Here is a 128537-nt window from a genome sequence, read left to right as displayed (position 1 = left end):
GTTCTTTCCTGAAACATATTCAAACTTTAAATAAAGTGACGTATTAACAGTCCCATGAATTAAATGTACAACCACTTTTAGCCTGTTTTAAAATCCTGGCCAGTCTTAGCTGTTGCTGCCGGTTGGTGTGAGATGCATTCTGGCAGAGCTGGCCCAAGCCTTTATGGGGCCCTACGCAGAATTTGATTAGGCCAAGGGCGTAGGATTGGTCTCAACATTTGTAGGGATCTGTCTGTGTAAGTTTTCATTCGTCCAGGTCATAGTTATCTCTTTCTCAGATTAAATCGAAGGCTACTGGACTTGTATTTGTCTGTGGAAGACGTTTCGCCTCTTATCCAAGCGGCTTCATCACGACAGTCGTTAGGGACAACATAACAACAACATAACCTCAGACGACTCTCAACGATCGTCATCCACCAGGGGCTCACCTGACCCTAACGACTGTCGTTCACACGGGATAACAACAGGGTCACCTGACCCTAACGACGGTCGTCCACATGAGACCACAACAATGGTCAGGTGAAACCAGTACTTTCACAGGTACTTTGGTGGACCCACCCACAAGAGGTTAAATACCTGGGTCCTACTCCACTTTCTTGGTCAGACTAGTGCGGACTAGAGAGACCAATACATAAGAACTGATGAAGCCGCTTGGATAAGAGGCGAAACGTCTTCCACAGACAAATACAAGTCCAGTTGCCTTCGATTTAATCTGAGAAAGAGATTTGTAGGGATGCAACAACCCCGCCACCCCACAAAGAGATTGACTTTTTCATGCTGCCAACCAAATGGTTTATTAACACGTAAGATATGAATTTACACTGAGAAATGCCTATACTCAAATATAATATATATGTATGTGTTAAATCTACATATGAAGCCTTAAAAGTGATCGGAAGTGTTTTAAAATAGATCCTAAAAGACCCAGGTAGCCATTATAAGGAGGATAAAATTGGTGTAATACGATCAAATTATTGGGAACCAGTTCAGAGTCGAGCTGCAGCATTTTGTATGAGTTGAAGGGAATAAAGAGATTTTTAGGAGAGATGTGTGTGTATATAGGGAGTTGCAATAGTCAAGATGTGATGAGATGAATGCATGAATAACCTTCTCCAGATCAGTGAATGACGGAAATGATTCGATTTTGGCAATATTCCGCAACTGATAAAAACATGATCGGACAATGCTTTTTAAATAGGATGGGACCTAAGGTTTAACCCTGGGACAAGCTGCAGTGGATAGGAGCCAGGGAAGACACCGCATCGCCTATATAAAGTTAAAAGATTGTAAAAGATTTAAAAAGTCCCCAGCTAAAATATTGTTTTACCAACATACACAATTGTTAAAATGTCCAAGAATGATAACACAGTCATATTTTTAACATGGTCAATGACAAGATTTCAGAGAATTAAGTGACAAAGCAGCTGTTTGAAGAGGGCGGTAAGGAGAAATTCCCACAAGGTACTGTACAGCAGGTAAAGTTATCCATATGAATGGGAGATGATAGTCCGTGGTGCGAACCGGCGGGTTGGATCTCCATGTCCAGGGTGAAGTGTGGCTTAGAATGGCGAGTTTTGAGAGCAGAATGGCCAGGCTTGTCTGGAGCGGTGGACAGGTGATGATGCAGACGGTGGGGACACAGATGACAGCTTGGAAGTACACCCCCGACATATGGGCTAAAAACATCAAAACATAACATAGTATAGTATAGCATAAGAAAATCAAAAAACGACATAATATAGTATGGCTAAAAAGTGAAAATAGTGACATACTATAGTGAGGCAAAGAACAACATAGTAAAGTATGGCTAAAAAGTGAAAAAACAACATAGTATGGCAAAAAAGTAAAAAAAACGACTTACAAAAGTATGGCTAAAAGGTGAAAATAACGACATAATACAATGAGACATAGCACAATATAGTATAGAATGGCATAAAAAGTGAAAAAACGACATAGTATAGTAAGACCCAGAAATGTCAAAAAACGACATAGTATAGTATGGCAAAAAAGTCAAAGAAACGACATAGAAAAGTATGGCTAAAAGGTGAAAATAACGACATAATACAATGAGGCATAGCACAATATAGTATAGAATGGCATAAAAAGTGAAAAAACGACATAGTATAGTAAGACCCAAAAATGTCAAAAAACGACATAGTATAGTATGGCAAAAAAGTCAAAAAAACGACATTATATAGTGAGGCAAAGAACAACATAGTATAGTATGGCATAAAAAGTGTCAAAATGGCATGGTATAGTAAGACCCAAAAATGCCAAAAAACGACATAGTATAGTATGGCTAAAAGGTGAAAATAACGACATAATACAATGAGGCATAGCACAATATAGTATAGAATGGCATAAAAAGTGAAAAAACGACATAGTATAGTAAGACCCAAAAATGTCAAAAAACAACATAGTATAGTATGGCAAAAAAGTCAAAAAAACGACATATTATAGTGAGGCAAAGAACAACATAGTATAGTATGGCATAAAAAGTGTCAAAATGGCATGGTATAGTAAGACCCAAAAATGCCAAAAAACGACATAGTATAGTATGGCAAAAAAGTCAAAAAAACGACATAGTATAGTATGGCAAAAAAGTCAAAAAAACGACATAGTATAGTATGGCAAAAAAGTGAAAATAACGACATAGTATAGTGAGGCAAAGAGCAACATAGTATAGTAAGACCCAAAAATGTCAAAAAACGACATCGTATAGTATGGCAAAAAAGTCAAAAAAACGACATAGAAAAGTATGGCTAAAAGGTGAAAATAACGACATAATACAATGAGGCATAGCACAATATAGTATAGAATGGCATAAAAAGTGAAAAAACGACATAGTATAGTAAGACCCAAAAATGTCAAAAAACGACATAGTATAGTATGGCAAAAAAGTCAAAAAAACGACATTATATAGTGAGGCAAAGAACAACATAGTATAGTATGGCATAAAAAGTGTCAAAATGGCATGGTATAGTAAGACCCAAAAATGCCAAAAAACGACATAGTATAGTATGGCTAAAAGGTGAAAATAACGACATAATACAATGAGGCATAGCACAATATAGTATAGAATGGCATAAAAAGTGAAAAAACGATATAGTATAGTAAGACCCAAAAATGTCAAAAAACAACATAGTATAGTATGGCAAAAAAGTCAAAAAAACGACATATTATAGTGAGGCAAAGAACAACATAGTATAGTATGGCATAAAAAGTGTCAAAATGGCATGGTATAGTAAGACCCAAAAATGCCAAAAAACGACATCGTATAGTATGGCAAAAAAGTCAAAAAAACGACATAGTATAGTATGGCAAAAAAGTCAAAAAAACGACATAGTATAGTATGGCAAAAAAGTGAAAATAACGACATAGTATAGTGAGGCAAAGAGCAACATAGTATAGTAAGACCCAAAAATGTCAAAAAACGACATCGTATAGTATGGCAAAAAAGTCAAAAAAACGACATAGTATAGTATGGCAAAAAAGTCAAAAAAACGACATAGTAAAGTATGGCTAAAAAGTGAAAATAACGAGATAGTATAGTGAGGCAAAGACCAACATAGTATAGTAAGACCCAAAAATGTCAAAAAACGACATCGTATAGTATGGCAAAAAAGTCAAAAAAACGACATAGTATAGTATGGCAAAAAAGTCAAAAAAACGACATAGTAAAGTATGGCTAAAAAGTGAAAATAACGACATAGTATAGTGAGACAAAGAACAACATAGTATAGTATGGCATAAGAAGTGTCAAAATGGCATGGTATAGTAAGACCCAAAAATGCCAAAAAACGACATAGTATAGTATGGCTGAAAGGTGAAAATAACGACATAATACAATGAGGCATAGCACAATATAGTATAGAATGGTATAAAAAGTGAAAAAACGACATAGTATAGTAAGACCCAAAAATGTCAAAAAACGACATAGTATAGTATGGCAAAAAAGTCAAAAAAACGACATACAAAAGTATGGCTAAAAGGTGAAAATAACGACATAATACAATGAGGCATAGCACAATATAGTATAGAATGGCATAAAAAGTGAAATAACGACATAGTATAGTAAGACCCAAAAATGTCAAAAAACGACATAGTATAGTATGGCAAAAAAGTCAAAAAAACGACATCGTATAGTATGGCAAAAAAGGCAAAAAAACGACATAGTATAGTATGGCAAAAAAGTCAAAAAAACGACATACAAAAGTATGGCTAAAAGGTGAAAATAACGACATAATACAATGAGGCATAGCACAATATAGTATAGAATGGCATAAAAAGTGAAATAACGACATAGTATAGTAAGACCCAAAAATGTCAAAAAACGACATAGTATAGTATGGCAAAAAAGTCAAAAAAACGTCATAGAAAAGTATGGCTAAAAGGTGAAAATAACGACATAATACAATGAGGCATAGCACAATATAGTATAGAATGGCATAAAAAGTGTCAAAACGACATAGTATAGTAAGACCCAAAAATGTCAAAAAACGACATAGTATAGTATGGCAAAAAAGTCAAAAAAACGACATCGTATAGTATGGCAAAAAAGGCAAAAAAACGACATAGTATAGTATGGCAAAAAAGTCAAAAAAACGACATACAAAAGTATGGCTAAAAGGTGAAAATAACGACATAATACAATGAGGCATAGCACAATATAGTATAGAATGGCATAAAAAGTGAAAATAACGACATAGTATAGTAAGACCCAAAAATGTCAAAAAACGACATAGTATAGTATGGCAAAAAAGTCAAAAAAACGTCATAGAAAAGTATGGCTAAAAGGTGAAAATAACGACATAATACAATGAGGCATAGCACAATATAGTATAGAATGGCATAAAAAGTGTCAAAACGACATAGTATAGTAAGACCCAAAAATGTCAAAAAACGACATAGTATAGTATGGCAAAAAAGTCAAAAAAACGACATCGTATAGTATGGCAAAAAAGGCAAAAAAACGACATAGTATAGTATGGCAAAAAAGTCAAAAAAACGACATAGTAAAGTATGGCTAAAAAGTGAAAATAACGACATAGTATAGTGAGGCAAAGACCAACATAGTATTGTAAGACCCAAAAATGTCAAAAAAACGACATAGTATAGTATGGCAAAAAAGTAAAAAAAAACGACATAGTATAGTGAGGCAAAGAACAACATAGTATAGTATGGCATAAAAAGTGTCAAAATGGCATGGTATAGTAAGACCCAAAAATGCCAAAAAACGACATAGTATAGTATGGCAAAAAAACGACATAGAAAAGTATGGCTAAAAGGTGAAAATAACGACATAATACAATGAGGCATAGCACAATATAGTATAGTATGGCATAAAAAGTGTCAAAATGGCATGGTATAGTAAGACCCAAAAATGCCAAAAAACGACATAGTATAGTATGGCAAAAAAGTCAAAAAAACGACATAGTAAAGCATGGCTAAAAAGTGAAAATATCGAGATAGTATAGTGAGGCAAAGAACAACATAGTATAGTATGGCATAAAAAGTGTCAAAATGGCATGGTATAGTAAGACCCAAAAATGCCAAAAAACGACATAGTATAGTATGGCAAAAAAGTCAAAAAAACGACATAGTATAGTATGGCAAAAAAGTCAAAAAAACGACATAGTATAGTATGGCTAAAAAGTGAAAATAACGACATAGTATAGTGAGGCAAAGACCAACATAGTATAGTAAGACCCAAAAATGTCAAAAAAACGACATAGTATAGTATGGCAAAAAAGTCAAAAAAACGACATAGTATAGTATGGCAAAAAAGTCAAAAAAACGACATAGAAAAGTATGGCTAAAAGGTGAAAATAACGACATAATACAATGAGGCATAGCACAATATAGTATAGAATGGCATAAAAAGTGAAAAAACGACATAGTATAGTAAGACCCAAAAATGTCAAAAAAACGACATAGTATAGTATGGCAAAAAAGTCAAAAAAACGACATAGAAAAGTATGGCATAAAGTCAAAAAAACGACATATTATAGTGAGGCAAAGAACAACATAGTATAGTATGGCATAAAAAGTGTCAAAATGGCATGGTATAGTAAGACCCAAAAATGCCAAAAAACGACATAGTATAGTATGGCAAAAAAGTCAAAAAAACGACATATTATAGTGAGGCAAAGAACAACATAGTATAGTATGGCATAAAAAGTGTCAAAATGGCATGGTATAGTAAGACCCAAAAATGCCAAAAAACGACATAGTATAGTATGGCAAAAAAACAACATAGAAAAGTATGGCTAAAAGGTGAAAATAACGACATAATACAATGAGGCATAGCACAATATAGTATAGAATGGCATAAAAAGTGAAAAAACGACATAGTATAGTAAGACCCAAAAATGTCAAAAAACGACATAGTATAGTATGGCAAAAAAGTCAAAAAAACGACATAGAAAAGTATGGCAAAAAAGTCAAAAAAACGACATAGTATAGTGAGGCAAAGAACAACATAGTATAGTATGGCATAAAAAGTGTCAAAATGGCATGGTATAGTAAGACCCAAAAATGCCAAAAAACGACATAGTATAGTATGGCAAAAAAGTCAAAAAAACGACATATTATAGTGAGGCAAAGAACAACATAGTATAGTATGGCATAAAAAGTGTCAAAATGGCATGGTATAGTAAGACCCAAAAATGCCAAAAAACGACATAGTATAGTATGGCAAAAAAACAACATAGAAAAGTATGGCTAAAAGGTGAAAATAACGACATAATACAATGAGGCATAGCACAATATAGTATAGAATGGCATAAAGAGTGAAAAAACGACATAGTATAGTAAGACCCAAAAATGTCAAAAAACGACATAGTATAGTATGGCAAAAAAGTCAAAAAAACGACATATTATAGTGAGGCAAAGAACAACATAGTTTAGTATGGCATAAAAAGTGTCAAAATGGCATGGTATAGTAAGACCCAAAAATGCCAAAAAACGACATAGTATAGTATGGCAAAAGAGTCAAAAAAACGACATAGTATAGTATGGCAAAAAAGTCAAAAAAACGACATAGTATAGTATGGCTAAAAAGTGAAAATAACGACATAGTATAGTGAGGCAAAGACCAACATAGTATAGTAAGACCCAAAAATGTCAAAAAACGACATAGTATAGTATGGCAAAAAAGTCAAAAAAACGACATAGAAAAGTATGGCTAAAAGGTGAAAATAACGACATAATACAATGAGGCATAGCACAATATAGTATAGAATGGTATAAAAAGTGAAAAAACGACATAGTATAGTAAGACCCAAAAATGTCAAAAAAACGACATAGTATAGTATGGCAAAAAAGTCAAAAAAACGACATACAAAAGTATGGCTAAAAGGTGAAAATAACGACATAATACAATGAGGCATAGCACAATATAGTATAGAATGGCATAAAAAATGAAAAATTGACTTAGTATAGTAAGACCCAAAAATGTCAAAAAAACCGCATAGTATAGTATGGCAAAAAAGTCAAAAAAACGACATAGTATGGCAAAAAAACAACATAGTATAGTATGGCAAAAAAGTCAAAAAAACGACATAGTAAAGTATGGCTAAAAAGTGAAAATAACGAGATAGTATAGTGAGGCAAAGACCAACATAGTATAGTAAGACCCAAAAATGTCAAAAAACGACATCGTATAGTATGGCAAAAAAGTCAAAAAAACGACATAGTAAAGTATGGCTAAAAAGTGAAAATATCGAGATAGTATAGTGAGGCAAAGAACAACATAGTATAGTATGGCATAAAAAGTGTCAAAATGGCATGGTATAGTAAGACCCAAAAATGCCAAAAAACGACATAGTATGGCAAAAAAGTCAAAAAAACGACATAGTAAAGTATGGCTAAAAAGTGAAAATAACGACATAGTATAGTGAGGCAAAGACCAACATAGTATAGTAAGACCCAAAAATGTCAAAAAACGACATAGTATAGTATGGCAAAAAAGTCAAAAAAACGACATACAAAAGTATGGCTAAAAGGTGAAAATAACGACATAATACAATGAGGCATAGCACAATACAGTATAGAATGGCATAAAAAGTGAAATAACGACATAGTATAGTAAGACCCAAAAATGTCATAAAACGACATAGTATAGTATGGCAAAAAAGTCAAAAAAACGTCATAGAAAAGTATGGCTAAAAGGTGAAAATAACGACATAATACAATGAGGCATAGCACAATATATTATAGAATGGCATAAAAAGTGTCAAAACGACATAGTATAGTAAGACCCAAAAATGGCAAAAAACGACATAGTATAGTATGGCAAAAAAGTCAAAAAAACGACATAGTATAGTATGGCAAAAAAGTCAAAAAAACGACATAGTATAGTATGGCAAAAAAGTCAAAAAAACGACATAGTAAAGTATGGCTAAAAAGTGAAAATAACGACATAGTATAGTGAAGCAAAGACCAACATAGTATTGTAAGACCCAAAAATGTCAAAAAACGACATAGTATAGTATGGCAAAAAAGTAAAAAAAAACGACATAGTATAGTGAGGCAAAGAACAACATAGTATAGTATGGCATAAAAAGTGTCAAAATGGCATGGTATAGTAAGATCTAAAAATGCCAAAAAACGACATAGTATAGTATGGCAAAAAAACAACATAGAAAAGTATGGCTAAAAGGTGAAAATAACGACATAATACAATGAGGCATAGCACAATATAGTATAGAATGGCATAAAAAGTGAAAAAACGACATAGTATAGTCAGACCCAAAAAAGTCAAAAAAACGAGATATTATAGTGAGGCAAAGAACAACATAGTATAGTATGGCATAAAAAGTGTCAAAATGGCATGGTATAGTAAGACCCAAAAATGCCAAAAAACGACATAGTATAGTATGGCAAAAGAGTCAAAAAAACGACATAGTATAGTATGGCAAAAAAGTCAAAAAAACGACATAGTATAGTATGGCTAAAAAGTGAAAATAACGACATAGTATAGTGAGGCAAAGACCAACATAGTATAGTAAGACCCAAAAATGTCAAAAAACGACATAGTATAGTAAGACCCAAAAATGTCAAAAAACGACATAGTATAGTATGGCAAAAAAGTCAAAAAAACGTCATAGAAAGTATGGCTAAAAGGTGAAAATAACGACATAATACAATGAGGCATAGCACAATATAGTATAGAATGGCATAAAAAGTGTCAAAACGACATAGTATAGTAAGACCCAAAAATGTCAAAAAACGACACAGTATAGTATGGCAAAAAAGTCAAAAAAACGACATAGTAAAGTATGGCTAAAAAGTGAAAATAACGACATAGTATAGTGAGGCAAAGAGCAACATAGTATAGTAAGACCCAAAAATGTCATAAAACGACATCGTATAGTATGGCAAAAAAGTCAAAAAAACGACATAGTATAGTATGGCAAAAAAGTCAAAAAAACGACATAGTAAAGTATGGCTAAAAAGTGAAAATAACGACATAGTATAGTGAGACAAAGAACAACATAGTATAGTATGGCATAAGAAGTGTCAAAATGGCATGGTATAGTAAGACCCAAAAATGCCAAAAAACGACATAGTATAGTATGGCAAAAAAGTCAAAAAAACAACATAGAAAAGTATGGCTAAAAGGTGAAAATATCGAGATAGTATAGTGAGGCAAAGAACAACATAGTATAGTATGGCATAAAAAGTGTCAAAATGGCATGGTATAGTAAGACCCAAAAATGCCAAAAAACGACATAGTATAGTATGGCAAAAAAGTCAAAAAAACGACATAGTATAGTATGGCAAAAAAGTCAAAAAAACGACATAGTATAGTATGGCTAAAAAGTGAAAATAACGACATAGTATAGTGAGGCAAAGACCAACATAGTATAGTAAGACCCAAAAATGTCAAAAAACGACATAGTATAGTATGGCAAAAAAGTCAAAAAAACGACATAGTATAGTATGGCAAAAAAGTCAAAAAACGACATAGAAAAGTATGGCTAAAAGGTGAAAATAACGACATAATACAATGAGGCATAGCACAATATAGTATAGAATGGCATAAAAAGTGTCAAAACGACATAGTATAGTAAGACCCAAAAATGTCAAAAAACGACACAGTATAGTATGGCAAAAAAGTCAAAAAAACGACATAGTAAAGTATGGCTAAAAAGTGAAAATAACGACATAGTATAGTGAGGCAAAGAGCAACATAGTATAGTAAGACCCAAAAATGTCAAAAAACGACATCGTATAGTATGGCAAAAAAGTCAAAAAAACGACATAGTATAGTATGGCAAAAAAGTCAAAAAAACGACATAGTAAAATATGGCTAAAAAGTGAAAATAACGACATAGTATAGTGAGACAAAGAACAACATAGTATAGTATGGCATAAGAAGTGTCAAAATGGCATGGTATAGTAAGACCCAAAAATGCCAAAAAACGACATAGTATAGTATGGCAAAAAAGTCAAAAAAAAAACATAGAAAAGTATGGCTAAAAGGTGAAAATAACGACATAATACAATGAGACATAGCACAATATAGTATAGAATGGCATAAAAAGTGAAAAAACGACATAGTATAGTAAGACCCAGAAATGTCAAAAAACGACATAGTATAGTATGGCAAAAAAGTCAAAAAAACGACATAGTAAAGTATGGCTAAAAAGTGAAAATATCGAGATAGTATAGTGAGGCAAAGAACAACATAGTATAGTATGGCATAAAAAGTGTCAAAATGGCATGGTATAGTAAGACCCAAAAATGCCAAAAAACGACATAGTATAGTATGGCAAAAAAGTCAAAAAAACGACATAGTATAGTATGGCAAAAAAGTCAAAAAAACGACATAGTATAGTATGGCTAAAAAGTGAAAATAACGACATAGTATAGTGAGGCAAAGAACAACATAGTATAGTAAGACCCAAAAATGTCAAAAAACGACATAGTATAGTATGGCAAAAAAGTCAAAAAAACGACATAGTATAGTATGGCAAAAAAGTCAAAAAAACGACATACAAAAGTATGGCTAAAAGGTGAAAATAACGACATAATACAATGAGGCATAGCACAATATAGTATAGAATGGCATAAAAAGTGAAAAAACGACATAGTATAGTAAGACCCAAAAATGTCAAAAAACGACATAGAAAAGTATGGCAAAAAGTCAAAAAAACGACATATTATAGTGAGGCAAAGAACAACATAGTATAGTATGGCATAAAAAGTGTCAAAATGGCATGGTATAGTAAGACCCAAAAATGCCAAAAAACGACATAGTATAGTATGGCAAAAAAGTCAAAAAAACGACATATTATAGTGAGGCAAAGAACAACATAGTATAGTATGGCATAAAAAGTGTCAAAATGGCATGGTATAGTAAGACCCAAAAATGCCAAAAAACGACATAGTATAGTATGGCAAAAAGTCAAAAAAACGACATATTATAGTGAGGCAAAGAACAACATAGTATAGTATGGCATAAAAAGTGTCAAAATGGCATGGTATAGTAAGACCCAAAAATGCCAAAAAACGACATAGTATAGTATGGCAAAAAAGTCAAAAAAACGAGATAGTATAGTATGGCTAAAAGGTGAAAATAACGACATAATACAATGAGGCATAGCACAATATAGTATAGAATGGCATAAAAAGTGAAAAAACGACATAGTATAGTAAGACCCAAAAAAGTCAAAAAAACGACATAGTAAAGTATGGCTAAAAAGTGAAAATAACGAGATAGTATAGTGAGGCAAAGACCAACATAGTATAGTAAGACCCAAAAATGTCAAAAAACGACATAGTATAGTATGGCAAAAAAGTCAAAAAAACGACATAGTATAGTATGGCAAAAAAGTCAAAAAAACGACATAGTATAGTAAGACCCAAAAATGTCAAAAAACGACATAGTATAGTATGGCAAAAAAGTCAAAAAAACGACATACAAAAGTATGGCTAAAAGGTGAAAATAACGACATAATACAATGAGGCATAGCACAATATAGTATAGAATGGCATAAAAAGTGAAAAAACGACATAGTATAGTAAGACCCAAAAATGTCAAAAAACGACATAGTATAGTATGGCAAAAAAGTCAAAAAAACGACATAGTATAGTATGGCAAAAAAGTCAAAAAAACGACATAGTATAGTGAGGCAAAGAACAACATAGTATAGTATGGCATAAAAAGTGTCAAAATGGCATGGTATAGTAAGACCCAAAAATGCCAAAAAACGACATAGTATAGTATGGCAAAAAAGTCAAAAAACGACATATTATAGTGAGGCAAAGAACAACATAGTATAGTATGGCATAAAAAGTGTCAAAATGGCATGGTATAGTAAGACCCAAAAATGCCAAAAAACGACATAGTATAGTATGGCAAAAAAGTCAAAAAAACGAGATAGTATAGTATGGCTAAAAGGTGAAAATAACGACATAATACAATGAGGCATAGCACAATATAGTATAGAATGGCATAAAAAGTGAAAAAACGACATAGTATAGTAAGACCCAAAAATGTCAAAAAACGACATAGTATAGTATGGCAAAAAAGTCAAAAAAACGTCATAGAAAAGTATGGCTAAAAGGTGAAAATAACGACATAGTATAGTGAGGCAAAGACCAACATAGTATTGTAAGACCCAAAAATGTCAAAAAACGACATAGTATAGTATGGCAAAAAAGTCAAAAAAACGACATAGTATAGTGAGGCAAAGAACAACATAGTATAGTATGGCATAAAAAGTGTCAAAATGGCATGGTATAGTAAGACCCAAAAATGCCAAAAAACGACATAGTATAGTATGGCAAAAAAGTCAAAAAAACGACATAGAAAAGTATGGCTAAAAGGTGAAAATAACGACATAATACAATGAGGCATAGCACAATATAGTATAGAATGGCATAAAAAGTGAAAAAACGACATAGTATAGTAAGACCCAAAAATGTCAAAAAACGACATCGTATAGTATGGCAAAAAAGTCAAAAAAACGACATAGTATAGTATGGCAAAAAAGTCAAAAAAACGACATAGTAAAGTATGGCTAAAAAGTGAAAATAACGAGATAGTATAGTGAGGCAAAGACCAACATAGTATAGTAAGACCCAAAAATGTCAAAAAACGACATAGTATAGTATGGCAAAAAAGTCAAAAAAACGACATAGTATAGTATGGCAAAAAAGTCAAAAAAACGACATAGAAAAGTATGGCTAAAAGGTGAAAATAACGACATAATACAATGAGGCATAGCACAATATAGTATAGAATGGCATAAAAAGTGAAAAAACGACATAGTATAGTAAGACCCAAAAATGTCAAAAAACGACATAGTATAGTATGGCAAAAAAGTCAAAAAAACGACATACAAAAGTATGGCTAAAAGGTGAAAATAACGACATAATACAATGAGGCATAGCACAATATAGTATAGAATGGCATAAAAAGTGAAAAAACGACATAGTATAGTAAGACCCAAAAATGTCAAAAAACGACATAGTATAGTATGGCAAAAAAGTCAAAAAAACGACATAGAAAAGTATTGCAAAAAGTCAAAAAAACGACATATTATAGTGAGGCAAAGAACAACATAGTATAGTATGGCATAAAAAGTGTCAAAATGGCATGGTATAGTAAGACCCAAAAATGCCAAAAAACGACATAGTATAGTATGGCAAAAAAGTCAAAAAAACGACATATTATAGTGAGGCAAAGAACAACATAGTATAGTATGGCATAAAAAGTGTCAAAATGGCATGGTATAGTAAGACCCAAAAATGCCAAAAAACGACATAGTATAGTATGGCAAAAAAGAAAAAAAAAACGACATAGTATAGTATGGCTAAAAGGTGAAAATAACGACATAATACAATGAGGCATAGCACAATATAGTATAGAATGGCATAAAAAGTGAAAAAACGACATAGTATAGTAAGACCCAAAAATGTCAAAAAACGACATAGTATAGTATGGCAAAAAAGTCAAAAAAACGTCATAGAAAAGTATGGCTAAAAGGTGAAAATAACGACATAATACAATGAGGCATAGCACAATATAGTATAGAATGGCATAAAAAGTGTCAAAACGACATAGTATAGTAAGACCCAAAAATGTCAAAAAACGACACAGTATAGTATGGCAAAAAAGTCAAAAAACGACATAGTATAGTATGGCAAAAAAGTCAAAAAACGACATAGTATAGTATGGCAAAAAAGTAAAAAAAACGACATAGTAAAGTATGGCTAAAAAGTGAAAATAACGACATAGTATAGTGAGGCAAAGACCAACATAGTATTGTAAGACCCAAAAATGTCAAAAAACGACATAGTATAGTATGGCAAAAAAGTCAAAAAAACGACATAGTATAGTGAGGCAAAGAACAACATAGTATAGTATGGCATAAAAAGTGTCAAAATGGCATGGTATAGTAAGACCCAAAAATGCCAAAAAACGACATAGTATAGTATGGCAAAAAAGTACAAAAAACGACATACAAAAGTATGGCTAAAAGGTGAAAATAACGACATAATACAATGAAGCATAGCACAATATAGTATAGAATGGCATAAAAAGTGAAAAAACGACATAGTATAGTAAGACCCAAAAATGTCAAAAAACGACATCGTATAGTATGGCAAAAAAGTCAAAAAACGACATAGTATAGTATGGCAAAAAAGTCAAAAAACGACAGTAAAGTATGGCTAAAAAGTGAAAATAACGAGATAGTATAGTGAGGCAAAGACCAACATAGTATAGTAAGACCCAAAAATGTCAAAAAACGACATAGTATAGTATGGCAAAAAAGTCAAAAAACGACATAGTATAGTATGGCAAAAAAGTCAAAAAAAGACATAGAAAAGTATGGCTAAAAGGTGAAAATAACGACATAATACAATGAGGCATAGCACAATATAGTATAGAATGGCATAAAAAGTGAAAAAACGACATAGTATAGTAAGACCCAAAAATGTCAAAAAACGACATAGTATAGTATGGCAAAAAAGTCAAAAAAACGACATACAAAAGTATGGCTAAAAGGTGAAAATAACGAGATAGTATAGTGAGGCATAGAACAATATAGTATAGAATGGCATAAAAAGTGAAAAATTAACGTAGTATAGTAAGACCCAAAAATGTCAAGAAAACGACATAGTATAGTATGGCAAAAAAGTCGAAAAAAACGTCATAGTAAAGTAATAATAACAGGTGAAAATAACGACACAGTACAATGACGCATAGAACAACATAGTATAGAATGGCATAAAAAGTGAAAAAATGACTTAGCATGGTAAGCCCAAAAAACGTTAAAAAACGACATAGTATAGTATGGCAAGAAAGTTTAAAAAACGACATAATAAAGTATGGCTAAAAAGTCAAAAAGACGACATAGTTTAGGATGGCATAAAAAGTGAAAAAATGACTTAGTATGGTAAGGCCAAAAAACGTCAAAAAACGACAGTATAGTATGGCAAAAAAGTCAAATATAGTGAGTCAAAGAACAACATAGTATGTTATGGCATAAAAAGTGAAAAAATTACATAGTAACGTGAAAGTGAAATGTCTATGGTCATCGTTTAGTAAGGCATAAAAAGGTCACAGACTAGTAAGACATGAAAACATAAAACGTTAAGCATAGTAAGGCTTAAAATGTCATGAAAAAGTCATAGTATAGTAAGCCATACAATGTCAAAAAAATGTAATGGCATAGTAAGGTCTAAAAACGTCAAAAAAACAACAGTATAATTATGAATAGTCACTCACTGTTTGTTCATGCATTTGTCAGTATGTGCACTCCAAGTAGGATGAGGGATACCTGCAGATGTAGCCTCTTCACAAACTTTATTTAGTGTATACAAATTAGAAATTGATTTTGTAAATAGTAGGCCTATAGCTTAATATCACCCTCATTATTGATAAAGAATAATGAATTATAATACAGCCTAATAAATCTCAATCTCCACCCTGTGCAGTCCAGCCACACTGGTCTCTGAGAACTTGTGCATCATCTCCAGGTAGAGCAATTGTAAAATGCAAACACCAATACACAATAAACAAAAATAACATACCAATAAACCTCAGCGTGAACAGCAAGAGCAGCCCTTGGCATGAGAGTGCACACTGTCTCCAGATGCAGCTGTGTGCCATATGTATATGTATGTGCATGTGCGCCAGGTGCGTCGGGCTATGCCACATCAATTGAAATATTATTTCTGTGTTGATAATTTTTATTCTGCAATGTGTTGAAAACATATCTATAGTGTTGTATTTCAGCACTGTAACCCAGAGAAAACTGTCCATTTGGATAGAAGATGTGCAGTAGCACTAAATAAATCAATGTGTAATATAACTACATGGAACAACTTTAATTGGCACTTCGATAGTTACCAATGCCTCTTTGTGATGTCTTTTATTACTTCACAAGGCCTACATTTATCTGACAATTTTAGCCTATAAATAAATACAGTTTCCAAGCTTAGCATTTATTTTTTCGACTGCTTGAGCAGAACTACTTGAGAGCCCAAACAATGTGCCTATGGATGCTAGAATGCTGGAAGCCCAAGTTTTCAAAAAATAAAAATAATAACAATAATAATAATAATACATAATGATATATATATAAAGATCTTGTGGCGCAGTTCATGTCCTCTTGGGGGGGCCCAATCAGGGGGCTGGCCTTGCATTCTGGGATACTGGCTGTATACTTGAGTGTGAACATCAAATCACTTTTGTAGCTCTGCAATCGACAGGTAAAATCAGATTCTCAGGCTTTACATAATTCGATAAGCACTTCAATTGAAGCATACTGAGGTCTTAAGAATAACATATCAATCTTTGATTTTGTCAGAACCAGCCCCACTTGCTCTAAACACTTAAATATAGAGTATCTTCTATTAGTCTTTCTTTCCCTGTAGTAAAACTGCTCAGTGAGTAATTCATGGAGTAGGCGTGCTTTGAGATGTACAGTAGGCTCATAATGATGATAACAATGTGTTGAGCTACAATTGCAGCATGACTCATAGACTAAATCCAACCTAAACTGTTTTGTTAACAGTAATACCAGTGGATACTCAGGATTCATTAGGCTTTTAAATGAACCATTAATCTTAATCTTTCTGTTTAGAAGGCGTGGGGATGTGTGATGGATAACAACTCTTTATATACCACTTACCTAGCCATTTATCTGTGTTGCGTTTAGCTGTCAGTCATGAAATGTTTCAGTACGAGACTCACAAAAAAGACAAAGACAGAGCTTTTGATGTAGAAACAGACATAGAAAAGTCTTTATTTCTTGTTTTGAAGCTGCATACAGAGAATATTCACATTTGAGGAGAAAAACATCACACTACAATTCAAATAAAATAAAACATAAAGGGTCCAGTGTGTTTGTCAACCAATAATGAAAGTAAATGCAAGAGAATCAACCTCTTGGGTCGTCCAAAGTTAGAAGGTGTTTGCAAAGTACCACAATTCATTTGCAGCTACAAAACATGGAGTTGGAATCTAATTATCTCTGAAATAAACATCTGATTTTACTCATTACAAAAATCAGTTTTGAATTAAAGAGTTTTCTGCCCTGATAATGAAAATGACACCCGATCAACACGTTGTTTTTCAGAGGAGTTACTCAAGGTCGGGCATGTCTTCAAATCCCTCCGCTTCCTCCTCCCTCCTCTGTTCCTCTAGCCTCTTTTTCTCCTCCTCCGCCTTCCTCCTCTCCTCCATTGCCCTCTTCATCTCCTCCTCCACCTCCTTCCTCTGTAAATTCTGCATGTCTTCAGCTTTCCTCTGCTCCTCTCTCTTTTCCTTCTGTTTGTTCTCCGGTGTGTCATAGGCCCACTCCTCATCCGAGTCACTGATGTCGTCGTCAGCGATATCCCAGTCGGGCTGGTGAGACTCGTTGGTTTCGGCGAGGGAGTCCTCTACGGGCTCAGGCTCCGGTTTGTAGTTGGGGTCTTCCAGTTTGCCCCAGGCCACCTGGTCCGCCTTACGCAGGGAAATCTCCACTTTGGACGGGACCATGTTGACTGAGCTCTGTTTGACATTGATCACCTGAGGAGGGTCGGAGGAGAAAAGCGTCAGAGGTATCAAAGGAAATATGTGGTTATAGGAAGATTATCATGACAAAAACGTGCAAGTGGGATGAAACTTTCCACTTGTTGCCAATTTTCAATTTCCAGACAAACTAATGTCATTCGATTGACAGACACATTGAGACGTATTTTACTCACCCCCCACATGTGGAACTCTCTCTTGAAAATCTTATTGTTCTCAAACTGGATTTGACACGAGAGCTGCAGAGAAGAGGGAAGAAGAGAGAAATGAGGTGAATTCATGATCATGTTTAACACATAAAAGAAGCATTGTCGACCATTGCCCGCTTAGTAAAGACCTGCAAGTCCACTGAGCAAGGACACCGACAAGGTAAACCGACCACCTCACTCTGACCACGCACAACTTTGTACTGACATAGCACTGGCTCAAACCTGAGAACACTGCGACATCGGCTGCACTTTCCACTAACCACACATTCTCCCACACCTCCGCTCTGTCCGGCCGAGCAGGTGGGACTCTGAGTGCGTCCCTCCCTTCCTTCAACAATCTCTGCCGAATGAATAAATGTAATTGAATGTAATACGTGTGTTTGATTGTGTGCTGCTACACTCACCACTGTCCGGTTGGCCTCTATGCAGGAAAGTTCAGGGTTTGCGTTCTTGGCGTAAATTGTTACAACAACATTATTTCCAGTCTGGTGCCAGTCGTGTCGACAAGCCACCTTTTTCTTGTCCTGTAAACAAACACACACACACACACACACACACACACACACACACACACACACACACACACAGACACACACACACACAGATCAGCCACAAAGGAATAAACTGGATATGTCCAAATACTACAACTGGGTTCTACCTTTTAATAACCAGTGATTGTACCTGTTTTGGGACCCAGCGATGTTTCCCTGTGGTGCAGCCCTTCTGGTCGAGGAAAGCGTTGAAGTCTATTGTCCTAATGCAGCAGCAGCTCCAGTACTTGTACCTAAACAAAAATAAAATTGTGGGTTTGTCACAGCTGTGTCATTCAGGAAATTGATAACGTCAACCTGACTGATGTATGTATACAAATTCAACACACAGCAGTTTTTAATATTTGTTTTAATTCATGTGGAAAATGAAGGGATATGGGGGCAGTGACAGTTTTAATTTACTTCTAAAGTCTCTTCTTTTTCTAATGTTTGAATTACTGATCTTTAATTAACTGTTTGATCTTTCTTTATATATTTGAGCTTTTATGTTTCTTGCTTTTCTTACATGGCCTTCAGTTTTGTTTTTGTTTTTTCTCATTTGTCCTTTGTAGAAACTAATTATGGTTTAAAAAGACAGCTACAAATAACGATTATAATTATGACATTATAGATTATGCATGATGCCTTTGTAATATCCAGATTATAGAGATGGAAACATGCACCAGCAATTTTAACTCTGTGTGTCTTTGTGTTTTTTTCTTACCCCTCATGGAAGACGGGTGCACCAGGGTGGTGGGTGCAGACCTCCATGTCTGTCTCTGGGCCTTGATACGCCTAAACACACACACACACACACACACACACACACAGTGCAAATGATTACAGATCAGCTGACCAATAATGTTTATCAGAGTAGAGTTTTTCTTTCAAGTGTGTTTTTGTTTGGCTGTAGTGTTTCTCAACTTTTTGCTTCCGAACCCAAGTGAGCACTTATTTGTGCAGACGAGGTCACAGAAGATTTCAAATCACCTTTGCTAATTGAAAAAGGTCGTGTTAAAGGAGAACACTAGTCTATATGTTTGTTAAACTAATTTACACGATCGCTCAGGTGGAATAAATAAGATCTAAAAAAAAAAAGTGACAATACTATAATGTCAATTTTGTTTCTCAGCATTTGTCTGAAGTAAGAAATATTTCTTATCAAACATTCACATTTTATAAAGATCATATGTGTTGTATGTAAAATTGTCATCTACAAAGTAATTAGGGTGTAGCCTTCAATTAATTGGTTGAGCAGAAAGTACAACGTTGCCTCTGATGGAGAAGAAGTATGAACTTCTATAAAATGGAAACAATCATGATAAAAGTAACCCAAGGTTATATTTAAGTTAATTATTTGAAACAATATAATTATTTTTAGGGTTTTTGGGACCTTAAACTAAAAAGTCATGAAGCCAGCAAAGGTTGGAAAAGTGTCATGCTGCAGCGACGGCTCATTTCCTGTTACCAGCCTTGTCCACTAGATGGTGCAGTTAATAAGCTTTACAAGCTAAGCTAGAGGAACGAGTGAATGTGTGTGTGCTGGTGTTAGAGAGTTGATCGATGGGCCCTGTTGAATATTCCTATGAACACACAATAAAGATACTCACCGTTTTGCATCCTGAATTTTTGCATCTTGTCCCTTGTATGACAACCTCACTGTCTGATGGAGGAAACAGGTGAGAGAAGAAAATCAGCCATCTGTCTTACTGAGCTGCCACATGTTCACTTGTTTTACAGAAATATAAACTGTTGTTGGATTATCTATCAAACTCACAAAAACACCGACATTGGAAGCAGAAGAGACAAAAGACATGTCATACAGAAACTAATGAACATACTGAGTTATTTGTATTGACTCGAAAGTTTTATTTTCTTGCAACTGGTGCGCTTGGAATTTCAACCTAAGTTTCTATTACAGATCAACTTGTTTCAAGTGTTTGACTGTTTTTTGATTCTAGAAATACAGACATGAAGCCAAATGCACACAAACATAAAGAAAAGTCGGGTTCTTTCTAAACATTTTTGTAATTAAATTTGACTGTAACTGCCTTTAAAATTTCACTTTCTTGTAATAAGCTCAAAAATCTGAGAGTAGAATAAGAATATTTCAACCTGTTTCAACCTGCTTATTTTGTGTTGTTTCAAAAATACAGACACTCATTTTGCTAAATATTTTCCAGAATAAATAAAACATTTCATCATTAGCTCATCACTAGAGATCCTTTTTTTTTCTTACTGCACTGGAAGATTTTTCTCACTTCTTTAGAAAAAGTTTGTACAACTGAACTGAGGTCAGACATGACTGAGTAAGTTAGAGATTTTCAGCAGTGTAAAGACCGGAGTTTTGTTCAAGAACACAAACACACACTGACCTTTCTGATCTTTCTCAGCTTTCTTACTGATTTCCAGTTTCTCCAGCACCTGAGCCAGCGATGCAGACACTTTCTGGGGCAGCTTGGTCATGGGCTCATCTGAGCTGTGCGCGCGCACACACACACGCACGCACGCACGCACGCACGCACGCACGCACGCACGCACGCACGCACACACACACACACACACACACACACACACACACACACACACACACACATTCATGTTAACACAGAAAATGGGTGCTGGAAAATAATCATTCAAGATACACATACACTGCAGCATCAGCACAGGTCTGCAGACAAGGACATTATGTTATCCACTCAATTATTTATTCCAGGGATGTTGCATGCGACCTCATCCTGACCTCTTTGAATTAATGCATGTACAGAGGCAGCTGCATGCACGCGCAGCTACCAGGTGGTATATGTGCAAAGAGACAGAGTCCATTTCCATCTTATGCAAATGTGAAAAAAAAAAGAAAAAAAGAAAAGAAAAAGAGGACGCTTGTTAGAAACGAGAGCTGAGAAGAATTTTCAAACACACCTGGGTCTCTCCTTCTTCAGCTTCTCTGCAGATTTGGGTCCCTGGTAGATTATCTCCTGGCCGTTGGTGTGTTTAATCTCACCCTTATCTGACACGACCTCCGGCCGCAGAGGCTCCTGCGGCTTCTCGTTGCTGTGGCGCCCACGGGTGCAGCCCTGTTCAAAACGAGAGAGGTCACCTCAGCCTGATGAGAGGAGGGAAAGTCTGCACAGGCACCGAAACTTTCACATATAACTCTTCTGAGTGGAAGACACCTTTACATAAAATTATACCTCGTTTTTGAGTAAAAGAAAAACAACGAAATTACGAATTATTTGGACTTTAGTTAAAATCAATTAAGAAAACACGTCTATCTGCATGTGTTTTCATAAGCTGCAGTGCTTGTTGAGCTCTCTGGGCCACCGTAGTCTGCACTATAAAGGGATAATTACCAGGATTCATCCTCTGTCTGTTTATATGAGACATCAAATGTTTAACATCTTGTAAAATGGATGACGGGCAATTTTCCAGCTGCAAGGCGGCCACATGTGCAACGCAACAGTTCCTGCTTGCTGTAACTGTCCCTCCTGTTCACACTGGCCTTTAAAAATTTCCACTCGTGATGCATTTTCAATGTGAGAGATGAGGGACAAAACAGACGGTATTTATCTGGAGCTGATACAAGACTTCAACAGTTTGAGTTGGACAAAATTAAGTGCATCTTTCAAGGTTCCCTTTTTGTGTTTCTGTCCTTTCTCTGCAGCTCAGCACACAAACACTGTGTGAGGAACACAGACGGATCGTGATTCATTTCTTACTGGAGTAATGAATAAAGTAATTTGAGTTGATAATAACTAATTCATTGCCAATTGATAATAACTTAATTAATTTTCTGCTCCCAACTCTTATTTATTAAGTCACTAATTCATTTCCCACAATTTTATTTTTACATTAAAATCACATTTTACAGCATAAACATTATATCTATGAGTAGAGTAGCAACATTTTCAACAGTAAATACATGAAGTATTACCAATAAATGCATAAATACAGACAATAATATAATACTACAGTCAAGAAATCATGAAATAATCCAGTGTTTTAAAACTCAATGCTGTTTTTTTATCTCACATGACATCAGGCTCAAAAATTCATCAAATCAGAATTTAATAATATTGATTGATACTAGTTAAGAGGAATTATTTAGTATTAAAAACTGCTGTGTGTTTTAATATACATGTGTTAAAGGTATTAGCAGAAAACAGTAGCCAGAAATGTGTTAATGACGCCTTCAACTCATCCATAACTGTGAGCGCATTTTACATGAGCTGCTTTTCACACTTCGTCCAGTATTTCCACGTCTGCTCTTGAAATATTTGATTGGCGTTGAATCTATACAGTGAACCTTACACTTCCTCGCTTCCTTCCTACATCATAATAAACCGCAGATATTTTACAGGAACATGAATTTTTTGCAGATGTTAACAACATGTTTGACCCTGAGCTGTTACCTTGATGGAGAGAAACTCTGAGAAATCTGTTGTCCTCTTCTTACAGCAGGACCAACCCTGCAGAGAGACACACCAACAAACATGTCATCTTTTCTTTTTATTTTTAATGCAGAAAAACAAAAGTATCGTTGTTTATTTGTTTACTTGTGAGTGACTTTTACCTTCAGAGCATCGTGGAAGATTGGGACTCCTGGATGGAATACGCAGGAGTCTGTTAGAGGAATGAAAAAAAAAAAAAAAGACACTGTCAGTCTGTATTTGGACACACAGTCAGCTGGGTGCACCAGCTGTCCACAGGGGTCACTGGAGTTGAGAGGCAGAGTGTGTGCTCCATAAAAGGAAGCTGCTTGCCAGGAAAGTGGCTGTGTAGCTCGGTCGTCCTCCTGGAAACACGTGGCTCACCATGAATGCTAAGCTAGCTCAGACTTTCTCTCTCAGACACACACACACACACACACACACACACACACACACACACACACACACACACACACACACACACACACACACACACACACACACACACACACACACACACACACACACACACACACAAAGCATGTACAACAATAAGGACACAACTTCTTTGATGTCACACAAACCAACACTTGGTTTAAGCAGATTTTTGACTATAAACCCAACTTCCTGTCACCTGTTGAGTTCTCTAAAAGTTAGTTTTGAAACCCAAAGTGATCTCAAATCTTTTGCACTGTGTATGTCATGTCTTTTTGTAATGAATCTGTCAATTTTGTACCAAGTTTTCACATTTAATTTGCAGATTAGGAAGAAAAACATAACTAAATGTGGTCATATGAGCATACTTTCAAAATAAAAGTGGATGTTAATCCAATCTTTGAATTAAAAATACTGTTTTATTGGCTTTGAAAAAGTTGCCCGGGATTAATTTAAAGTTTCTTAGTGAAAATAGCTTTTAAATGTAGGAAGTCTAGCCCTAATTTCACCAATTAAGTGACATAATGTTGAAATATTTCTGGTTTTCAATGTGCTCCGTTTGCTCAGAAGTTAAAACTAACTGAACATAAAGATCTTATTGCAAACGAAGAGAAAATCTAAGAAGAATTAAAGCAAATCTGTAAAGTACAAGATAAAAAAGAGCCACTTTAAATGCTGATTTTCATGCCTTTGTCCCACAGACTGACGCTTCATATCCAAAATGTCAAAACAAAGCAGAGTCACTTTAAAAAGCGATTTAAAACCACAGATACAGAGACAGGCAGCAGGATCTTACCGTCCTTGTTCTTGTCAGCGTCATACTTCTCTCCGCAGCCTTTGTTGTAGCACAGCAGAGCCATGTTGGCCTGTCGGTTTGTCTTGGTTTCTTTTTTCTTCTTCACCCTTCGGTCACTGTGCGTTCGATTCTTGGTCGGATTATCTCCCTTCCTGGTCTTAAAGTTGAGGTCAGAGCTCCAGAAGTTTCTCCAGACAGGAGCAGAGGAGAGATCCAGAAGGAGTGATCGCCTTCTGGAGAGAGACAGAAAGAGAGAGAGAGAGGGGGGGGGGGGGTCTCTCTCTGTCTCTGGTTTGGGCCTTGCTGAATGAAAGATATAAATAGCAGCTCACCTCCCTCCCCTCTCTCTCCCCTGTCTAAATTTACAGCTGTCAAAGCTTATCTGAAGGTGGGGGATGACATTCCTCCTGGTGAGGGTCGGCTGTCACCGTCAGGCCCTGCTGTGGCCCGACGGCCGCCACAATGGGCCTGACAACTTGTGGATATCTGTCACTTCCTGCCACTGGATCCGCTGCAGACCGGACTCGTCATGGGAGCAGCGGCCGCAGTTCTTCCACCTGCTGAAGATGCTAAAAGACATTTTCAGGGCAGGGACACGTTTGTGCTCAAATTTACTGGATATTTTTAGAGGAAAAACCTGATGAGCAAAAGTAAAATGTAATTCACTGATTAGTGCCGGATGAATATAAGAACATTACATTAAACTATAAACAGTTACATATACTACTTGCAACAGACTTATTTCTCCTAAGAAATCACTGTAGCTTTTTAAAGTAGATAAGAGTAAAATTCAAAGATCTTAAATTGTATAATTTTACATATTCATTAGTACTTCAGGTCGATGTGGATGGATTAGTGAAAAGGTGGTTTACATCTTGGGTTTATGGAGTCCTGCACCAGAGTCTCATTCATCCTGAGCACAGAGAGACAAACTGCCGGCGACAACAGGTGGTACGACCATAAATTATTCACTAAAGACAAAACACTGCTGTTTGTCAGCCTCAGTTGGTTCTGACTGATGTATGTCTTACTAAGGACCACTTAGTCAAAAACAAAAAGGAAAACACTGAAATACGACCAAATACATCACCCCTGGCATCTGTGAGAGCCTCTTGATGTGATTGTGGAGCAAATATACACAAACACTTTCATTATTCAGAGCTCAGCAGGAGTCAGGAGGTGGGAACCTGCTTTTAAATCCCTCGCTGTGGGAGCGCTGAAGTCGTCCTAATAACACACAATAGCTGGGGGGGGTCCACACCACGCTGGTAGAAGTGTTTCAGGTCAACATGTCACAGGGGATAAACAGTACAAGTGTAAACAAAAACAAACAGCAAAACAGCAACTACGCACACACAAGATTAGTGGTAATTAAGTGTCTCCCATAGTTACAGGATCTCTGGGACATTTTCAAGGTGCCACTTATGTTAAGTTTGCATGTAAACTCTTGCCAGGTTGTTTATTTACTGACATTTTTATGGCATTCTGCTGATGTTAGCCTTAGAAACCATTGTTTCATTTTGCATTTAATTAAAAGTCTTCACAGAAAGATACCACTTTACAATAAGACTACCATTATAAAAGGATTTCTAAATGGTAAAAGGAGCCTCATTGACAAGTGTGAAACACATTCACCATTTATTAATGAGTTACTATGAGGCTCCTCTTACCAGTGAGAGATGGTAGTAACTCGTTAGTAAGAATAATGAGTGGTAAGCATTACTTTGATCTTGCTAAATAGTGATCCTGCATCAATGTACTGTGTTATAACTCATTTATAATTGTTTATTTATGATTTATAAAGTGTTAACCAAATGAATAACTTCATTATAAGCCATTTCTAAATCCTTTATAAGGGTAGTCTTATGTGGCACCTTATATTTTTTTCTTTGGACACTAAAGTTTGATTGGAAAACCACATATAAAAATATGTATAAAAATATATGAGTAACTCTGTGTCCTCCCTCAAACACTGCTCCATCATTGTGCCCTTGAGCAAGACATTTAACCTGGACACATTAGTACGTTGGTTGTATGAATGTAAAATGTTTTCAGGATAAACAAGGTTAAAAAGCGAAGCAGAAGTTGCCACCCGCACTGAAATGCAAGATGAACCCCTGCAAAAAATATTGGATTGGGTAAAACATGCATTGAGATCTCACTAGAAAAGAGGCTGAATTAAGAAAACACATTCTCACGCCCTGCGGCGCCGCAATTAAAAGTCAGAAGATGCACTGTTTGACATTTCAAGGCCTTGAATTTTTATCATCTGAGACTTTAAAAAGTACATTTCAAGGGTTCGTAGACTTTCTTTGCAGTTTAAGCAGCGGGTTGCGACTGCAGCTCATTCAGCAGCTGTCAGGAAAACTCAAAAGACAGACACTAGTTTAGGAATGGAAAATGACTTTTTATTTCTTCCAAAAAAAGAGAGAGAGAGAGAGAGAGAGAGAAAACAAATCCCTAGAATAAACAAATATACTGCTGTAAAATAAAAGCCTGTGATTTTTGTCGACTGAAACATTTGTTTGCCTTTCCATGCTTGATACAATCCATATATTTCTGCTTTAAATAAATAGAAAAAATGTACAAAGAGATGGGGGGGGGGGGCAGAAGAGAGAGGAACAGATTAAAAGGTGTACTCTGCTCAAAAAACATTTGGCATCATTGAGAATTCATGGCTGATCCTGATGTATGGGGAGGTCTGCAGCCCTCGCAAATCTGCATCGTCTGTCTGTTTTAACCCGCCCCCGCTGAGTAGTAATCATACCTATATACTGCAGTATGAACGCTAATATCTTTCATGTTCAGAAAAATAAAGAGTAAATGAAAATAATGCAGTTGCGGATAATGAGAGTATGTATTTAAGCTCTGTGTTGTGAGTGTGAATGTGTGTGTTTCTCTATATACAGAATAGTGAGGCAGCAATCCGAGGTTTCTTACCAAAAAACACAGATGTAGAAAAAACAGAACGTGCACAAGAGATCTTTGATTCAACACACACCGGCTCACTGACAAAACGAGGAAATTTTTTATCTGTTTAACAGCCTCTCTCTTTGTTTCTTTCCATTTTCATTTTAGTGGGTGTCTAGACTCCTGGATTTCTCTTCTTACACTGCCGAGGCTGCGACGCACACAGCGACCCACAGATGGCGCCACAACAGTGCAGAATCCAAAAGGACTATATCTGCCTTTGAGGACATGTGCTGCGAGTAACAAATGTGACATCTTTGGGAGAAGTAACACAAACAAGTTTGGCGCTCCGTTTTGCTACAGTGGCTCGTTTATCGACAGTGACAAACATCTGTCAGATTCGGTCCAAACAAGTGATGAACCTTGCTGTCATGGACGGCAAATGACCGGTCAAGAAAGTCTGATCCATTTCGCCTTGTCGGGGGCGCCTGACAGACAATACGTTTTTAAAACAGGGACAACAAGAGGAGAGAATTTATCATCATCATCACCATCACCATCATTATCTCCATCACCATCACTGTCATATCATGCTTTTTTTTGGAAAAAAGGACAACAAACATCCACAACGATGCAACCATGCTCTCACCGACCCCAGAAAGAAAAGAGGGATGGCTCGCCAGAGAAGAGTCTGCTCTGAACATTTGATACACTTGGCCTTAGCAGACAACAAAGTATTTAATATGACATCAAGATTTATCAGTGTATCCTTCTCCACCTGGACTCGTGCTACAACAATGCAGAGAGGTGGTAGCAGCTTTTGAAGTTGAGTGAAACTTTTCTAGCGGTAGCCACGAGGCTCGCCCAGGTTAGAGGGCAACCCCAGAGAACAGTGGTTGTACTGGGAAACTCCCAGACAAAAAGAGAGTTTAAAATTCGAGGAAGGGAGTTGCCGAAAAAGAGCCTGCATGCTCGGCCAAAACCCTCCCCGGATAACAAAATTACCTACATGATAAAGCTGTAATAATTACTGGCAGTTACATCAACGCTAAGGAGACGAGCCAGTAACGTTTATGAGATCCGAAAAAACCACAGTAGTCTCCTCCTCTACGCCCTTTTTGAAACCACTCAAGACACAAAGAAAGAAAACCTCATCGCAACAGGCAGGACTGAATTTCCATGCAGAGAGAATCTACGAAACGGAACGAGACACGGGAAGAAAAGAAAAGCAAAGAAACTTGCCCACAGGAACACAAAATGTAGATTTAGCTTGCAAGAAAAACGCCTGAAAAAAGTAAGTCAGACCAGGTTAAACACTTGTCTTCATACCAAAGCCAACCAATTTTGTATTCTACAAACATCAGAAAATGATAAGAACTGTAGCTGGACCTGATATGAATTGTTTTTAAGATCCAGCATGGTGATGACCTGATTCTGGCTCGGCGCCACCAAAGCGACGCCTCTTTCTGAAATGCCAGTTTATCACACCAGATTAGAGACAGCAAGACAGCTGTCGCAGGAAATAAAGAACCATGATTAGAACTAAATTTGGTGCCAAAGTGGAGGCATCCATTAAAAAAATAAAAAATAAATAAAATAAATTGTGCCAAACTTGGAACCTAAATACAAAGGTACTTTTATTTTAGACCCTGGAGAGGAGGATTTTGAGGATGGAGAAGCTCCAGAATCTATGTTTAGGATGCATGCAGTGTCAGAGGGAGTTCATGCTGACACCAGTTCAGTTTTAGGGCTCAAGAAAGCAACTTTCTGTTCACTGATATTTGGCTGGACACAAAAATCAAAAACGTTTCCCTGCTGAAGCTGGAATTGTGCTTCTCCGGGATCCACCGAAGCAAACGAGTGGCATCCGGACACGTTCGCATGCGTTTCTTTTACACTTGGTTCTGGGGGGTAGGACTTGTCACATTTAGCAAACCGTAAAAACAGATATAGTCTGGAAACAGAAATCAATTTCACCCCAGTGACCGAGTGTAAACAAAACCACGACATTCGTGAAACAGAATTTGGATTTATTATCAATGTAAAAAGGACGGGACGATGACAAGCTGGTGAATGAGAAACGTGTTTTCCTATACTCTGCTACAGAAACAACTCGTGGCAGTAGTATGCTGAAATGTACATCCAAACACTGAAGGAGAAAATAGAGCAAACTGCCTGACAGGATATTGACGTCCACTGCGACCTTCCGTTACCAATAACACATCTGTTTGCCAAGATGTTTACATGTATTTCCGCAGAAGCAGAATTCCAGTCTAACAGGGCTTAGAACTGAAGTTTTGTTCAGATATTTAAGGGATCTGTGGATTCTCTTGCGACATTTTTCCGACTAAATAAAAAGTACCCCTGAACATCAGCTAGTTTGTTTGGCAAATTGAGCATATTAACTTTCTAGCTGCTGCTGAAATCTGCTAGCATTTAGCTAAAGCTCATTTCCAAACATGGTTGGACTACATACTGTACTTAGTTCTAGAAAAGCACCGTATGTCTCTGCCACAGCCAACAAAGCCTCCATTTGTCACAAAAGACCTGGATATCCAAGCATCAGATTGGCTGTTGAGGTTCGTCAGTCCAATCAGAAACGGTTTGTACGCTGCTGACATCATAACGAGAGGCGAAGATGGCCGATTGCTGGCGAGACGGGGAAAAAAAGATGAGGACCTTACCTACCGGACACTGGAGTGATGCTGAGAGCGAGAAGGAAGAGCGCACTTAAAGCTAGAAAGAAGCGAACCACAAAGCCTGAGCCTCCGAAAGGTTTCATCTACAGCTAAAAGACAGAGACACCAAGAGAGATAATAGAGCTATAGTCAGAGCAGAGGTGAGGACAAGGTGGGAAACCTACTGCAGGAGGTCTTCTACAGGTTTCAAGGAGGATACTATGAAGAGAAGCTAAGCTAACACAAGACTGCGACAAGAAGTGTCTAAGAGCAATATCTATCCAACAGCGACAGTGATGGGTTAGCGCAGACAATCTAGACAGAAACTGGTTATTATTAATATTATCTTTTTTTTTTTTTTTTTTTTTTTTTTTACATATCTACACATACCAAACAGTGACAAAGCAGGCTAAAAAAGCATTCTAGAGATAGACCAAGTAGACAGAGTTGAGAGACTGAAGCAAGATTCTAGAGATTTCACAGCAGAGTGGATGATGAGTGCGATACGACTGGACTATTACTGATGGTTGTTGGGATGTAGACACTGGGCTGGGACCGGGGATGGGACTAATAAACAGTTTCAAGTTCATCGTTTGAAAGGCAGGAAAATAACTTTTAGTTACCTGCCAAAGTGGCTGGTTTAGACAAAAAGATTAGGCAAACTTGTTATTGTAAAACCCCAAACTATCTTTTACAAACTTCAAATCTCTTTCTCAACTTTTTTCCACGCCAGGAAAACTGGCAACAGCTCCACTACGGCAGGATAGTCACTTCAGTGCAAAATTTTTGCATGTGCATTTTGCAACAAAATTTGATTTTACAAAATCAAAACGAGCACGTCTTGTGTCAAACTCGCTGGCTCAAATTTGGCTTGAAATCTGACACAATTTGACCCTCAGAAATAGCCCTCAATGGAAAATGTACACATAAATGTGTAAGCATACACGTGAACGCACGGCACAAACACACCGACAGTCAGACTCACGGTGACGGAAGCTTTGGCTGAAGAATGGCCATGACATCTTACACAAGTCAAATTTGATCCCCCAAAACTTCCTGGAACCACAGAGCGAGGGTGATGCCAAAAGTTCAGTGTCGTTTGGCTCTTGGGGCAGATAGAGTCGCACTTACAAGACTCTCACTTTGATTCAGTGCAATTTAAAGTGAATTCAACTTGATTCAGTAACATGTAACTCACTCACTCAGTGCTGCCGTCATCAATCATTGGCACATAATGTGGATCTGCCAATAGGGTGTACCTAACGAAAAAAGCTCTTGAATGTTTGAATCTGCTTGGTGAGCTAATGAAGACAAGAAAACCAGATACACACAGGTCAAGGTGCTAACAGGGAGCTAACAGGCTAATGATGCTAATAAACGCTCTTTAGCATGATGCAAGTACAAATTTCTTCAATTTTACCCAAGTAATGGCCAAAAATGACAAGATAAGCGCGTGTCAAGTCCCACCTCGCTAAAGGCCTGGTTACACCATTGTTTAAAATTTTGGGGAACTTTTCAAAGCAAGTTCAACTTGCTATAAACTTTAACTCACAAATTTGTGCTGCTGACCAATAGCAACCTATCTTGACATTGCTGAACTTAAAGTCCAAAATGGAGGAAGCTAACGCTGCTTATTAGTCGCGTTGCACCATCCACTTTATAATATAAAATAATAATTACTTATCTTATATTAATGTTCCAGAAAGTCTTCTCTTAGAGCATAAACTGCTCCACAAAAGAGGAATGGCTCGGAGACCAAGATACATCTTTTGAATAAACTGAGTGAACTAATTGTCAGTTACAACACTAGCTAGCTTAGAGCTTTTTTTCTCATCTCTTTACTCTTTACTGAATGAAATGATGTAAAATCCCAAGGACAATATGCCAGGGGAAGGTAAACAACAGCACAGAAAAAAGAGAAAAAGTTCAGAGAGCTATGAGAGTGACTAGTTCTTGTTTGGCTAATGTGTTAGCGGTTAGCTCACCAGCTAACAAGCGTTTCACACAGGCACATGGATAAATTTCGCTGTGCCGCTTTCTGGTGTGACCGGGCCTCAAGAAAAATATTTTTTAAAGAAAAGTTTTGGTTCACAAACAGTTCAGACAACTCTGTTGTTCCATGCTAGCATGTTGTCATCGCTAATCCCTGTCTCTCTGTGTGTATCTGTGGCTTTAGGAAAAGAAAAACAATGCAGTATGAGTAACAAAGACTTTAGCTTAAAACCCATAACAACAAACGCTCAACTACTATTAACAAATGGTTCAACAAATTGCTGTACAAGCCCCGATAACATTCAGGAGAGGTTGCAGGAGAAAACAGATTGAAAAATACAAAGATATCCCAACAGAGTGGAAAATTACGGGGAACACACTGGAGAAGATTTGCCTCTAAATCTCTCGCTGATTGGACAGTTGTGGACTCAGACAGAGAACGAGGGAGGGGATGGAGAGGTCGGTCGTGAAGGTATTATCTGAAGCAACTGCTGTGCGCACACAAACACAAATACAAACACACACACCTCCACATTCACACTGAACAAACACTTGTCCTCTCCTAAGTGCTCCCAAGATGCCGTTGCAGGCGGACAGAAACCCAGAGAAGACAAAATAGCACCAGTATGAAATAAAGCTAATTCTGCAGCAGAGACTCTCATGACAGTCAGATATATACAGTCTGACTGTAAAACCAGAGGTAGGATTTCCTCAATCCCCTCTTATCTCCTCCATCTTTCTTTACATCTTTCTCTCTCATCCATGTTCCCTCTCCTGAATCATCACTCCATCGATGGGATTTAAAACACAAATCAGGACAATATTACAGAAAGAAGCTGCACACGCACAAGCACACACACACACACACACAAATGCAAGGAGTTGTTTCAGACAAAGACCAGCCAGGACGACCACATCCCCCACCACATCCCTCCACCCCGCCATCCCTCCATCCTCTGCTCGGTCATCTTCTCCTCTTTCCAACTTGTTTTTTGGTGTTGGTTGGTTATCTTGTCGTCTGTCTGTCTCTTAGTCATTTCAGCTCGATCAAATCATTCCTCCGTCCATCCGATCATTCCTCTTGTGTGTTTTCTTCTGCTGTTTGTTTGTTTGTTTGTCGCTTTTGGCACTCTGCTTCCCCGCTGACTGGATTACATAAACTGCATCTGAAACAAGACAAGGGGTGAAAAAAAAAATCTGAGAATTTGTCTCACTTAAAACCACTTTGCTGCTTTAACTGGTTGCCAGCAAATGATTTCGCAACAGGAATTTCCCATTTAATAAAACAAGACAGTGATGTATGTTACACCGGAGGTTTGGGACCCCCGCAAAGGGATACCAACATAAATCTGAGAGGTCACGGGAAGATCAACGGGATAGGAAATAAAAAAAAAAAGTTCATGCGCCACAGACATTCTTCTAATTTTACTTTTCTCTCCCTCTTAAAATTTAAATACAATCATATTAAACGTATTTCAATTTTACCAATTGCTGATTATCTAACAGAAGTAGATGATGCTAAATTTTAATAATGCTAATTTAATGATGCTAACTTGAAAACATGACAGTGGTAAATGATAAAACGCACTGTACCAGCAGCACAAGCAGAGAGGAACAAACATCTGTCAGTTTAACATTAATCTGAAGTTTACTTAAGTTTAGTAAACAGCTAACATTAGCCAATATGAGCTCAAGGTCATACAAGACCATTTAAGGCTGTTGGCGGCTAAACCCATGAGTGTACTGGGGTCACAGTGAAAAAGACAAGAAATGAACATATATCTGATTATTTCTCACAAACGTAATTAACATGACGTACTGGGCGCAACTAATAATGCTGCAATTGTTGTGAAATGCAGTAACTTGTCATAAATGTGAGGAAAAACCCAAATAAATTAAATTATGTCTAAATTCCTAGTAAAGCGATTTATTGCCATTGGCCACTGTGATGTTATTAGGGCTGTAACTATTTTAACTGATGTTGTAATATCACTGAGTAACTGTGGTAAGAACACGAACAAACAGTGGAATCATTTAAGACTTCATAATTTTATCTGTCTGTTTTCCGCTCATTTGCTCTGTGTATTTATCTGTGTTTATTTGCTCGGTGTATTTATCTTGTGTTTCTGGGCCAGTGCTGCTGAACAAACACAGGGACAGATGGATTAGGTTAAAGTAAGTGCATGTGCTTTGTGTCATCACCTGGGCTCCGGGCATGGGTGCGAAGGGGTTGGTGGGTCTGAGAACAGGCTGGTTGTACATCATTGGCTGAGGAGCCATCACTGGTACCCCGCCCATCTGACCCATCTGGGGAGGGACCTGCAGAGAGAGAAAGATATAGAGAAGAGGAGGCGGAGGAGGAGGAGGAGGAGGAGGAGGGGGTCGGGATGGAGAAAGATGGACAGAAAACAAAACAAGAACGAAAAACAGCGAGACAGCAAGAGAAAAAATAAAGTGAGGAACCAGTGATGCACAAATAGCAAAAGGGCATGAAAGGCAGAAACAAATGGAAACAGGAGAAGAAAGAAAGACAGAGGGAAGACAAAGAAAACAGTCAGGTTAACGTAGCTACTGGTGAACCTCTGTACTGTATATATTTTCCATTAGAGGTAAAATCACTAGTTGAGAATTTCATTAGTCAATTAACAAAGATTTACAAGATAATTACCTATTTTTTTTTTTTTTTTTTGCTTTTAAAAAAGAATATCTTTGTGTTTTGGACAAAACAGGAAGCTTGAATACGAGGGATATAGGAATGTATAGGAAAGTAGTTGCAGCCCTGTACTGCACGTATGTGACGGTTCGTACATGAAGAGTGGTTTTCAGTGCACACTCACCATTCCATACACAGGCACTTGCGGTGTGGTCATGGGGAAAGCCATGGGAGCTGGAGCCTGGAAGAAAAGCAAGAAGACAAAAAATAAAAATAAAGACATCACAAATCTAGCACCTTTAGCTCTGACAGACATCTCATCTGTCCCGGTTAGAATTGTCTCACTGAACACAATAAATAAAAAAACACACACCGTCTACTGTATGCGACTACGTTTAATGCTGCTAAAGTGTGCGTGCATCAGGAGCACAACAACGCAGCATGCAGCAGAGGTACTTAGCAGAATCCCACTGGGAGCAATCATTACCACCGCTTTAAAAGGGGGTGGCTCAATAGGACAGCGTTTAGCCCTGCCCTCCTTACTTCACAAATCAAATCCACTAAGGCTGAATGGGCCTCAAATTCGACGTGACGGGCAATTTGTAGCCGTCGTTTACAACCCACGCACATCTGCATCAAAGCCGCCGATTTCTGCCCGACCAAATTGGTAATTTATGGGAGTGAGTGTCCACGGGAGCATTACAGTATCAGGAGCAGCGAATGTCCTGGAGGAGAACCAGTTTTTAAGATGAGAAGTGAAGATACAGTGCAGCACAACAGTGTAGTATCCATAACTCATACAACAGTATTAATATTAACAGATGTAAGATGAGGTATCTGTTGCCTCCGGTAATTTCGTGGAGGCAGGCGCTCCTACAACTTCTCTCAAACCAAACTAATAAGGATCTGCGTTTTTCAGTTGGGAATACCTGCAAGCACCTGCACACGATCCAAGATTCTCCTCCTATCACATATAAAAGTTCAGTGTTTGCTGCAGTCAGAAGTTGAGGCTGCTTTGCTCTGCTGGCTCGCCCTGAAGTCGCAAGCTTCCCACTGTTTTCAAAAAGCCATTAAAAACAGCTTGCGGAAACACGCTGCTGCCTTCACAAACCTAATCCATCACCGTAAATGAGACAACTGTGGCAGTTTTCTTAACATGACTTTATAACGCCTAAATCACTGCAGCCGTGTAGCGCGTATTACTAACTACTTCCCCTCTGCCAGAGTTGGCTGTGTTTAGCTGGAACAAAGAAATTAAAAAAAGAGTGAAAAAAAGGACAATATTTCCACAGCACAGTAATTAGCTGTGTGGTGAAATCATACATTACCTTTGCAGTCTTAGGTAAAATGATGGATTACATTAATCAAGGCGATGAAATGAGCCTCATGAAATTTAAGCTTTCATGGGCAAAAATACAACTGCACTAGCATCATCCTGTAATTGCTACTTATGCAACGACACCTTAATCAATGCTTTAAACAAACAGCAAGTTACGCTGGTTGATCTATAAAAAGAGATTAGTCTCACAGTATTTTACAAATTGCTGCATTTCTCTTTATTTAAACATAACTGCTTTTACTTTTACTAGAAACTCAATTTCTTCCCTTGACAGTCAAACTCGTGTCATGTTCGGTTTGTCACTGAAAGTATAAACTAGAAACTTAATGTTTTATGCTTTTAAGCACGACAGTATAACTGCAGCTGATTGTGTTGTAGATGGTTGAAGTATCTACGGTTTTGGAATAAATGAATAAAACCAAAAGCTTGAACAGAGAAAGTCAAACTGAGGCGGTGAAGAGCTACAACTTCTACTTTCAAGACTATTTTCTTTAACCTCTGTTTGTATGTGCCATCATAAAAATTAAAAATTCAAAGATCAATTTATGCATTAGCACTTCCTGTTTACCACTGGATTACTTTGATACTGAAGAAAAACAGGAAGTAGCATCATTGGGAAAGTGTAACTTACTGAATCATTAAAAATATGTGAATAATGTCTGTGTTAAGATTCTCCTGCTAAAATTGTTGATATTTTCTTATTGCTACTGGCATAATCTTGATAATATGAACTGTGTGTTGATGAGAAATATTTTGTTTGACATCATTTTAGACAACGATATATAGATATTTAACCATAAACACTGTTTACCTCATCTCATCCAGATGTTTTCATTAAGAAAACAGCATTTTCTGTTAAGACTTTTGAAAATTGAGCCAAAGCAAATGTAAAATGCTTTAATATCTGAGCTTCAAAAGGTTCTTTAAAAGGCGAAGACAGGAAGTGGAAGCGATTCTCTGCCAAAAGATTGGCAGAAAAAACCCCCCCAAAAACAGGTTTCTTGTGGAGCCAGTGTACTGATCTCAGGAGGTAATCAATGTGATGGATCAGGCATCGGCTTTTAATTCTGGCCTTCAGGGAGCAGGCTGTGAAAGCTGATCATAACCATTGATCAGTCCGATCTCTTGCGGCGGCAGAGAGGTAAGAAAGAGTCCCAGTTTAGACATAAGACCTGAATCTATCCGTCACATATGTTTACCGGTCATTTGGTGACGCACTGGCGGTTTAAAGGTTTTACTGTTGAAAAATCCTGATTAAATATCTAACCGACTTTACTGTCATCTGCACCTGAACCACTCTGCTCCACTTAACAAACCACCTGTCTCTGCGTCTGCCCGCCTGTGTACAATGACAGCGGGAAATCATTTTATTTTGTTCTTCTTTACGAATGACAAGATGATGTGCTGAGAGGAAAACAGAGCAGGTGAGATGGAGTTTATGCGCCGCTTCACCTTCTCTGTCAGCGTTTTTGTCCATCTGTCTTTCAGCCGAGCCGTCAACCTAATGCATCATGTTTTAACATTTATCTGTTTGTCTGTATCCGTCTTTTCATGCTCAGCCTCTCCTGCTGTTTCTTCTCTCTAGTGTGTTTCCCTGTCTGCCGGTCTATCTATGTATCCTTTTTTCATAATCTGTCTGTTCTCCCCTAGATCTTTAACCCCAGAGTTTTAGCGATTCAAAGCTGAACTTTTCCCATTCCCTTTGCCACCTCCTTCTAAAGGGCGACAATCTTTTTTTTTTCTCTGGGCCTTTTCTGCAAAAAGACAGACATCTGACCTCAGATAACCTGCACGGTTAAATGAAGGTTAAATAAGTGAAATGCTTCGCTGGATTTCTGGCATTTGAAGTATCAAGCGAGCAGAAACCGTTGCAGCCTTGCCCTGCTGCCGAGAATCTCAGGCGTAGCTTGTTGCTTATCATGCGTGATGCGTGACAGCCTATTTATTCTCCACTACCTGTGATGTCTTATACGTTACTGCCACATACCGCTATGACTTATTTATTGTGTTGAGGCTTACAGAGGTTATGTTTGCCATTTTTGACAGGCATGTCCATTTACAAGTCAGAGATAATAGATTTTCTTTCTTTCTCAGGGACAATAATAACAACTTCTATTAATATTTTCTGTCTGTAAGCAAAAGAAAAAGAAAAGAAGAAGCTTAAATTAGTCAAAGCGGATGCATTTTTCTGTTTTCTGAAGGCAGGATTCAGTTCACTGCTGACCACACAATGTAGAGACTTTTGTCTTTCAGCATGTTGGAGGACAAAGACATTATTTACGTCACGTTTTTGCATTGTGCTTCTGAATTAATCCCCATAGGCAATTTCTGTGTTTTTGCGTTGTCCTTGTCAGTGAGAGTCAAAGATGAAGTAATACAGCCAATATCATGTCTCTGGAATTAGACGGGAGCTGAGCCTTAGTTTCACAAGTCTTTGGGTTTTTTTTGGACACAGACTGTGAACAATGACGGAAGATCTTCTTAACCTGTTAAGTCTGTCGGCACATGGTGTTGGGTTAAAGGATAGGGCTGCTGAGGTTCTGTATTTTTTCTGTCAACAAATCCCGTAAGAAACCGTGCATATACTAATACGAAGCTGTACAGCAGCGAGGAATAAGTTCTATCAGGTTATAGCTACAATATTTGGAATCAATATTGTTGGATAATTTCATTTAGGGCTGGATATTTCAATTCAATATTTCATGATTCAGTTACATCAGATAAACACCATTTATGTGTAGGGCGCTTTTTAATATTCATCCTGGGAATTTAACTTTCACCTGCATTCAATAACCAATTAACACTGTTGACAAGTGCACGTCATAGGCTAAACTGCAAACACATTTCCTGGTTATAAATCTGTGGACCAAGACTTTATTACTTGGCAAATACAAAAAAACTAAAACACGATTTATCTTCATTTTTAGGCCATAACAACTGAGAAAGAAAAAAAAAAAACTTGTGACTGTTTAAAAGGGCGTCATCACCGGGAAAAATAATGATAATAATAAAAAAATAAATGCTCTCCCACACAACTACACGTGGACGGTCTGCAGCAGATGCTTCAACTAACGACAGCACATCCACTTTATTGATGAGTTTGAGCACAGGCAGGACAGAAACTGAACGTCTGCTCACTAATTCATCTGCACTGTTTGTGTTGACATCAGCCTGATATCTGCAGACAGCTGCTAGCTAGTGTTAGCTTCCCGGCAGCAACAAACTGAATCTCGTAGCCAGAGATAATACCTCTTCAACAAACACAAACCGAGAGCTCAGATCAGCACTTCTGCACTTGTATGCTTTATCTCTAGATTTGCCTTCAGGTCCACACAGACTGTAACTGTTCACATCACAGTTTATGGCTGTTCATGACTCAAGGTGGCTCACATAACCAGCTCCTGGTATCAGTCAATTTGCTTAGTGCTTACATAACCAGCACAGAACATTAGCCTTTAGCACAGAGGTGAAAGGGTTATTTGTGGAACGTGGGCATGAACTCAATCAACTTTTTGTCAAACAAGTTGTCTTCAAGGAAAAAGAGAGGGTGGCAGAGAAAGAGATGAAGAGGAAGACGGCAAAGAAAGAAGGGAGGGAGGTTGGAAGCACATAAGAGAAGTTACAGGGCAGCTTGTTAAGACTTTTCTTACTAAACAGGGATAAGTACTTACATAACTAGTATAGAACATTCCATTCTGCATCAGGACGCAACAGGGAAAAAAGACAAAAGACAGAGAAAGAACAAGAGACAAAGAGGCAGAGAGAAAGAGGAGAGCGAAGAGTGAAGGTGACAAAGTGAGAGTGAAGGAGAGAATCAAAGAAAATGAGGTGGAGATGATGAAAGAGGGAGGGAAAAAGAGAAAGATAGGAAACAGGGTTGGAGTCAAAAAAAAGGAAAAAGGAAGGAATTTAAGAGTGAGGAAGAATATGTGAAAAAAGAAAGGGAGAAAGCGTGAACGACAACATAGGCAAAAAAAAGGGAGATCGACACAAAGGAAATAAAATGAAGGGAAAAATAAACGAGGGGTCATAATTCGGACGTGCAGATGTCAAAGGCAGTGCAGCGAAAACAGGACGAGCAGATGACAACGCAAAACAGAGTCGCGATAAAGCCGAACAGGAGAGAAGAAGGGAAGGAAGACGAGTGGATGACGGTGCAAAACAGATGGGAGAAATGCATGAGGTGGACGAGCAGGACAGGAAGGAGAGATTAGAGGGGATGACAGCAGGGTTGAAGGGGTGGCAAGGGAAGAAAGAAAGAAAGAAAGAAAGAAAGAGAAAGAAAGAAAGAAAGAAAGGAAGGATCAACAGGAGAGAGAGGAAGAAGATGATAGATATTGGGGAGAGGGAGAAAGAGAGGAAGTGGAGGGTTAGTGACAGTTTGTCCTCGTCAGCCAGAAATTGCAGTCCAGAGATCAGGAGGACAATCAGGAGCTGCCAAGATCAGCACACACACACACGCAAACACACACAAGCGCACGCGCACACACACACACACACACAAACACGCAAACACACACAAGCGCGCGCACACACACACACACACACACACACACACACAAACAAACACGCAAACACACACAAGCGCGCGCACACACACACACACACACAACACACACACACACACACACACACACAGAAACACACACAGAAACACACACTTACACTCACACAAGGCATGCACAGGCGGTTATATTCTGTACAGTGCACTCACACAGACTTCCATCTATTCACAGGACACAACAAACATTCACATGCACACAGACAGGCAACAATTTTAAATAAACTATTTACACACACAATGAACAAAGTTTGTTTTTCTTTCTTTTCTTTTTTTTAGGAAGGTGTCTGCAAGTTTTATTTGGATAAATGTAATAATTCTTCTTTTTCACAACATCGTTTCTGTGGTCTGAGAATGACATGTTCACTCCCAGTGGTCAGGTGACCAGGCCGATTATAAAGTAGCAGTGCAGCCACGTTATCTTAACCACTTCATTTGGAAGTAAAAACCAACTGTGAACTCAGCTGAAATGTTGGTAATAATTCCTCACTGCGCAGGTGTACTTACAACTGTGGTAAGTTAACAGTAGATCAAAGATGCCAAGCTGCTATTTGTGTAAGTTTTGCTATTGCTTCATAGCTAACGTTAGCATTAACAGCTGTTTACTTATCCAGTCTGGAAGAAATGTTGCTAGCTCAGCATCAAATTTACTTTTACTCACCAACAGCTGTCTCCAGCAGCGAAAAAGCAACACCTTAACTTTTGTCTCTATCACGTCTTTTCTCCTACTGAAGTTAGCATGCTAACCAGCTAGCCCCGGCCCATCTCGCCATTTTCCCAATAGCGACTCACTAAAGCCTCCAATCTGCCCTGAACACGTAACGCTGCTCAGAGGGCGAATATAACCTGTAAACACAACGCCAGCGGCAATCTCCCCCCACCAGCTCCCGGCAGGAAACCAGCGTCGGTGGCAGAGAAACTTACAAATAGCCCCTTTAAAACAGGCAGCACTGTTATGATTTTACCATTTGCCTTTGTTTTTGCTTCCAAATGCATCTGGCTTTGTTTCCAACCTGTCTGACTAATCGTGTTTTGTTCTTGTTAAAAATGCTGCCGCAGTAACGATAGAAATGTTGGCCGAAAGTTTATAATAAGAAGTTTTAATAAACTTAAAAATCCAAGACTTACTTACAGACACCATCAAGGATCCTTTTAAGTACATTGTCAAATTGTAGAATTCACTGCACCACATGGGTATTATGTGTGTGTCTGCACGTCCAGTGTTTGTTTCTGTCTCCTTACCACGTGTTGTACAGGCATGGGCTGTGGGGCCACGGGCGCGGGGCTCCACTGCGTGGTCGACATGGTCTTATTCTGCCAGTTCTGGCCCCCCGTCAGCTTCTTCTCTCCAGGCTGGTTCCACTGCATCTCTGGCCTGGGAGAGGGATGAGTGGAGCAGCAAAAACACCAACACACTGTCAGGGTTGTGTTTTTTTTTTGTTTTCCCTACATTTTCACCTGCTCAACCTGAGGCAACTTTCTCAAACAACACCAAAATCATGTGTTGGAAGCTTGCTCTATTTCTTTTTTTATCCCCCCCCCCCCCATGAAGTGCATGATGAATTTTAAAGAATAACGATATTGCTGCAGAAACATTGCCTTTAACGGTTTACAGAAGCACTTTGTCACAGACTTCAGCACATAAAACCAATTAAACACTTTACAGACTGTAGGTAGGATTTCTGGCAACAGTAGAGAGGTAAAACAGGAAGGCGTTTTTGCTGTGCCACTGCATAAAGCCTCTAGCCTGGACTACAAGCACACAACTTAGAGAGGTATCATCACAACTCCAGACACTCACTTCTTGGCTGGGGTCCCACCGAACTGCAGATCTAAGGAGGGACAGAAACAGATAAAGTGAGTGATCACAGTTTAAAGAGAAGGTATTTGCTCTCTGATTCGATCATATTTTAACTAGTTTGTAATATTCAAATGTTTTCAAGTCGAAAGTCTTCATAAAAAAAAGGATGAATAAAAATAAATGTTTTACCAGAAGGCAAAATACTACTTTACAGACACTGCAACGCTAGAGCAGAGACTGCTACGCGAGCACATGGATCTTGACACTCACTGCCCACGAGGTTGGCCAGAGAGGAGTCGAGGTCGTTGGCTAGCAGCTTTCCTCCAGGATGGATGGCCATTTGAGGAGGAGGAGGAGGAGGTGCGGTGTGTGTGGGAACTGTAGGCTTCAACAGGTCTCCTAGAGCATCAAAACCTGGTGGAGAAATGAACTTGTACATGTAAATAAGCTGGAAAAAAAAAAAAAAGAAAGCTTGTTTTTTGATAAGAAGTGGAAGAAGAAGAAGAAATAAACACACAGGCGTTAGTATATCATACAGAGACATGGATTAGAGGAAAGCGAACGCAAGCATATCAGATTAAATGTGCAATTAAGAGTATATTGGACAAAAACATGTAAATTATTGGAAAGGGAAAATGGCATTGAACAACAGAAATCAAATCAAAGCTAAGAACTGTAACTAGACACGCTGGTCTGTCTTCCACGTGTCAAAGTAGCGTACGTGTAGCTGTAGTAGAGGAGATACTCTGTATTCAAAGGAGTTTGGAGGGTGGTGTCTATTTAAAAAACAATAGTAAAAGTATAAGAACTGATTTGCACAATACTTTTGTCAGCTTTTGTGTAAAGCTGTTAACATTAGCTAACTTGCTTGCCACGGTGATAACCAAGCGATACTTCCCCGGGCAACGAGTTTTCATCAGCTACAGGTTACAGGTTACATCAAAGAAGCCATACAGTCACAGTAACACATCCAGTGTTTAGCATTTTCCCAGGCGAGCCATGGATGCTGCTATATCAGCATTTAGGCTAATGTTAGCAGCTATGTCCTTCTCTTTGTTGGATATGGGGAAGTTTATACTCCCAGCTATCCTAGCTAATGTCACCCAAGAGTCTGCTATGTTTGTCAAAAACACTAGTTATTCCTAATCTTCAAATCTTATTCTTTTGTTACCGAACTAAAGGCTTTTTAACTAACTCCTGAAGCTAACAAGGCTAACTAATGAGAAGCCTGCTGTCTGAAAACCAAGACCCAATACTTCAAAATTTACGAAAACTTTAGCGTGGTGAAATCTGCAGCTGTTATAACTGTAAACTAAAAGCAACTGAACTATTATTTATAAAGCTGCAAAAATCGGAAAAACAGTGAGAGGAAACTCGCGCTTGAGCTCAAAAAAGTTAGAGAACAGAAGAGCCTGGATCTATGAGCAGACATTTAATCTAATGAGAGCCGACACAACTTTCAGCCTGATTTTTTTACCAACTTTTAAAAATGTCCACTTGCGGTTCAACTCGTTTTAATGAAGCGAAGCCGGACGGTTTTGATCTGAGAATATTGCTGAGCTGTACCCTCCTTAATATGAACCCAAAATCTCACTGCTTTCCTCGCTGTTAATTGAATTCTTACTGACCTATTTTTAGCATTTACCTACAAGGACAGAGATTCCTGTTTAAAGCAGATACAATCTACTCAGACTTTACTGTGATACAGGAGCCTTACTCTATCAGCAGCGGGCCTATAATCCCTGACTCAGTAGCTTGCAGCAGTTGTTTCTAGATGATTGATTTATCTGCTCGTTGCTGTCATGTAAACACTCCGACTCCGAACAGTGATTAGTTTTGAACATGTATGTGTGCGTGTCTGTGCGAGAGTGTGATCGTGTTTGTCCATGGCCGGTGGGTGCAAATGACGGAGTAATTTCCTGCGTTCGTGTTGGTGTGTACGTATGTGTGTGTGTGTGTGTGTAAGTGCCTGTGTTAACAACTTCCCATGTCAGCACTCATTCAGCTAATGGCTCAGTATTACTCTGCTGGCAGAAACCCGGAGGTGTGCGTGTGTGTGTATGGGTTTATATGTGTGTGTGTGCTCGGTGGAGCGAGTGGTAAACATGGCTGAAATAAAAAGGAGGAAAAGAAAGTTGAAATTGAAAACCTTGTGATGAGCTGTTAATTTTAATGTAATTTTATGCATGGGTGGGATTTCAACTCCTTTTCCTTGCATTATTGTTTCCTCTCAACATCAGTCATCAATTAGGAAATTAAAAAAAAAAAAAGATACCTGGAGACAGGAAGTAGAAACAAAGTTCAGACAGGAGCAAGGCAACAACACAAAGCTGGACAGAATCAACACAAGAACGAGCAAGATGTAAATGCAAGACAACCACTGTACATGTACAGGATATGGGAGGAGAAAAAAAAAGAAAAAGAGGCAACTGTTGGTGGAAAAAAAGAGGGAGGAATAATATTTAGTTAGGAAGCGGTGTGTAGGTCTGACAGTGGTGCTGACACAAGAGATTCAGAAAACACTTTTCCTGCTAGCTTAGCAGATGAGAGAAACGAGAGAGAGAGGGAGCGGAGGGGGAAGCACACAGAGACAGAAAGACGTAGAAAAGACAGGAGGAAGAAAGTTAGAGACAGAAAGCAAAAAGGGTAATGAAGAAAGCAGGAGAGAGAGCAAGGGGGAGATGAGGAAAGGAGTAGTTTTGCCCACTATCTTTTTAATTCTCTTGAGGCTAATTTCTCTCCCACTGTCGGCATTTCCATTATTGTTGTCACTGTGATAAAACACTTTGGCAATGTGGGTGATTTTTTGTTTCTTAAACCACCGTGTCAGTAAAGCCCAGTGAATTAAATTGAAGCAAGGGAGCAATAGAAGAGAAGCAGAGATAAGAGGCGAGGGGGGGGGGGGGGGGGGGGGCGACACACAAAAAAGAAACAGAGTGAAACAAGCCCTCTCAGTAGATCACACACACCACAGGGCAGTGAGAAGAAGAAAATGGATGGAGGGATTTGTGGAAGAGAAAGAGACGGAGGTAATGAAGCGAACACTGAGAGTGATGTATCGAACGAGGAGGATAATGCTACCAGCGTTAGCTTAGGTGTTTCGGCAACGGATTTGACAGTCAATCGAGTTTAAGATCAGAGAGAGGGAAGGAAGTTAATCCATGTCAAGGGTTCAATTCAAACACGCTGGGACGGAGAAATCTGTTTCTTACTACTAAATATGACAGAAATTTAAAAAAGGCTGGATTATCCAAAGCCCGTTTTCAGACATGGAAGACGTAACATTGCTGACTCCATCTATCAGTTAAAGTGATGCAAATGTTCCTCAGCTCTTCATTTGGCTCTTGGAGTGTGAGATGGAGCGGTGTCGTGTATATTTTCTTATTAGGCAAAGAAATAACTATTCACTTAGCACCACTCTCCCCTCATTCACCTGTTGCTATGTCTGTCAAACTTTCCATTATGACAGGGGAAATAAGCAGTTTACAATAAAAATTTCAGCACATTTACCACTTTAAAATCTATTTTCAAGTGGTAGTTTCCAGCTGGCTCATTTTTAAACGACAACCCTGTAAAATGGGTCTTAAATATGAACTTGATGCACGCTAACAGACTCAAGCTAAAGCTGTAATGTTTTTTCATTGCAGTATAGAGCTAGGCAGCCCTATGATAAAGAAAAACATAAGACTAAGGGGGTGATAGTTGCGGCCCTTATATTAATCAGACTTGTTTTATGGAAATGTTACTAGGTCTGACTTGAGCCCCGTTTACACTCACATAGGGTTTTTGTTATCGGGTTTAATTGCATTTAGGGAAACATGATGAGTATTGAGTTTTACTTTCATACCAGGTATCACTCAATAGGGATGGGCGGAGCCACATTTTAACATGGAGACTGTGTCATTTTGTGTCAAAAATAGTCTGCGCATAGGGTGAAAAAAAATTATGATAAACAAGAATGAGGAAGCAGGTAAGACATACAGAGATGCGGTTGTGTTAACAGAGAACAAAGCCGCCAATAAACAGAGAGACTGAGTAACTCAAGGGACAAAAACGTGACACAACGAACGATATCCATACGAGCAGAAACAGAAGCGAGAAAAACTTGAACTGCTTATTAAAGTTAATGATTTTTTTCAAATGCAGAACTCTGAAACCTGATTTGAAAACCAACTAAGAATGTGAACACTGCATCCTGTGATGAGGAAGGATACAGCAAATACACCATTTGCTCAAAATCTCAAATACACTACAAAATAAATAAAATAAAACCAGCAATCTTCCGCTGAAAAATAGAAGAAAAATTACATCCCTGAGCCTCTGTGGGGGGGAAAAAAAAAGTACAAAAATAATTGCAGGGACTGTCAAAAAAGATGACGGACACCAGATATGAACGATAGGAAATGGGAATACATTATAAAGACACCACAAAAGAACAAGAAGGCTTAAGTCACACATATGAACTGTGCACTGCCCTTTAGAAAACGCAAATCTCTACAAAAAAAAAGAGCAACAATGCCCCCAACTCTCTGTACGCCAAATCATGAAGACATGTCAGCTAAAAGTGGACGAAAAAATTCCGATAAACGTGGACGATGGACTTTGCGGAGGAGACAGAGGACAAGAGAAAAGGACTTTGAATTGTAAATGTGAGGAGGGAGAGAAAAGAGGAGGAGGAGAGCAGATGGAAAGGAGTTGCCTGGGTGATTCTTGCCTTGTGAAGTGTGATGGGGAGACGATGAGGCAGAGACAGAGCAAGAGATGAAATAAATGGAGGGAGGAAGGAGAGGGTGGGAGGAGGAGGAGGAGGAGGAGGAGGAGGAGGAGGGAGGGCGACGGTGTGCACAACAACAAAACAAAACAGACGAGCAGAAGCAGACATGGGATGGCGCAAAATGACAGACGACGTGCGAACACACGCAGACGTGGACACACACGGTTACAAACACTAACAAATATACAGACACACACGGACGCATTTAGATACACAGACGACGCATGGACGTGCGCGCATACACAAGGAAATAGAGACATACAGTAGCTGCACACACACGCAGGGGTTTTTTGCGAGATGCTGCCAGTTGCGCAGATGGTGTATTGGTAGTTGTAGTGGCAGCTTCCACACACACTCTATTAATAGAAAGAAGTTAGTCTGTCCAAAGCCAGAACCAGGCGGCACACTGGAGCCACAAGCCTCCAACTGTTACTTCTGAGCAGAGCAAAGGAGATTGACGGGTTTAAACAAGATTAGAGCGAGCCAGAAATCAGAATCTGCACCCAGGACTGCTTAAATATTTACTGGAAACACAAAAGAAACAGATCTACATTGGAAAATGTTTGAAGAAGTAATGCTACAGCTGCACAAATCTGACTAAATAACCCTAATTATGACGATAAAATGGCTCCAACACATCATGAAATCCCCGCTTTCTGTGGGAAAATTTAAGAAACACCGTCACATTTCACAATTTTAAGATTATGAGACTTACTCTGTATGATTATCCTGTTTCGATCAAATCTTACAAATTAGTTTGAACGACAAGTGCAGCGACTTCTGGGGTGAAACAGCTGGCTAATTAACCCTGGCAAATTTCCAGTAATGCTGATTGATGGGCGCTGTCTCTGTGAAAATAGGCTCAGTTAGAAAAAGACAGGAAATAAGTCCGGACTTAGAAATCGTGACGAGCGTGAGATCTCAATGTGCACAAAAAAAAAAAAAAAAAAATGTGGAGCAGCTCGTTGATTTTTCAAAACTTCCCACAGAAAATCACACAAAAAATTAAAAAGCTCTGGGGAAAGATGATGCCATTTAAGTTTCATACTGTAACTTCCTCTGAGCTCTTGCAGTTTAAACCTGCAACCTCTTTGCTCTGTCTTCATGATGAAAACAGCCTTTAGATGACCTCTGCAGGTAGTCGCTCTTATCTGCTGTACCCTCCTTTGGAGCTGAGGGAGAACTCGCCAAGCCTCAAAATTATACACTTCGCAGGAGCGTCTTGGGACCCAAAAGCGTTGAGAGGCACCGGGATTGATTGTGTCAGTTGTTGAGAGGTTAAAAGAAGGTAAGCTAAGAAGTGGGCTCGGAGCCAGAGTCTCAGACCTGCAACACTTAAGAGCCATCAGTCGAAAGCTGTTACAGTAACAGGCAGGAAACCGCGACCAGACAGGATGAAGTAATTGGAGAAAAAGGTTCCTACACATTGTCTACTCCAATCAAGACTTTCAGATGTGACCTCCAAGATTCTGGTTGGTGATTAAATGATATAGGTCAAAGGTTTCAGGAAGTAAGTTGCAAAATAGTTTTATGACTGATAAGTATCCGGGAAAAAAAAAGAAGCGTGAATAAGACTTCAACAATAAGATCTGTTTGGACCTGTGTAGGAACCCTGAGAGAAAAGATGAGTTATTGAGGAAAACCAGGGCTGGGATCAGTTAACTTTTGCTTCAGTCGGATGAAAACAAAACTCTAAATGAACTTATGATTTACACTTAACAGCCCTGAAAACCGATTTTCTCAAAGAGAGTCTTCAAAAAACATCATGTCAATGTGCTTTTTCTTACTCATTTAAAGTGGGCGGGGCTCTATTGATGCCATAAAACTCTGTGCGCCATACAAGATTTGGCAATATTTAAATCAAAATGACAGCTGACAGTTGCGGAGTTGTTACTGTTTGTTGTTAATTAAATCTGATCAGACCACATGTAATAAATAAAGAACATCAACAGATGTTGTTTCTTTCCCAAACATTAACTGAAACTGTTGCCTATTTAGTCCCAGAATATGCACTGTTAAAGATCTGAAAGCTTTCAGGGGCTATAATTATATATAAAAAAAAAACAAATTTGTCAAGTAACTTGAAAATCCGACTGAAGTTAAAGTTAACTGACCTCCCCGATAGAGTCAGGTTCATTGTCATTAGAAACTCTGTAAGAATTCAAACAACAGCTTATGCGGCAGAGTTAGAAAGCTAAAAACACCCCCACCCACCCACCCAGCAGCAGGAACAACCACTAGTTGCAGGAACTGGTCAGAGGGTTAGTTAAATGCTATGCTCCAGCTGCCAGCAAAGCCAAAAAAAAAGGGTTTTAGTTTTCAGTCTGGCTCTGTCTGGACAGTCAGACAAGAGCGGGCTTTACCGGCTGCAGGTTGTGGGCCGTTGTTACTGGGTGCGGCATTATTCCCAAACACAGCATCGAAATCTACAGTCATGGCTGCTGGTGCGGTCTGCTGCAGAGGCTGGCTCTCCAATCCTGAGGGAGGCAGTTAAACATGACTGATTAAAGCCCTGTTCGTGCTGGTAAAGCTGCATGAGACTAGTTTTATCTGACATTTTTTACAATATATATACACATCAGATGGTGATTTTGCGGGGACCAGATACATAGCTTTGAAGTGTTGAGGATTCCACCACCTCCTGCTAAACTAATCCCATTAGATTAGGAACATGGACCTTACAGTCTCCAGCGTACTGCCATTGTTGTTGCTTAGTAACTTGAGACTTTGTGCAAGCTGTCGGGAATATCGGGCTTTCAGAGGAGTGTTAAGCCTGTGCACGAGGAAATCCACTGATGCACCTTTTGTTTTTTTGTCTTCATCCGCATCCCTGTTGGGGATTAGGATTTGAAACCTCGGAGAGAGGCTGCGTTTGTGGGATCCACGAAAACAAGAATACACGAGACAGTACACCACAATGGCTATTAATAAACATGACGCCGTCGTTCCAGCTAACCTTTCAGGAAACACGACAGGGGAAACAACCATTCATCAAGATGATTTACGACTGACAGACTGTAACTAAACCTGACTAAACATGGCAGATAGAGAACAGGCTTCCAATAACGTACATTATTACATGTAAACGTACATTATTATTGGCAATTATACCACGATACAAGTTTTAATATTACTGGTTAAACATGTGCTACAACTAACTCTCATGTCTGTCCATTAAAGATGACGCTACAGCTTGTTAGCTTAGCTTAGCAAAAAGACTGTAAACGGGGAAACAGCTCCGTCCAAAGATAACAAAACCCAACTGTAAAGCTCAGTAATTAACCTGTTATTTCTGTTTTTTTTTATGCGTACAAAAACCTGTTTAAAATTGATAATCCGCCTTTTGATGGGGTGTTATGTGCCCGCAGCAATCAGGAAGTTACTGCTCCAAACAATGAAATATCCTGCACACAATCCTCCCCCTAAACCGACAAACTGATGCTTTTGCATGTTGATTTTTGTACAGATTTTAGATATTACACGTTAGCTAGTGAGCTTTACAGGAGTTGGTTGGAGGATTTTGTTACTTTTCTCCCTCTTTCCAGTGTTTAGGCGACGCTAAGCTAACAAACACACATGCAAACAGAGATCGATCTTTTCCCAAAATGTCAAATTATCCCTTTCAAACAAACATAAATATTGTCGTCTGTTTACTGCCTGACAGAAGGTCCAACAGTGCCGTGTACATTAAGAGCCGTGGACGTTCAGTGAAGGGAGTGTCCCTTGTGTTATTTTTGAGAGAAGCACAGGGGATAGTTATCTGAGCTCCTGTGTCACAGCCATCAATAGTGTGAGGCGCTGATATCTAAGCTAAGAAGTGGATCTGACTCTGAAGTCCGGCCAAACTCTTTATAAATGGCTTCAGTTTAATCCTCTGCCATAAAGCCTGTAATACTCTGTGCTAACAGTACTTCTAGATGCATCTTAATGCTACTTTTTGATTTGAGATAGCTGATTGCAAGCTGAAATGTCAACTCTTTTTTTTTTTTTGAGAAACAGTGGGAGGATGTACTGTACAGCACAGTTAATCTGTGGATGTGTATGTTGCTGCTCGGCATTTCAGCAGCAGTGAGACAACGAGGAGAAGGGCGGCTGAATCTCAGCTGACATTTCCCCAGACTGGTTTATTGAGCCGCTCAGAGAGTGAACACATGGTTACAGGATTTATTATTACAAAACACTGAGTGTTTAGAGCGAAGGCACCTGCACCCGAAACTTGTTTGACTGTGTGTCTGCACAAGGCGCTGGCTCGTCATGCAACATTAGTTTCTGAAGAAACGGGGGGGAGAATGATGGTGGGTGGGATGGATGGTTTTCATCAAAAGATAAATGAATGGTCTGACAGACGGATGGGGAGACAGGTGGATGACTGGCCAGGGGGAATATTTCTGAAATAAATTCATTTGTATATGTGTAGGTGGTGGGTGTTTGTCGTATTTGCATGTCTGCAGCTCTGCTGGTGCCTTCATATATGTGCAAATGCACCGCAGATTTTTCTATGTGTGTGCGTGTGTGTGCGTGTGTGTGTGTGTGGGTAGCGTACCTCCCCAGGCACTGTTGGCGGTGGAGATCGAAGGAGTGCTCTGCACAGCGGGGATGAAGGCCGGCTGAAGATCAAACAGGTCACTGTTCAGATTGGGCACACTGAGGAGCAAAAGAGGAGGAAAGAGAGGGAAGGAAAGAGGGATAATGAGAAAGAAGAGAGACAGAGGTGGTGAGAGGAGAGGAAAATGAAGCACAGGGAGATGTGAGAGGTGATGGAGAGGAAAATACGTCAGTGAGAGATAAAAAAGAAAGAATGGAGGGATATAGAAAGACAGATGAAGACGGAGCATTAATATTTAATCAATCGCGCATAAATAGCTAAAGCCACCACTAAAAATGTTCATTTGTCACAGATAAAGATTAATCCTCTCTGTCTCTCTGAAGGGCTGTAAAAATTCCAACGGAGCAATAAAACAGTTAGGAGCAGTAAATTCAGAGCGAGCTACAGCGTGCGCATGTTGAGTATTAAATCTGTTCTGATTATCAAAAATGAATAGTCTACCTGTGACTGTGTTACGGCTGCAGTCAGTCAGGGAGGTGTACAGGGATCCGCTCTGTTGAGGTCCATCGAGCCCTTTTTAAGTGCCACTGACTTTACAAATATTTACTGTGAATATCACTTTATATGGGAACAGTTAACTTCCAAAACATTTATCATGTCTGGGTCTCTGAAGCCACGGCAGAGGAGCAGAGAGGACTCTGAAATAGCTGTTCAATATCTCAAAAATTACTTAAAGGATAAAACTTGATAAAACAGAACCAACATTGTGTTTGTCCACTTCTCGCTGCCTTCTGACTTCCCTGTCTCGTCTGTGGCTCGCAGCCCGACTGAAGATGTGAACGTTTAAAAATCAGTCACCAATGTATATTTTGATTTTTAAATAGGTAAGATGAATAACATCATACACAGGTGGGTCCTGCAGATTTTAGCATTAAACATTATCCAGACAGGAGGAAATGGTGCGTTTTCTATTTTCAAGTTTAAGGCTCTCATGAGTATTTATTGCAGCAGGACAGTGCAGGATATGTAAATGTAAATTATGTCAGACGTTATTATGTTAGCAGGATCACTCCACCGTTGTTTTTGGACTTATGCTTGAAGTTGGTTACATTTCCTGCTTTTTAAAAAAACTTGTAGCCACACTGCGCTTTTTAATTAATGAACATCTTGATGTATGCAGAGGGAAACTGGTATGTTCATGTGTGTCTTCCTCTGTGTGTGTGTGCGCGTGTGTGTTTGTGTGTGTCTGTGAGAGAGAGAGAGAGAGCACCTGTTGGCAGACAGCGTGGAGCTGAACAACTCTGGGGTTTGTGTGATGTGGTTGTTGTTGGCGAGGCCTATCGACTGGCTGCTGGGGGAGGCAGAGGGCGGAGTCTGCATGCTGATCTCCTTCAGGCGCTGGTCCTGGAAGACAGACAGACACACACACACACACACACACACACACACACACACACACACACACACACACACACACACACACACACACACACACACACACAGACAGAGACAGAAAAAAAAAGCACAATGTGATCAGGAAGACGATGGTTAAACAGTAATTTCCCTCTGGAAATGAATAAGAGTTTGTTTCCAGTAAACTCAAATCCTGGAAAATGACGAGCATATTTTCTCTCACAAACATACACAGGTGGGCACAGAGATACGTGCACGTAACTCTCACAGAGAGAACAACACCCAACATGAAATGTTATAATATTTCTCCAGCATTTCTGCCGCTTATTTCACACCAGCTGTAACTTCCTTGTTCAGAGAGACCTGTGAAGCATTTAATGTCTAAAATGCCCAATGTTGAGTCATTACGAGTGAAAACATAAAGCAGAAGTTTAAATGTGTGCGCTTTGGTGACACTCAGTTAGTTTTTGGCTTTAGATTTGAGACTTAAAGCCAGGCCTGCATCCAACTGAATATCCAAACTCAGTTTATTGCTTGGTTTCTCCTGCCAAAGTTTTGCCTGGTGGTGCGGGATTCAGCACACACAATATAATGACAGACTATTAGTTTCAAGTACTTTAAAACCAACCAATTATATTGGCTTTCTGTGACAAAAAAAAAAAAAAAAAAAACCTCACCCAACAGTGCGAGTTTTTGTTGCCATGCTGAAAAACCCTCAACCCCATCTCCAACAGTAAGTGACTGTGCTGTGCTGAGACCCAGGTGCAGCTGAAATGCAGACTATTGTTCTCTCCGGTGACAGATACACGAACATCAGCAAAGTCCAGCCAAAAACAAACAGCAACAAAAGAATAAATAAAGCTAAACTGAAATAAAGTCAAAAACAGAACACCGGCAGGTTTTGAATTTTGCTTTGTTTTTCAGTTGATTCACTGATGTAATAGTGTAAAGATAGTGCTGATGTTTGCACAACAACCAAACCAGACCTTTTCAAGTTTCACCTTTCAAGTCTCAGACTGGTCTCAGGTCAGAAACACTTCCTGTTAACACTGTGAAACTACCAGAGGTTGTTTTACTTGCTGATCTGAGATCAACACTCCAGCGCTTTGAAGGTGTTTCTGCACATTTAAAAGAAAAAGAAAAAAAAAAAAAAAAAAAAAAAAAAAAAAAATCTCTCCCTGCCTCCTCCAGACTTTCATTTCTTGCATGAATTTGAAGGTTTTGCTTCGGGGTCAGTTTGACGCATGCTGGTAACAGCAGGGAAATCCGACTCTCAACAACTTGCTACCACTCTGTGTTTTCAAATGATTCTTATATGGCAACAAGTTTTAACGTTGGTCGAAACAACAGTGGGTTTTTTAAAGCTAAATAAAAGGCATTATATGCAGTATAAGTGTTGCACACTGTTCCTCTGTGCAGTTTAGATAACATATTCAGCCTGCCAGCACTGTTTCTGAGTTATCCCATAAGTGACTACATTAAATTATATTGCCTTATGGATTGATTTTATTTCATTGTTGTTGCTTGTATCGTTTCATATTCTGTACGTCTTACACTGCTTATATTCCATCTGTCTATATTTCCCACTGGATCTTATTACTTTTGCTGCTGCAATGACCTAATTTCACCGCAGGGATCAATACATTTGTGTCTTATCCTGTGAGAGCATGTACTGGGAAATAACCCTTTTTTTGTTTGTTTGTTTGTTTGTTTGTTTTTTTAAATCACAACATGTACTGTTTGGTGGACAAGGAAAGCAATTTACAGTACAACTGAGGTGTAGATTTTAAGTATGGATGGCCACAGTGGGAATGGAAATGCTGCTGCCCATTTTATTTAAACGTAGGTCGCCCAGGTGCTTTAACTCACCTCAGAAATCAAACATTAAGGTATGGAAATGATCCAATTCCCTTTACAACCTTTTCTACCTCTAAAGGAATTTGGAGCAAATTAATAAACAGGCTCTCCTGCTGTAGCAGCCTCAGAGTCCAGAGTCTTCATCTGTATTCTGACAGTGCAGCGAGGAACAAATGGGAACTGCTGTTATTGTTTGGGCTAAGACCCCAGCTGGACAGTAGCTGTGTGTGTAAGTGTTTTTGTATGTGTGCGTATGCGTGCGTCGAGTCCATATGGACACCAAAGCGCGCAGACAGCTGGACTAGAGTATTTTGGACGACCCCTGCTGACCCCCGGCTCTCTCGCTGCGTTTCTTACTCTGTTATGTTCTCACCCGCACTTTATCTTCCCTCTCCTCTCTAACTAAAACCCAAAAGGTAATCAGTGGACCTTGGCAGAAACAGGGCAACCAAGGGCACGGCTAAAATCCAATCAGCCGTGCGCACAAACAAACACACTGAGACACACTGGCAAGCACACACTGCACTTAATCCGCCAGGATATACACACGCGTCGTATACACACACCGATCAACAACACTCACTGAGATACTGGCAACACTACTAGACACATACTGTATCTTCCCTGCCAGGATGTAAGCATGCTTAACATGCACACAAACACACACACGTGCGCGCACGCAGACACACACTGAGCCGCTGTGTGCCTGTTTTGTAGCTTCACTGCTCTTACTCAATTACAGTTTGCTGTAAGGCAGGACTCCCAAGGCTGGAGCAAGAAATGTCAACACATTTTACACTTGACTTTTCTATTGCTGGGCTCACCACTGAGAATCTTGGCCTTTATCCTCAACTGGAGTTCAGAACTCAACAAACAGCAAAGTTGCTGGGCAATCTATCAGCAACAACACAGTCAAGCCTGATATATATATATATATATATATATATTTATATATATATATATATATATTAACTATTTGTGCCATTTCTCAGAGTTCAAATATTCTGTGGCTGCTGCAGCTTTTGCAGTTTGTTCTCTCTCTGCGAGCACAGTCACAGCGCCGTCTTAAATCTAGGGCAATGACTGCAGTTACACTTGTCATTTTGAGCTGATTTTTTTTTTTTTTTGCAATGTGATTCACTTCAGTTCAGAAGATCAAATTCCTCTTTTGCACACGCTCAGACCTCAAAAGTTGCTTCTGCACATCTCCTGTTTCGGTATCTATTAAAAAAAAATCTGCAGTAAATTATTCTCAGACATTTTCCCACTCTTCCATACCTTCTCCTCCCGAGAAGCTTTTAATTATGTAACAGGTTCATGGAGGGGTTTTATAGCTACCATGTCTAATGTTGTGGATGTGTTTGCAGTACGCCCAAAAATCTGAATTTTGTGTGTCCAGTCTGTTTCCCTACAGCATTTCTATATAATACAAAGCTACAGTAAAATGACAGGAAATAAACTAAAATTATATATTCAGGGTGAATACAAAAATAACTACAAGATGCTTCACAGATGAACCGTTATAAAACATAAGCTAGAATTAACACCAGAAGCCTTTTTACTGGCTTGACACAAACAAGAAATTTGACCTTGGTTCCCTCTGAACACACAGTGCAAACAAAAAAAAAAGACAAACAGCATGAATATTTACACAGACATGGAAAGATAAAATGCAAGACAAGGATAAACTATGTGGTGGTGGAAGAAATTACTACACTGAATGTGGTTTTAAATGCCCCATTTACATCTGGCATTAACGCCCGATCGATATCTGGTTAAAGAAAAACACATGTTAAAGTGGCAGCGCACCAATTTACACATTTAAGGTTGTTTACAGGTCTCGGGGAGGAACTAGTGCCTCTCTGCTCAGCTATACACCCAAATCTACAACAGTAATTTCTGGGAAATCAGCGCTCCTCTCATTAATATGCAGATTTAAGTAGAAAGGTGCTCCAAATCTAATCAGATCATCTTTTCCATATGGAGTATCTGTAGTGTAAGTATGAAGGACGTACTGCAGAACTGCTGTAGCACCTGAGAGCTGCTTGAACGAGGGTAAAAAGGGAGGGGGAGGTAGACGGCAGTAACCATTAGCCCTGCTGCTGCTACAGTCTGACCCCGTCGTTCAGAGGTGATCCCGTTTAAAATCCGTTACCTTGAGAGCCTGCAGTCTGGCCTGCTCCTCCTCCAGGGCCTGCTGCTTCTCCTTCTCGTCCATGCGGCTGAAGGACATGCCGGTGGAGGAGAGAGACGAGACGGCGCTGGACAGGGTGGACGCTCTGGAGCACAGCAGACAGGGAGCAGAGGGGACAATCTTGAGAACAAAGTTTTATAGATTTTCTCAAAGGAACTGATTCTGAGGCTTTTGAAATCTGCTTTGAAAATCTGCTTTGTGCGTGGGTGTGTTTGGAAAGTTTTTCAGCTGTGTTTTGGGTGTCATGTCTTTCAAGGAAACCTGATGTAACTGACAGGCAATTAAGACGTCTAACCTGGTGTCTGCATTCAGCTCCTTGGTCTTCTTGCCCTCCAGAGAGGCAAGGTGCTGCTCTAAAGCCTCCAGGAGGCTGCTGGGGGCCTGAGAGGGAAACGAGTATGAGGAAAGGGAAAAGAGAGAATTAAAAAAGAAATAAAAAATATCAGTAATCATCTCAACTTTCTGGATAATCGCTCTCTCTTTCCATCTCTCTCTCTCATATGCACCCACACACTCACACGCACTCTCACACAAACACAGCACCCAGAGTTAGTTGGTCTCACAGGAAGGTAACAAGAGTGCATCAGGTTCCAAGAATAGCCATGGCAACATGCAGCAAACACTCGCACTGTTAGCAGGAGACTCGAAAGGAGAGAGAGAGACAGAGAGGGAGAGACAGAGAGAGAGAGGGAGAGAGAGAGAGAGAGAGAGAGAGAGAGAGAGAGAGAGAGAACAAAGGAGGAGGTTTGAAAAACAAAGAGTGAGGAAAAAGGTGGAGTACGGAGGGAGAGGTCGCGCCATTTCTTCTCCCGGCTCCACATGAGCAGAGGGCGATCATTTCTGTGGTTTCTTTCATTCTTTCCATTCAGCTTCCCCATTTGCTGCGTGTTTTTTTTTGCCTCTTTGTGTTGCTTATACTGCAGTGTCCCCCCATCGCACCGAGAGGTCCCGTCATCTTTACACAATGAGTGCCAGGGTGCACTCTGTACCTCCGACCTGTCCGCACGTCTCCGCTGTGGTTTTTACTCAATCTCTACACATTAATTCCACTTGGGAGATGGAGATTATACTCTACTATACCTTTTCTTAATTACTTCACCAGAAAAAAACAACAAAAAAAAAACGAGTGAGGCCAAGAGTCTCTGAATTGTGCTTTGTCGGAGGATGACATAAGGAAGTAGCATTAAATCTGAGCTCAAACGTTCCGGAGAACAAGTTATCGAGCAGGTTACTTGGGGATTGTTGCTACGCTACTACAGAAAACAACAATTCAGCTGCAAATGCGAGTTGAGCTCCAATTGTTCACATTGCACAACACGATGTCTTCTGTGCTTGTTAGGAGCCTCATTAATGCTCAAAAAACCGGGGGAAACAAGAGGGCGAAAGCGAGCCAGATAGCTGCATTATTACGCACATCTACAACTTAACACTCAGGAAAAAAAGAAAAAAAAGAAGAAGAAAAAGACATAGCTCTGCTCTCTTCTAGGCTGAGGAGAGAGTGAGAGGAAATGCTTCCACTGTGAAAATATGACAACGTCATGTCTGTCTTCTCCGTCCACAAGAATGCAAAGTGTGCTGTCAGTAGCGCTGCAGACACAGACACAGACACAGACACACACACACATTTGGGAGTGTTTTGGCTTCGGAGCCCTTTGTGGCCGGCTAGACGGTGGGTTCTTGCCAAACTGTTGCCTGGTTGTTAAAGAAACAGCGACTTGCATGAGAGAAAGAGACCCCCATTTAACTGTCAGTGGGTCTGAATAGGTGAAAAGAAGACCTGGTCAATATTAGCTCTGACGCACACAAACACACACACACACACACACACTCAGCGTCTGTGTCTCCTCATCTACCGACGGCCGCACCTCTCATATAAAGATATTTAGTGTAAGTGCTAACTTTGGAAGGCAGACAGACGTAGAAAAGAAGTCGTCAGAGAAATAGAAAATTAAGAAAAGAGAGTGAGAGCGAGAGAGACCCCCCCCCCCCTTTTTCCTTTCTCATGTTTCCTCATGTTTTTTTTTTTTGTTTGTTTTTGTAACAATGATTACATGGTAATGCTCGGGTCAGTCGCTATTAAAGCACCTCCACCATGCATGTTGAGGCAACGATGTCGTGCATGACAAATATGAAATAAACAACTACGGAGGGGATGGAATTTAAATGAGTGAGTCCAAAGCCGGTGCAGGGATTCTTTCATGCAGATGAAGACAGAGGGGCGGAGGGGTGAAGCCTCATTTTCTATTCATGAGGTTTCATGCCCTTTTGCTTGTCGTGCCAGAGCTCTCTCTCTGTGTGTGTGTGTGTGTGTGTGTGTGTGTGTGTGTGTGTGTGTGAGTGCTACAAGCAAGCCACCTGAGGCCGGCACACACGTATTGGACTGAGTCGACACCATATCGCTCCACACTGACAACAGCGAAAAAAGAAGCATGCCTGTCAGTGTATAAGGTGTTAGTGTGTATGGTTACACACACACACACACACACACACACACATACGTGACCAAGTGTGATGTTCATGCAGGGTGTGTGGGGAGGGGGGAGGAGGGGGGGTTAAGCAGGTTGGAGGGGGGAAGCAGTACAGTATGCAACCCACCACCTACAATGTATGATCCTTTTGTTTTCTGCGACAGAGGAGGGAGAAGAGAAAAACGTCTATTTAATTTAACGACTGCGAGGGAACTGAGCAGTTTTACTACAACACAGTCGACCCACATGATGTTAACGACCACCGTTCCACCGTGAAACCATACAGCTGTGTGTGAGGGATCTCGAGACAGAAAAAGCATCAAAAGTCGCCAAATTTGAAAAAAAAAAAAAAAAAAGTAGCGGTGGTTAAGTAAACTGTAAACCCACTCATCATTATTTTAAGTATCAATGTTTTTCGGCCTGATGTGTATCTTCATGTACGCCAGGAGTCTCTCTGAGGCCGTCCCACAAACCATTAGGAGGATAAAAACCATGCTTCAAGCAATTCCTCTGAATTCACAACTAGGTAAAAAGGCAACTTTATCCTTGACGATTAGAAACAGAAATGATGTAGTTTATTCCCTTGTAGTGTTGCCTTCTTGTTTTCAAGTCTTTTGTTGTTGCAATTATCATTATTTTTTCATTTTATTGTAGATTCAAGGTCTAAGCTCATTATCCGCAGTTGCTCAAGGCTTTTTAAATCCACGTGATGAAACCTGCGTCGGGCCTGCCGGTGGCGGAGTGTTTAACCGGGCCGACTTAACACACATCAGCCTGTTGTGTGATCTATAACGGGGCGTTTAGAAGTGAAAGAGAAAGGAGGAAAGAAAAAAAAAAAAAAAAATCAATCAAACCAGAGAAGAGCTGCCTAGATTTAAAGAGTAAGATCAGGTTAGACGAGATGGTTCTTTCAAGTAAAAACGAGTGGGTGGAGAGTGAAGGGGAGAGAATGAGCGAACAATTGGTGAAAGGAGGAAAGGGGGGGGGTTACAGGTATATGTTAAGGGTGAAATAAGGTGTGAAAGCAGAGAAGGAGAAGTGAACCACATGTACTTGTTGAAGGGAAAGTGAGAAAAGATTAGCTGGAAAGAGAGAGAGAGAGAGAGAGAGAGAGTGAGGTGAGATGTACACTGACCTGTGAGAGATCTGGGATGTCACCCTGATCTATTCCAACTTGCTGTCATCCAAAACAAACAAATCAACAAAATAAAAAAGGGGAGAAAGGAAGGTGGGGTAAAATGGAGAAGAAATAAAATAAAAGAGAAGGGCAGGGGGCATTTAAAAAACAAACAAACAAACAAAAAAACAGATGAGAAAGAAAAGAAAAAAACAGGGGAATCATTACTTCATGCAGTGGCAGTGTCAACATAAACGACAACAGAAATAAACAAGAAAAAGTTCTCCACATCTGGATTGGCCGATGAGCCGACCAATCCCGACAGTGAATGACGATGATGACTGTACAGTGATAAATATGTCTGACCAATGAGGGAGAGAGCGGGCATGAACGACTCATGAGCGATGACATGACAACATTAAACACATTTATATAAAGAGGACGGCTACATCAAGATCATCATCTCCAAACTGACTCATAACTTAAGACAGATCACATTTGTGGGAACAAGTTGACTTTGTCAGACACAGATAAAAGAACATTGAGGCCTCGTCTTTTTCATAATCATTAACTTGACCTTGGTTTTCTTCTTAACAAGCGTTACACAAACCTTTAATGTCATAACAGTTGATAAGAGCTCCCTGCTTTTTAGCTTTGTAAATATTCATGAGGGGCTCATATATAATGTCACAATTATAAGCTAAAACCTTTTTTTTTTTGTATGTTAAAGTGAGAGCTCATGTGAATCCAGGTCAAAGTCTTTGATTTTAACAATTAAACTTGAAGCACAGAGGAACAAATACGTAGTTAAGGACACAGGGAGAAAACTTAAAAGCAATGTTGACACAGACCAGAGTTAAGACAATAGGCCTTTTTCACTGAACACCTTTTCACATGTCACAATAAAGAAAGAATAGATGTAAATAGTAAAATTAAAGATGGCTCAATTTCATTTAGCCACATCAGTTTCAGGAGCTGATACTGAGCATGTTGGCTCTGTAACCTTGGCTTCACGTCTCAATTAACTGTCAATAACAATATTTTGAAACATATGCAAAGGTTTCTTTAACAATAAGTTAAATCTAATCAATTTAAGAGTTGATTGATGTTTCATGGTCGGTTTTTATTCTGGATCTATGGAGGATGAAATGTGCCTTTTTCATAAATAAGTGGAAAAAAATTCAAAACTTCTGTCCATTTTACAGGCGGTCCATCTGAATCATAACAAACAGACTATTTTTGATCGTTACACCTTTGATATAAATTTGGATTTATTCAATTTTTGCATGGCAAGGCCCCATTACATACTCCGCCGTGTATTGTATCTGGATTATTTTTCGCAACAGGGGTTTGTTTTTTTTTTTTTGGGACAATGACCACGACGCCTGTCAAGACAAGAGTCTAATCTATCAATACACATATTACATGTCTGAGGAAGTTCGACATTGTGCTGGCATCCTGTGGGCAGAACAGTGGGTGGCTAAAAGTTAAAGACCACAAGTTTCCAGCCTGTTTAGCTGCACCACTGTGACAACATGATGCGAAACCTACTGAGAAAGTTGTCAGTTTATGGATTTAATACACGTTTTATTACATGTGATTTTTTTTTTTTTACTAAAAAGTTCTGTATTAGAGAGGCTCATCCAGTTGATGGTATAAGTTTAGATTCCAGAGTTAAGCTTAAAAAAGGTGTTGACACATTTGAGACGAGGAGTGGGAGAAAAACTCATTAGTTTATTCCCTGGATGTGACTGTTTTGTTTTTTATAATTGAGGACCATTATTTTAAGTTCTCTCAAAAAAAAAAAAAAAACAGAAAAACACACACTTAATTGTCCAGGGAGCTCCTCAAAACCTAATTATAAAAGACAAAGAAGTTTGATTGGGACCATTTATTTGAATGTACATTAATGCAGAGAATATGAACCGCTGTTGTAGTTTCTTGTGCAGAATTGATTCCTGCTGTTTCAAAATCCACTGAAACAAAGGAGGGAGGGAGGGAAATAAAAGAGGGATGATCTGTGGGCACAGGGCGAAAGAGAACCGCACGAGTATCCATCTTTGTCAGGGGGGAGAGGGAAGAGCGAGGGAGAAGAAAGGATTAGATGGAGGAGTGTGGGGAGCAGGGGGAGAGGGAGCTAACGGAGCGCCTAACCACATCCTCCATCTTAGGGTTATTTTGGGTGTATATAAATATATATGTGTGTCTCTGTGTGTGTGTGTGTGTGTGCGCGCTTGTGTGTAAGTGTCTGTACAGCAAATGTGGGGCAGTGAGGGTAAGTCAGGTACTCCAGCCTGCACAGAGTACAGTAGCTGAAGGAGCAAAATTATGGCTGTATGGAGTTTTTATGTGGAAAATAAACGCTTACAAGTTGTGCTTGAGAATGTGTGAGTAAATATATCCGTGTCAGGGGATGTGATCAGGACAAGAAGGGGAAGAAAATAAGAGGAACATTTGAACAGGAGTTGCTCTTCCAAAAAAACATCTCGAGGTAAAAATCGACCCGTCAAAATCTTTTTCCAGATGTGTGTGCGTACGTTCGTGTATTTGTGTGTGAACATACCTCGGCCACTTTGAGGAACTCTGACAGCTTCGTCATCCTGTAAAGAAATTTCTTGTAGATGTCCAGAGCATCTTTACACTGGTTCTTCTTCATGTCAAAGTATTTCTCTACAGACACAGAAAGGAAGAGGACAGGGATAAATAAAGATTTAAGAAGGAAACGGAAAAGGAAGGAAGGAGGCAGGAACAATCAGTGCATGATTGAGTAGAGACAAACAGGAACACTTAGCAGCTACATGACAGCTTGTCAGAACCTACCACTGCTGCCGTGACAACCAGACTGTGAGCACATATGTTGGTGTGCGTTCCTGTTGGGTTTATATCTGCTACAGAAGAGTGTATATGTGTGTGTGTGTGTGTGTGTGTGTGTGTGTCTGTGTGTGTGTGTGTGTGTGTGTGTGTGTACTGCAAAACAAACTGAAGCTATACTTACACCTCATCATTTCTGACACATCTTTGAGGGAGAGCATCAACTGGCTCACTTTAGGCTGTATTTGTACTGGCAGTGTGTGTGTGCGTGTGTGTGTATGTTTGTGTGTTCATGTGTGTGTTACCCAATAGGTTGATGACCCCTTCATTGTAAGCAGCGAACAGCCTTATGGAGTCTTTGAAGAGCAGCATGAAGGCTGAGTTGATCACTCCGTTGGTCAGCTCATTAGGATTGGCCTGGTGAGAAGAGAGAGGTAGAGAGAGGTAGAGAGAAAGTGGCAGAAAAAGAAAAAGAAACAGGGAGAAACGAAGACGGTAAAGGAAACATCTCTATCACACCTTTCCAAAGCTTTTCACAGAAAAAAAAAAAAAAAGAAAACATCTCTTTCAAATATCCCCAAACATCTTTCTCCAAATAGCGGCACCTCTCCCCGTTGGCATGAAGCAAACACATCACTGCACACCGCGCAACTGTCAATTTAGTTTAGGTGGTGGGGAGAAAAAAAAAAGCAAGAAAACATGCACACACTCACGAACACACACAGACAGACTCTCAAGAAGTACACACACATACAGTATGCACTCCTATGAGAAACTTCACCATCCATTTTCATCGCCCTTTGAAGCTCGTGGGCACAAACCACAATGCACCCACCAATTTCAGCAACTCCCCACCCAATACCCTTCTCCCCTCTGTGCACACACACGTGCCCACATACGTGCACACACGCGTGCACACACACACACACACACACACAAGCATGAAATCTGTCACCATACTATGCTTCTTAGACTCAAACTTTGCAATCTGTTGTTTCCATTAACATTTTGATAGAAAAGTGAATCAACCACAACTTCGACAACAAGAATGCATAATGACACACACATTACGCACAACACACACACACACACACACACACACACACACACACTTAGTACCTGGAAATCCAGCAGAGCATCCAGCTGGTTCTGAATGATGGGCAGCGTCTTGATCAGCTTTTCTGTGTTCATGGTGCGCATCACACCGTCAATCCTAACGCAGGAAACAAAAACACACACATCAGTAGCGGGCACCTTGTTGACAAAAAATTCTTATGCAAATCTCAATGCAAATGAAGAAATACACAAGAAAAGGAATGAAGAAATTATGAGAAACTATGGGAAGTAAGAAAAAGACTAATGTTTTGCATAAAAAACATTTCCATAATGCAAAAGCCTTTTTACGGCTACTTGGGATGACAAACGGCAACTGAGACTTAAAGTTCCAATAAATAAGGAGACTCTGCTCAGTAGGATCAGCATAACAAAGGATTCAATGTCAGTCCACAACAGTTGGACCTTCTGAAATTGAACACAACCTCAAGAAATGATGAACCCAACATCACTATCATATAAAAAGTCCCCAGCGAGGCTGTATTGTCATTGGAAAATGCATTAAAATATCACAAAGTGCGTTTATTTTTTCTCTCATGCTTGGCCGACAGCGGCAGACATTAAAAGGAATAGGTTGACATTTTAGGAAAGTAGATGAGAAGATGAGAAGATTGATACCACTCTCATGCCTGTGTGGTAAATACAAATCTACATCCAGTGGCTGTTTAGTTTAGCTTATCTTAGCATAAAGGCTGGAGGCAGGGGAAGACAGTTAGCCTCCTAGTGTCAAACGGTTTTACCATCTCTAACATTCACACCTCATATCATGTTTGTTTAATCTATAGACAAAAAGTAATTTAAATATGACAAGAAATAGTCCACAGTTCAATGCAATGGTTTTTGCATTTCCCCCCTGCTAGTTTTTATGCTAAGCTAAACTAAGCTAAGGTAATCGTCTGCTGGCTGTGGCTTTATATTTAACAAATAGGTATGAGATTCTTCTCGTCTTACTTTCAGCAAGCAAGTGAATTTCCCAAAACTTTTCCTTTAAAATACAAAGTGCATTTACTTCCTCTCACACATGGCCTCCACTAGCCAACATTAAAAAAAGATTTGTAACAACTTGCATAACACCGAGTTCAAATCTTCAAAGCCCATCCTCCTCATGAATAAGTTATAAATCAAAATAAACCTGTTGTCTGGAACATCTCTACATGATACCCATACTAATAAATGTTAGTTGGCATCAAAATAAGAGGTTTTGCAGAGAAAGAAAAAACAAAACTGTCAGTTCTCCAGTACCAAGAGCTAAACACCGTCTCCTGGTGTGCAACAACATGAGTGTGAAATGATGAGTAAGATTGTTGTTTTGTGTGTGTGTGTGTGTGTCTGTGTGTGTGTGTGTGTGTGTGAACCCCCCTTACCCCCGCTTCATCTTGGTGAAATCCACAGCCACCAGTCTGTAGGACATGGCCTTCTCGTTCAGGTAACGGCTGTATCGTCTGATGAAGGTTGACATGTCGTAACCTGAGAGAGAAAGGAGAGTGTGCTATGTGAGACAGCTACGGATGATTCCTACCATTCGTTACATAAACTGTCTGTTTGTTTTATATACATTATACTGTATACTGGCGCTGCATCAGATGCATTCGAGTCAAGTAATCAACCAAAGACTTTTAAATACTTTCTCTTCATAGTCTGAAACATTTCTCAGTTCTTAGAGGCAAATCCTGCCCATCTGGGTCCTTACAGACAAATTAAAACCAAATCAAAATGCCGTGAATCATCTTCACAGGACTTTTAAAGAGTAAATCATGAATGAGTGTGTTTGTGCTTTACCTTGCAGAGCTCCCTTATCCAGGAAGTTGTTCAGGTTGAACAGAGTGTTTCTGGAGGCCAGGTACTGGATGAAACGCTGAGATGAAAAAAAAGAAGAAGGAAAATTCAATGTGCAGTTTTGATTAGAGTGGCTCCGAAATGAAATATAAAAGAGCTTATAAAATAAAGTTTTATTTTGGATCTTGAAATCTGTTTGTGGGGGTTGCCTGTTTGAATCCCGGCTGACTGGAAAAAGCTGGGTGCTAGAAGAGCAATGACAGAACAACAAAACACTTCACCCCAAATTTCTCCAGTGGACGTTATCAGCGGCAACAGAAAACATAGTGACAGCTGGTGTAAATGTGTGCAGCTGTGTTAAATGTGAAGCTTAACACTGATGAAAACATGCATGTTCAGTTGAGAGATAAGAGTTAGCAGCCATGCTAACGGCTCTGTGATGTCGTATTTTGGCACAATAGTATTCTAAGCTAAATGCTAACATTAACATACTGTTGTTTTTGCATTTATAATAAGAGAGTTGGCATGTTAATATTTGCTAATTAGTCGCTTCGGCCTCCTGGTGGCGCTGAAGTCAAAGTCAGCGGGACATCAAAGTCAGCAGGATAAATCCTCCGGGGAACATGAATGTCTGTGCTACATTTGCAGAGATGCAGCCACCCAGCAAGGGTGGCTAAAACCTCCTTGATCCCATCAACAAAAGGTGTTTTTCACTTATTAGAAAGATAACCGAGAAGGTAAAGTTGATCTAGAGAAACACACACGCTCAATGTCTGACAGATGGTAATAGCTTGTGCTCATTAGCCAGCAGCTAATAAGGAAGATTGATATGATTCATCTCTGACATGAAGTTAAGTCTCTATTAAAATGCAGCACACAGACATCTCTGCTGTGCCTCAAACGTTTAATCTCACCAGTTGTTTAAAGGCCCAGTGATGATTAAATAATAATTTCATGTTCTTAGAAACTGTCTTTTGTTTTTGTTGTTTTGTTTTCAGTTCGCCTTCCTGCAGTGAGGTCAGAGGTCAGCTACAGAAAGAGAAACCTCACAGTTGGTGGGACTTCAGTTTCTAGCTCTTAAAACACCAGCAACACGTCTTACTGCTGCCCCCCCCTGCTGCTTTAGGTGGTTTAACCTCTACCGCTTGCATCACCCTAAACGGGGGGCCATCTGTTTGTTTAAAAATTAACTTTCTTTCCTGCTGTTTTTTGTCCAGTCATTTATTAGGACTCCTTCTGAGTAGCTCGCACACAACTGGAGAGGGAGGACAAATGGCAAGAGGAAGCCGTCAGAGAAAAATTAATTAACCTTTGGGAAGAGGCAGAAGATTGGCAGCACAATATTATACATTATTATGTAATAACCCTTTGAAAATGTTAATGAGATCCAATCTAAAACTAAAACTTAGAGTCCAGATAGTGATGAAAAATGTCATCACTATCAGTTACAGACTTTCTGACATCGCTGTTTATATTTGAACATTTTTCCGATGCTGTGTAACGTAACAAGAAACTTCATCCCTCCATTACTTTCCCGTCCAACTCTTAAAACACTAGCTACTTGTTCATTTTGACGAATCTGAAGTCGCTAAGCAGGTGCTGGAAGCTTTTTACATCCTATTTTCCAGGCAAGGTTTGCTCAGCTTGTCTGCTCTTTTTCCAACACCACCTTTTCCTCGCATGTGTACATGTTCATACTCTCACAACTGGGAGTTGCCCAAGACAAACCCTCTATTTTCTCTTTTACTAAGCAGCTCCTTTAGGATTTATTCTCTTCTTTTTTCTTTTTTACCTTGTTTGAGAGCACCCCAACGTTAAGATATTAATGATACGGAGAGCTTTACTTATTCACTTTCTCAAGCCAAGAATTTTCTGGCTGGAGCCGGAGCTTCAGAGCATATTCAGACCTCTGGGAGGACTACAGTCCCTGAGCAGGTGCTGGTAGCTCCATATTTCCAAGTAACTGTCTTCATCTGTCTACAGAGATGGGCACTCAAATTTGAGTAAGCAACTAGCGTTACGAACTAGTACTGCAAATAGGTTACACAGACTGCCACAGACAGGTGTGTGAGAACAAAACAAAACCAAGCTATGGTAGTTTCAGTAGTGTTCATGCAACCGGTTTTATTATCATTACCTTAGAATTGAAGGACGTCAAAAGACTTGGGCTTAGAAGAACTGTATTGTGTGAATAATGTGGAAAAATAAGACTCCAACTACTTTAAAGTGTATATGCACCTGCAGAACACATCTACACAGGTGTCAGACTCGATCCTCCAACTCGACCATGAGCTAGCGATAAAACAGAAAAGTGAAACTGCTCATTATGTAATGCCAGATTTATTGTTTGTTTGTTAACCTTGTTTAAACAGTGTTTCTGCACATGCTTCATAATCTTGAAGCATCTTTATAGCACCTGTTCTTCTGACAGATGGTATTTGCTGAGCGATGAGAGAGGTTATGAAACAGGTTAGCTTTCTTTTATTGGGCAAAGTAAGCCGCTATTCACTTTGTGTTTTACTTACTGCAACATTACAGTTTACTGTTTATCTCGTTTTATTGTTGTTTGATATGATCGAAATGTAAGAAGCTAAGCAGCAGCTTGAATCTAATTCTCCAGCTGCTACTATTCACTTCATCACACACTCCAGCTAATATTTCTGACCTCCTGGTCTTGCATTAGCCGTGACCTTTTCCTGTTACTGTATGGTCATGACAACATTTTACAACTGAAAAATTCAGTTTATATGAAGGCTGTGCCATCGCTGTGATATGTTCTCAGCAATCCATCTGCAACTAAAATATCAAACTGTGAGAGAGGCTACAGCCATGACACAAACTGTGAACTGATGAGACTTGACACTTCACCTGGTCTCTGCCTCTAAAGACGGGACCTGAACTTGCGTTTTGTCCCTTATGAACGTCTCTGCTATCTCGTCTTCCTCACATCGCTGAATAACAGAGTGCAGTGGAATAAGTCTTGGCCATCGTCCACAGTTTTGGGAACTCAGGCCTCGGGCTTCCCAAAAGCATCTTAACGTTAAGGCTGTCTCTGTCCAGCTGACTTAAAATGATCTGAGATTTGCCAGTTTGCCAATTCCCAATCTGGCAGGGAACCAACCCTCACTGGCTGGTTGGAGCATCTAAGAATGTGTGTGTGTGTGTGTGTGTGTGTGTGTGTGTGTGTGTGTGTGTGTGTGTGTGTGTGTGGGTCTCCGAGCACAAATATGCTTGCGGGCATGTGTGTTGGATTCAGCTGCACTGACACGTTTCCAAGGGCTCTGGGACTGTTTAAAAAGGCATAAAGAATTTGATTTTGTTGTTGTCCTCTTCTTGTGTGTATGCTAAACACTCTAGAGACCAAACTTTGTTCACACTGTCATACCGTTGGGGATTCAGCTTTAAATCTGTAGACAGAAATTTACTTCCCAAAAGGTTAACCATTCATTTTAGGGGTTAAGAGTTTTAGAGTCATGCTTAAGAGTTAGGACTAAAGTTGAAGTAAGGGCTAGGGTGCAGTTAGGTTAAAGCTGAGAGTGAGCCTCCAGGAAGTAGGACCGCAACTATAACTTTGGTAGTAATGGAAATATAGTAAGTTCAGGACCTTATTGCTTTTACATTCCATTTTCAATTAATCTACTTACCATTTTTTGATTAATTTATTAGTCTATAAAATGTCGAAGGCAGGTCACAAGTTCACGAGCCCATGGTGATGACTTCAGATATAAAATATTCAATCTACAAATCATCTGACAATAATGGAGCTGGAACCAGTGATGCCATGCTAACAATGGGCTCTAATCCACCACTTTGGTCAGGACTGAAATATTTTGACGATTGGTTGGATTTCCATGAAACTTGGTCCAGACCTTCACGATCCTCTCAGGATTATTTATGAGAACCTTGGTGATCCCCTGACTTCTCATCAAAGCGTATCATCAAGTCAAAACTTTTGATTTAATGACACTAAAACTAAGATGGAGGCCCCATGGGAAACATCTGTCTTGTTGCTTGATAAGTGACAATTAATTGATTCATTCCTGCAGACTTTCTGCCAATCAACAGATTAATGCATCATTTCTGCTCTGAATATAATGTCCTCAGAAAATATGACACATGTTGGGGTTTATTATGGGGTTAGATGAGAAGCTGTGTTGATAAGGGGAAAAATGTACGCTTCAGGAATTGAGAATTGCGTGACGACCGTGTCAAAATGAACCCAGGTTAAGACAGAGAAACTTAGACAAGATGGCCACAGATAAAGAGAGGAAAAGAGAGGGAGAGACAGCGAGAAAAAGAGTGCACAAACTTCATACGCTCCCTTTCTCTGCCTCCTCTCGTGTGCCGACTGCTCTCTTCCTCATCAAAAGTCCATCTGACGAGAGCCTGAGTTCCTCCCGCAGCCTCAAACACAAAGGCGGAGGCAGAAAGAACCCACACAAAACGCATGGATATAGTTAAAACGGAGAAAATCTATAAAAGGGGCAGAAACACTCGCCGCAGAGAGAGAGACAGAGAGAGGGAATCAGAAACCCGCTGAGCACTAGATTATTCAATGAAGACGTTCCAAGAAAAAGATGCTGTTCTGAGAGGAGATTCAGATTTTGAGAAAAGGTGTAAGTATAGAGGAGGGAAAAGATGAGAGAATGAGAAGATGTACAGAGATAAAGGGGGGGGGGTAGAAGCAGGTCGGCTCGGCTTGTCAAATAATTCATGTAAGCATATCGGAGAACAACCTCATGTATTATTGATTCATTTAGATCCTGGCCCTGCCTTTCTCAACCTCAACACTGAAACGTAGCTATACATAGAGCTACCAGCATCCGGCTTTCACCCATCCCCGGCCTTCATCCTCCCTCCCTTAGCCTCCGTTTCTCCATCTCCCTCCTTCCACGTCTTTCTCTCAGGAGGTGCACAAGTTGGTTGTTTCCGTAGTAACCAAACACCACGGCCTCAGGACTGACCTGAAGCAGGCTTTTTCTTTTTTTTTTTTTTTTTGTTTTTTTGAATCGTGTAGTCAGGTTATGTAGAGGATAAGCCAAGGCTGTGAGACTGTTGCAGAATATCGAGGTCTAATTAAAAAATGACACGTGGCTGTACATTTCATTGCAACTTTTCTTTATGCTTCTTCTTTCTCGCACACACAGGAAGGGCTAAAATAGGGTTAAGATGACCAAATGTGTGTGGTGAGCCTTGTCCATATACTTTTGGTCTGGGGCTATTTTTACTGGTTCACTCTACCAAGGCCCTTTGGCTCCAGCTCTGGGTGTTCAGGTTTTTAAAAAATGTTTAAAAAAAACAGCCCATAATTCAAAAATACTGTTATGGCAGCAGATTAACACCCATGGTTTTAGAATGAGATATAGTGTATTATTCAGGTATCAACATACCTGTTTGAGTGTCCACATACTTTTGGCCATGTCATGTAAATGATCGCATTTCACGACAAAAAAAAAAAAAAAAAAATCACAATAATAGTATTTTGTTTGTCATTTTAATTACAGCATGACCAGTTAAAGTGACGAGTTGTCATCAGTTATTGAGGCAATTGTCACTTCTAGAGCAGACTTATACTAGAAACTGTCATAAGGTACAAGATTTCTAACAGTGATGGATATATTTGATAAATTCAGTTTATCAACAGCGGAATCACCCAGTAGCTGAAACCAAGAAGTTAAGGAGGGGTATGCTCAGTATTAGCTAACTAGTTTGAATACACAAAGGTGTTGTGATACATCTGCCATCATAAGCCTGGTTTACATCTAAATATAGCACAAATTTTTAAGGAATTGGAGGGTTTTCTTTTCACGAGCGAATTGAAAACGTATAGAAACAGGTGGACGGAAACACTGCTATAGTGAGATGAGATGCAATCATTGTTTAAATATTGAGATAGTGCTATTTTCGGTGAGTCTCTCGTCAAAATGTATTCACATCTTTGCACCAACTTACTCCTCTGCATTTCTACCCAATGAAGGACGGGTGTTTCAGACACTGTTAAACCATCCAACAAGAGACTTGAAATCACACATTCTGACATCTCTAGGAAGTTGCCTTATTTGTCAAAAGTAAAATCCTAATTACTCACTCTTTATTTTTCTACCCACAGGAGGTAATGAGCGGTAAACCAAGGCTGAAATCTAAACTGCCTCCTAACCAGGAGCACATAATCTGCCCACAGAAAGCACTGCTCACTGACTTCAGATCTTTTTCATCTCTCCTCCCTTTGGCACATCAAAAAAAAAAAAAAAAAAGAAAAAGTCACAGACCAGCCTGGTTGGTAAACACGAGCTTACTGACGTCACGTTACATGATATCTGGGAAGTTGAAACAGTTACCGCTCAGTCCTCTTTGGACCTGCCAGTGTGTACACAGAGCCTATGAACAACAACGTCTTCTAGCAGCAGATGAATTATTGATCCTGGCAGTGAAATTCTCTGTTAGCTTTCACAGACTGCACAAATAGCTGTAAGGTATTTGGGATTCACTGTCTTGCTCAAGGACACTACAGCAAGGAGGAGGGTCTATTTACAAGGCAATAAATAAGGGTCAATTAGGTCTAGTTATCTCCAAACGGGGGGGTCAGGGAGTCCACGGGGGGATTTATTTTCGGCTGCTGTGCTCGAATTCCACTTTCTCTTAAACGCACACATGCACAAAATCGTCAGAACTGACTGCAAACTGAGATCCACTGAAAGGTGATGACTCACACAAGAGGAATGAGTCGTGATCAGGCTGCGTTGAATGAAAGCAGCTCTTATGCAAGCAGAGAAACACACAGACTCGCACACAAGGAAACAGACGTGTGGATACGTACAGACACGTGTGCACACACAAACTGCACACAACGCACAAACCGCCTAGCCTAAATCCTGCCTGGGATCCCCCCCCCCTTTTTTTTTTTCTTCCTCCCTCTCCTCTTTCTTACGTAGTGTTTCTCGTCCTCTTACGCAATCAGCCATTAAGCCCCTGAATCCAATCTGAGTGTGGAAGAAACAGAGTCAAAGAGACACTTGGTGGGAGCTGAGAATATAGGATTAAAGAAATATGTCTACATTTAAACGTTTGCGAGTGTATATTCAGCTTTGGCAGTACCATAGTGTGAGTGTGTGTGTGTGTGTGAGGGAGAGAGAGAGTGTGTGAGCCTTTGCCTACAAGGTGACAAGGCTAATAGTGTGTGGGCTCCTGCTCTCAGGGGAGCAGTTGTGTCTTGCTGGTGGATGAGTGTACCTGCGAGGTCAATGATCTAGCCAAGCAACATGAGTCATCGTTTGACACACACACACACACACACACACACACACACACACACACACACACACACACACACACACACACACACAGGTGGTATTAGTACAGTTTTCTCCCTACAGTACCATGGTCATCATGTTTACTTGTACACAACTGAAAGAGTGCAAAGAGTCAGGTAGTACAGAGACTCTGAGACATCATCCAGCAGCAGAATAATCAGAAGCAGTTGTGGGGAAATTTGGTCGACTGTGAAAGACAGAGATAAAGAATTAAGTTCTGGTCCTTTACAGTAAAAGGGTTGCAAAGTACGAGTCATTTCAGGGCGTTCAGGGGTCTAAAATTAAGTCATCATTTTCTGTACAGTCATTGTTGGGTTATCGGTAGTTGGAGAACTTTTAAAACCTTAAATGGGAATGAAACTGTATAGAAGTACTTAAGGAGATCAGCTGTGAAAGAAGAGGGCTGGATTTCTGCTAAAAAGTCAAAGGAACAAACCTGTTTACACATGTGAAAAACCTAAGTCAACAACTCCCAAGGAGCATTTCGGTCGGAAACATTTAATCAAAGAACCGAAGCTAAAGATTGTGTTACACTTTGTAGAAACATGATAAAATATTCACAATCATAATTCAGTTCACTTTCAAATATCTGGGGATGAATTCAGTGACTATGGTGCAGCTCTTTGGTTCCCAGTTTCAACTCCAAAGCGTTCTGAATTTTCTACAGCTCTGCTTCGTGCCTCTGTCTGGCTTTGTCTCCATAGAAACAGTGGCTGTGGCTCATGGGTATTGCAGTAGAGTATGTAGAGTCATCAGCCAAACCAAATACAAGGATAAATCCTAACATCTCAAAAAGAAAGTTGAAGTAATTAAAACCAGTGGTCAGGAAATAAAACTATAATTTTGTAAGTTGAGGGCAAAAACACGAGGATATCAATAAATGGAAAGTTTCAAATGGCAAATACTTTTAGAATTAGCTTCTCCTCCAATCACTTCCCTATATTTGTCCCTGTCCAATCCAGTAAGTTTGGAAGTAAATTGGAAACCACATTCCTAAATAATGTATCACCTTAAGCACTTAGGGGTGTGCCTGATAAGGAGCCATTATGCATGAAACTTCTCACAAACAGTTGTTTGTTTTTACAAGACAGCTGTCCACTGAATCTGGAAAACTGGATCTTAAATACACATTGTTCATAAAACATTTTGTAATTTATTCATGAGGACAAAGATCTTGGGGAAGAGTCATGTCTTTGTCAAGGAATTCCATTACTTACTTATATCACTGGATCACTTTTAACCGGCGATCAAATGCAGTGAAACAGCTAATTGTAATGTTTTCAGTGCAATTGTGTCGAGCGGCAGCAGCAGCAGCAGCAGCAGCAGAGCTAATTACAGTTCCACTAATTAAACCTGGCACTTGAAGAGAGGCGAGTGGAAGGAGGAAAACAAAAAAATGAACTTCTCGCAGGCAATACCTTTTAGTATAAGTGTTCGACCGGGGAGCAAACATTAGTCGAGATGCAGTAAAAACAAGGTTACCACAACACCAGAAAAAAAACAACAAAATAAGAGAAGGACTACTCAGTATGATGCCCTGCATGGGCGGACGCTTCCAGGGGTGGGAGACGTGGGCTTTTGCCATTTCATGCAACATTAGGAGCTGTACTATAGTTTGACCTCTAAACACCGTCAGACACTGACCTCCACCACATGTGCAGCAAGGTGTGGGAGTCTAATAAAAGATATGACCACACTTGGCTTCACCACAAACAGGAAGCAGACATCAGCCATTTTTTCGCTGGAATAACTTGAAGTTTATTTTTTTGTGGTGACGTAAAAGACAACATTATTTAATTGACCCCCCCCCCCCAAGTTACACATCTTCGCTTACACAGAGATATTTCTCTTACTAAAGCTTCACGCACACAATGTCAACATGTGGAGAAATCCAAAGCTTGACAGACCTGCCGTGCCTCGTTATGGCTGCTAAGCTTTGATTGGACAATCACTGTTCGGAGGGAGGGGTTTAATTACAAATCAGATCAATAATGTGCCAGCAGATGTTTCAAATCAATAACCTGAATCACTATGAAGACAAAAAAAAGTAACAAAAATAGATGCAGACATCCCTGACCGGGAGAATCTCTATTGAGCTGGTTGTACCCTGCAAGTTTCTGGATGACTGAGCCTGCTGAGCCCAGTAGGATGGCACCCCACACACACACACACACACACACACACACAAACACAAACACTTACTTTACTTTCACCTATTGATCACACAGATGCAGCCAATTTACTGGAGTTGGAAAAACTTGTTTATCTCCCCGAAGGAGCAAAAGGAAGTGTGTGGTGTGTGGTGAGTTTGTCAGCTCATCCTGGGTCACCCTGGAGTTTTTACTTTATAGATAGGATGTGTTGGTATCAAAGACAAGCAGGAGTCTGTATTGAGTGTGAGCGCACACACACACACACAGAGACGCACGCACGCACACATACACACTCACACACACACACACACTGTTCATACACTGCAATCTCTGCCTCTACACTAATCATCTTTATGTTTGCCACACCAGCAGCTGATAGGAAGCACATGTGCGGTGACTTTGTGTGTGTGTGTGTGTGTGTGTGTGTGTGTGTGTGTGTGTGTGTGTGTGTGTGTGTGTGTCCAAGCTTGTCAGATTATCACAAGTGACCCCTATTAGAGTCAGGGTGACCTCACACACACACATACACACAAATAACATCTTCCCTGCCCCGGCTCCCTTTGACACAGTGCTTGAGTCAGCACTTTTCTATTTTCCTTCTGTCTTTCATTTTCCCTTTTTTTCCCTCCTTTTTTTTTCTGTCCTCCCAGTCTGCCTTTTCTCTTGCCGAGTCAAATGTCTGCCTTTCATAATATCTCGGCTCACCCTACCCTTGCTTAAATCTGTGCCTCTGTCTGTGTCCTCGCTCTCCCTCGGAGGAGGAGGCGAGGGAGTGTAGTGATGATGAGAGTGCTTCAGTGACGTCACTGAAACAAATGGGCCGTTTGCTATCTGGGACACTGGTGTGGCAGCGGGGTGGGGCGTGGGGGTGGGTGGGGGGGTTGGCGACTCACACTGCAACTTTACGCTGCTGTAAAAGCACACACACTGTGTTGTCTCTCACACACACACACACACACCTTACTGTTCACTCCCTCCCTCCCTATATCTCCTGCTATCTCACAAACACACACACAGAAAAAGGAAAGCGGTGTGTCCTGCTACCATCAGCACTTTCTCTGGTGTCCTCGCCAGATCGTCCCTGTCTCCTCTCATGTCCTTAATGACTCTCACACGCTGTCTACTCTCTTCCTCTCTCTCTCTCATCCTCTCCCTGTTCCACCATACCATCTTTCTTTCACTCCCTGAATGCACTCCATCCATTCACATATTCGGTTTTGATGTGCAGAGTCTCAGCCCCATCCTGATTCGAGATGCACTGAGGTGAAATCAATCAGACTGTAATTTTCCCCCAATGACACTTACAACTATCCTGTCCTGCAGAAGAAAGGATGATGGGTAGTATTTTTCAGCACTTGGCGTCCTTGAAAACAAACTCCCAAAAAGGTTTCACAGGGCCGTGTTATACTTTACCTTGTGGTCTGGCAAATCTTTGGGCTGTGACATTCCTCGAAGTCACAGTACACTGAGGAAAAACAGAAAACTCTGAGGGCCGTTAAAAAGGCCGTTCATCTTGGAAAATATTTAAACATGCCAGGTTAGGGTTGCACGGGTTTGATTTTCTGCTGTGTTCAACTTGCAGTTTCTATAGCATTTATTCTTAGTTACAAAACCAAGTTTGAAGGGTGGAAAGTGCTACCTTCTGCAGATTCTTCAACTCTGCAAAACACATCTAGATTACTCAAAACTGTTCCACTGTAATATCTAAGATGACCTGTAAAAAATCTAGTAAAAACACACACAAGCTGTGGAGGAAAACAAAAGAATCACCTTCTAATACAAAAGCTGTGCATTTCAAACATCAGCCTGGTTGTCTAAAGAGGTGGTGATTCACCTACATGGTCATTAGCTATCCTATAGGGTTTAAATGGAGGCCTGTCAGTCGACCACTTTGTTTCAGACTGGTCAAAGTTTTCACTTATCCTCTGAAATATCTTAGTATTCAATGGATGAACTGAAACAAAATTTCGCATTCATGGTGTCCAGAGGATGTATCCTAATGATGATTGCTCATCATCTTGGGAATAATCAACATCATCAAGATACATTTTCCTCTGGACACCTCATTTTCACAGAAGATCTCTATTAGGTAGATAGTGGTTATCGGAAACCAAGCTAAACAAAGCATTAGCACTAAAATATGTCATTACATAAAGTAAATGTGGGGATAAAACTGTCTTTGACAGTCAGTTGCAAGAAATGCTGGGAAAGGAAAGAAATTCAGGTGCAGTAAGTGTTGAAAACCCATTTGAAGAAGTGCATTTAGCCTTTCAAAAATCGATTTTATAATAACTTTGACATCCATATGACCCCATTTCTACCTCTTACTCCAACACTAATTTCTTGTACTGTCACCCCTACATCTTTCCCTCATTCTTGTAATTCCATGAACAAATACCTCCTCCTCTTTTTCTCTCAAGTGCTCGCTTCCTCTATCTTTGCATAGTCTTGTTCATGTCTTGGGTGGTCAAAGCATCAAAAACTCCCAGGAGAGAGACCCAGCAGCCTCCCTACAGGGGAGGGAGACAAGCACCGTGGCTGGGAGCGAAGAGGTGGACATGGCTCTCCCAGCCATTGTTTGGGGTTTCCTGCCGGATTGTTTTTGGTACATATTGGCCTATCATACAAAGACTTGGAAGCAGGGGCACATGCTGACAAATGATAACAACCGAGACAATGGCAAGACAAGGAGCCAGCACTCAGCGCTTATCACCCCCAAGGCTGTAGAGACATTAACAATTAAATTTCATGTATTTGTTCGCCTGTAAACTTCAGACTAGTGCCTTGCATGTATCACGATAACCTGCTGCCTACTTACTGCAATGAACAGCCAGAGGAAAAAACAATGAGCTGCAAATTTAAGATCCTCTAGTGGTGCTTCTTTGAGATGTACTTTTAAAGTGGCTTTGTACCAGCACAAAAGTGAAATCATGATCAAAGATATTGACCGGCTCTTGATTGCTCGTAAGATTCAGAGCGTCACTGGGGAGAGAGCCAGGATTGCTTCTTGGCAGGGAGGAAAAAACTGGAGGTGAAGAATTGAATGACTATCAATACTAACCTGTCAACTACCCACCCCCCAAATCACTCACTCACACACACACACACACACACACACAAAATGCACTATTACTCTAATCACGATCCCAAGCCCTCTAATAAATATGGCAGCTGAGTTAAAGATGAGATATTGAAACTTAATTCACCTGGTGTTTGCTCTGAATGGTAAATTCCCACTTTAATTTGAAAGCATGGGCCGAATATATTACAGGGGACAGCAGAATAAAACGGGCTGCATTTAAAAAAGCTGTAAGTTGGTCTGGATGTCAGCAAAATACAATGAATTCAACAGCAGACTCATTTTAAATATGCTCAGATATTACAGTCTGAGGATTTACATTCGGTTGTTTACCACAGACTTGCAGAAGATGTAGAGCTGAAAGAGCCAAACTGCTGAAGTGTTCAACCTAAACTACGCGTTTTACAGTTCGCTCACATGATGGCACATGATGATTAGCATTGCCAACAGTCACGCCGACATTATCCACTTCCTACTATTGCTAAGTGGAAGTGTATTTATTCATGTTGTCCTTGTCAACCCGAGATGGCTGCCATTGTATGTCAGGTGATGTGTTTATGGAACTTAGTGTTAACATTCATAATGCTGAAGTTAAAAACTGACGGTTGAAATCAGTTTTGGAGGCCGGTACTGATACCACTATGTTTTAACTGTAAAAACATTCCTCTCCTACCTGCTCTTTGCTTACCTACCTTCTTTTTCTCTCTCTCTTACACGCCTTTAACTCCCTACTTTGTCCTTTGCTCCCATTCCTCACTCTTTCTTCCAGTCGCATAGAAATGCAAATGTCGCTGACTGACTGAGTCACAAAGTTACGCCACTGGTCGGCTGACGAGTGTTGGGAGTTTTCCCATTGGGCATTGCCGCGAACAAACACTGTTGCCAACTTAGCGCCTCTGTCGTTAGATTAACTGACTTTTCAGACCCATTTAATGACTCTTTTTTTTTTTTCAAGAAAGCAGCTAGCTTCTTTACCTTCTAAACCTTAGCTTCTTTCTGTAAAAGAGATTTGCCAATATTGTCCCGTGAGCGCAAGGTTGGGCTTTCCCTCAGCAGGCTGACGTGAATGAGCTTCAAACTTTCCCTTCGAGTGATGATCTTACAAATAAATACAGCTGAAATCACAGCACAGTCGTTGTCTTCAATTAATGTGTTTGGTGATTTTGTCAGACGAAGCCATGGTTATAAAATCAGGATTTTAGCAGCAGCTTGGAAGTGGTTTGGAAGTAACAACTGGTCAAAATATAATCTTAATGAGCCACATTTCAGTGACTATTTCATTTTTGTTTCTTTGTCTGACAACAGAGACAAAAACATGTAAATGGAAACAGCTTTGTAGGTAATTTGGCTGTATTAAAACACTGGATATGTGAGCAAAGAGAGGAGGAAAGAAGCAAACAGATAAAGGGTTGAAACCGGCTGACACTAGGCTGAATGTAAATAGCCTACGATGCAGTACAGCCATTTACTAGGTTTTGACCTAGCCTTGCTCTTCTGAACTCCTCCATTTCTCCAGTACCCAATATATTGTGTTTGATGTAATTTTAGGAAAACAAGTTGAATTTGGCATTATATGTCCAAAAAATAAGTATTCATTTTATTTAGCTAGAAGCATTCAGTTTTTCCTTTTGAGCTTTTTTCGTATCAGAGTAGAAAAGCCAGTGAAAGCACTACACAGAGTCCTTGGGAGACTGGAAGACTGTCACTGAAACCCAGACAAATGAAATTATTTCAGGCTTAGCAGCTCTCTTAGGCAGGGTGACCCAAGAAAATAACATTTAAGGGTGAAGCGCTGATCATATCAGAAATGGGTGAGACTGACAAGCCAATATCTAATATGTAATGTGACACATGTCAGTTCTCCAAGTCAACTATGTGAATGCTTATATCCATCATAACACCTTCAAAAAAATCTGTGCTAGTCCTCACAATTAAATTACATGACAAACAGCACATCGAAAGTCTTGTGCATGACTCACTACAGCTCATGTCAAGACAGCAGCTGCCTGTGACGTACATGTCGCTCCTGTGATTTCATTGTATGTAAATGTTCTTTACTGTCAGAGCATTCATCAGACATCGTCCAAGGCCGTCTTCAATGCTCCAGCCAAGCTGGAACCAGTCAGGGTGTTGATCTGAAAGGGAATGTACAGTCTATTGACCCCAATTCTGTGGGTCTGTGGTTTCTAATTTTACGGCCAGATTTCTCTCAGCTCTGACTATAATGGATGGGACGGCCATGAGGGAGCAGGGACACCTGGCCACTGAGCCTCAGTCAGCACCACAATCCTGACAGGCCTGATGAATGCAGGCTGATGAGTACACACAGTTGTTCCTACTACAGCCTGGAGCCTCACTCTGCGAGGCGAGACCACGAATACAGTGCTGCAGTGCACTGTGGTTGTGTTTGTATTAGGGATTTTTAAATCACCGTACATCACATTTGTAGTTTCCCTGATTAATAACCACTAAACAGCAGCATATTGACATTAAAACACTGCATTTTAAACGTCCATTGCACTTGAATTATTCGTAACGTAAATGCGTTGCATGGCTCTGTTATTAATTTGAGGAACAAGATTACTATATAGCTGCATACATATTTTATATCCTCAGCTTTATTTATTTAATTGCTGCAGGGCAATGTGAAAAAATACAATGTAATAATATTGCTACTGTTCTGAATGGCCGAAGACAAAAATATGCTGTTAATTACTTTGGATTGCAGACAATAGAATGATGAAAACACAACACTACAAAGCTATATTATTATAAAAAGACCCCCCCCCCCCCCCTTCTCTTATAATTCTGGCTCCCGTAAACAATGACAAAATAATCTACCAAGGCGGACATACACTTAAGGCAGAGTGATTGCGATCTCTGAGGACCTCTGTATTAGCTGCTCGTTGGTAATGAAGAAATGAGGAATTAGCAGAGTGCTGCAGTCACTGTTATGTGACTCTAGGTGAGACATCAACATCAGAAAGGTTCAATCTGACAATGAAAACTCTGAGATAAATCAGCCTGCAGCTTGGGAATACCTCTGAGCTGCTTCCTGCTGCTCTGCAGTGACCTACTTAGCAAAATTTGGTTATCAAAAATGTTATGGGAATTTCCACAGCTTGAGCAAACATTCGGCATGGAATCATCTGATGACCTGATGTCTCTCTGAACTGTATGTGAGGTCTCCGTTTACGTAAGTGTCTTACTAGTAAAAATGCCAGTTTGTCTCTAAGGCACCTAAACCGCCAACATAACTTCTCTAAATCAGCCAGGCTGCTGTTAGAGGCTTCTTCCGTTAACCAAAACACAATGATCTCACACTCAGTTCTTCCTCTTTTCTGAGGAAGTTTAGATTGATGCAATAAACAAGGAACCAACCAAAGGAAGTGTTGCGAAGTATCAACACGAGTGATCCCGACTGAAAAAGGAAGTGATGCTTCCCTATTTCAAAGGAAATTAAAAGGAATGTGGCTCAGGGTGTGTCAGCTTTTGGGTGTGTTTGACTATAGTGTGTGTATTCGTGTATAGACAGAAATGGTAGTAATAGTTAGTATCTCATGCATGAGAGTGTATTATTATTACACAGTGTATATAATGTGTATAATGTGCTCATGAGCTTAATTAAGCACCACTTCAGAGCAGTTCCTGCCTCGTAGCTACAGGGATTCGAAAGTTTTCTAAAGATATTCATCAAAAATGGATTCAACCTGCAGAGTGAGTTGCTCTTTAAAACAAAAAGGATCTCCGTCCATACGACCACACCTGAAAACACTTGTCACATGACCATTCATGTACACTGGGCATGTGAGTGCCGGTGTAAACAGGGAGGAGATTGTCTACTCTGCAGTTAGTTAGTTGCAGAAAACACTAGAAACTAGGAACAGCAAAGACAGTTGTAGCGTTGAAATGCAGAATTTAACTGCAACAACAGCTGCTAGCAAAGACAACAAGGTCAGCAACGCACATGGTTCGTTATCCATGTTGCATTCACCACTGGTAGTCTCCGTTTCAGTTGCTCGAAAACTCCCCAATTAGTGTGGATGTGGCCTTAGCAACAGTTAGATGAGAAGATGGTTGCCACTCAGGGGTCCGTGCAGTAAATATGAAGCAGATACCAGCAGCGAGCCAGTTTAGTGTAGCACAAAGACTGGAAAGAGAGGGGGAAAGCTAGCATGGCTTATTCCACCAACTAGCAACTCTATAGCTCATTAATTAGCATTTTATACCACATTTGTTTAGCCTCTCCAAAAAATGACAAGTTGTAAAAGCTAAGCTAACTAGCTGCTAGCTGAAGCTTCATATTTACTACACAGACATGAGTCTGATTTCAATCTTCTCATCTATGTCTAGGTAATTAAAATTAATTAAGTTAAAGGAAATGAGATAAAACTGCAGGTCTGGAAACAAAGGTGGTAATAAATACATAGCAAAATTAACTTTTATAACTAGCTACTACTGTACAAAGTCTAGGGATCATAAGTTTTATGTCAAAACAAAGCAACTCGCTTTGCTTTGACTGTTGTCTCCATAAAATATACATTCAACACTTCACCAGTATAGTGAGCACCAAATGGCACAAATCTATCTGAATATCAAAGTGAATTCTCTCTACTGAGCTATGAATAATTAACAGCCTGCAAACCAGAGGATCAATGTAGACGCGAGCTATAGTAGTATATTTGAAGAACAAAGTGCATTCTACTTCTATTATGTTAGAAATTAATAAAAACTACTAAAATTAAACTACAACTCTTCTGTCTGAATTAATCCCTCCTCTCCCTTTCAAAGCATACGCCGCACTGTCGCATATAAATTGAGACATTTTGCTGACATGAGGTTCGATCAGACCTCTTCATGCAAAACAGCACAATGTCTGGTAAAAGTTCACAATTATTAGAATCCAAAAAGTTCCCTCAAACACAGCAGCAGACTGCTTGAATTTCAATTTCCAATTATTGTCTTTGAAAGTCTGCAAATCCATGGAGGGACTGTGTTATTCTTCCAGCTTTTAACCATGTTTTTATTAACTTAATTTATTTGATTATTCATTTGCTTCTGTCCTTGTCCCCCATCTTGCTTCCAGCTCGTGCCGAGCTAATTAATTTCTCTGCGCTGCTCAGCTATTTCGATTATTCACTCCACGAGTCCAGTGTGTACGTCCTCAGTAGCTCCACACGCCATTTGTATCCCGTATGCATTAGTCATCCTCCCGCCCCCTCGCCGCTGAGCCCGCTGCTGATATGGGCGTGATTTAAAAATCAAAACGTGTATGTGCGTTTGTATTTATGTATGAGACAGAGTTGAGTAATAATACAACTTATTGATGCAGTCTCCACTGACTGCCCTGGAGGGCTTTTCATTGTGTGTGTGTGTGTGTGTGTGTGTGTGTGTGTGTGTGTGTGTGTGTGTGTTTGAGCCTCCTACCTCGTTGCCATACATCATGAGGTGGTGGGTGGTGATAAGGGCTTTGAAGACCACCACCCAGCTGGAGTTGGCTGTGCGCTCAAACAGCGTGTCTGCCAGCTGGGGAATGTTCACGTTCATCTCATTGGTGCAGTGGATCAGATCTGGACAAGAAAAAAAAAAAAAAAACACAGACACAAAAAGAAAAGAGACAAAGAGAAGTAATGAGAAAAGGTTTTAACGGTTTGAAAACCCCGCCCGACAACAACAACAGCAAACTGCTTTGAATGGAGAAAAATGCAGATACACTGACACACAAACACAGCACATGTGTGAGATAGTGTAAGTGTAAAGGTCGGATGCTGGCTGCAGACGTTCAGGTGTCATTCCTTCACTTCTCCTTCGGCTGCACCAAATTAAAGTTACGCAAGTAAACAAGCGTAATTGTCTCACACTGTGTACCACAAGAGGATATACTGAGTGTTAGCACTGATCTATCTTTGTGTTCATGTTGATAATTCTATTGATATTCAATATATTTTAAAAGTTGTGCTTCATTTTATCTGTTTAGTTCTGGCATCAGATTTTTACAAGGAGAGTGTTTTATTAGTGTTTACTGTTACTGTTTACTTTTACAATGTTACAACCAACAAGTTGGTGCTGGTCTTCAGTATCTATTTCTATATATCTATCTCTATAACATCGTGTTGTATCCTGCTTGTATGTGTGTATGTGTGTGTACCGTGTGACCCAACGGTGTGGGCACTTTTTTAAGTGCAACTGTACATGCAATCTAATACAAAAGCCATGCCATAGTATCTAGTAAATTACCTAATCGATGTAGTAATGTGCTTAATATTGAGGCGACACACGTTCTCACAACAACGACCCTTAGGAAATAAGAGTATTTATGAGTTGGAGATGTCTCACATTCATTATTTTCCCTCTTACACCCCTGATCGAGCTGTCAGTGCTAGAACAATACATAAAAAACTGCTTTAATTTACTACAGTCAACTTATTTTCGGAGGTGCCTGATACGACCTGACCAGATACTAACAGCTTGTCCCCGCCTCACTGTTCTCACCACTTTAGTTGAGATTGATTTGATTCTTGTTCGGGTCCCCGAGCTTATTATAAAGATTCGGTGTCTTCACTCACAACATGCAACACAACCAGCGATCCTCTCAAGCACAAACATCAATACAGACACACACGGTTAAATTGATCGTTCACACCAGATATATGGGGGGTTTTTTGTTTCTCTGGCGTCCTCCAGCCTTTCATTCCTTCACCTTTACTTCCATCCCTGCTCTCTCTCTCTCTCTCTCTCTCTCTCTATATCCACCTCATCTCCCCATCCTTTGTTCTTCACCACAGGACATTATGAGCTGCCGGCTCTCACACCTGGTAACTACGGAAACAGCTTCTCATTAGACTACTGGAGGACTGTAGCGGGGAGAGTCCCGTTGGGAGACTTCATCATCATAATCAGGCGCGCACGCACACACGCATGAGCACGTGCAGGTGCACACATTCACTAAATGAAGCGCCCGTCTTCACTCTTTCCGTCACTCACTTAGCACATTACCTCTCTCAAGCACTTGCCCCCCCCCCCCACACACACACACACACACACACACAGTAACAAAACACATCAGACCTCCAGTCCAGTTACTCTCAATCGTTCACTCGACATGGCACCTCTTCCACTACACACACACACACACACACACACACACACACACACACACACACACACACACACACACCAGGCGTTGGACTATTTAGTCAATATGATTGTGGAGTAATGTAATACAAAGGTACATTACAGCACAATACATCCATTTAGCTGCATTTAGGGGTGTGAACGACAGCCAGCCAGAGCGGCGTTTAGAGACTAACAGACTGTGTCTGAATTGCAGTTTTCAACACAGAGTGGCAGGAGGATAATTCACAGGATTTCATGCCTATTGGGAAATGTTCCAGCCACATGAATGCATCAGCATGTTGAATGAGTACTTTCAATAGACGCCTTGCTCTGACTGTTAGCCTCACCTTGTCTTTCTGTCTCTCTGCAACTCTTTCCCCCTCCTCCTGCATCTCTGCATGATATTACCGACACTGATTAGAAACAATTAATATCTCTGAACTGGAAACAGGCATTAAGAGCGACTGGTGGCTGTGCAAATGAATCAGCTGCCTCACGTCTAGTTTGTTTTCAATCTACCCTCTCTCAATCTCTCTTTTTTTCTCCCTTATGCCCATCTCGCCTTCTTTTTAACAGACCTCATGTTTTTTCATTAGGTCTGGAGGGGTGTGATAGAGAGAACTAAGAGAAGGACTGATTAGGTCTGCAGGGACGCTTGTGCACGAGTGTGTATGTGTGCAAGTGATAATGTAAAGAGGGTACATGTGCTGACTTAATCAGGCAGAGTGGAAAGCATTAGATGCCACTGATCCTGGACCAGGGAGAGAAAAGGGGAAGGCGAGGTAATTGAGGCAAACATATGGCAGAGAAAAAGAACAGGAGGGTAAAGGGGTAAAGAGAAGGAGACAGAAGGAGAAAGAAAGAGGTGGGCGAGAGAATGACGAGAAAGAGGGAACAGCAGATAAAATGGGAGGAAAAGACGAGTTACTAAGAAAGGAAGAAGGGAATAAGAGATAGACAAACGAGAGGGTATAATGAGACATGAGAGACATGAGTGTCTCGTCATCCAGACAATTTGCAGGAATCCACACACAGCTCAACAAGCCTCCTCGCCTCGCTTTATATCCCTCCTCTGTCCTGAGGTGGTCCACAACACAAACAGGTCTGGGGATGTTTTTTTTCCCCAGCACACCCTGTGCAATTATTCTGACGACAAATGGAAAAATACACATGTTTCAGCTTAACTTCCAAAACTGACTAACACCTCATCATCCTGCGAGCAATTACCTGCCCAACAGCTGCACGAGGAACTTGACCTGGCTAATTGGCGCCGACACATTACAAGATAGTGAAACAACGGAGAAGTGAAGTGCTCGGCGTGGGAGAAAAAAAAAAAGTATAACGTGATGTCAAAAGTCTGAACTCGCTACATGTGCACTTTAAGCGCTGGAGTCGAGGGGTCTAAGTAGGAGCTTGGTGGGAGCTTGAATGTACTGTATGGATATAATTGGCCTACTCTGCGTGGAGAGATCTCGTTACGCCGTCTCCTTCTGCGATAACCTAATGACACCCGAGTGGAGAATTAGTGGCACCAACTGTTAATCTCAGTGCATGTGGTGGATGGAAACGTGCATTTATTAACATTATCTTTGGGAATTTGGTTAAAATTTACACTAAATTTGGATAAAAACTACTCATGATAGTCTAATCAGGATTGATTAATTTTAGTGGCCCATTTTTTAAAGCTCAGAAATTTTCAGTTATGATTCCTACATTTCATTTGGTTCGTGTTAATATACAGTTGGTTGATTTGTAGTTTCACATTTTGGGAAATAAGTTTATTGGCTTTTTTTTTTGCTGGGAGTTAGGTGGGAAGATTGATACCTCACATGTCTGCATGCTAAATATGAAGCTAAAGCCAGAACTCGGCTAGCTTAGCTTAGCATAAAAACTGGAAAGTTCTTCTCATATGTGGGGATTTGATGCTTTTCTTTGTCATACATGATGGTTAACTGAATATCTTTGAGTTTTAAACTCACCACACAAAATGGTTGGATTTTTAACCATTTCCTGACATTTTACAGACTAAACGATCAATTGAAAAAATAATCTGTAGATGAATACATAGAGAAAATTGCAACAATCAGTTGATTAATGGTTTAGTCCATAGTCTAAAGAAAACTAATCAGCATAATAAATATCTAGTTTTCCTTCCTTCCATCTGTAGGCCTTCTTCTCTCCCTTATATTTCCTCATCTGTTAATCGGCCACCTCTGGAGGATAGTTGCTGCTTTATACAAGAAATCAGCAGTGTGACTACCGAACTAAAACACCCACATAGACACATGTGGGAGGAACGACTGCTGAGCAAATATGATCTCATTCCCCACAGTGACCTTCTCTGTTCCCGTCGGATCTGAGCTCCATTGTTACTGGTCATCTGTTGACCTCTGTGGCCTTTGATTGAACCACAATAGACCGGAGACTTCCTGGTACCGAGGGACCAGTGTGACAGCTGGAGAAACCAGACTGATGAGAAAGTGTGATCTTGTGTGAGCAATTCAATAAACCAAGACAGCTATTTATCAATTTGCATATACACGATTGCTGCGTATGTGAGGTTATTTTGTCAGCTGTGCGAGTAAGCATCTGCAAACCTGAACTTGAGTTACTGCCCGTTTGTGTGTTTGTGAGTTCGAGTGTGTGTGTGTGTGTGTGTGTGTGTGTGTGTGTGTGTGTGTGTGTGTGTGAGTGAGAGAGAGAGAGAAAGAGAGAGAGAGAAAGCAGGTGGTCAGATCAAGCAGAGGAAGAAGTGCAGGGAGGAGGAGACAGAGATCACATCTGGCCCAGCTGGCTACCTTCTATCTGTGCTCTCCTCTCGTCTCTTCATCCACCTTTAAGCCCCCCCCCCTCATATCCACCTGCTCCCAGGCAATACACACTCACATACACGCACACAAACTCCTGATTCTCTATCCTCTTTTATCTCCTTCTTCATCTCCTCTGATCTGCAGACAAACTTGCCTCCTGTCCCTGACTCTATTTTCCATGTCTCTGTTTGGTGGATGTTTGCAATTTTTGTGCTACTACTAAAACATGTTCACTAATTACCTGCATTTCCTCTTTCTGGTTGTCACTTTAAACTTCCTCCTTCTCTTCCCTTTTCTCTCTATCTCCTTTATTTAATCCACTTCAGCCACACAGGATCAACTGCTGTGTTTGAAGACGACACAACAATGCCAGAAACAGCTAGAATCCCAACAATCCTCAAGTGTTAACTGCAGTTTCCTCTACGATCTACACCACAAAAAGTCATTATTACTATTGATGAAAACCACCATGAATGTTCAGCAGATTCTCTCCCAGTCGAAGTCAGTTTTAATTTGCTGCTATTTTGACAGTGAGGTTAAGTACAGGGATTTTAATGATTGATTAACCACTTTTAAGAATCTGATCAGTCAAGAATGTATTAACGCTGGTTAATAAGCAATGTTGGCACATTATTTCTACCAGCTGTCCGACAATGTTTGTTTTTATTTATGTCCTCAAAAAAATCCATGTTGTGCAAATGTATTATGTTTAATTTGTTGTGCCATTTATTGAATAACCACAGGGTGAGCAGGAGCAGAGGCATCACCATTACTGTTATATTTATGATTCAAATACCTTGTGCAAAAATAATATTGTTCACAAAGGAAAAGCATGTATTTTTGTATAATACAAGCTTTATGCATTTATAAATCTTTTTTTTTTTTTACCATAATGTGTCCAATACTTGTTTGGAAATTGCTTAAAATTTCAAACCCTCGTAAAGTGACACCAAAAAAGTGCCTAATATCTGCCGTAAAGATAAATTCAGACAGGTGCTGATATTGTTTTTAAAGCTGGCATCAGTTGATATTGACTCCAGCATGTCACTATCATTGGAGTGGGTTTCACAATGAGTGTCGAGACAAAGATTCGGAAAGTGGGATTTAGATAATTCAACAAAGCCTCCTGGTGGGATAGAACCCGGGGAGGATTAACCCTAAATAACAGACCCGCAATCAGCTTCTCAATCCTATCTTAAGATCTTTTAAAACCTTGGTCAGACATGAAGGGACATCAGTGCCTTGCTTTGTGCGCTTGATACAGTCCAGCCTGTCCGCAGTTAAGTCCCTTCTGGGACCACCAAGGGCAGGTCATGTTAACATATCTGGAATTCCTAGAGGGGAGGCTATGTAGAGAATCTATCTATGAATCTTGACACAGCTCTCAGTCCAAATACTTTTGAAGGGACACATGACTGCGGATGTTATCACTGAACTTGTGACCTTCCTGAAAAAGATGCTATTATTACCATCCACTGATAAGGACGCGCAAGTAGTTTCTACAACCAGAGATTACACATCGGCAACAACCACAAACCAAGAGTTCAGGTTTGCGCACAGTCCGTTAATTTTTTCAGCCCATCCCTCTCAAAGACATCACTTAGGTTTACTACGAGATACCCAGAGCCAGCTCGCCACCTACAAGTAGTCTGTAAAACTGCGACATTTACTTGTGACTCAAGACAGCTACTGTAGCAAACTATAAATTAGGTTAGGACACTGTTAGACTGTGAAAAACCTTTTTGCGCACCTTGTAATAACTGTATTTTCATAATTTCACAAATCTTGAAAGCAAAAGTTTGAATAAATTGAATTAATTTGACATATGCCGCAGCCCTAATCTGAATATTAACTGTTAGTTGCAATCCTAGTCACAACAGATATCACGTGAAGAGTCTATTACATTGTGTGTATATATATGTGCAGTATGTTGACATAACAGCCTACAGAGAACATTTTGTCCAATTACGACATTTCCCAGATCTAGAAAACACATTTCCAAACCTTTTCCAACCTTTACTAACCCTGCGTGACGATTGATGAACTGATACAGAACTCCCAACCAATAAAAGTCCTTAGAGATCTCATGGGAAATTTGTCTTTCTGCTTCCCTGTTACCAAGCAGGTCAGAGGTCAAACACACTACAGAACACCTCTCTTGCTGGTACTTCAAAAACTCAAGGACATTTCCGCAGGAAGGCTTGAATGTTGCTCATCCAGTTGAAGGACGATATTTCAAACTACTCAGCCACCCTGCAGTTCCAGTCACTCCACAGGGAACTGAGATTACCAAGGTTTAACAACACTGCTAACTGAACAAGGGTACCGCCGCAGAGTTGACTGACCTTCATTCAAAATCTGCACAGGTACTGAGTAACGTACACACTAACAGACAACGCACAGATGAAAAGCCAGACACAGAAGTGCAGCCCCAATCTGTTAAAGATTAACGCTCAGCAGTATCAGCACCTTGTCTGGTATGTACTAGTTATCTCCTCTCTCCTCTGTCTGTCTCTCCGCAAGGGACTGCAGAAATGGTTTGCCTTAAAGAGGATTCCCTGTTCACCCCTCCCTCCTTCTTTATTCCCCTCTCAAATCCCCCTGATAAGAAGAGGCGAGAGGTGTGAAGAATTGTAAGAGAATTGCTAAATTTGAGAAAGCATCTTTTCTCGTCTTTTTTGGTTTCACAATCACAGTAAGCCAGCATTTTTTTTTTTAAACCTCTAACAGCGGCTTTTGTAAATATGATATAAACAGTGGATGAATATGAAAATGCCATGGTCTTGTTTTGTAGCGTTGACGGGGGGAAACCAAACATTTCCCACATCCTCGCAGCCTATCTGAAGCCTTCAACACTGTCTATGATTCTATTCTTGACTGCCAATACAGTCAATCACACAACACAGGTTACATCTGTATTTATGTTTATGCTGTCGGATGACTTCCCAAGAATAAAATGCTGATTTTAGTAAAGTGCAGCAAGAGCAGCGGGAGTTTCTGTTTGCTTTGGTTTACATGTAGCATTCATGATCCATTTTACAGTTTTCTTTTTTGGAAAAATATCAATGGCAATAGCTAAAATGTATTTTTTTATGTTAAAAGACAAAACATGTTATCATGAGCTGTGTCCCAATTCAGGTGCTGCATCTTCCAGAGGCTGCATTTCATTTCAAAAGTTATGCGTTGTCAAAGTTGCTAGGCGACAGGAGAGTGAAGAATTTTTTGAAACTGACCCAAAAAGTGGACAGAAAAAAAAAATCACTTTACACATAGCAATTATGTTTATCTTTCTATCCACCTTAGTGCAGTCTTGGCCTGTTGCTGTGTCTGTGTCGTAAGACGACTTTAGACCATTAAAAGTGATTTGATTGAGTGTCTAAGTGCAACAGCAGAGGGACTGCACTTCACCTTGGTTCACAGGCTGAATTAATGAGCCTTGATCAAATCAGTATTTTATTCTTGTAGTTGATCTGCCAGTTGTTTGCAAACAGAAAAAAAAAAAACATATGTCAAAGACAACTGCTGAACTGCATATTCAGCTCTGTTAAAACAAAGTGAGACAGACATAGATTGTATCTGTCTCACCAAGAGCGGGGAAGGAACAAGTTTACACGATGGTGTATAAAAATCTACACCTGTAGTTAAGAGGGGATCTGTGCTTACATTCTTATGTTACTTTACACATGAAAGAATCATCCCAAGCAGTAAGGAAGATGGGCTTTAAACTGGGAATGGAAAAACAGCACTGGTATCAGATCAGTGCTGGGTATCTGCCAAAACTCTTGAGTTTTGGCATCAGAATCTGTAAACAGAGAGAAAAAGGGAGATCAGTGCAGGAGTTCGGTGGCAGACCGGGAGGAAACATGGGAGGAGGGATGAGATGATGAGCCAGGAAGTAAGGGAGACGGAGAAACAGAGAGAGAGGGGGGAAAAAATTAAAAGGAGGGTAGAAGGGTAGAAAGGAGTCACTAAAAGTTGGTCTATTAATAGACTAGCCCTGGTTCCATAGCTTTAATTCTCCCCTTGAGGTCTTAAATAAGAGCAATGTCTCCTCTTTTGTGTGTCCCTGTCTCTTTTAGACACACACAGAGCAAGACAGAGACAGTGGGAAAAAGAGATGGAGACAAACTCCCTCTCTTCTCCAACTGCACTGTTTTCATGAGGGGATTCGGGAAATCTTGTCAAGTGTATAGGATTGAAGTCTCTGCATGCACGTCTCAGAGAGTGTGTCTCTGCGTGAATGTCTTGAGGGAGCGTCTACTGATTTCTGTCAGGAGAAGAGAGTGACACCGACAGAGAGAACGGCAGGCAGACAGACGTACATGCACACAGGTAGAGTATGGGAAGAAAAACAAGCAGTTGAACCCAGCCAAAGGCTCCTGAGAGAACACAGCTAAAAATAAGCCGACATCAGAACGGGACGGGAACACAAGCACTGAATGTTCCCAAACACACGCACACAAACGCACACACACAGACAAAGCCTATTTAAAACCATGTGCTATCATTACCTAATACACTAAATGTGTTTAATAACTGTGCAGTGTTCCCCCTGTATAGCTGGATTTGTGTAGGCGAAGGGACAGCAAGATTTCCCTTGAGGAGGACACTTAACACAACCAGTCCAGTGAAGTTTCCCTGGATAAATAAAAGTTAAATAAATCAAACAGCCTAATTCTTAGTATGCTGATGATTGCGCCTCCAGATGCTAAATAATAAATAACAGTCCTACAAGCACACTGGTGTGTTAGCCCACTTGCAGTAATTTACAGCATAAATTAGCAAAGACCTAGCTTGAAGCTTATTTTATCATTATTGTTAATGCTCAGAATAAAACAAGATGTATGGTTAATGCACAGGAGAGAATTCCATATAAATAATAACTGCTAATGATTCAACCTTGACATATTTAAAAATGTCTGCTTTGAAGGACAAAAAAAAATATTTTTTTAATTTGATGACGGGGGATAATTAAATGATTTAGAGACGAGGAGTTTGATGAAATGGGTTTCCATTTGTTGAGTTCTGGCAGCTGGAGCAGCAGAACAAGTGGAAAACACAAGCTTTTAAAGTTGTTGCGGTGAATGTGTTAGCGAATAATTGCGTATTTACACAGAGCAACATTAACATTCATTCACAGTCATGTTTCTGGCCAACTGAAGATTGCAAGTCCAACTTTACATTTCCTTTTATCTCACCAAATCCTGGAAAAAAAAAAAAAAAAAAAAAAAAAAAATCTAGGTCTGTAGCTGCCAAATGCTTCAGTATGTTCACTAGCTATTTGCGAACTTCGTCAAGTCTGCCAGTTGGTGCTAGGTGGTTTTATCAAAGCTTTTTCAACTGAAGACAGATGCCTGCTACAGCTGGAATATGTTTAATTGAGAGTGAACCAATTAAAACACATTAAAGTTGCAGAAAACCAAAACAATGAGCTCAAAGAGTGTCAAAAACACCCCGCATAGCTGTGAGAAACTCCAGAGCTGTGTGATTATCCTATGGGGGTTCATCACTTTGAATGACCCCTTTCACATTACACACAGTCATTTGATCCAAGTGTAATACAAAATATAGATTATTGCAGCTTTAATGTCTAATTTCCTGATGACACATTAGAGAAGTATGTCTGACTGACCACATTAAACCTGATGCACGGTGTTAAGTTGTTGTTTGCTCATCAATATTGACTTCTAAGGAACATTTACAATTCAGGTATACTGTATAAAAGTGCATATTCACCTTATTTGTGGTGTATGTTAAGTGACAAGTAGTACAGCTGAGGGATAAGAAATGGATTTTTGGTGTAAGTAGCTGAAGATGTGGTTCAACTTGATTATTTTCACAATAACAAATGAGAACAAGAAGGGAAAATGAGTGCGAGAGAAAATTAATTACATTGAGACTTTCTGCAATAACATGATTAATGTAATGAAATAGTGCCGGCCAATTTAAAGCCAACTAAGGCTAAAAGTAATGTGGCAAATATTTTATAGATGGTGAATTATGTATGACACCCTTAATAAAAAGCAGACCATTACTGCAGACTCTGTTCATACAAGCTACTGTTGAATGCGCTTGCAAGTGAACTGAGTGATGATATTTGTGCACTCAATCACGACTTGAGCATGTGTGCAGTGGATATTACATATTCACTGACTTTGTAGCTTGTAGCATGTTTGCAACTGATTCCAAATACACTTACAGAGAATGAAGCACTCTCTGGAGAAGCAGACACCACAATGTAATTTCTTCCTCTTCCCATACACACACACGCGCACACACACACAGTCTCACACACTCAACACATGCATTCCCCCTGGGCTTCACTTGAAACATGCATATCCAGACAGTCAGCAGTAAGTCCTTTTCCTGCCTGGTAGTCTAAACTGTCCCTATCTCTGCTCTGCAGCCAGGGAGGGGCTGTCCCGCATTGTTTAGATAGCATTAGACTCACCTACAATCACTTAAGACAGAGACACCCCCACCATGTTCCTAACCAGCTACACCCTGCAGTAGGTCTATCAGGGCTGGAATCAATGCAACACAAATAGCAGGAAGTAAGCTGCACTATTTGTATCCTCAAATGTCCTTAAACTACATTTAAACCTTTTCAATTCCCCAACTGTTTTCTCTAGTGGTGTTCAGTCGATGGCAATAAATCACTCCATGTGTGTACACGGTGTAATGAAAGAAAAGAATAGTTGAGAATAGAAAGGCACAAAGTGACAGCATGCAAAGGAAAACACTAATTATGGGGAAAATTACACATTCAACAGCAAACACAACACTTTTTGTGTAAAGAAAAATAAACTATAAAAGATACTGAAGCTATTGTGCATAATTTTCAATTTTTCCAAAAGAGGACAAAACTGTTTTTGGACATAGTTGTGGAAACGGTGTCCAAACTTCAGGATGAAGCTCGTCAGAGCCCTGTTTAGCCTACAAACAAACTGTTGTTTTTTTCCCGCTTTTTCAGCAGAAGACGTCTGTCCATTTCCAAAATTTATCATTGGGGAGAACCCTTTGTGCTGTTAAGTTTGTATTCCTCTTGGAATACTGGCAAGTTAGGTTTAACAAGCTTGCAAAGCCAATTCGCATGGCTCGCTAACATTTGCACTGATTCCTACAGGATGTAAATTTTTATTCATGTGAAATTAACACCTGCTGAGTCATTGGTAGCTCCAGCACACTCTGTGTTGTGTTCGTTTGACATTATAAGGAATGGAGTTCCCAGCTTTAAACTGCCTGTGTGGCCACTGAAATGTAGGTATTTTTAGTGCCCGCCAACCGAAATATTGCACTTTATACCTCCAGTTATTTGAAGAGATGTTACAGGTAATTCTTAAATCTTAATTGTGACTTGTGTAACACATATGAAGGGAAATGTTTGTATAGCAACTGTGAAATAATCCCAGAAATACCAAATCCATGTACACAAACACACCCACATTTAACACACAAACAAAAATGTATGTACACATCCACGCTGAACAGATCTGTAAAGGTGACCCATGAGCTCCTATCTGAAATAGAGCTGTAAAGTTTGAATGGGTACGAACTCACTGGAGGCTAAAACACAAACCACATAAACCTGAGCTCAATAACCTACTGTACACACACGTCTCTCTCCGTCTACTGAACTAACCCACAATGTAGCCCACACAGAGCCACTCTAAGTGTTGGTGTGGAGAACTACTCCAGCAACACATCAATTTGTCATGTAAGTGTAACCTAGTTTTAAGGTTTGGCTGAAAATGGCTTAACATAATATGATGTCAAAGGACATGTGGTACCAGCAGCTCAGCCAGCTGATAAAACTGATGTGGCATGTTGTATTAAGGTGCCATGACTTCTGCTGCTACTGAGTAGAAAAGCCTGAATCTTAACCTCTAAATAGCAGAATAGTCTGACTAAGCAGCTGAGTCAAAAAAAAAAAGAAGCTGTGGTTAAGTCTCCTGTGGAAAATGGCATGTAGGGTGGTCTAAAAGTTCCTGACCAGGTCAGGACAGCGTACCAGCCAAATGGTCAGTTCGTCTTTGGCTGGAAAGTACCTGGCACTTTGGTCATCTGCAACTTTTGGAGGTCTTAATATTGAATGAAATACAAAAACTATGAGCAAGTAAGGGTCCACATGATGTAAGTATTGTGATCTGCCTATGTTCGCAAAGACTGTGCCTACAAATATGAGTTCATATATGCATAAATGTCCACTGTCCCTGTCCACATCCGTTATCTGGCTTTAGTTGTGTTAAATTTAGCCCTACAAGCAATGGACACGGACAGTGCGTCTAGCAACTGCCAACAAAGCAGGCAAAGAGGTCAAAAACATGTCAAATGTTTCCTGGCAACAAAATATGTCAATGTAATGACTCGACAACATAGAGGCAACTCCACAAACACTGCTGCCTATTAGAGACACAACAAAAATTTATAATTGGAATTCTTTAGAGATGATTCTTTAGGGAACCCAACCGGGAATATCACTTTTAACCTTTCCATGTCCTCTAAGAGGTCAAAGGTCAAGTGCTCAGTTGAAAGATGTCTCTTTTGACTGACTGTTTTTCAAAGGTTCTGCAACAGGAAGGATGGCCGCAAACATTTTGCATTCATTTTACTGACTACAATGCTGCTGTAGTAAGTCTAGAGTATCCTTGATTAACTAGTGCAACCACCAACCACATCCAAAAGCAAAAGTGTTTTTACTTTTTCCAAATGGCCACATTCAAAGGTTGGGTAAGACACAATAATATCATATAAATTAACAGTATAAAACCAGTAGAGTTGAGAAGTGGGAGGAAATATTACAGGCAACCATGAGTTCCTGAAGCAAACGTCCCATTGGTTTTTCCGATATACAATGTTGACTCAAACTTGACTCACAGTTGGAACTCTCTTGATTCAGTCATCAGTGAAGAAAATTAACACATAAGTTACAAAATATCTGGTTAACCACAGGGTAAGTATGACTCCCAAGGTGCATTTCGACAAGAACCATCCAATCACCAAATTGCAGCTTTAATCAATTCATTTTTAAATTCAGTGTCAGTTTTAATAAAGTTCAGCAACTATGGCTCAACTGCAATGACAAAATGTTTTAATTCCCTATTGATTCAATTCATACATCTGACTTGCCTCTTCTCCATAGTAACTGCACCCAAGGCTCATGGGTATTACAGAATTAAGTATCTGCCATGCCAAATTTCAGATGTAACACGATTTCTCAGAAACTTAGCTGAAATAATTACAACGGGTCGCCATTAACAAAAACCTTTTGGGTCATTACGTTATCTGGGATACCATCGTGTTTCTGCGTGTAGTAACACTGAGGATATTAATAAAAGAAAGAAATGGAAATGGAAATACAGAATGGGGAAAAAGACTTCCATAAACAGCAGCACCTCTCACTTCAACACTCTATTACTTAGTCAGATTCCTGCTTGAATGACTTTTGTAATACTTCAGAGGAAAAGGTCTTCTTCTGGATTTTTTTTTTCTGAATCATCCTGTCGTGGTTGGTTTCCCTTCAACCTCTCATCTTTCCCTTTCCTCTCATTCACTCCTTTGAAGACAATGAAGTACACATTTTGGACAGAAGAAGACGAAGGGTTTGGAGGAGGGGTGAAGAAGGCCATCAACAGTACATCAAGCCTAAAAAACAATCCCTGAACAAAGCAGTGGTGGAACTACTGCATCACTTTATTAGCCACTTAAATCAATTCATTCACACCTCCATTTATGTGCCTCCAATGACTCTCACATGACTACCAAGTGCTTCTCATGTGATGGCAAGGTGTGAATCTCTCACAGAGGTTAAGTGCTAGGGAAACTTCCCACCAGTCATTCAGTAAAGAAGTTAAATGGCAAGAGGGTAAAGTAATTCTTCCAGGTGTCTTGTGTTTACGATTATTAGATATTCCACTAGCAGGATTACTTCACTACTTCTAAGAAACGCTCAACAAACACCCAGTTCAAGCGCATGAACAAATGCTGTTAAAACGGCACCATTACTGCGCCTGCAGCCGATTTCACTATCCAACTGGAGTCCCTTTAACACAAGCCAGTTGGCTGGTTTGCTGCCATGACAACAGAGTGCCAGTGAAGGGGAAACTAGACTTAAGTTTAAATGTCACAACTTCTCTCTCACATCTGTAAGATGGCGAAACAATCAGCGTTTCAATGATGCCAAAGTGGAAAGAAGTGGCCTCCAAGTGCGCATGCCTGCGTGCCATGGCAATCACTTAGCTGCTTATAGAGGATGGATTAAACACACAACATCTCTCACTTTGACAAACTGCGAGCAGGTGCACATGCAGACACAGACATATTCCAACACTGTTTGACCTTCCCTCATTGATTTTTATGATAATAATCTCCATAAATAGACGGGCTTCTCACAATTGATGGGAAGCTCTCGTCATTTTTGCCACTGACTCACAAGCCCGGGTTAATTGAGGTGGACAGTCCCAATCATGACACTAAATGGCTTTAAAACGGCACTTATTTTCGGCAGTGGTGCGTGAATGTCACGGCCGCAAGAGCTAACAGCAGCCCCCATCCCCTTGCACACTCACTGCTGGCACCACTGCCAGGGTTATTCGGTTATTGGGTCTAGATGCAAATACGGCAGTGAAATCATTCACAGCCTGCTGTCAGACAGTCACAGCTGCTTGCAATGAATTTGTGCCGGGGGGGGGGGGGGCGAAAGAGAACGATGGTTGTGTGTGTTTATGTGAGTGTGTATTAGGGATAGGGGCTCTGACTTTATGATGAATAGATATTTTAAGAAAAACAAATAGCAACAACATAATTGAACCATGGTTTTTAGCATCATAGCCATAGTCAGGTTCCCGTAGGTTTCTTCGTGACTCTTGATAAACGGCTCTGCAGGTATAAAATTCACTAACTGGTGGACTTGTTAGGTGACTCACATGCTAGTTGGCCGGCAGGCTGGCAGGCTGAGCTGCCAACTGCCCCCTTGCCTTCCTAGGCCCTGTTCAGAGCTCTAGCATCTTGCTTCCAGATGTAGCTAGACGGTGCCAATATTCAGTTGAATTGGACTGCAGTTTGTTCCTGGCTTCTGAATGCATCTTAAATGTGTCTCGAGTAACAACTTCTGATTAGATTTCACCTCTCTTCATCATATTTGACGCGTGACGACAAGTTTACACTCAGACATACTGTTGCAGACTATGGCAGTTATCAGGTGACTCACCTTGGGAGCAGATGTCAAAACCTTCTAAGGATTACAGCATTTGGCAGAGGAAAATTAACTTTACACCATGACTACTGAAAATTCTTGATTCGGATTGGCTGAAAGGTGTGGACTGACCATGACACAGGTGTTTGTTTGAAGTACTAAATGAATGCTGTAGTATTGAACTGTAGGTAAAGACAGAGTGAGAATTAGCTAAAGATTGTGGAGCTATGGTTATTTGTGTAACCACCACAGACAACAGTAACAAAAATTATAAAAAACTTAAAGCTCAGATGTTTTTAAACTAAATTTGCATGAATCCAGACGCAGGATCCAGAGCAACACTTTGCATCAATTGGTTCTTCACATTCACATCATCCATTAAAATCATGGAACATACAACCTGTTGAGTATTATCCCTTAATATGTTCTACTGATTAGGAGGTTTGTTGTCCTTTATACGCTTTAAGTTGACCATTCAGTCAAGGACATACTTCCCACATTAGCAGCTTTTACATCACTTAGTGATATAGGTGCATTACATTCCCTATATAAACTTTAGTGGAACAATCAAACATCATTTTTAACCCATCATTTTATTCAGCAGTGGCTTATATTTTTTAAATGTAGTTTTTAGATCTCACTGATGTCTTTTGCTAAACCAGTGTTTAAGTCTTATATTTCCATAGACTGGGCCACTCTGCTGAGCTTTTCTTCTTTGCTGGACCTTCATTTAAGTCTGCTGCCCTCATTGAGGTGGTCCAGGAAAGTCTGTGGAAAATGTTCGACTTAAATGTTCATTTTGGCCTGGAGGAAATATTCTTCTGGACGGACTGAAGATATCAGCAAGATCATGAAAATACAACCAGCTGTTCAATAACAGGTAATTTTTTCCACCCTAAGATTTGAATTTAAGTTTAAGCCAGTGAAAGATTTTACTTCTTGCAACAGAGAGGACACCTGTAAGATTACAATACCTCTGAAGAACTGTTGAATAACAGGTAAAATTAACATTTTGATGAGAGCTGCAACAATCAGTCAATCAACAGAATATTAATCAGAAACTATTTTAATAATCGCTTTAACATTCTCTGGTTTCAGCTTCCTATATGAGAAGAATTGCTGCTTTTCTTGTGAACTGAATATCTTTGGCCTTTCAACTTTCAGTCGAACAAAACAAGAAATTTGAACTTGTCACCTTGAATTCTGGGAAGTTGCAATGGACATTTTTTTGTTCACCTTAAATGAGTAAATGATTAATCCAAAAAAAAAAAAAAACAGTAAAATCAATGATGAGAACAAACATTTGTTCAGCCCTAGTTTTGAGTATTGCACTAAGGTGCTGTGGTCGTAGACAGGGCTAATGACACATTAGAATTTTGGGCTTTATGACTGACAAGTATGAATAGGGCTGACTGAATGGCTGGCGAACTACCTTACCTGGCTGCCTGTGTTCATTACTTTATAGGATGGTTGGATAAGCTGGCTGGCTAGCTGACGGAGTAATGATCGAACACACAGCCAGCCTGCCAGCCTCTCTGGCTTGCTAACCGACTCACAAATTGACTACCTGCCTGGCGGAATGACGACGTAACCTATAACCTGCCTTTATTCCTTCCCGCTGCCCTGTCCCCTTCTTCATGCTACCAACAACACAATGAAACTGACAGCCTGACAACCCTGGATTTTTACCTTCATGGTAAAAATCTTCAAACGGGCAAAAGAACATGGCAATCAGGTCTTCATGCAATGCAGCACTCACTGTCTGTTCCCCCTACGGCACTGAGGTTGTTGCTCTCACAAAGAAATCAATATCCCACAATGATTAAGCTCGACGTGGCGTATTGGCTGTAAAGGTCTGGCCAAGTTCACAAAGGAGCGGAGACAATACACGACTTTTGTTGAACGTCAGCAGCTGAGTGTTGTGAGCGAGGAGGAGTTGACGGATGCGAGGCAGCTGAGCTGAGGCATCGATCAAACATCTGCATCTCATGCCGACAAAGCCGGTTCCCGGAAACAGAACTTCAGCACATTTAGTCCCAGGCATGTCTAACACAAGCACCAGCATTATGCATAGACCCTTGTGTGACTCATTCTTTCTTTTTTTAAAGTATTAATTCTTTCATTCATTCGTTCTTTTGTGTGTGTTTGTCTCACTTGCATCACTGCCACCTTCAACATGACTCACTTTCATTTCAGTGGGCTTTGCTGGCAACACAACACAATAATCCACTCTTCATTACAAAATCAATATGTGAAAAGACGATCAGGATACAGCTGACTAAAAAGAAGAAAAAAATAATCAAACCTAGAAGGATATTGGGTGTATGTACCTCTGCTGAACATGTTGTGCAAGAGGTTTCTCCAAAAAAATAAAAGGCCACCAAAGCCGCCTTATGAGAAAATCTGATGCTTGTGCGATTGTTTTCGCACATCATCTGTGAGATTTATTATCTTTTTGTCTCTTTCATGAAAGACCCGTTTTCTGTTGCTTTTGTCTCTCGTTTTTTTTTTTTTTTTTCTATCCGTCTGTGCCTTGAAGTCTGAACAACAAGAACCTGCTGTAAGAGTTTTGTAACTGAGCCATACCCGGTGGCACAAGATGTTATTAATGGAAGATGAATGAATGAATTGTCAAGGAAACAGCTGATGGTTACAGGCCCATGAGGAAGTTTCTTTTTCTTTGTTCCATTTTAACATAAATTGAATTAGTGGTGAAATGATGCTTAATGGACAACTCGATCAACACAGTTAATAATCATAGTCATCAACCAAACGTCAATCTCAAATGTGAGGGTTTCCCGTTTTTCACTCTAAACTCTTTGGGTTTTAGACTGTTATCCTGCCAAATGCTCTCTGTTTCCACGTCCTGAAATGTGAGGATTTGAAGCTTGTCTTTGTCGTAAATGATATTAAGCTGAGTGAGTCCCTTTGGTTGAATAAAACAAGTCGTTTGGAGACATCACCTTGAGTCTGGGACATTGTGACTGGCATTATTCTACTACTTCCTTGTAGTGTGTAAGACTCATCAATAATGATAATAACTGTTGGCTAGGATTTTGGGTAGCCTTTTAGGATATTTTAACTCTAAACAATTAATCGACTAAGTGAAAAAACAATCTTAATCTTAATCAATAATGAAAATAAACATTGGGTGCAGCTTTAATGAATAATTGGAAGATATTTGGTTTGTCAAAGCCATTTCAGGGCCATCACTTCAGGCTTTGGTATCTTACAGGAGGCACTTGTCATCTTACCTGGCATTTGTCGACCAATGGATTAATCAAAATCTAAAAGACAATCGTTCAGAATTGACTCCAGCATTCCCAGAGTTAATATGGTTAATCTGTCACTTATTGCCTCACATTATAAACAGATAACAGTCTAAATGTAGAGAGGCATCAATGTAACGTCTTTATTCTCCAGCCCGCAGCCTGTATAATCATTTCACTGTCTTCCTGACGCTGTCCAGCCAGGTGGAGTGAAGGAATGTGAGCATCTCAGATTCAGCACTATCAGCCCAGAGCACCGACAGGCTACAGTATGTCTGCTTTTGAAGCCCTGCAGCTGGCAAACACGCACACGCACACACACACACACACACACACACACACACACACACACACACACACACACACACACACACACACACACACAGAGGATATACTCACAGTCAAGGTGTTTCTTCTTGGGTCCGCTGACTTCATGTGTGGTGGCTTTGCACACAGCCTTGCTGATAGCCGACCCGGTCATGCTGTGCTGCGCTGCAGCGATCCGATCCGTGATAGATTGGCCCGACATCGTTTCTATTTCTCTTTCGCTCTCTCTCTCTGCTTTTTCCCCCCAATCAGCTAAAATAGCACGATAACGATCCGATCAATGGATCAACTCCCTGCGGGACACAACTCAACGTGACTTCCCTGTCAAGTGGAGGTAAATGGTTGCGATCAGACACCCACTGTTGTGTTAAGTTTTTTTTTTTTTTTTTTTTCCAGGTGCGTATAAAACCGGCAGAAATGTCAGATCACTGGTGGCAAAAAAAAACTACTGCAGGTATAAGAATATGTGGTTGGCTTTACACAATCCGCAGCTGGTTTGCAGCTTTCCTTTTGTAGTTAAATTGTTTGGCAACAGTTTATTCCGACTATCTATCTAGTAAACAAAACACGACGACACTAATCTGAGCTAGTCTGTGTTAGCTAATGTTTCCGTTGCAGTACTCGAACCAGGAAAGAGTCCCACTGTGGAATTTGTAAACACTTGAAATTACTTTCTGGCCACAAATAAACATAGCTAACTGGCTGGTTTGTAACCTGGACGATTTGTTTGGGATCACCAAAGAGAAAAGTCCACCTCGGTGTTGGCAAAAAAAAATAATAATCCGTATGAAATCACAGTTTGGAGAATATCAACAACAATCTCGACAATCCAAAAAAAAAAAAAGAAAAAAAATTCGAGTTCCTCCTCCACGTCAACTTGTTAGCTTGGGCTGTTAAGCTATCAATGGTCGCTTGGCAAAGTGTAAGTTAAACCCCCCCTCGGGCGTAAAAAGTCATTCATAACCGAGCAGCACATTGTTTGAAGTTTATAAGAGGATACTGTGAAGCTGACAGCCGGGACAGGTGCAGTTTCTCCCGGCGAGAAGAGCTGCGAGGAGCGGTGGGTGTTAGCCGAGCAGCTAGCGGGGTAAGCTAACCAGCCAGCCAGCCAGAGAGCGGGCGAGTGTCTAGTCTGACTGAAGAGCAGAGCCGGCGGACACGCTAAGTTAAAAATGACAGCTCCCTTCGCTCGGTTGTTTCCCCTCACGGTCCTCGGGCTCAGTTGGTGCTGTCCTTCGGTTGCCGACTCCACATCACCGGCTCGGGGTTTTTTTTTTTTTTTAACCGATAGTCCCGTCCTGTGCTGTTGTCTGAAAAGTCTCGCCAGTGGTTTCTCTTAACGGACTGACTGGCTGGTTGCTTCTCTACCGGACAAAATGGCAGCGTAAAAAATCAGCTGATCTCACAACCGTGCTGCATTTAAGTATCTCTGGTAGGCTCGGAATTTAGAAAACCAAATTCCTTTGACTTTCCGCGCGTTCAAGTGCACCACTGTTGATCTTGTTTTTTGTTTTTTCATTAGTGGACGAAGTACACAGTTGAAATACTCAATTAAAACAAGAAGTCCTGCATTTATAATTCTACATAAATAATATCAGTTAAATGTAGGCTACCTGAAGTATTAAAAGTACTGGTTCTGCAGAAAACTGGCCCATCTGAGATAAGATGAAACTTAACTGATTCCCAAAGGGGAAATTCATTTGTTACAGCAGCTCAAAACTAAAGGAAAAAGAGTCAATGAGTCATAAACACTATAGGCCATATACACCTTTCACATATAGATACAGATATGTCATGCTAGTGAAACACACATGGTGTGTAGCAATAAAATATTACACTGGAGGTTGGACAATTGCACAAAAAGAAAAACAGTTTAAAATGTAATCGTACAAGAGTGAAACATAAGATAAATATGATAAATAAATAAATAAAAAAGACAAATAAATAATAAAGATAATCTGAGATATATTGAGCTAAGTAGCTGTGATGTTAATCCGAGGGACATATTACAATAAATTACATTAATATTGATGCATCAATGTAAAAGCAGCGGTTTACTGTTGTAGCTGCTCAATGTGCAGTTGGTTTTAACAACTCTATATTCATTTAGCTAGTTTAGTCTAGTGGTTCCCAACCTAAGGGATACAAGATAAATGTAAGGGATTGCCGGATTATTAATTCTTGCCTAAACAGAAAAACTGACAGATCAGTTGATATTGAAAATAACTGTACCCCAAGTCTAAAACACATAATTTTGTATGAGTGTTATGGCATGTTGTGGACATGGCTGAGTCTTATATGACCTTGGACAACCCTGGGGTAAAGTTTTTAATTTCTGCATGTCAAACACACAGTTTGCACGTGAAGGTGAAAATCTACTGCTATGAAATAGAGAACACCTACAAAAAGATGAGCTTGATGTTCTAATTGCTTTATCATAAAAGTCAACGCTATAAATTAACCAAACTGTCAAAGCATGTGAATAAATCAAAATCAATGGTAAAATAAAAATATTTAAACGTAATTTTACAATCAGCCTCTTTAAGAAGAGTTGTTACATCGAAACAACAACAACAAAGAAAAATGCAGTTTTATGACCTCTTCATATTGTTCATGTCTGCCAGATGATTGATTGCTATATTTCCGACAGCTCTTGAACGCCTCCACAGTCTATTGGACAAGCTCTGAGGAGTGAGTGTAGTCTTTAAGGTGTCACGGTTTAAATTGTAGCGGAATGTGGGAAACAAATGTATCGAATCTCACGTCTTTTTTACATCAAAGACGCGTTTCTGCCGCAACACGACAACAAACAGACGTGAATCTCTGTGCTCCTCCTTTATAAACGCATTTTTAGCGCCGCGCAAATCCAAGTTTAAGGTGGTATTAAATTATTCCTCAGACACCGTGTCCTTGTTTGACTCCAGACTATATGGAACACGGTGTGCTGAAAAATCAGTGGGAATCGCTCATGCTGCACAGTGCACAGCCCCAGTGGGTATCACACCGGATCTGAGAGCTGAATAAATCAAATACTTGGCGGCAGTCGGCTGTATTTCACACATCTTATTGGATGTAATTAGATCCCGGGCTGCTGCTCGTGTAGTCCGTCATAAGTGGTTCATATCGATCACGGTTGCATGCGTGGAGGCAGCCGGTCATGATGCAACAAACTTATAAGACATCCGATTTTTGTCAAGACATGGGTGCACGTGACCTGCGATCGAGAGTGCACCAGGACAGGGCAGGGTGGTTAAGTGACAGCACAACTCACAGATGTAGTTGTGTGCGAGGACTGTGCGTAATTTCCCGTTTTGGGTGTGCGTGTCTAGTTTCTTTTCAGTTTCAGCTGCAGTGTGCAGTATTTCCTGCCTGGGTGAGAAATACTGCAAACTGACCCCAACACCAGCAGCAGCAGCTGCAGGTGAATTCCTGCACACCACTTCTGCTTTTGACCTTTAATGACCTCTCCTCTCTCCTCCTTCCCACCATGGGCAGGAAAGGCTCTTCAAGGTGTTGATGATTGATTCGATGAACTGTCAAGAGACACACACACACACACACACACACACACACACACACACACACACACACTTTCAGTTTGTGTGCATGTGATCCACCTATAAGTAACTGGCAGCCCTAAGTTGTGCTCATCTGGTTTCTTTTTCACTCATTTCTGCGAAACCTAGTGAATGTATGTGTGTGTGTGTATGTGTGTGTGTGTGTGTGTGTGTGTGTGTGTGTGTTGAAAAATGTGCATGCTGCAGAAAAAAGGAAATAAGAAATGCAACCACAGTAGGTGGAAGTGGTTAGAGCTGCACAGACCACCAAAGAGCTTTTATCAACATCCTCTTTCACAAGCCTTAGCAGCTGCAACACTGAACCAAATCAACAGTTATTTATAAAATATGATTTTGTTGTTGTTGTTGTTGTTGTATACATGCAGCAGTTACTGCTTTTAGTACAGTTTTATCTCAAGTCTTGTGATATATAATTAAAAAACAAACATTTCTTGATGGACTTGCATAAAAATGAGCAATGCACATAAAGAATTGATGTACGGCAGCACAAAGACTGTCAGGCAGACAGTCACATTGATGCCTACGGGGAATGTTGAGTCTCCACCTGACTTGAATGTAATTTGAAAGGAAGTGCGGCACCCAGAGGAGAGGCAGGTGAAGCCAGGGTGAACATGCAAGCCATGAAATCAAACCTACGCTCATGCTCTTTACAAGATGTCAGTGCCAACTGCTGATTTGCTGTGCCGCCCTCGAACCCATTCCACCTCTCATCTCTCCGTCCTGACCCGGAGTGCAGTGTTGCCATCTGCAGGCGGAGGGGCTGAACTCCTCAATTTCCATGGCAACTGCATGTGTGGATGCGGGAAGCCCCTCGTAGCCCCTGGCAACAGGCTCTCGGCCGCGATTGGAGTCCGATCAGCAGCTGTCAATCATGGGATGAGCCGCTGCTTTTGCCTAAGGCCAATGTGCTCAGAGAGACAGGAGTAAATCCATTACTGGGATGGGGTCAGCTGGAAACACTCGCAGAGACAAAGACGTAGAGTGGAGGGCACACAATTCATCCACAATGTTGTACAGTTGGTCAGGGAGGATAGTTTTCACTGTGATTACCATGGTTACGATCAATAGAGTGGCTCAGCATCAGGCGAGATCAGCTATGTAATAATAGCTCTTTGGTGTCTTGAACATGATGTGTACATGTGGGAAGTTTCCTTGAACCACTTGTCCTGCCTGTCAATGTTGGTTCTGCATCATTATAATCATAGATGGATTGTGAGACATTACAGTGCTGAAATTATGATAAAAATACATTTCTCTTCGATTTTCCAAAGGGAAATGTTTAGAACAGTCACTTCAAACACATCCCCTGAGTCTGCGCTCAGCACGCTCAGTCGGTAATCCATCTATAATTAATGACAACGTATGTACACTACTTTGGCTCCATGTGCTACACCTCCTTCTCGTCGTTCCCCAGCAATCATCTTTTCCTCCCTTCAGCTAGAAGATGTTGGGTGTCATTTTCCCAGTAATAGCTACTATAATAAATCACAATCAACTCTGATTCACAGTTTATGTCTTCATAAAACAGCCAGTATCAGGATGACTGAAAGTGCATGTTAACCTCTTCAAACCACTTCCTTTGTTTTTGTGGTATAGTTACAACACACCTCAGCCAGGCCTGCCGCAGGTTAGGTTACACAGAAACAAAGGGAGGATGTGTTCACTTGCGCACAGTTTTTCAAGGTACTCGGCAGGTAGATTGTGCCAGCATCTTGGAGAACTTGCCACAGTACTTCTGTCTCGGTGTCAATGCTCAGATCAGGGTGGGTGTGGGTGTCAGACCATCCGCTGCAGGACTCCTTGTTCTTCTTGTCTCTGAAGACAGGTTTTTATGACTCCGGCTGTGTGTTTGGAGTCGCTGTCCTGCTGCAGAATGAATTTGGCAGATACCTTCATCATGGTATTGCAAGATGGATAAGAATCTAGATATCTAAAGTCTTTCTAAAGTTTTTCATTCATCCATTCATTTTCTACCTACCTGTATCTCATTAGGCAGGATGACTCATGACAGGTTGCCAGTCCGTGACAAAATTCAGGGTTGGATTAAATCACCAGAGCACCATGGTGAGCTATGGGCATCTACTGTCTCCCTCCATCTCTCCTATAAAGTTATATAAGTTATATATTTGTGTGACTGGTGTCAGCCTGTCAGGTTTGTGTCAGGCAGAACTTGAGATTCCGGGTCAGTCTGACGCATAAATGTTGAAAACTGTATAAATCAATAAAAGCTGTCAACAAATTCATCCATTAATGTTCTACTCCACAGCTCTAGGTTTATTCTTCAGTCAACATGTTCGTGTGTTTGTATGTCATGTGTGTGATAGTGTTTGTGTTTGTACACATGCATAATTCCAGGCTAAAATATTAAACTCCACCGCCGCTGCTGTGAAGACCTCTGTCTGCTCTGGATTCTCTCAGATCACTTATTCATTCATTGAGCTTTTAAGAGATATGAAGCTGTTGAATTATGAGGCTGATAAAAATTTAAATGGATCAGTTAAGATGCAAAACTTGATAGCCTTCGTCTTGCAGAGGCACTCTGTCCATTATTCAGACAGACCGCGAGGTGACTCATCTTTCAACTGAAATGTTATTTTCTTTTTTTATTCATAGACAAATTCCACCAGGACAGAGAGTCAGAGACCGGCCTGTAGTGTACAGAGGTTTTATTTAAAAATGAATTGAAAGAAGACCAACAGAGCAGGACAGCGTACAGTGTACAACAACTCACTGTTCGTGTATGTATACATCAGAGATAGGGGTATAATAGAGGTGTGATATGAGAGTATGACTTGGCATTATTTTATATATATTTATTTAAACTTTCCAGTACCAAATAGCAGAATGAAACTTCTTGCCCAGCATATAACTGTGGCCTGAGTCTGGCCTATATACTTCTACATCTGGGCAGAGTCCTCCGGTATTGACTGACAAAATTTGTCCAGATGTGGAAGTAGCATCTTAAAATCATGCTGTACATGGGCCAGATTCGGGCCTTGGAACCGGGTCTATACTTGGCAAGAAGAAAACAAACATGTGGCCCAAGTATGGGCCGGATTTATTTTGCTCCTTTGCACATGTACAGTAAAAAAATAGAGGATGGGTTATTTTATTCAGTATGATAAAAGTGTGTCCATTTGTAAAGTCAAACTTGCAACCACTTTGCTCTGGTTGGTCATACATGGACTTTATATGGAGCCTTGAAGGCATTGTGGGAAAAAAATGGTTAAGCTCAAATTAGTAGTACAACCTCTTGAATTGCTTAATTTGTGCTCACAAGTTTGACATTTGTGCTTTGAAATTTGTGTCACGTTCTAGCAGTAGTAACTGAAATTACAGGTTGTTGCGGCTACTCTGGTTAGCATGGAAGGAGAAAGTATAGGGTTGAGGTGACTACAAATACTGGATCCACTCCTACGTATGAATATCGGTAAGTTACCACATTCTTTACATCTGCCCCCTCGCGTTTGACATCTTACCGATTTAATACAAAAGCCACGTCGGCCATTTTCTCTTTGAGTTTGCTATTTTTCCTGTAGTGAGCGACATAAGCATCCTGACAATATCATTTTCGGTCGACACGACTTGACTTTAAACAACCTGTACAGCTACGTCAATCTTATCCACGCTTGTCTCCCTATTTGTGGTAATTTTGCAGACACAGGAAGGTGACGACTCTTATTCTTCATCCTGCCAACGTGTTTGGAGCCACACAAGAATCACTCATTTGAGAGCACAAATTAGTCATTTGTGCAGATGAATTAGTTATTTCCCCTGAGACATCGGCGGTCTGTAAAGGTCAAACAAATTACAATTTGTGTCACACGTGAAAATGCTAAATTTACATACGTCTTCCACAAAGTATTAAAAAAGTCTTATCTACAAAGTCCCAGCTTGCCGGTGAATAGAACCAATTCATAGGCATGAAGAATGTCATTTTAACCTGTGAACCAAGGGAAATACCCTGTGTGACTTCTTAGCTAGCATGTGAGTGAGTAATATTCTAACTCATTTAGACAGGACCTAATGGCTTCACACCATCCCGGCCAGAGCTTCTGATTCAGTGCCGACCGCTATGGGCTGGCAGCAGCCGACGCAAACATATCTGAGGACCCATAAGTAGATACTGCCGGACAGGACGACGGTCAGGCCGAGCAGCAGGAGGCTGATGAGGGACTGAGGGCTCACACTGAACAGCATGATGAGGGAAGTGTGGAGGGAGTCATCTCTGGATTTTTGGGCTAGAAGCAGAAGCAGGAGAGAAGAGGAAAAAAAAGAGAAGGCAGTCACAAAGAGAGGCTTTATGAGGGGCTGAGGGGAAGCACAGTATAGATGCTGGGAAGTGCTGGATAAAGCAGGGATGATGAAAATCTCTTCACTTCTCACTTTTGCAGGTGTTTGGTCATAAACCAGCGAGATGAAAACTTAAATGGGTCACTCAAGTTTCATTCAAATTCATGGGGAGAGGAACAGGAATGTGTGTAACAAACTTCATGGAAATCCATCTGAATGTTGTCAGGACATTTCGCTCAGAGCTAAAACTGTCAACCTCACACTGGCAACAGAGAAAAAAACGAGGATCACCAAATTTATGAGGATATATCATCTGGGAACCATGAATGTCTGTACACATGTTTTGCTAATCATTCTGTTAGGCACTTTCTTGAATAATCAAGTTACCACAGTTCATCCTGAGGAGACCATGAGCGTCCATTCATTCAACCTCATGGTGGTGCTCTCACTCTAGGATAGGACTCTTCTCCTCTGGACCTTGAATGACATGGCAATCCATCAAGCAGTTGTTGAGATATTTCAGTCTAGACCTACGTGGTATATTGACCAATTGACCTACATTGCCATCCAGAGCCATACTCCTACAGTGGCTAAGAGTTTACTCTGGTCTGGTGGAGAAACAGAAAAGGAAACAGAAAGAGGTAATTTGCAAAAACAAGGAGACAAACTGATTTTTAAGTACTGTTCTACGCAGCATGCACCATGCACCATGAGTGTTACCATATAATCAAAGACAATTGAAAATCCCGGAGTGCTAGCACAGAGACCCTCGATCACTGTATTTGAAGGGTACTTGAAGATGACAGGGTGCTCGCACAGTGCACCATGGCCTCTTCACAGGTTAATCCAGCCATGATGGTATGTGATCTGAATCACAAATAAGCTCTCAACCGAAAGACTCAGGAGTGCCAGGAAATGGATTTCTTATCACAGCAAGTCCAGATCTGTCCAGCTTGTTGATGAAAGGTCTATCAAATGACAGTCACACCTGGACATACAATCATCAACCAATACTCATTCCCCATTCCCTATTTCACACGACACCACGGTATAAAATGAAACAGTTCACTGCAAAGTAAGAAATTCATCCACTTGATGGAACAAGCTGCAACACATGTCTGGTAAGAAACGCTTCATCTCTGACTCTGAGGCAAAAGCAATAATAGAGGCATTAGAAAACTAGAATGGCATTCGGTGGAGTGCGTACCTCCACCAAAGCCAAACAATCCTACGCGTCAGTCAGATCCAGATTTTTATCTGAATCTGCAGCCAAATTGTGCAAAGTCATTTAGTTCTCAACAACATGAATATGTGTTTTACATCAAGATCCAAAAACCGTTTCCTCTGAAACTGAAGAAAGTGTCGAAAAATGCCCTATTTTCACTATGTTTAGGAAAGTGATAAAAAAAATTCCTGGATCCGCCCCTTTAATTTTAACCATGATTTAATGGGTTTGTCCGTGGCCCATGCGCCATCCTTCCACCGAGTTTGGTGCAAAAACGACTCAGTGCTTTTTGTATAATCCTGCTGACATCAAAAAAGAAAATTGACAGAGGAATGCAAGATGGATCACAAACACTGTTTTTGTGCAGCTCATAGTTTTAACATTTAACATGTATTAAGACTTTATAGGTATTAATGGACATATAAACACCTATTGTACTGTACCAATGACAGTTTAAAAAAAATGTAATAGACATCCAGGGTTTCATATATGTGACATACTTGACGATCCAGTCCTGTCAACTTGTGGGGAGGAACTTTCCATATCAGAGGAGAAGCCAGGTGCGGATTATTATCAGTATTTTGCAAGCTAAGTTAGCTAAGACTTCGAGATCGGGACCAAGGTTTGTCTAACATTAGCAAAACATTATTAGCTGTTTGATAACGTATCAACCCGAAGGCTCATGTTATCTATTACTGTTTCTGTGAAGGGATTTTCTTCCTTTTGTGTTGTTTTGTTATTTTGTAGGCCTTAGCCAAACTCAAAAACAAACAACCACACACTGTCAGAAGATGGGTCACTGTCTAGCTTCTATTACGACTTTAAGTGTCTAGGAGCCACAATCCTCCGTAGCTAGGGTAACCAAGGTCTTCTAGATACTGAGGCAGGGAAAAGCATAACTCAGAGAGGACTGCCCAAATCCAGTTCCAGTCAAGGATGAATGAAGTAAGCAAAGGACAAGACACATGTAATATTAATTAGGTAAGAGTATGGGACAATGATCAGGCTTAAGTGACCAGTAGAGTCTTCACACTGATAGGTTTAGACTATAGTTTAACCTCATTTGAGTAAGGTACGGAAAAGTGTTATATATATAAATATGTTACCTAGGAATATATATACGCCCTGTTGGACCAGACATCTTCAGAAATTGGTGTGACACTAATCTGAGTCCCTTGCTGGCTGCGTACTGCTCATCATTTTCTCCTCGGTGCACATCAAGCTGTCAATAAATACTTCTCCCTGATGAAAAAAGGTGGAGCTGCAGGCGAGCGACTGAGGGTGGGTGGAGGAAGAGGTGGGGGCCAATTTGCGTATATTAAATACCACAAATACTAAATGAGAAAAAAAGTGAATTACATCAAAGGCAATGAAGGAAAAAACTTCAAAAATATGTAATTGTGAGGAGCAGAGATGAGGTTTTAGGGGTTTAATCGATACCAAGGAAAGCTACTTTGATTCAAGTAAAAAAGGTACTGTGATTATAAGAATGGTTGATGCACAGATAATTTTCCTGTGTAAAGTGCTATACCATAATCATACAGACTTCTCTACAGACTCAAAGCACTAACGAAACAAAAAAGCTTTTCCAAAGTCAATAATTATGAGCTTGATTGAAAAGAGCTTTTAACCAGTCAGACTGTCTGGTGGTCACTCACCTCTGCTAAAGTGTAAAATCAGCAGAAGACTGATGAAGACTTTGACGGCAGCAACCATCTTCATGTTGGACAGGATTCACTGGGAAACACTGGAAACATTGATTATGAAAAGAATATATAATTATATGACTATACTATGTGAAACACAGACTTAATTTAGCCACATCATCGTAAACATATGAGATACAAGGAAGAGATATAACTCAGGTCTACGTAATATGGAAATGTGGACAAAAAAAGCATCCTATTTAAGATTCACATGGGGGTGTGAGGAAAAGACATGCCTTTTGAAATGCAAAATCCGTCTGTTGAGGATTTCTTTTTTTTTTTTTTTTTGAAAGCTATTAGCCTTAAAAAATCCAGAATCAGTGGTCCAAATGTAAAGAAAAGTTAACTAAAATTCAAAACACTGAAATTTTCTGTAATCACTCCTGAATTGATGAAATCTTTTAAACTGAAAAACAACAAAATCTAAGTTCGTAATACAGTAAAAACAGGAGGAAACAAGCCTTGATTTTGAATCATGCTGACTTGAATCTACAAATCAAACAGTTTAAATATGTGATGTGATTGTAACCGGACCATGTGGAATGTAAAACGGACATTTGCAGAGATTTTAACTCAGGAAGATGGAACATGAGAACGAGACGGATGCATGACAAGACAGTGGAGACATGAAATATGTTTGTTTTGGTCTCAGCTCACAGATTAAAATGTCAGATACTCCTCTTTCACTGCCATCAGTCTTCTGCGATGCAACAGGTTCCTCGTGAAAAAAACAACAGCGAATGCCAATAATCCATTTCCTCTCACGAGAACTGAGGAGAAACACATAAATTCAGCAGGGAGGTTGTGCAGCCAGCATCTGCACAGGCGACGACCGTCTCCCTATCTGGGGGGAATTAACAGTGACCTCTATTACTAATGCAGTTAGGAGACCTGAGAAGACTCCAGCCCCCCTTTTTTAAATCTCTCACTGTTGGTCTTTGCTTCTTCCTTCTTGCACTGATTTCAGTCAACGTCACTTTAAAGCTGTGTGATCATGGGAATCTCTAGCACCAGAACAGTCTGGGATGTGACAGAGAGCAAGAGAGAGAGAGAGAGAGAGGAGAGAGGAGAGGACAGGAGTATACGTCCAAAAATAGAAGTCACAGGGGCAACGAGAGAAGAGAAGAGCTGCAAAAGGTTTCACTCCTCCACAGCTGGAGTGACAGAAGAGCAGAGAGACAGAGAGAGAGAGAGAGAGAGGAAGAGTTCAAAAAAGATGACACATCCCAAGAGATTCATAATTTTAACACCAGTTCATACACAGGTTTCAACTGGAAAACACTGCACACGATTCACTTTTAAATGAAACCATAGCTTGTTGCTCCCTCTAGTGGTTCAAACCAATAACAAACACAGCAGGTTGTTAATTGCCTCCGAATCCCTGTGCTCACAGTTTCATGAGATATGAGCAAAGGGAGGAAGAAGTCATTGTCATTTGTCACTTGTATATTTTTAGATATAAACCAGAAATAAGTGGATAATGTAAAGTGGAAACATATAAGACTGTCAGATTTTTTTCAATACAGTATTTTCATCTTGATTTAGGGACTGTACATAAATTATTGGGGCTGAAAAAGAGGGCTGAATATCTCAGAACAGCCTTGCCCCCAAATTGAACATTATAAGAATTTTCTCCTTTAAAAGCCACTTTTATTTCCACAAACACTGAAAGTGTAGCTGCATACACTGCTCAACAATGTCTTCTGCAAAGCATTTTACTTTCTTTTGAGGATTTAATTGCAGTGACAAAACAGGACATAACACATTGAGTTGTTGCTTCCATGTGACAGATCTCATGAGGATTTGAAAATGACGATGACGTCTGTGTTTTCATCATGCATCAGGTGATTTGACCAGCGATCCTTTCTCCCCAAATATTTGACTCATTTCCTGCAAAGCATTTACAGCACACTTAGAGAAAACCTTTTCAGACTGAGGATGAAAAACAGAAACACTCTCCCCTCTGCCAGAGAGTGTGGCTATTATCCATATTCTGGCACAGGGAATTGGGATCTTCAGATGGATGGGCGTTAAATTACAGTGCATTGCCCATCAAGCAGAACAGTAAGTAGGGAGAATATCTGAGCTGAGCAACACACACACACACACACACACTGCTTTTGACAATCATCCATATAATTAGGTTTGGTTTTCAAGCTTTTAATTTCGGAGCAATATAACTGCAAGGCAGAGGGCAGAGAGAGTAAAAACAGGAAGAAGACAAACAGTGAAATCAGTAAAAATGAGCAAAGGAAAATCATTTCTATTGTGTAGTCATGAGACCTGTTGTTGCTGTTCTATAGCCAAGATGTGAGTGAACGACGACCGAATGTGTGCTTATATTTCACTTTTAGAAAACAAGAAACCGATACAAGGTTTTAATAATTCAAAAAAAGAAAGCAGAATTGAGATATGAGGATCTTTGAAGAATTTGACATTTTAAAAACTGCATGACTGATTTTAAATTATGCAAAGGTGTTACGCAACTGTGATGACTTTTTGACAATCCATCTCCAAACTCTATAATCCAATCAGAATCCCGTCTATCAGTCAGTGCTTTATCATTGCTATGGCATAACACAGTTGTCCTGTTTGTGTGGAATAACTAAAGATCTCTTCTCATTATTATGTATGTGGTGCATTGCGACGACTCTGTGGATGTCTGTGGAGATGCGTGGGTGTACTGAAAGCTGTTTGTTGTTGAACTTTGATCCGAGCTTAGCTTACCTTTGTGGGCACAGCCATTTGCAGCTGACCACGGCTTTGAAAGGATAAAATACAAAGTAGCCTTCTAGTGTATCTTAATTTCCAGAACTAACCTCCGATCAGACCAGATAAACAGGACAGACACTGTTTGCTTGGTGAAATATCAGTATGCAGATACACAGTTTAAGTCTCTGAAACGTAGCAACTTATTGTTAATAACATTTGCATTGTAGCTAAGTTTAGCGAGAGTTTCGGACACTGTGCTAACCAACGCAAACGCACATCACAAGATCCTTGTTTTATCTGCTATAATGTGAATATACCATAATAAACTACAGCCATGCTAGCAGTTCTGTAAGGCTGTACTAGCAGTGATTGTGCAGTGCAGTGACATGCTAATGCCAGCATGCTATCATGCTTACAATGACAATGCTAACATGTTAATGTTTAGCAGGTATAACATTTAGCATCTTAGTTTTGCATGTTACCTTGCTAACGTTCGCTAATAGGCACAAAACACAAAGTACATCAGAAGGTGATGAGAATGTCATAGTTTTGCATAGTTATTAGTCATAAACCAAAGTATGGGCCAGTTAAAAATCTGACCTAATGATGGCGCTAGAGGAATATTTAAAAACAGAATTTTATGGCAAGCTGATAAGATTCTAGACCAACGAGGTGGACCGACACACAGACCAACGTCGCCAGCCCTAAGTCAAGATTTGGCATGGCTAAAAACTAGCATGACGTAGCTAGGGTGATAGCTAGCATGAACAGATACTGCCGCTGTGGCAGAACACATAAAGGAGTGCCATCTCCTGGAAATTGAAGATAACCATCACCACTTTAAAAACAAACACATTTATTGGACAAAACCACATCATGTGTATTAAAGCTACGATGTCTTTAAACCAGCACTGCTCACATTAGCTCACTGTCTTCTTCGGTGCATTGGCCTCTCACTGTCACATTTGGAAGTTTCTTGGTGCAATACTGCCAAGCATTTCAATTATTTATCGCCATCTGAAGTATGCAGGATTATGTATTGTCACCCTTGTGTTTGTACATGCTTCCTCATGAGGCTCGAGATTACACAAAATGCCAACCCGCCCATAAAAAAAATTGCTGTATAGGGCCACTAGTGGTCAAAAGGTGACTTTAAATTCTCAGCTGATCCTCTGTAACTCAACAGAAGCTGCTGTTTAAACATTATGCAAATGCATGGTTTGCATTTTTCACTGATGACATCAACAAAATAATATCAGTGACAAACATCCGAGACAAAGTCAGGCAGCGAGGGAGATGATGAGGAAGAGAAAGGGAAAAATACTGACTTGTGCCACAGATAAAACACACATATAATCTTGTTTAAAAATACAAAACTGCATTCTCACAGCTAGTAATGATCACCTTTAAGTAGAAACACAGTTAAACTTGGACAAACTTAACACTTTGGCCTGAGCGGGTGTGAAACTCATCAAACCATCTTGTTGCAGTTAAATACAGTTAATTTATATTCTAGATACAAAGCAAACCTAATTTAAACGATCTTATATAAAGCATGAATGGAGTAGCTGTGCCATGACAAGTACAGCTAGATAAAGTAATTAGCATTTCATTTAAAAACAAAATCCTTTAAAAAAGGATTTTTGCCTTTTAAATGAAACAGATGCTGTTTTTCTCACGTCTAAAGAACAATAGCATCTGCTGTGTGTTCTGCTCCAACAAAAGCATCAAAACAAAACCAAGACCTTCAAAATGTTCAGGCAATCTGTTATTCACAAGTGACGGTATTGAATTCCAATATGTCATTATGAAAGAAGAAATCAAATTCTTTCATGAATGTATTGTGTGTTATAATATGTTGCTGTGAACTTGACAAATTAATTTTAGTTAATTTATAAAAACTTTTCTGTTGCAGGTGTCACTTTTTCTTCCAAACACATAAATTGTTTTATCAAAAGGTTTTCAAAATAAAAGACTTTTTGTGAGGATGGAACAAATTTTGACTCAATTTCTGTTATAAAAATAAAGTAAATTCATGATTTGCAAATCTTCTCATTTTACATTTTTAAATCCTGAACTGTTAAACTGTTTCCTCTGACGAAATGCATTTGTGAAGGCAGAGGGAGAGGATGCAACTCTAAGTTACAGCATATTAATTATTCAACAAAGTAATCTCCACACTCCTCTCTCTGTCTCCTTCCAGTCTTTTGGTTCAGACCCATCCCTTTCCTCCCTCATTCAGTCGTTGTCTCTGTCTCTAGGTTTAAGCGAAGAACATCCTGAACATCCACCGAGTCCTTTCTCTTTCACGTTGTAATCGAAGCGAGGCAGAACGAGGACGCTGCCCTCCGGTTCGTTTTTAGAGGCGGCGTTGGTCGCTTCGCTCAAAGCTCTTTCCTCCTCCACAGTAATGATATTTTTCACCAAACACGTGATGGCTGCATCAATGTTGGTGTTGTCCTGGAGAGAGAGGTTGAAGGGAAAGGGTTAGAGGGGGATGATAAAGGTAGAGAGAAGGAAACAAGGGAGATGGAGGAAGAGGAGATGTCACAAAGATCAAGTCAACACTTCAGAGGCAGAAAGGGAAGATACAGCGAAAGCAGAGATTGAGCACAAAAAAAGGCTTTTCACTGCAAGCTGTGAAAAACTATCCTTCCAGCTTGCAGCTTTCAAATATAGATGAATTGAATAAGTAGATAAATAAAATCTAATCAACCAAACAGAGCAGATGTACCACAATACAATCCCTTGTCCACAGATCTTTTTAACTTGTTGGCAGCTACAAATGGCAACCAGAGGGAGGCAAATGAATTTTGAAGTCCAAAGTAATATGAATAAATGACATTTAACCGGACACTTGGCCTAAATTAGTTCTTAGACGTCCTTTACTGAGTCCAACTTTCTTCAGGATGAAGTTTTGTTTTTATTCTTTTATTGTATGTGTAAATGTGGCACCTCCTGTGTGCCAAAAAGATGACCATACCAGCAGCAGGTCCTTTAAGTTAAAAGTAAAACCCAGACACTGATGGAGCCAGAGAAGAGTGAAGGTGTACAGAAAGGAGAGAAGGAGAGACCAGAGTAAATATAGAAAAATAAAGAACAACTAATTGAATTTTTGGAGGAGCGGGTGAGACATAAGGCTAATAAGCAATGGGCAGAGAAAATGTGCTGTCAGATATGTTTGCAGAAGAAAATAAGAGGAGACAAGAGCGAGGGTGACAGGAACAGAGAGAGTTCACTGTTTAAAACAATATTTGTGTTCCACATAAGTGATTTTTGAAGACACGCGGAACAAAATCAAAGTCAGGTCTCACCTTGGCAGAGGTTTCGTACCAGCCGACAAATCCGTACTCCCTGGAAAAGTTCTCCAGTTTGGGCAGTTTGGGGCACAGACCGTGACGACGCTGGTCACACTTATTGGCCAATAGAACGGCGGGAACCGGTCTCCCATTGCTCAGAGCGACCTGACAGAACCAGAGGGAAGATAGATGAGACAATGCTGTTCCGTTGCAAAGGCCCCCTATGGATGAGGCCAAGAAATGCAGCTTTCAGTATCCAATAATCCACTGTGTGCTGGTCAGTTGTTTAATGGAACGTTTGGATAACCTCATCGAATCATAAAGATGAGAAATATCCCATGACCACGTTGTATTTACCAGGTGCAAGTGGTTTGGCTAAGGTGGGCATCAGTCGATGGCAAATACTTGACTTGCTGCTTTATGCTGATGCTCCACATTAATTCTCCTTCTTCTCAGCTCAGTCTTTGGCCCAGAGGACCTCGATGTCTTAATCAGCCATCAAGGATGTGGCTCTTCATTGGTTGCTCTTCATGCTCCTCTCTTTTGTGGTGTCCCCCAGGGATCTATTCGCAGTCACCTTTTAATTTACTATTGAGTTCTGATTCTTTAGCAGGGTCGGACTAATGGTTCCTAAATCCTGACTTGTCACTAAAAGTGACCAGGCCTTCAGCTGTAAAATTCCTGATGGAAGATATCAGGCAGGCAAACTCAGTGTCCTCTTTTAAATCTCCTCTTAAAACTTTATTTTATCTGATGGCTTTTTCTTAACTAGTATATTTTCGGTAATTGATTAAATTATTTATCTTGAATTAGATATATGTCTTGGATTTTACTACTTCAATTTTTTGCTTTTAATATAAAGCACCTTGTTTTGAAAGGTGCTATATAAATAATGTTATTATCATTATCGCCCTAGCACAATGATTGCTAGTTGTTTATTGTATTTTTAAACTAACCTGTAAATTGTACTGGGAACCCAGGTATCATTATCGGCTATTTGAAGGTAGCTTCTTGATGATAAACATTGAAATTTTTGACTTTATGAGTCGAGGAGGAGCAACTGAATGCACCATTAGTCGTGTTCTCAGTGAGGCTGAAGTGTCTTTGAGGGAGGGGAGCAGATTCCCTCTAAAAGCATCATGGGCTGGATGCTTCTACCCCCTAAACCCAAACAGGACCCCTGCTCTTACATCTCTTGACGTCTCCTTTTTGTGTCTGTACTACAGTCGTTGCTGCGTCTTTTGACTGTTGTTGTCGTTGTACGATTTGCCCTTTCAGTCAAATTTCAGTCGTGATCATTTGAAATATTGCTGCATTTTCAAATTTGGTGCATAAGAAAAAACAACTGTATAAAATCCTATAAGAGAAATAAAAACATCTAAACAATGCACAAGCTAACTTAACAACCTGGAGTGAAGCAAGTTGACACTTGGTCTGTTGAGGTTATTAAAAGACCTTCTGGGTAATGTGGCGAGTCATGACTGAAGCAGAAGTAGACCATACAAGTGGAAGCAAAATGCAGACACAAAAAACTTTGAGAAGGCAGACAGCATTAGAGATTAAAGGAATATTCCAGCAAAGTTTTATGACAAAAACTCTCACTCCTTGCAGCTTTCGTAGGTAGTTTTACAGTGTAATGTTGCTTCAATGATACTGGCTTGCTGTAAAATGAATTAGAGAGTAGATATTCTCTTCACTTAAAATTAAAACAATTATGCTTGCGATATATTTGTTCTTTAAACCATCATTCACTTCTTTCTCTAGTCTCTTTCTACCTCGTTCCTTCCCTCTTTTCCTTCTCTTGTCTTGTTTTAATCTTTGCTCCCTCCAACAGATTTACCTTTGAGTCCAGGTCTCCTTTCCACTTGAGGATGGCCTGAAACGTGGATAGTCTGGTCATGTCGAAGACAACAAGGGCCCCCACGGCCTCTCTGTAGTACACGCGGGTCATGTTGCCGTAGCGTTCCTGCCCTGAAGAAAACAGAAGAGATGACAGTGTTAATAGAGTTTCCAGGAGCTGAGTTACTCCTGCACAGGGCTTTTCTTACTTAGACATGATCAAGAGAAAGTCGAATTGCACAACCACGAATGTGATCAGAGGTAAGTGACTTCAACCATTTTACAGACAATTTTTTTCTAAAGTCACGTGACTTTGTTGCTGCGCTGCAACACCAGAGCCCTTCACAAAACTTAATAAGATACCTGAGAATATTCTTAGCTCGAAGCTAAACTTGATTAGTACAGACCAACTTAAAATAGAGACATGGGAAACTGCAGTGAGTCTGTCACACTGTCCTGCCCTCAAAGTGACTTCATTAAGAGATTTATATTGCAGACATGAACTCTTCATTTGCAGCATAGTTTACCTTCAAGCTGAGGATTTAAATCTGCAGCTAATGATTATTTAATTGATTAATCTGCCTATTGTTTCATCAGTTTAAACAAGTAATCATTTTGTCTATAAAATGTCAGAAAACAGTGAAAATGTCTTATTATAACAAGTTTTAATCCTGTGTTTAACATGTAATTCGGCATGTTTTTTGAAGGGAAACTATCACTGTTGCTGTTTTTCACACTGCTGCTTTGCATCCTTATTACAGTTACATATTATAATCTGTGAAACACGTATTTAGCTAACGAGTAGACAGATTTCATCATCAGTCAGATGTGCACGCAGGCATGGGGCAGAAAACAACCCAAAATGACTGAGAGCGTACGAGGATATCAACATGAAAAGTTGTTTTTGTGCCTAAAACTGCACAAATCGCAAAAGTAATGGGAAGACAGTGTTCATTATCTCAAGAGGGAAACCTGCTGTTAGCTCAGAGAGCAGAATTATCCGGGGATGAGGTCAGAGCTCTGAAATTAATGAAGGCTGTGGGTGACTTTACACCAAAACTGCAGGAACAAACGTCTGTTTTAAGGTCAGACGGCTCACGCTGTGACTGTGTGTTTAAGGCAGTTTAATTGCTTTTGCTAAGGCTCCGTGTCTGACACGTTTAGAGTTTCAGTTTGGGAAACAGTGACATCCGACAGAGGAGCAGCCGATGGCTTTGGATGGAAAATGTGTCACGTTATGTTTAGAATTTTCCAGGAAAATTACAAACAAGCAAACAGAGACTCTTCTCATGATTCTCTATGAGCTTTATTTCTACCCCAATGCTGTGCGAGCATCCTAACTGATTGGTAAATGACAAACAGTAATGATACTAGTGTAATGACTGAGTCAGAAAATCTACCAGAATGCAGAAAAGAGTTGTAAGTTAAAATTTTGTTGTATGCATTCAGGAAAATACATCTTTTGTTGCATGTAAGTACATGTGCATGCATGACCCTGTGTGTGTGTGCGTGCGTGTGTGTGTGTGTGTGTGTGTGTGTGTGTGTTTGTGTGTGTGTAACTGAATATATGAATAAGTCTCTATCCTGGAAGCTAAGTTCCTCCACATGATCCTAATATAGTGGTGAATCAGCAAGAGAACATCTGATACACACACACACATACACACACACGTATGTACACACACACACAAACACACACACTGCACATGACCTACAAACAGCTGATACAAAAAACTTACATGCTCAAACACTGAACACACACAAAGGTCTGAGAGCCGTCTCCTAACTGCAGATACCATCTTTGTCTTTCACTCGCCAAGAGTGAGTGTGAGACTCTCTAAACAACATCTGATCAGTGCTAACAGTATAAGGTCAAAAGTTCAAGGCCAATAGTGACCAAGGTTTTGGTCAACTTCTATACTAACTTTCTGGAGAGAGCATCGCTCTAAGGGCTTAGACAAAGTACTAAAATAAAAGCAACACACAGCTTCATTAGTTCTTCAAATACTGTTTTGCTAACTTCGAGGTTGACGGTATTAACGCTCTACAATTATTCTGTAACGATGCTGTTTATTGCAAAAGAGCAGCCCAGTGATCACAAAGACCAACCTGGAAGTTAACCTCGCTTCAGGCTAAATTGCTGGATTTCAAATGGAAGTTTTGCATTAGATCTTAAAGACAATTAGCTTGTAGCAAGTAAAGACGTACAGCATGCATTGATAGCCATTTAAGCCCTAATTGAAGCTAACTTTAAGGTTGGGCTACAAAACAATGTCATAACTTAAGTTTGATTGATGTTTTTGTCTTGTTTTAGTGAGGGAATTTAAATATTTGTAAAGTACTCTGTGATGTATGGTGTTGAAAATTTTAATCAAAATCAACAGTACTTGCTAATTGCCTCTTGTCACCTTGTGTTGACTGTTGTGTGTAGGGGGCGTACTGGATGAGGGAGCAGAAACTTCACTTCATCCAGATAAACACTCAATCATACACACAAAACACTGATGCAATTACTGCTTTCACACACTAACAGAGATAATCTGCCAATTCTCTGTGTGTGTGTGTGTGTGTGTGTGTGTGTGTGTGTGTGTGTGTGTGTGTGCCCCTGTTTAAAAGTCTTCATGCTGTGTGAAATCATCCCTGGTTGCTAGTCTAAAGTCCAGCTGTCTAACGGCCTGAGCCGGACTTCTTCATGTAAATGACGGCGCTTATCAGCTGTCGAGTTGCTCAACAGCCACAGGCTCAACGAGAAGAGGTGAAAGATAAACTACAACATACTTTAATGTGCTTGTGAGAGAGACGGCCGAGGGACGAGGAAGAGAAGTACTTCCAAAAGTATGTGCAATCAAATGATGTGCAAGTAGAGAGACATGATGGTTGAAAAGCTGAAAGCTGAAAACAAAGAGCTGTGTATAAGAGGGTAACTTCAACATCAACAACAACCTCTGCAGAAATGGAGGTTAACCACATTTTCAGGCGGGGACTTGCCATATCATGCATCATCATGGTTGGATGTGTCAGCAAGATGTGAAACTGAGGAACTGCAGATTACTCAATATACTTTTAGGGTTTTTGCGTCTTGGTTGACTTGTATTTGCCGCTTTGCTATGGCTGACATTTTAAAGATCGTCAACATAAGAATATCCACAATGATGGGTCAAAGCTCTAATTTAAGATATCTGATTACATTCTGCCTTATTAAAATTCAAATTTAAGATATCTCTAAATACATTCTGACTGCAAAAGCAAACCAATTATTACCAAACCAAAAATATTTGCAATATATTTGTAGTTGTATGCAGAACCATTTGCACCTGTGGACACCCAAAAAATGGTGTATAAGCAGATAATGACTGACAATACAATAAAAGAGTTGTAATAATACAAAATATGCTTTATAATATAAAGCCTATATTACACATATGAAACCATGAACATTATGACAAAAATCTACAACATATTCTACAAATAGCAGCTGATCATATCTGACTTTCTTGAATTATGTAAGTCTAGTCTTGGCACTATTTAAGATGAGCCTAACCCAGTTTCCACATTATTGTTTTACCTGGATAAGCAGTGAGCTTTACAGTGTGATATCATTGTCACCTGAGCAAGTGAAGTGGTATTTGACCATGCAAATAAGCTGCTCTTTAAACACCGGTGGTTTATATAACTACTTCCACGAGGTGTAACAGCTCATTCATATTTCATCTCCCACCACACACACACACACACACACACACACACCACACACACACACACACACACACACACACACACACACACACACACACACACACACACACACACAGCACCACTTTTTTTTACGCACCGGCAATGTCCCACAGCTGCAGCCGCACCACCGTCTTGTGATCCCAGTTGAGCACTTTGAGGGCGAAGTCGACTCCGATGGTGGCGCGGTAATGTTGAGAGAAGACCTGGTGCACGTAGCGCTTTATGATGGACGTCTTGCCGACTCCGAGATCACCGATCACCAAAACTTTGAGCAGGCGCTCGTGCTGCATCACTAATCCGGTTGAGCGCGCGCGTTAAATGGCTGGCACAGTGAGGTCTCCAATTATGGATTCCGCATGAAAAAAAGTTGCAAAATGCAGAGGGTTTGGCCAGTGACGGTAGGTCTGAAGTCATGTATGGAGGCGAATAATTAAAATACCAAGCAATACTTGTAATCTTTTGCCACTTTAAGAACAAATAAAAGCTCCTAAGTCCTTATTTTTGAGATAATGTCACCGCAAAATAAGATTTCAAAGCAAACTAAATACGCACTATAAACGCCAATATTAATAATAAAAGAAGTAAAAGTTATGTCAAAAGTAAATATTAGAAGCTCAATACGATTTTAGTAATGTAAACATAGAAAAAAAAACCCACTAAAAACTCAGTCTGCACAGGTTGTATCATCGTTACCGTCTTCATGAAAAAACTTGACGTCTGCGAGTTTAAAAAAAAAAAGAGAGAAAACTTTCGGATGTAAAACGCTGGAGTTACTGAGGCAAAGCAGATAAACAATCAACGACGAAGAAAAAAAAACAACAACAAACCAACGACAAAGTGTTGTAATGTGTTTAGCCTACGGTTTGTGTGCTCATCTCCACCCCACTGCCATGTCATCACTGCGGCGACAAGGAGGCTGACAGTCCCTGCTGGAGCTGCCGGTGTGGATGACCACGCCCCCCCGTACTGTCCGTGTCAGTGTCCCTCCGTGTGTTGTCGTCACAGGCTGCGTTTAGGGACAAATTTCAAACTAAAGACTAGTTACCTGGGGCCAAAACGCAAAGAAAAACTTTTGGCTCAGAGGTTAAGCTAGGGTTAGAGTTTAGGTAAGGCTATCCACAATGAATGGAAGTCACTGCAATGTCTTAACAAGGACAGCTGTCTCAGTATTAGTGAATCACGTGGCTGCAACTCAACATAGCACACAATGGAAAAAAAAAAAAAAGTTAACTTTTTGTGTTTTTATCCAGTGTCATGCTTCAGTTTAATGAACAATACCTTGTGTGTGATACATGCTATTTATTGCTTATGCGTGCATTTTATATAATCTTATTTTATCGTACTGTTTTTTGTTTTATTTTCTTGTTTTATGAGGATGTGTTATGTTTTTTTTAAATCTAATTTGTTGTATTTTATTATTCTATTACTTCCACGTGCTTCTTTTAGTCTTGCTGTTATTTTTAATATTATTATTTCTGTGCTCATAGTCATTTGCACTTTGAATTCTCTTGTGTATGAAATGTGTTAAATAAAAAATAAACCTTTCATGCATTGACATGTGAGGCACAGAGGGTGGACACAATAACAGAAACAACATAACGTTGAATCTCTTAAAGAACTGCCATGCCCTTTTTTGTCTGTGCAGTTTTCTTCCTCGTGATTTGTTTTGGTCACATTATATTAATTTTACTGTTTCCTCCTGGAGCAAGATACATGAAGACGTGAAATGATGAAGCAGATGTCAAGGAGATGTTTCTCCAACCACAGAAAATAAACTGTGCCTGCAAAGTTTTTATGTTTCATTAGACTGTACAGATACGATAGCCTAAATACATTAAGTGAAATAAAAGTACAGCTTTCCCTTTAATAAATGACATTTCAAGCAGGAGAATAAACCATGTTTCAAAGCCTCATTATGGTTCATGGAGGACAAGAGTGACTCAAGTTTACTGCAGTGACTCTGCAGCTTGCTGACATCAACCCTAAACAGAAAAAGAAAAATTATTCTCAAAGACTGGATGACTGAAATTCACCTTGTTTCCAAAAAATGGTGACAAGAACTGATTTCTGTTCTACATCAGGAAAAACAACTTGGAACGCCATGTCCTGTCCACATGACAAAAATCTTGTGCACTTATAATACAGGCAGTTTGTTGCTTGTTATCACACATGTCCCTGAGTTTCAGAGTCAGCTGATGTTAAAAACTCAAGAATAGAAACACTCATCAAAAACTCTGAAAAATAAACATGCTCACTCTTTTCTCAGCTACAAACGTTCTTCGAAATCCATGTGAGACTCAGAAAACATCTAACAAATTCATTTTGAAGCTCTGCAGTCACTTGAAGTGGAATAATTTTCCAGCTTCAAAAAAAAAAAAAAAAACACCACACATGTAGCCTCTTTAAATGTCAACTCCTACAACCTAAAAATAATCTGAATTCTTCTCATCTG

The 128537-nt window shown here is 39.9% G+C and overlaps 3 protein-coding genes and 1 long non-coding RNA gene across 10 annotated transcripts; all 4 read right to left on the bottom strand.

Moving 5' to 3' along the window:
- Nucleotides 1-17235: 17235 nt before the first annotated feature.
- On the bottom strand, nt 17236-25021 carry zgc:92429 (uncharacterized protein LOC445063 homolog). The gene is made up of 11 exons (XM_056368420.1): nt 24438-25021; nt 23350-23399; nt 23189-23245; nt 21699-21853; nt 21152-21255; nt 20387-20439; nt 19501-19571; nt 18928-19030; nt 18651-18770; nt 18214-18276; nt 17236-18034 (listed from the first exon to the last, which is right to left on the bottom strand). The coding sequence occupies exons 1-11, from the start codon at nt 24499-24501 to the stop codon at nt 17606-17608; spliced, it is 1269 nt and encodes a 422-aa protein (XP_056224395.1). The 5' UTR covers nt 24502-25021; the 3' UTR covers nt 17236-17605.
- Nucleotides 25022-30355: 5334 nt separating this feature from the next.
- On the bottom strand, nt 30356-105058 carry si:ch211-200p22.4 (phosphatidylinositol-binding clathrin assembly protein). 7 transcript variants are annotated; one of them, XM_056369722.1, is made up of 21 exons: nt 103771-105058; nt 84410-84552; nt 66444-66519; nt 66029-66131; nt 64671-64764; nt 63857-63968; nt 63304-63410; nt 60759-60800; nt 59758-59778; nt 57451-57536; nt 57117-57240; nt 52962-53095; nt 51689-51789; nt 49509-49622; nt 42642-42785; nt 42372-42402; nt 41813-41945; nt 39681-39704; nt 34855-34911; nt 34220-34336; nt 30356-33183 (listed from the first exon to the last, which is right to left on the bottom strand). In XM_056369722.1, exons 1-21 carry the CDS (start codon nt 103898-103900, stop codon nt 33169-33171), a joined length of 1908 nt encoding a protein of 635 aa, XP_056225697.1. In that variant the 5' UTR covers nt 103901-105058; the 3' UTR covers nt 30356-33168. The 7 variants fall into 7 exon arrangements, with proteins under 7 accessions (XP_056225697.1, XP_056225699.1, XP_056225704.1 ...); XM_056369724.1 differs by lacking the exon at nt 39681-39704; XM_056369729.1 differs by lacking the exon at nt 49509-49622.
- Nucleotides 105059-109927: 4869 nt separating this feature from the next.
- Nucleotides 109928-115503, bottom strand: LOC130164653 (uncharacterized). The gene is made up of 3 exons (XR_008826638.1): nt 115158-115503; nt 114453-114541; nt 109928-111517 (listed from the first exon to the last, which is right to left on the bottom strand). It is a non-coding gene; the product is annotated as an uncharacterized LOC130164653 (long non-coding RNA).
- A 2545-nt stretch (nt 115504-118048) lies between these two features.
- Nucleotides 118049-127048, bottom strand: zgc:162171 (uncharacterized protein LOC565931 homolog). The gene is made up of 4 exons (XM_056369904.1): nt 126183-127048; nt 122352-122482; nt 120527-120676; nt 118049-119672 (listed from the first exon to the last, which is right to left on the bottom strand). Exons 1-4 carry the CDS (start codon nt 126373-126375, stop codon nt 119451-119453), a joined length of 696 nt encoding a protein of 231 aa, XP_056225879.1. The 5' UTR covers nt 126376-127048; the 3' UTR covers nt 118049-119450.
- Nucleotides 127049-128537: the final 1489 nt, after the last annotated feature.

The sequence above is a fragment of the Seriola aureovittata genome, chromosome 23 (genome assembly GCF_021018895.1).
Source record: "Seriola aureovittata isolate HTS-2021-v1 ecotype China chromosome 23, ASM2101889v1, whole genome shotgun sequence".
NCBI classification, from domain to species: Eukaryota; Metazoa; Chordata; class Actinopteri; order Carangiformes; family Carangidae; genus Seriola; species Seriola aureovittata.
The sequence above is the reverse complement of the archived record's forward strand: the minus strand, read 5'-3'. Positions and strand labels throughout refer to the sequence as shown.

Excerpts from the sequence above, each read along its gene's own strand:
- si:ch211-200p22.4 (XM_056369722.1), bottom strand. The coding sequence starts at position 103,900 with ATGTCGGGCCAATCTATCACGGATCGGATCGCTGCAGCGCAGCACAGC. Across the intron at positions 57,241-57,450 it reads GAGCTGAATGCAGACACCAG|AGCGTCCACCCTGTCCAGCG; the intron begins GTTAGACGTCTT and ends GCTGTGCTCCAG. Across the intron at positions 41,946-42,371 it reads GGTGGGACCCCAGCCAAGAA|GCCAGAGATGCAGTGGAACC; the intron begins GTGAGTGTCTGG and ends TCCCTCTCCCAG.
- zgc:92429 (XM_056368420.1), bottom strand. The coding sequence starts at position 24,501 with ATGGCTCTGCTGTGCTACAACAAAGGCTGCGGAGAGAAGTATGACGCT. Across the intron at positions 21,854-23,188 it reads CAGAGTTTCTCTCCATCAAG|GGCTGCACCCGTGGGCGCCA; the intron begins GTAACAGCTCAG and ends CGTTTTGAACAG. Across the intron at positions 21,256-21,698 it reads CTGAAGAAGGAGAGACCCAG|CTCAGATGAGCCCATGACCA; the intron begins GTGTGTTTGAAA and ends GCGCGCGCACAG.
- zgc:162171 (XM_056369904.1), bottom strand. The coding sequence starts at position 126,375 with ATGCAGCACGAGCGCCTGCTCAAAGTTTTGGTGATCGGTGATCTCGGA. Across the intron at positions 122,483-126,182 it reads GCAGCTGTGGGACATTGCCG|GGCAGGAACGCTACGGCAAC; the intron begins GTGCGTAAAAAA and ends TGTTTTCTTCAG. Across the intron at positions 120,677-122,351 it reads AAGGAGACCTGGACTCAAAG|GTCGCTCTGAGCAATGGGAG; the intron begins GTAAATCTGTTG and ends TGGTTCTGTCAG.